We start from the raw sequence: 127,314 nt of genomic DNA, 5'->3' as shown, positions 1-127,314 counted from the left end.
AAGAGATAGTTGCTGATAGATTGCATCGACATGTGATTATTCAAGTGCTTGACTCGCTTTACATTATAAAATCGAATAAAAATATCAACATTTTGAAAAGTGGAAATCAGACATGACAAAAACACTATTGACGTAAAATTTATCAAAAAATTAAACATTCTGGCCAATGAGAGCAGGAAATTAAATAATGAGGAAAAATAAAATGAAGTTTACCTTAAAGTTTAAATATTTTTAAAAAAATATTGGGCTTGTAATTTTTAAAACGCGTTTGTTAAATATTCGTAGCTGAAATAATAATAAAATGTATGAAATAATAAAATCCGGAAAATTTGATAAAATTAGTCCGGAAATGTCGGGGAACGCGTGGACACCGTTAATGAAATTCGGTTCAGCTCATTGTTTACTATGCAGCTAAGACTTGCCTTTGGACCATGATAATTTGATTTTCTTTTTATACGAATATTTTTTCAGCTTTTTTTTTTTTTTTTTTTGTGTTCTCTTTGCTGAATATGTAATTTCAAACATAACTTTATTGTAAATTCAGAGGCGCTGAATTCGTGTGTGTTATTTATTTTTGAACCAATTAAATGGTTTCAAAATTATTCACCCCCTTCCCCCAAAAAAATGTTTTATCTTGTATAAGAAAAATAAAATGAAGCCAGATGTGGTGCAAGTGAAACATGAAGTTTATGTTTTTAGGTTAGCACTTCAAAACGGTATTTTTTTTTTTTTTTAATTTTTGCTTTTGAAAGCATATATATCTTATTTTTGCTGTTTTCGAAGTTCTTTTTAAGTGGCTTTCATTTTTTTAGCAATCACTATTTTTAATAATGAAAAAAAAAATTGCTTGACATTAGAGGAGAGTAATTCGTGACATTGATAAATTATGATCATGAGTTAAAGTTCTAATAACTTGTTTTGCTTAATCTAATAACCTTTGCAAAGAGTGGAATTGTACTGTTAAATTCAACTTTCCTTACATAACAAAGAATCTCGTTAATGAAAGGTACGTGTAATAAATTAAGTATAATGCTTATGATCTTATTTTTATTTAAAAGCATCGAAAAATTTGGAATTCTGTATAACATATGTAAATTTTTATCTCACTTCATGCATTCCTGTGGTTTTCTATCGTGACATTATAGTGCGAAGGATGTGTGGTTTAACCCTTCGTTAGATGATGGTTTCGTAGTGAAAATCTTCTAAACTGCTTTTCTTTTTTACTAACCTCATTAATTTTGAAAATTATAGATAGCAAATCTCCACAATTATTATGAATCTTGGCAAAAATGCTTGATCCAAATTTTGCTGCGCTGCATTTTAAAGATGGTTCTGAAATGAGAGTGATGTATAAAAATTATTAAAAGAACCTTTACAATAGTTCTTTTTATAATTTGCAGAGTTCGCAGTTATCTCGATTTTCCTAATAAAAAAATTTTCCTTCTGATTTTTGTGTGAGTTCAAAGCATCTCATTTTCTACGAATACAAACGCGGATTTTAAAATAATCTATATGAGGAATCAAGAGAATTGTGTTTTCGATGCAATGACTTTTATTTCAATTGCTGTTAAAAATCCCGAAATTCGATTGATTGAACTTAGGGACAACTGTTTGGAAATTCAAGTCATTTTAATAAAAACTCAGTTAACAATTTTACAGTATGAAATTTTTATGGTGATGAATTCAGTGTCATTATGCTATTTTATTACGGTGATTTCGCACCTTTTTTTTAAAAGTAAGTACGCATGCGTCAACTCTTTTGAAATACATATGCGCCCATTAAAAAATATCTAACTTGAATAAAAATATGAGATATGCAAAAACCAGTAAATTAAAAACGCTATGATAGTGCAGGGTTCCCACGGTCCTTGAAAGTCCTTGAATTTTTTTTTGCTAAATTTAGGTCCTTGAAAGTACTTGAAAAACGTCTTAGGTCCTTGAAAAACTTGATAGGTCCTTGAATTTGTCCAATACTGCCGGCGGCCCTTTTTATAAAGCACCCGCGGATCTTTCTCCTTCTTTCTGTTTTGTTCCCGAGCTCACTCACGTGGTTTTTAACGCCACCGTTTCTAACCGGGCATAGCGTCTTGGTGTCTGCCAAGCGCGCGGAGCACAGCAGACAATCAATGCGTTCGGGGCGAGACTCCACTTCATCTTCTGTCGCATATGCTTAGATCTTCTTTTTTCTTATCGAAACTGGAATAATCCCGAATTTCGTAACAATATGTACCTTGTAGTTTTCAATAAATTTGCCGTTTTACCATCCGCACTTGTCCTTACGTTTGCGTCATTTCAAAACTTTATTGTAAAGCGTATTCGCAAAGGCACGGCTTCGTATTTGTGTTATGTAGTTTAGACTAGTTATGCCTGGGAAGTGCTATTTTAATCCCCAATGGATGGATAATCAAGCTTATAAAGAATGGATTTTATCGATGCCCGGAAAGAAGTTCAGAGCCAAGTGCCGATTATGCATGAAGGAGATCGATATCGCGAAAATGGAAGAATCTGCTCTGAAATCACACATGAAAGAAAGGTAAAACAAAAAAGCAGTCTCATGCCTTGAGTTCTCTTTTTCCAAAGACATCAACGTCTAATTCATCTGGTGTAAATACTCCTTCAACATCGTGTGCCCCATGTGAAACAGAAACTTTAGTGGCCGAGGTAACATTGTCTTCTTATCTGGTCAAAAGGAATGTGCTTGATGCTGAAATTCTCTGGAGTCTGAAGTGCATCACTAGTAATTATTCATGTAACTCCTGTGAAGGGATTAGTAAATTGTTCTCTAAAATGTTTACTGATAGCTGTATAGCGAGACAATTTTTTTGTAGTGCCACAAAGTGAGCCTATTTGGGCTCCTTTGGATTGGCACTATACTTCAAAGGGATTCTTATAAATGAGCTGAAGAATGTTGATTGCTACACTGTACTATTTGATGAGACGTTAAATCAGTCTCGACAATCTAAGCAGATGGACATTATGGTAAGGAATTGATAATAAAGTTTGCACTAAGTATCTTACCTCCCAATTTATGGGTCATGGAACTTCAGAAAATATTTTGTCCTCTTTTTACAAATGCATGGATGATGGTTAAAAGCTCTCTAAAATACTTCAATTATCCATGGATGGACCCTATGTCAATTGGAAATTCTATTAGAAGCTTCAGTGTGAATTAAAAGAGAAATATTCCCACCAGGTCATATTCATTGGCAGTTGTGGATTACACATAACGAATAATACTTTTAAACATGGTGAAAATGGGATATGTTCCTTCTAATTTTTATTTTCAGAAAGAATTGTTGCTGCATAACATTTAGAGAAGGTTGTGTAAATTATGGATGAATAATTTCAGAAACGATGTTTAATAGAGGAGAGGAGGGGTTATGGAATAGTCATGGAATATGGAATACCTAAGATTTAGCTCTGTCTTTCATGCAGCCTTCACATGGAAATACACAGGATTAAAGGATTTCACCATTAACACCTCATTACCATTAGTTATAGATTGTGCTGAAAATGATTTTGTGAATTAATATGTAAAACCAGTAGGGTTGTTTTTAAAAAAATATAAATTTTAGTCCATAATACATATACTCTCTTCTCTCTATATAGACAAAGCATTTAGGTATTATATTTGAAATTAATTATTGCCACAACAAGCATTGTTGCTTCCAGTAAAATAGAAGAGAATAATTTTTAAAATTGGTCTTAGATTAAGGTCCTTGAAAATTTTGTTGAGGTCCTTGAAAAGTCCTGGAAAGTCCTTGAATTTCAATCTCATCATAGAGTGGGAACCCTGTAGTGGAATATCAACCTTAAAAAATTTTAAACTAAAACCAATTTTTTTTTTTTTTTTTTGTTAAATCAAACAATGGTAAATATCTCATGATTCATTTTAACATTTCGTAATTACGAATTCTCTCATCCCCATTTTGTGTTCTTGATCTATCTGTAACATGTCCATTCGAAAGATGGCTTACATAGAAAACGCTATTTAACAGCTATGAACAGATTGTTTGTAGCTTTGTAAAATCACGCCAACAAGTTATATTCATTTTTACTCCGAATTGGAGCATAGGGCTTCTATCATAGTTTTCTATCTCTCTCTATTGGTGGACAGATACTTTGCCTCTCTCCATGTCTTTCCAGTTTGCAATCATCCTGCGCCAAGTATTTTTTAGGTCTTCTCACTTAATTGCCCTGAAGGTTCCAATCAAAAACTTAATTTACTTTAAATTTTTCAGGTTTACGTAGAACATTAACCAATCCATTTCCAATTACGGTTTTTAATTTCCAGATCAATTTGTTTCTATTTTGCTTTTCTAAGGATTTCTGCATTACAAATTTTATGGAACCACTTGATACATAAGATTCTTCTTAAACAGTTGTTAATGAATATTTGAAATTTTTTAATGTTATTTTTATTGCAATGCTATATCCCAGATCCGTATAGTATGTCAGATTTAACATTAGTATTGAAAATTCTAATTTTTGATGAATGTGTGATGTTTTTGTTTTTTCCAGGATTTATTGAGAATACCGTAACTGCTTAGGGTATTGTTTAGACTATTTAGTATATCTTCAAAGTAAAGTTACGCAGGATCTAAAAAAAAGAAAAAACGTAAGCGCACACATGCACAGTTGCTTTAAATCTTACTTACGGAATTGAACGTAAATTTGAGAAATCTCCCTATTGCAACGTATCGTAAGCTATATAAATAACCAGAGCCGGATTATACCTTTCGTAGGCCCTAGGCATAGCCGTTTTTGGGCCCTCCCCTCCTTTCCCCACTTCTCCCCTCTTTTCAAAATATATGCTAAAATTTTCTTGCATATTTTTTTTTACATTTTTATTAATATTCGACATATTATTAATATTTGATATTTTATTAATATTCGACATTTTTATAAAATTCGAAAGCATAATACAAGATTTCGTTGAATCCAAAAATCGCAAAAAAGTAATATATTAGATCATAAGATTCTGCAAAATAATTTATTATTGAAAAATATTATATTTTTATTTGTATCTTCATAATTTTGTGCAAAATACACTTGTTGTTTTTAAAGCTAAATTATTTTTGTCAACAAATTTTTTTCTCCCAAGTTTTTCGTAGGCCCTAGGCACGTGCCTATAGGTTAATCCGGCCCTGTAAATAACAGTTCAGTTTTTTTATAAAGAAGACTTTTATTCGCACACACAAATAGTAACAAATATGAAGTACCCGTAACGGGATAGTTATAATCTTATAAAACAAACTAGAAAAACCCGTAACGGGTTATAAGAAAACACAAATTCCAAAACAAAACTTATCTCTACAAAAACCAACTTTCTGTTGTTCTAAAAAGGTCTTCTAATTTTATCGTCTGCTTTTATATTATTGTTTATCTCTTTATGCGTTTATTTTATTTTATTCATGCTTTTGCTAACCCGTTTTTTATTTAATATTTTTACTTTTATTCTTGCTTTTGCTAGCCAATTATTTTGTAATATTTTTAGACTTTATACTATTACTTTCAGCAAATCTTGTAGGGTTGGGTGCTTAGTAGTATCAAAATTATTGATTCCTCTCTTTCATCTGATTTAAAAAAAAAATTCAAAATAAAAAGTAATATTTTTAAAAACCACGTTTTAGTAGTGGAGAATAATAATTAAGAAAAAAATTGAAAAACGAAAAACGTGGGGCACATGAAATACATAACAGTAATGTTATATTAGTGTGTGTATGTGTGCTCTTGAGAATATGTGTATGTATATCAGTAATTGTAATTGTATCTGAATGTGGATGTGGAATATGCTTTTGTATATGCATATGTATGTGGATGTATATGTGGCTGTGCATGTGTATGAGTAAGAAAATGTGTATATGTATGTGTATATGTACTGTTATGTATTTCATGCGCCCCACGTTTTTCGTTTTTCAATTTTTTTCTTAATTATTATTCTCCACTACTAAAGCGTGGTTTTTAAAAATATTACTTTTTATTTTGAATTTTTTTATTTTAAACTATGATTTTTTTAATTTTTAATTTTTATTTTATATTTTTAAAAAATTATTATTTTTTAATTATTATTCTTCACTACAAAAAAAGTGGTTTTTAAAAATATATATTTTTATTTAGATTATTTTTCTCAGTCAAGAGTAGTGTTTTATGCTGATGACAACCAAAACGGAAATGAATGAGGAAAAACTGGATCCTACCACGTGATTTTTCAGCCAATAAAAATACTCCGACAACAAAAATCTTTTCACCTGACACGTAATAATTTGAAATAATGGAATCGACAACAAAAGACAATCTCGAAAAAATTTTTTTTTTAAATTTTAATTTTATTTTACTTTGCATGTCTTTTTTCTCTTCATTTTCATGCATTGTCATCCAATTCTGAACTGTGTGCTAAATTTGAAGTTTGTAGCTAGTCGGGAAGTTAGTTTAAAATCGATTACAAAATTCCACCCGGACAGACAAGTTTATATAAACGTGGTAATAAAATGATAGATTCCAATCATACCTAGGAATTTTTAAATGTTAAAGAGAGCATCATCCGCTAAATTATTTTTGCATGAAATTGTTTATCTGCATACTTACTGCGTTTTTTATTTTGATATTAAAAACTTACTTTATCAAATCAATTCATAAAAATTAAATTGTCGGAAACTATTTCAAACAAATTATTTTCCTATTTCGGTATTTTCAACCAACATATCCATACTTTCAATAGTTAAGCTTAACTAGTAATTCAGCAGTTTTCGATAGTATAAATTTTTAACAAAAGGATTACTTAACTAGAGACAAGATAATAGAGATTTCAAACAAATTATTTTCCTATTTCGGTATTTTCAACCAACATATCCATACTTTCAATAGTTAAGCTTAACTAGTAATTCAGCAGTTTTCGATAGTATAAATTTTTAACAAAAGGATTACTTAACTAGAGACAAGATAATAGAGATACATGTTTTATTATTTTTGTCGTAACAATAGTTTCTGTTTTTAGTTAAGCGATAATGCGATAGGATTTTGATTTGTTTCCTTTAACTCATTTTCCGATTATATAATGTAATACATTTTTATTTGCGAAACAAAAATAAATTCTTAGAAGCTTAAGATATAAAACTCGTAAAATACATTTTTGATTTTTTTCTCTTTTTAAAAACAAATATTTTTAGAAAATACGTATTGAATTATACCGGAAACTTTCCTCATTAGAGGAGGATGTCTTCCTTAGAAAGAATTTGGCCATTTTTAATTTTTCTTATTTTAAATCTATCAAAGAATTGATTTACCTATTGGTGGAAAGTGTTTCTTTTTGTAACGGAATTATAAAAGTTGTCTTTATTTACAGGGAGCGGAAAAAGAAGAAACGAAAAACTCGGACTAAGTTAATGCATTATGGAAATTAGTTAATGAATCTGCATTCACTACTTTCTTTTTAATTTATATGTTCAATTCTTTTTGTCTACCACTTAAATTATTAAATGATTTATAATACATCTCTTATTTTACGTTTAGTTTTTTAGTATGTTTTACTATGTCAAGCAAGCCACTCAAAATGCTTATCGTGGCAAACTTCGGCGACTTCGAAACCAATTAAATTTAAAGTCTACAATTATTATTATGTATTAGAATCCTCTTACCATCAAGTTAACCGTGGGTGGTTATCGGTTTTCCTCACCGTGTAACGCAAATGCGGGTTACTTTTCCAAGAAGCTCTTCACGAAGGTTAGTTTAACCCATTATTTGATCCAGGTGCGCGCAAGGTTTGAGGGCGCACAATCCAGAAATGATACACTGTGATTGGGGTGCACCATTTGCGGTCCACGGCAGCACCTGAATATCATAATAATAATTTTTAAAAAAATTGATTATGTTATTTTGAATCGTGCATTTTTTATCGGGGTAAATTTTAAATCAATGTAGTTTCACTTTTTTTCTTTTTACTCTAACCCGTGATACATCTACCGCTGATGATATTTTACTTCAGCACTGTGGTCGGTGTGAGCCAACCAGCCATTGCCGGGATTCGAACTCGATTCATCTCATTGGGGGGCGGGCGCTCTATCCCCTGAGCAACCACGGCTCTTTCAAAATAATTTTTATTTTATAACCATCATTGAACAGCAGACCCAATTTTGTGCTAACGACTACTAATGTTCAACTCCGTAGTCCTGTAATTTTGAACCAATCCAGAACACCAGGAAACTTCTGGATCAGTACCCCCAGAGGTATGATTTGTTATGGGAACATCGAGGACTTTGTGACTCGACAGATTTAGTGTGCATCAGTCACCATTTACTTTTCGGGGAGTCTTTGCCAGGCGGAGATCAAAGTCTTGTCCGGCCTTTTCAAAATAATTTTATATTCTACTACCGTCGTTGAACAGCCGACCCAATTTAATGGGTTTACGACTACTAATGTTCTACTCCGAAACCTTGCAATTTTGAACCCAATCCAGAAGACAAGGGAACTCCTGGATCGAGTATTGGGAGAAATTTGCCTTTGTGGACAGTGGCGTAGCGAGCTTAACTCGCGCCCGGGGCACAAAACTTTTTTAGCGCCCCCCCCCCCATTCGAAAACCATATAGTATTATATGTAAAATGTACTCCCAAATTATTAAATAAATAATGTAAAATAAATAAAGTCATAGGCTCAAGCTAGACTTAAAATTTGAGACAAAAAATGCAGTTGAGAAAACAAGACTACATTCTGAATTGTATATGATCATCTAGAATTAGTTCAAAAAATACCTATTATTTATTTTACATATTTATAAAGAAATATTTTAAAAACACGCAGTAATAAAACAATAAAAAGTAAACATTTATTATCTCTAAAGGGATACATATATTTGATAATAATATGATTATAATACATTAATAAAACTAATTACTATGTATAAATTTTCCTTGCTTTTGATGAAGCAAATTTATCAATAATATCAAAGTTGATCATTACAAATTTGTTTCTTTCCACACTTAATGTTAGGTCACTTAGACGATCTTGTCCCATCGTTGATCGTAGATATGTCAAAATTAATTCTAATTTGTTGAATGAACGTTAGCAGCTAGCAGTTGATACTGAGATAGTTAGGAGTATTTGAAGCAGAGTTGGCCGTTGATTACAGTAATCGATTACAACTGTAATTGATTACAGATAATTACAGCTATGTAATCAATTACTTGTAATCACGATTACAAGTAATCAATTACTTGTAATCATGATTACAACTTTCAAAAAATTTTGTTTACAGCTGTAATCATGATTACAATTTTGATTACAGTAATCAATTACTTGTAATCGTGATTACAACTTTCAAAAAATTTTGATTACAGCTGTAATCATGATTACAATTTTGATTACAGTAATCAATTACTTGTAATCATGATTACAAGTAATTGCGATTACAAGTAATCACAACAAAAACGATTACAAGTAATTATGATTACAAGTAATCAAAATATATGATTACATGTAATCATGATTACATGTAATTTGATTACATGTAATTGTGATTACTTGTAATCAAACTATACGATTACAAGTTATTACGATTGTATACTAAAGTCAAATTTTTTATGTAAGTATTCATGTGTTTACATATTTTTATGTACATAGAATGTACGCACGCATGAACGTACAATTTGCGATTCCTATACATACAATGTATGCACAAACGTTGTTTGTACGTACAATATTCATAATTATATTGTAATATACTTAATGCAATGCGCATATGCTTAGTACATATAATTATTCATTTATGATACATGTACGCATGTATGTTAGTTTGTACAAAAAGGCAATGTTTTGTATCTTTGTATACATAGACAATGTATGTATGAACGTATATGAAAATAATGTTTATGCGTTTGCATGCTTTTATGCACTTAAGTGCATATATTGTATAAATTTACGATAATAGCACGTATATACAATGTACGTTTGTATATAAAATTGTACGTATTTGCGTACAATATGTAAAAATGTTATTTAAAGGTACAATATATGCACATCGTTGCGTAAATAAAATGCGTACATGTATACATGCATATTTATATGTACATAGATATATGTGCACGCAAAGTATGTACTTATGTACAACTTACGTATGTACTTGTATAACTACATACTTTGTTAATACTTATGCGCATGTAATGCATGGATGTACAAAAAAATAGTTATATGCACAATGTATGCATGTGCATACAACGTATACATGTACATAATTACAAGTAATGTACAAATACGTACGTACATTTAAATATATGTAATTACAATATACACATACATTGTGCATACATTAAAAAAATTTATATGAGTAAAGTTATTAAAATTTGTTTTAAAATTATTCTAAGGTATATGAAACTCGACCTCATATTTTTTAGAAAGCAAACGATAATTTTATTTGGAATTTCTAAATATTAATTCCACACATAAAATTTACCGTTTTTCTTACCATTTAAAAAATTTCTATGAATCATGCATTATGTTATAAAAAAAATAAATCTGTATTGTCAAACATTTCATGAAAATACCTGAAAATAATTTTTTATTCAGAGAATTTCAAAATGATATAGAACAATTAAAGCTGAAAACTAAATTTAAATATCGTTTGATTTTGTCATTTAACTTGCTTGAGTCATTAAAAGTTAACTTACATGCATTTTATTTATTGCATTGTACACATATTTAGACATAAATGTAATGTACATATGTATACGTGTAATGTATGTACGCATGTACAATGTATGTACATACATTCATGTATTGTACGTGCATATATAGTACATATGGATATGCATACATGGAACATACGTGTATTGTACATGTGTGGATACATTCATTGTACATATATACATTGCACCATATGCATAGATAGGGATAGCATGCATGTACACATGTAAAATTTGTACGAAAGAATTATGCCCAATATATTTATGCACATACGTACTGTATATGTACACACATATGTACATTATATGAACATTATATGTTCATTTCATCATATGTACATTATATGAATATACATCTGTACTCTATATGTATATGCATCTGTACGCTGTATGTATATACATCTGTACAATATATGCATCTCAAATGTGTGTACGTACGTTATGCATGTCGAATGCATGTATGAATATATGTGAAATATAAATACGCCCAATGTACGTACAATAGTTCACAAATGTATTATGCATATTTTGATACTTACATTGAGCATGAACATATTATGTACATGTACATAAATACACTGGACATGCATATCATGTACATGTATACATACATATATTGTACATCCTACAGATATACCTATATTGTACATGCATACATATATTGTACTGTTCATAAATAAATTGCACATACATGCATGGGACATGCATTGTACAGACAATGTATGTATGTTCGTACAAACACAAGTACTTGTATATACATGAGTACATGAACATAGATATACATTTTACATACACAAATGTTTGCATAAAATGCATATATTCATTGTGTATAAATGTACATGTATACATGTACAGTGTATGTACATGTGTGTGATACTAAAATGTCTGAACATATGCACTAGATAAAATCATATGTACATACATTTCAGTTACATTCATTTGTACGTATACAAATACGTACAAAATGCAGTACATGTTAATACGTGCAAAATGTATCATTATAAAATACATTCTACTATCTACTGTAAAATATAATAATTTATAAGAATACAATAGTCTTGTAATCGTGTAATTAGATTACATGTAATCATAATTACATGTAATCAAATTACATGTAATCAAATTACATGTAATCATATATTTCGATTACTTGTAATCATAATTACTTGTAATCGTTTTTGTTGTGATTACTTGTAATCGCAATTACTTGTAATCATGATTACAAGTAATTGATTACTGTAATCAAAATTGTAATCATGATTACAGCTGTAATCAAAATTTTTTGAAAATTGTAATCATGATTACAAGTAATTGATTACTGTAATCGACTATGTAATCATGATTACAGCTGTAATCAAACTTTGTAATCGCGATTACAAGTAATTGATTACTGTAATCAATATTGTAATCATGATTACAGCTGTAATCAAAATTTTTGAAAATTGTAATCATGATTACAAGTAATTGATTACTGTAATCAAAAAATGTAATCGATTACATTTTTGGCCAACTCTGATTTGAAGTGCCACTCTCAGGTTTGGAAAAAGGTCTTCTCCATACGAGATTATAAAAGTACGAAATTCTAATGGAGTTTTAGGTTCAATTTCTTTTCTACTGCGGAGTAACATTTTGCAGTCACATATTTCGATAAAGAGTTCTATTCCATTGAAATCTGTATAGTAAAATTCACCCAAATTTGCACAATTTTTTTCAAGGTCGTTATCAACACTATCCTCGTTTAATAAATTTTCAATGTCTAGTAGAATTCCAAATTTGAACTTAAGGTCACTTAATCGTGTACATATTTCTTGTTGCAGGCGATCAAGAACGCTTTTCATAACGCGAGAAATTTCACTTTCTGTGGAAAAAACAACATCTCTAGCCAATTCTCCGAGCATTTTGCGGCGTCTTCTTACACGTATTGTTGCATCAATATCCCATTTTTCACAAAGAGACTTCGCTTTTTCTATTACCTCTTCACAGAGCTTGCCTCGAGTTTCGGGTGGTTCAGTCGCTAATGATTCAAGATCATTGAACCCTTCTCTAAAATTCATTTAGGATCTTGTAATCTGAGCTGCACACGATCAATCCTCCTTAAGATTTCATATTAGAAATGAACTAAAGTTATGAAACTCAAAGTTAGAATATTTTGAAACAGAATTGTAGCTTCACTTCTGGTGTCACTTGTAGTGGTAGTGTCCTCTGCTAATTTTTCTAATAGTTCTACTATATTCTCTAGCTCATTGATGATAACGCTAATCGCTTGTATTCTGCATCCTCCATTGTGTTTCAGATTCACGTTTGACAGTTTTTGTTAAAGCATTTTTTAATAATTCCCATCGTAACGTTGGCCGTGAGAAAAACAGATATATGTTTTCTGTGGTCTGTAGTTTGTTAAAGAAATTTCATCGGAATTTAATTATTCTATAATTGTATTTTTGATCGAGCCCCCCCCCCCCACACACACAAAAAGATTTTCTGATAGAAACCTTTTTATTCATAAAATCAACATCTACATACTTAACGACTTGGGACATTTGTTCTCGATGAGAGATATCAGGAGTTGAATCAAACTAAAGTCCATAATATTTATTTCTTTTGATATCGTTTATTAGTTAATTTCGAACTGTAGATGCCAGAAGCTGAATGAATTCATTTTGGATCTGTGTTGACAAATATGAGACAGTTTTTGGAGTTTCTGTGGCATGTTAAAGATGATTTTCTAGTAGCGGATCAAACTGAGCTACAAGTTTAAGTAAAGATAATAGGTTTCAAACTTTTGTACCAACTTGAAGTGCTAATTTTTAACATGGCTTCATTATTTGTTTCATTACTTACCAAGAATGCTTTGAATGCACGAAATAACTTAAACGTTAATATTTCGAGTATTTCCCTAATTTGTTTCAGACTTCCACAACCTGTCGTAAGTATCAAAGATACGTACAGTCACGGAAAAAAGTATCCGGAAGGAAACAAATAAGGAATCATTTATTTTTTTAATACAGATATTTCTCAGGCACACAACAAATACGGCGTTTGCGTCCTTTCCTGGAAACGGCAAAACGTTATAGTTGTTGTGTGTCTCCTTTCGATCCTTTAGTTGTTATTTTCCGGATACTTTTTTTCCGTGTACATATAAGTACATTAGACTGTACATATATTACATTAGAGTGTTATTGCTATCGTTTTAACAAGCGTAAGCTACATTGCGTTTATGGAAATAAAAATAAATATTGTTCTGAAAGAAAGAATGTTTGTACTTCGTAAACTTCAAATATTTTTTATAACATGTTGTTTCATCAGACAAATCAAGAAAGGAGATAATTTCTGTAACCACACAGCGTTGATGCCATAAGGAAGTACTGTCGGACACAGGTCGAGTCAGCCCAGCCAGTAGACAAGACGTGCCATTTCTATTATGAATATATTATTACACTTTGAATTAGACTATTAGTATTCCCTTTTATTTATGAATTAACATTTATTATATTACACTGGCACTAAAATTAAAATATGTCTTCCAGAAATCAATTATAATAAAAATAAAACTTATAAAGCAATTTTTTGTTTTGCAGATCATTTGGCGCCCCTTTGTGAGTAGCGCCCGGGGCATGATGACCCCCCTTGCCCACCCCTCACTACGCCACTGTTTGTGGAGGACTTTTTGATGGAGCTAGTCCGCATTTGCGTTACATGGAGAGGAAGATCACGGAAGCCTCCCACGGTTAGTCTGACGGCAAGGGGACTCTAACTCATGATCCGTCTATCACTGAAGATAATTCACGTCAGCATTGTGGTCGGTGCAAGCCGGATGCGGAATTCGTATCGACTGGGATTCGAACCCGGCTCGTCTCAGTGGAAGGCGAACGCTCTATCCCCAGAGAAACCACAGCTCTTTCGAAATAATTTTATTTTATATCCGTCGTTGAACAGCCGATCCAATTTTTGGTTTACGACTACTAACGTTCCACTCCTTAGCCTTTATTATTTTGAACCAATACAGAAGGCAAGAAAACTTCTGGATCAGTACCCCCAGCGGTATGATTTGTTATGAGAACATGGAGGACTTTGTGACTCGACAGATTTAACGTGCATCAGTCACCATTGCGGAGAGTCTTCGGCCGGCGGGGATCGAACTGCATATTTTCAAAATGATTTAGGAAATTCAGATCGTTACATATTTTCAAAATAATCAGTACTCGTTCGCCAATCAATAGGTTCACAGTTGCTTATGAAATTTATTCATTTAGTCTCAGGATCCAGCGGATAGAAGGTTTATCATTTAGGTTCGCACAGCCCCCCCCCAAATGGGAATAATTGATCTTCATAACATGGTAATTTTTTTCTAGATGTGAGGGGGACACACTTTTTTTTCGTCTTTTTTTTCCTGAAGTGTGGCATTTGTGGACAACCTATTCATTTCGAAATGAAATGGGTATATAAAGATAACGTATTTGCTTACATGATTTGCAAAGCGGATATGACAAATCTCATTCGGAAGAAGAAAAAGTAAATTTTTTGTATCACACTTTATTTACCCCCATCACCTTCTGAATTCATTTACTTTAGTTCTAAAAACAAGTTTTTCAAAAATGTAATTTTCAACAGGATGTTCGCTAATATTGAAAAAAAAGAAGATATAACCCTTTCTTTATAACAACACGTACTTATATTTACCGAATAAATTAAGGTCTTTTTTTTTTCAACGCTTCTAATTTTTTTTAAAGGATGCATTATGTTTAGAAGATGGGTGGATCAGATTTTATGGAAATTCGGGAATTTCCTTACAGCGATGCAGGACGAAAACATTCTTCTATGTTTTTTTTCCACCTGTTAGATCACGTTACCAAAGCGGAAAACCCGGAGAACTGCTTAGTTTATACTTGGATTTAATTGGTTGTTATTACGCAACGGGAGGACTGTGCCGGCAGATTTATCGTTCCATTCAAAAATATTCATTTGTTTGAGTCACTTAGACAGGGAAAATTTCGAAGTAAGTTGGTATTTTTTAACTTATATGATTTCTAGATATTATAACTTCATTAATCTTGCCCACTCACTATTACTAAAAAAATTTCAATTTTTTAGAAATGATTAATTCAATTTATAAGAGAAAAAATTATTTACCTAAAATCTATGAATTCCTTTCATAATTTTATTAACTATGGCAAATTTTTAATTTTGACAACCAAAGCATGATATGAAAGCAATTTATGAAAGGTATTATGGCAATTCAGTTTCAAAATAGAAAATTTAGTGTTTAATTTGTTTTTAAAATAGCTTCAACACATTAAAACAGTTTTGCTCGTAAGCGAACGCAAGACTTTTTTGCATTGAATGGAGGCGGGCCCTATACTGTATCTACAAAGTAAGTAAAAAAAAAAGTGAAAATTTTTTAAATTTAATAAACTTGAAAATATTTTTTATTTACCCTTTAAATTAAAATTTATAGCTTTTTTTTCGTGAACTTTAGCAATAAAAATTTTTAATTCAAATTCATGTCAAAAAAAATTACTGCTGTCACCGCCGATTCAGAATATTATCGTTCGGTGTGGTTTTCAATCTCATAATAGAAAAACTATAATAACAAAATGTATGAAATTTTGCACTTATTCAGAAAAATGTTAAAGGAATATTCTGATATGGAAATGTTACTGTTGCTGATAATAGTTTTTTTTTTCTACGTGAACTTTTGTAACATAAATTTTTAATTCAAATAAATTCTATGTCAAAAAAGTTGCTGCTGTCACAGCCGATTCAGAATATTTTTCGCCCGGTGATTTTGAATAATAATACAAAAACTGTAGTAACAAAATGTATGAAATTTTGCACTTGTCCAGGAAAATGTTAAAGGAACATTCTGATATGGAAATGTTATTGATGTGGACATTAGGTTTTCTTTTTTTTGTGCGATTTAATATTGAATAAGAAGTTATAAATGAGAAGTAATTTCACTCGTTGACGAGACTTATAACAATCCAAATATGGGACGGTTTTTTATTGCTCTTTATTAAGTTTTTTTTTCCTTCTTTAAATTCAATGTAAATATTAAGATAGGTTTTCTGCAATATGCAATCTCTCTCTCTCTGTTTCTTTACTACTCATTGACTCTATTCGAGGACGAGTTAAGAAAAAAAAATAAAGATCACGTGAGGGGGAGGGAATTTTTTTTTCCCCAATGAATAAGTAACAAAAAGATGAACAAATCACGAAAAAGTATTTAAATTTGCAAAAACTTTCGAACAAATTGGAATTTTGAAAATAGACGGATTGGAATTCAGAAACAGAGATGGCTCTTTTAGCATCAACTCTGTAGTTGCATTTCTGCGATTTGTATGGTATTAGAAGTTTAGAAGCAAATAATTCTGGCTTTGGAACCCGATTCGAGGTAAAGGATTACACTGGGATGGTCCCATACATAGGTCTCAAAAAAAAGTAAATGACGTCGTTATACAAATAAGATATTCACCATCTTCAAAACCAAAGGTGATAAATATGTACATTATGATCGGCTTGCCCTTTATCATTGTGTAAATTAAATTTCTAGAACATGGTCTTTTACATTGCAAATAATGTAAAACTATTTCATATTTCTAATGCGTGTTTAGTAATTTTTTCTAAGTAGTTTTCTTGGTTAAGTAACGTTACTTATCATGTAAGCCTAGTTTAATTTATGTAATGCCAAATTTTGTGGGGTAGTTTAGTGTTGGCACACCGTGAACATCTCGAATTCGCCAAGTTGGCAGAGGTCGGTAGTCTATTAAACGAATATTTAATTATCTAGTGTTAAAAATATTTGAATAAACAATAGATAATTCGTAATTTTGTTAAAACAGAATGACTGTTTACGTGTATTTTGAGAAAAACTGGTTATCTAGTCGCAGAACCTTCTAATAACATTTTTTTAAATAAAAATTGTAAGCTATGTAATTTTATCAAGTTTTTCTCATTAGAATAATCTCTTGTTCAAATTTTCATTACCATAATGATTTTTTTTATTTATTTAATCAGTATGTTACATTGTAACATACACCATAAAAAAATTAGGATCAAATTACGGTAAAAAGCACCGACACTAAAGGATCCAGTAATTTTTACCGTAAAATCAATTTTTTACTGGGACATATGATATAATATGATACACCGTAACACGAAAATAAATACACCGTAATTTTTACTGTAATAATTACCGTAAAATCACTCTAAATAAATAAATAATACTGTAAAATGTACGGCATAATATTTTACTATAAAAATGGATTCTACGGTAAAATGGATTTTTACAGTTAGATTCACATTTTCACCATTTCCCATGATTCATCTAAATAGCAATCAGCAGTTATTGAATCTGTTTTACGCAATTGATTTTAATATTTAAATTGCAAAAAAAAAATAATAAATCCTATAGTTCAGAACAAAATTTAAAAAGCTCCGAAAGAGTTGATATCTTCTAAAACGCACGTGGAATTCCACGTTTCAGGTTTGGCTCATAACCTTCGAACCCTTTCATTTATATTCGTCCAGTCACAAGATGAGAAGGTTAACAAGATAAAAATGTAAATGAATGTCTGCATAAAGGTTTTTTCTTTTTTTTGAAAAATGAAAGAAAAAACAAGATTAATATTATAAATTAGCTAATAATATATTGCATACAAGCCTTTCTTATGTATTGTAAGAAGAAAATACGTTTGTGAGCAAGGGAAATTATTTTGGTCATTTTAATCATAATTGTGAGCCTTGTAAAAAGACTTGTTTCCGGTATTAAAATGTCGGGGCAAATAATCAACGAGTATTATTTAAAAAATATGTGTGTGCAATATTTTTTACTCACAATTCTAGAACCTTTTTTCATTACCACAGTATTTTCCTCGTTTAATGCTAACAGATAATGATCATGTAATTTAGACAGGTCAATAATATTATTCTCAAAACCAAACAATATTTTATAAGTTCCAAACATGATTAACTCTTGAATGAATGAATCTCAAATGAATTTCTATTGTTAAAATAAAATTATGAAAATAGTTTTTTTTTATTACCATCACATTTAGAATGCTTTTCTTTTTCTTTTCTTCCTTTTCACTTTTCCCATTAAGCCATTTTCAATGAAGTATTGTTCTATGAAGAATGTATTCCTCTCATTTTAATGTTTAAATATGTAGAAAAATTCTATTACCACATTTTTTATGAGAAACATAAATTTTTTACACCAAAATATGCACCAATGGTGTTTTAAACACCAACACAAACTAAAAAAAAAAAAAATAACATTACGATCGTTGAAAGAATCATTGTGCTTTCATGCATCCAATTTATTCTAAAACAAAAGTTAAAAGTTTGCATATGGATAACAATTTCGCTGTTTATAATATCGTTTGCTGAAATTTTTCTTCTTCTCACTTTATAATTCTATATTTTAAAGAAATATGCTTGAGCAAAATATTTTTAAAAAGCTTCGAACTATTTTAGAATAAAAGCTTGTAAAATATGCAAAAAGATAAAACGAATTTCATTTTATATTAAACGCTTTTAAATCTGTATAAATTATATGGCAACATGCTTTTCAAATTATGTTAAATATCAACTACTATCAGAATAATTTTTTATTTGTACAGTGGTAAAATCGAAACATTAGGTTCATTTATGGGTATGTACTATTTCCAAAACCCATAAAAATGGGGATATAGCAAGAAGCACTATCTTTAGACATACTAAAAGATAAGTAATGAGTGTAAATGCTAAATGCATACAAAAATGCTGTTGATTTTTTTATCCATTTATTATTTATTTTATTTTGATATTTTTGGATTATATATTATACAGCTGTTTATTTTTATTCATACTATTTCAATTGGTTTAAAAGTTTGCTAATTATAAAGATTTTAATAAATAAAATTCGTTAAACAAATAAAATGTTACAAAAAATTTCTCCAATATCGATTTAAGTGACATTCATTCTAGGCGGCATTTAGCACATATTTTTTGTTGTTGCTGTTTCTTGCCAGATTCCAAAGCAGTTTTAAATTTTATGATACCCCGATATGTATAACTGGGTTAAAGTTACCCTATCTTCGCTATGAATTAGGTCAAAATTATTGAATCACATTTCGCAAACAATTATCTTAAGCGAAACTGTGACAAATAAAAGATGCGTGTTTGCATATCTTATTTGTTTTATTGGTTAATAAAAACAAAAATATTTGTTTCATTTATTCATTCTTCACTATTAATGAATCTATCTTTTTTTTCCGCTGTGGAAAATCCCGCATTTATATTTTCTCTGCCTCACTAACCCCATTGTGCACTTTTCAGAGGTTACTATTCTGTAAATCCTGTAACGATGTGAAATGCTAACAAGAATCTCTATTCTTCTGAAAGTTCTACGTAATTTGGATTTTCGATGCTAGAAAAAAATAAAGTATTTGCCAGAAATCACTTTGTATTCAACTTGAAAACTTCATATCAAGCCGGAGGTATTTAACTTTTCTAACATTGCATAAATATCTTATTTTGTTTTTTAATAAATATTAAGAATAAGAATAATTATACTAATTAAGTAGTAATCTATAAGAAATTAACTTAATAATGTATTGCAAGAATTTATATTTTGCTTTATGTGATTTATCAATTAGTGTTTGAAATGCAATAGTCATTAATCGAGCCGTACATGTTTTATTTTATAATCGTCGTTGAAGAGCCTACCCAATGTTAGGTTTATGATTATCAATGTTCAACTCCGTAGCATTGTAACTTTGAACCCAATCCAAAAGACAAAGAAACTCATGAATCAAGCATTTTCACAAATTAGTCTTCGAAAAAGGTCCTTTTGATGCAACTAACCCGCATTTGCGTTACATGGAGAGGAAAACCACGAAAAAATCCCACAATTAGCCTGCCGGCAAGGGGACTCGAACCCATGATCCCTCTACCACTGAGGATATTTTACGTCAGCAGTGTGGTCGGTGCGAGCCAGGTGCGAAATTTATATTAACCAGTCATCTCTATGGGACTCGAACCCGGTTCACCTCATTGGGCAGCGAACGTTCTATCACCTGAGTCACCATGGCTCCGCCGTATATATTATTATATTTTATTTTATAACCGTCGTTGAACAGCCGACTCAATTTTGGGTTTAAAACTACCAATGTTCAACTCCATAGTCTTGTAATTTTGAATCCAATTCAGAAAACACGGAAACTCTTAGATCAAGTAGTGGGAGAAATTTGCCTTAGCGGAGGACTTTTTGATAGAACTAACCCGCCTTTGCGTTACATGCAGAAGAAAAGCACGAAAACGTCCCATAGTTTGCCCGAAGGCGAAGAGACTTTAACCCATGAGCCATAACCAACTTTTGTCATGATTTCGACAAGACTAAATGTCACAATTTGAATTTTTCCTATTTCAACTCTAATCAATGTTTTTTTTTTTTCCCTCCAGCATTGAATTTTATTTCTAAAGAAGTATTTAAGATTAACATAGATATAAATTAGTTATAAATTTTTTAAGAGATTTCCTGCTAATAATGTTATTGCAGAATGAAGTAAAGCAACGAAAGATTCCGTGGTTTCACCGTAGCTGTACAAGAGCGGTACTAACAAGCACTTGAATAGGCAAATCATTACTACAATCGGAAAGGGAAAAAAAAACTCTATTTTGTATTATTTTCCCCCCTAAGCAAGTACCTGCATTTTCATATCTCTTCCTCCTATTTATCTATATTCTATAGAATGTCAGTTGTTTAAAATATTTTTATCTTAAGCGACAACTACAGACCTTGGCTAACAGTGCGTGCACGGCTGGTACTTTATGGAAGTAGTCATGTTTAAACAAAAGGCCGCGTATTCTATAATGCGGTGTTCAGATCAATGTTACATTTTTTAATTCTTCTAGGTCTTGAATGATTAACTTCTAATATTATGAAACTTGTTCACCAAAATCTTATAACAGTTTCATTTATGTGCAATTAGTGTTAATGATTTGATTGTATGCAGTTATTATGTAATAACAATCATAATAATTATTTAATAATAATCATAAGAATTATTTAATAACAATCATAATAATTATTTAATAACAATCATAATAATTAATTTATTATAACAAAATAATAATGAGAATGCATTAAAGAAACAAATATAGTCAATGCTATCGATGGTTAGTTAAAAAAACAAACTAATATTAACTTTTTTTTTTAGTTATTTTGTTGAATTATGCGCAAACTATTCTAGATTTACCTAATACGTGAAATTAATTTCAGAAATAATTTTAAAAATATTTAATTTGTTTCCAGACTAGACAAATGTTGTTAGCGTAGTGGCTTACGGAAAATTCTTTATTTACACTTCATCACAGTTCGTTTTATTTAAAAACTTTACTTTGTAATAATTACTAACTAGCTAACTTAAAAAAACCAATTTTTGAAAATTTTTAAAATATTAAACATGTTTAATAATTTATATAGCGGTAATTAATCACGCTATTATTTTCTTAAGCTGACATTATCTTCTTAGTCAGTGGGTTCTAATGATTTTTAGCCCCAGAAAGAGATATAGAGCCGTAAATAAGCAAATCGCCAACTCCCCATTTGATGTCTAGGCAAGATTTATTTATTTTTTCCAAATTGTAATTTTTCCCACACGTGTAATCTCTTTGTTCTCGTCATCGGCAATTTACAATGAAATATTCTGTTAATGCAGAATTTAGCATCGTCTAATGTAAAAAAATTACTGCAAATTCCAAAAAGAAAAAAAGGAAAAGAAAAAAAAGACATATTTTTTACAGTTTTCCTATTTTTAATCGTCATCCTAAATTTTATTTATTTATTTTTTTATTTTTAAACTGACTTTTTTCAGTACATCTATTTTTCTCAAAATAGTCTTTCTCTGTTGTTCACCTTTATTATAAACGGATATTAAAACTATCAGTTTATTCTGATAGTTCTACTTTTAGCCATGCAGTTTTGCCTACGTAAGATAGCTTAATCTTTTTTCAAATCATTTTACAATTATTTTCTATACTTGCTTTTACTTTTCAGAAATTATTTTATGGTTTTAAACATCATATTAATAAAATTGCGATTTGACTTCATAGTCGAATTGATACTCTACCTGATTATTATTTGTCTTTAGATATAATTTTTCGGCAAGTTAAATTGCCAGACATTTTTATAAGGGTGGGCCACTGAAGTTATAAAAGTTTTTACACTTAAATATGTTTTCGATAAGTATGACTTATAAGATAAAGGCAGTTAATGATTTTTCTTCATAACCAAACACTAGAGTTGTCGTGGTTTATGAGACCGAGTCATCTCCTAATAAGGTGTCTCGGGTTCGAATCCTGCTGTGGATTGGTCATGGGAATTCTGCTCTCAGCTTGCATCGACCAAAATGCTGACGTTGTTATTGTACAGTTTTTTTGTTGTTAAAATAACATAGTTTGATTGTGAAAGTAACAGTATTTATCTGCTTAAAAAAATAGGAGTCCGTTTTTAAATAACAGTATTTTACTGTGTAATGAACGGTTTTATTCTGGCACGCCAGCTGACAGTTTTTTTTTTATTACTGTAAATTTGCTTTTTTTTTACAGCCTATGTAACCATACCTCTTTTTTCTTGCTAAACATTTCATTTTACGACCATTTCGTGAAAAAGATTACAATTTATAAAAGGATACGAATTAGAAATGATAATAAACAAACATGAAGGAATAATATTTACATTTTATCAGTGTTGATAAAAAAGTGATAGCTTGACTTGAATTTCACGATCTCGTAAAATTAAATTGAATTTTTTTCCAATGGAAGATGTAGTTATGCTTTTGAGATAAAAAACTTAAAGGTACAACAAATCCTAATTTACACTGTAAAAAATCCCTGATCAAATTAAGAGGAAAAGTATTGGAACTTTTTACCATAAAATCCATTTATTTTGAATCATGTTACGGAACAAAAAAATTGATATATCGTGTAGTAATTTTCGGTGAAAATGGATTTTACGGATGATGCATCCTAAATGCCTGTATTTTATAATACAGTTTGATCCGGAATTTTTTATAGTGTGCTAATATCACAAACATTATGAATATTTAAAAATGTATTATTCACTGCTATTTTTTTGAAAAGGGACAGTTCACATATATTATTGTTATTTTTGAGGAAAAGTTGGTAATACGTCCACAGATGTAAAATCTGTCGAAATCAATATCAAGTGACAGAGTTTTGTAAGTGATTTCCATAACAAATTAAAACCTTAAATAAATTTTTAATTAACAAATGCTAATTAATTTTAAACAAAAAAGAATAATTTATAACATATTCCATAATGATGTCATTAAGGGAAAAGATTTTGTGTATTAAACTATAACTAAAAGGGCATTCGGAATATAATTATTTTTTCTCTCCGTTTAATAACTTTTTAACTAATTTATTTAAATTTTGAGCATTTCTTTTCGTGATTTTGAATTTGGTCTCATAGATCTCATTGAATACAGGATCTTTTTTTATAACGGCACTTTTATTATTATGAATATAAAGAAAAATCCTATCTTGTCGAGTTGCATAATAAATATAACAGAGAGATAAATCAAAATCATTTTTACGAAGAACTTTTTTTTCTCTTTTACCATTTTTGAACGTGATTATGGTTTGACAAAATCAAAGAAGTACAAATGTCAGTTGTCCAAAGAAATATAATGCTTACTGTCTGATTAGCACCTGCGATTTTCACTGTCTATAGTTACTATAATTTGTTATTTTTCTTTACATTTTGGTTTTGCGCATAATATTTCTTGCTAGCGAGCGAAATGTTACCGGTAAGACAGCGATTTAAACTTATTTCTTGGTTTAGAATAATTATATCTAGTTGAATAAATTTAACCTGATAAGTAGCTTGATTTTTGAACTTCTTCATAAAATAAATCGTGAGAAATTAGAATCATATTAATTATTATTAGAATTCTTTTGTTAATTGTGCTGTTACAATTATAAGTTAAAAATTTCTGCAGTTTCTTAAAAAATTATTAGTAATAATGGAAACTTCAGTTTTTTGTAAAATCTTAACATTTTATGCCTCTTAAACATTGCAATAACCATTATTGAGCAAAAGAAATTGGTACATTTCTTCAGTTTACCAGATAATCATAATGAAAAGTTTAAGTTTATATTCAATTCTTTAAGATTTTATACGTTTTTTTTAAAAAAATAAATTGGATGTCAAGCAAATTAGATATAAATTAGATTAGATATAATTCCATTCAAAATTCGTTTAAACTAAATTATCGCAGTCACATTCATAGCAATTTTTTCGTTAATAACGTTTCTTCATTAACGAAGAAATTATTAACTATGTAGTTATTTGGCATTTCGTATGCTTTTCATTTGAAATATTAATTTATAAATGGTTGTATGTGTCGATTATAATCAATAAATACTCTGATTGAATGTGTTTTTAAAAACGATGAGTAAATAAATGGAAATAATCATTTAACAAAATTCTTTCAAATCAAATTATCACACATACAGAAAAATTCTACATTGCCATTAATAACAAAATTTTGAACATTTGCATAATTATATAAGATTTTAAGTACCGAAAATTAATATAGAAATCTTTTGAAATCAAATTGCCATAGCCACGTTTAAAACAGAGTCATACGAAAAAGTAAGCTTCAGAGAAATCACTTCATTTCCTCTGTTAAATTTGCAAAAAGTAAGGAAGAGTGGGGTCAATTGTAGCATTTTTTACTTAACTATTTTTAACTAACAAAAAATCCAATATATTATTAGTATTAATTGACAGACGAGTAAAGTAGACTATCTTCTACTAGAAAAAAAAATACCTTATTTATTAAAAATTTTTGACAGTCGTGCACTTGTTACAATTGTCCCCACTTACGGGGTCAATTGTAACAGTTCATAAATTCAACTAAAACATAGTTAATTATACATATTATCATAGTTGAGATATATTTTTTTATTGATCAAAATAGTCGTGATATTTTAGGAGTAAAAATAATAATGAGCAGAGACCTAAAGTGTTAAACTTTTAACTTTAAGGGGTTAAAAATTTTAATTTATGCTGTGAAAGGTGACAAATAAAATAATGCGCATGCAACATAATATAAATGATATAGGAAACTATTGGTGGTTCTTAAAGAGTTAAGTAATGGTTTGTAAACATAAGATTATTTATTTTCAGCTGTTACAATTGTCCCTTTACTTATCGTTACAATCGTCCCCAAGACGCCATTTCAGCTTCATTTGTTAAAAACAATTCCTAGTTAATTAACAAAACTAATCATTTTTTTAATGTCAATTAAGGTGTCCACTTGCATATTCGGTTAATAATTTTTATTTGTTTAAACAAAATTACTTTGTTACAATATAATATTCTAATACCAAAAAAAGTACTTACTTACGAAGTGTGAAAATCTCTTTTGTGGTGCAACTCTTTCAAAAGTACATAAAAATGGTTGCCAGCAGGGGTGTACATGTAGATTTATTGAATACACCTTGTGCGCCACCTAGGAACCAAATCTAGAACCCGACACTCGAAATTTTTGCTCTGTTACAATCGTACCCTGTTGCAATTGACCCCACTCTCCCCTAAAGTAAGAAATTGCTTTCAAATTAAATTATTATTTTAAATAGTTTAATAATTAATGTTTTTGCTATTGATTTTCAGACTTTGGATAATGGTAAAATCAAGTGTGGTTATTGAATAAAAAGAAGCATGGCCAGTAATGAGTCGATTCTCTTTTACAGTGCATCCAATTTGACTTACAATGAATCTAATTTGGCGTACAATGAATCTATTTTGACGTACAATGAATCTAATTCGTCGTACAACGAATTCAACAATGACATTAGTGAAAGTGTTCGGAAACCAGCATTAAATAAATACTATCCCATCCTCGTCGCAGAATTGGGTCTTTCCATCATTTGTTCAATTACTTTAATAATAGTGTATTTCATAATCAATGAACATCGTACTTTGCCAGGAAAAAATGTTATTTCAATTTCATGTTGTCTTATTGTTACCTACATTCTACTGATAATTGACTTGTTGTGGCGCAACATAATTCCTTTCAGAATATGTTTTGTAATGGGTGTTGCTGTACATACGACATTTCTTGCAACATTCTTTTGGACAAATGTAATGTCGTACGATATTATGAAAACTATGGCTTCTATTAAGCAAGATTCTGAAAGTAAAGCAAGATTTTGGAAGTATTCTGTTTATGCATGGGCAATGACATTTATGTGCGTTGCTCCGGCCATAGCCATTGATCAAATAGAATCTGTTCCGTTCTATTACAGGCCAAATTTCGGACAGAAGAAATGCTGGCTAACTGGACAAGAGGCATTCTTGATTTACTTCAATGCACCAGTTGGATTAACATTGGCTGCAAACTGTATATTTTTTGCAGTGACTGCAAGAACAATTGTTAAAGTGCGAAGCGCCACAACAATATTGGCGGCGAATCGTCACCAGAAAAGGTAATATATGTATTGTATGTTTATTTTTTATCTCACTTATATTTAGAAAAAAATTATTGAGCATTTTTTTCATAAATATGCGAAAAATATTGAAATTCACTCTATGAACTCAGAAATTTCTCTGGAGTGTAACCTGCTGAATGAGTGCAAGGGTTGAGAAAACATGTGTCTTCCTTTTAGAACGTTCTCTTAACTTTTTTTAATAAAATATAACACAATTTTGTTTTTTAAAGCATTTTAAAAATGTATTTGTAAAGTTTCATAGTAAGGAATGGCCTAGCAGTCTTTACTTGGCAAAACTGGAATGAGACTAAGTAGCTAGTTGCTATTAGTGAGTGTTTTCGAATTGATGCAACTCCTATGATAAAATAAAGTAAGTTATTTAAAGCTAACAATAGATTTTGGAGATATGACATCTCAAACTATCCATAACGACACCTTTAAAAAATAACAATAATGTTATTTTTTAAAATGCTATGTTATTAATAATGTTATTTTTTGTTATAAAAAATAACATTGTTTTGTCAATAATGTTATTTTTTATGTTGTTTATAAAATGTTCTGAAAGAATGGAAGCGTTCAAAAATCTAAAACTACGAACAGGAAATATTTTCAAACGATGCATTGAATGATACCAAACATGATCTTTAACCTTCTTAGGGATGAGCAATGTCAAAATTTTAAATTGTAATCTCCATTTTTCAGGCGGACATGAATAAAAAGAAATTCCCTTGTTTAAAATTTTATTTCTTTATTCATTTTTAAAAGCCTAGCCTCAACTAGGAGGTCTAGCCTCAACTTTGTAGATTTCTGGAAGACGCAGGATAAAAATCTCACATGTTTACGATAATAATTGCTTTTCTTACATTTGTCAAATAATCCTTGATTTTCTCCTTTTCAAAACTTACGTTGGAGGATAAAACTTTTAACGAAGCTACACTTTACAGATTTTGTTTTCTTTGCTAATAAGGGCAGAAGTTCCGTAAGCATGGACTCATGTAGTTAAAACAAAGATGACCAAAAACTATGGTATAAAGTTGTATTATATTGGAGAGCTTTCATAGCGTTTCTCGTACGTTAACCGTAAGTTTATTTTTAACCCCTTTGGGATACGGTAATTTGCAGGGAAAGTTTCGCTCATGAGCTGTGAAGCTCAAATGGCGTTAACGATAAAATTTCGGGGAGATAGAACCATATGTAAAATTTCTTAAGTAAAATCCGTTCATCCTAAAGAAATTTATGATTTAAGAATGAATAAAAAATAATTTACTAATATTCATTAAATGAATAAAAAATAATAACTACTTACATAATATAATTAATAATAATTCTTTCACATTGTGAGCTTTATGGATGAACATTGCTCAGAGAGATGCTTAAACTGACGTTACTTCACTCATCTGCTCGCTGGAAATCTATTAAGGATCAATTAGTTACAAATGCAACCAATTGGAATGCGTTTCTAATGGGATAGGAATGCGAATCGTTCTATAGGAATTAATGATAGTGGAATACTGATCTAGATCAGTATCTGACCTGGACATCTCTATTAATTTCTTACTGTCCCACTATTATATTGTGGTTAGTAGAAGCATAAAACTACCTATTTTAAGTAGTAAATTGACTTAATTACAAATAGATAAATACGTAATGTGTTGATAAGATACGGTTCCACTAAAATTTTAAAATCAATGTTTTTCGTTTAGATGCATGAGCTTTTTCCTAGAATTGTGAAAACACTTTATTAATGCTTAATGGTATGGAGGAAGCAATGAAAAACTCCGAACTGTTACCTAAATGTTTGTGCAACATAGATTTGCCGCACACGTCAGAGCACACCAGACATTTACCACCTTTAGCAATGCCAACTATAACTACGCCGGATACATCATTAGCGGATCCTAACGAAGCTCGAATTAAAGAACTTATGACCGACTTAAAGTCAGCTAGAGCCGAGGATTTAAAGCTTGAAGAGAAATTCGAAAAAAAGACTCGAAATCTGATGGATGAACTTAAAAACATCCCCGGTCATTGCGATTGCGAAGACAAATGGTTGGCGAGTGAAATTATTGTGGAGAGTGGCGATAGACTTAAATATCAATTGGAGCACAGTAGATTCTTATTAGCCGAAGCAAGGAACCAACTACATTCCCTGAGTAAGGAGTTGAACATGTATCGGCGACTTGTAAGGCAAGAAATTGGATCGGACATGACGTTACACCAGTTGTTGAATTCAAAGCAGTGGAAAGGCAGATCTGAAGAAATTGAGCGACTCAAAGCAGAAATCGCCAATATGGAATCAAAAGCATACAGTCACAAGTACTTACGAAACCCACTCTGCATTCCAGAATATAATCCTCGTTTTCCACGCGTCGATGATTTGATTCCTCGGCGCCAAGTTGAGTTTCTTAAAAAGGAAGCTGCCAAAAGGAAGGAAGAGAAAAGCAAACAAACTAAGGAAGTGACTTCGTTGATGAACGAGTATGGTGATTTAGCTCTGATGTATAAAGCTTCTGTCACTCACAATAAAACATTAGCTGAAGAACTTAGAAACCTTAAAGAACAACTTCAAACATACGATGCCAAGACAAAAGGCGATTTGGAACTTATTAAAAAACTAACAGTTCATCAGATGCAAATGAAAAAGATGCTAGATCGAGAGGCACAATTGTCACAACTCGTTTGTGCGAAACAAGGTGAAAAAGTAGCGACAGAAGACGAGAGAGAACTAGACGCAACCAAGTATAAAGTTCTTTGGGAAACAAGCGAGTATCAAAAACAGTCTTTCTTGGAGATATTGCAGCAGCTCACTCGACAGTTAGAGAAAGTGATGGACAGAACTGAGGAAGCTGAAAGACACTGTCGCCAAAATCAAGACCGACAGGAAGATATAGAACATCTTATCGAAGAACGAAAAGAAACAGAGAAAGCTAAACCTAAAGCAAAACAACACAAGAGCAAAGAGAAAAAAGGTGGCAAGAAAGATTTGTCTATAGCTGCTCAGTTAGAAGCTGCGAGCGAAGAAAACGAATTTCTAAAGAGTTTCCTCCATTGTGAAATTGAAGCGAGGGGAAAAGATCTTGAATTGTATTTAAAAACCATGAATAATATTCGACAGCAGTATTTAGAGGCTCTTAACAAGTTAACAAAAAAGGAGGAAGGCGTTTTACAGACAGTTGCAGAAGAGCAGCCTCAAAAATGAAAATTATAAATATTACGATGAATAAATTTTTTAACTAGATAATATTTTACATTCAGTTTTGTAGCTTTTTTAATGAAATTCAACAAAAAGATAAAATTAAATAGAAATTGAGGAAAAGAGAAAAATTCGTGGTATAAAATTATTATTTGTTTGTCCATTATTAAAGAATTATTTTAGCTATTTAAATGATTTGTATCGAATTTTCCTATTTCCAATTTTTTTCTGATTATAAGTTTATTGCAGATTCCGCAACCGCAACCAGGCTACTTATAGGTGAATACGTATATTTTAAATTTAGCTTGTGTCGTATCTCAAAACTATAATTATTTAAAAATTAAATATATATATATATCTTAAATTATTATCGCCATCTGCTCTCGGAACTAAATTGTTGTAGAGAATGACTCGCATGACAGTGCACAGTGGTGTAAAAGCATTAAAAAAAATTTACCTAGTTTTAAGGACTTAAATAGGTTTTTATACAGGGTATCCAAAATCTAAGGAAACGATCAAATATCTCGAGAAGCATCAGATCTAAAAAACACTAACCCTATGGGTGGGGAAAACTTTAAACAAGAACCACCATGTTTTTAAATGCCTATTTGGATTCTCAAAAAAAGAGAGAAAAAATACTGAGTTTGACATGCAAATTATTGCATATTGATTTATGGATTAATTGCAAAATGAAAAAAATCGCTTAAAATGATCGTGTTTGCTACTAGACAGGGATATATGAGCCATTTTTACTTATTCCCCACACTGAAGTTTTTACTATGGTAAGTGCCATTGCTCGGTAATTCCCACATTGATGTTTTCTAAATATACCCTATCCAAGTATTGTTATAAAAACTAAATAAAACGTGTATTTCATAAAATTCCTTTGAACACTAGAAACTTATTTTCCTTCGAACGCAAATTTTTAGAGACAATTCAATTATCGTCTTAAAACGCATGGCCTAAAACGATGCAAACCAACCGCTTTTTCTCACCCATACTACCTCAAATGGCAATAAAGCACATATTTAAAGGTTTATTTTGTACCCGATGGCAACATAAGAAGTCCACAGAGCTTCAAATCAATGGGTGTAAACTAGTATGGATTTAAAGGCGGCTGGTACTCACTGTCTGCCACATTCCTCGAAATTCAAAGTCTTCTTGGCCATTCATGGACATGTGTGAGCATATTTTTAAAAACATTTATTGTTTACGAAACTAATGTTTTTAACATTCAAATTCCTGTCTTGAGCTTATCGTAGTTGATCAAAATGATGATGCACGGAAGATAGAATTTTTCGTACTTTTTAAACCAAGTCATGTGTGGATGTATGCCTGCTTCATGCAATAGTTTTTATAGAATATATATAAATAAAAAAAATATAATCTAACCGTGAAAGATGTATCATATGCTTGATTCACTTACAGTATTATACGTCATATCGCTTCATTATTATTTTTAATAATACAGTTGATTGAGGAAATTTTATTAAGAAAGCAACAAAAACAAAAATTTTTTTTTGATCGATTCATTACGATTACTGGTTATCCATTGGTCAAATACTCTTTTTTCAGGTTTGACTCCGATAAACGCCACAACATTTCAAATCATGGGTTGCAAAAACTGTCTCAGTTGAGGTTTGTCGTCGGATTGGTTTTCAAATCCTGGCTATAAACAGGGATAAAGAGACTAGAAGGGCTGGTTCACTCCTTTGAAGTAACTCTCGCCGCGCCAATCCTCCGACGTTACTCTAGTGACGTCACTTTGGCGCAAAGCTCGCACTTTTACTTGAAGAACGGAGCGTTCAGCCTTACTAGCTCTAACTAATATTGGATCATTTCTTTTCGCGAGATATTCTGAGACATTTGTTATTTTCTATAATGACTTTCCTCAGTTTTTGCTGTGAATTTACAAGAATTTAAAAATATTATCGAAATGCCAGTTTGCGCGATTGCAACTAGCAAAAATTCTGATACAAAAACAAAAGGAAAAAATATAATATTCCGCGTGTTTCCTAAAGTAAAGGAACAACTATGTAAAGAATGGATTCCGAAATGACACAGTTAATATAAAACAACAATACGTTTATTCTGTCGTTAAGAGTCCCGCAGTGGACTGATCGTTAAGACACGGTTCCCAGCAGATCACCGAAGTCAAGCATCACTGGCTGCCGTCAGTGTGCGGGTGGGTGACCCACTTGGATCAGTCTGCGTAGGGACCGAGGGTGTGCGGTATTGGTCCTCGTTAAACTGTTCTACTGTGAAGTGCTCGACTTCGCGTGCAGGTCGTCGGGCTACCGAAGCAGGGGTGCCATCCCCCCTGCAGAGGATCAAAATTGTGATGGCATGTCTTCGGATCATCCTCAGGGATGTTTCCCAGACCGTCGCCAATAGCCCATTGTGCAGCTCTAGTGCGACGTAAGTGAACTACAAAAAACGAACTACTGTCGTTAAGAACTTTTATAAAAATTCATTATCGAAATAGAAACCGCCTCGTTACTTCAAAAAGAAAGGCATGTGAAAAGAATTAAAAAATGGATAAATTCAAAGAAAATTAAAATGTAAATAAAAAGTATAAATAAAATATATAGTATACAGTTGAAATTCTCCTAATTTCATAACATATTTTTTAATGTAGTTATTCTAAATATATATGATTTTTTTAAAAATTATTCTCTTCAATTTAAATATCTATTAATTATATCATCGTAAATTTAAATATCTATAAACAATTGTAAAATTTCTAATGTCATTATGAACCTAAATTATTATTTTGTTTCAGTAATTAGCGTTTAAGGTTGATGTTTCCTAATGATTAAGTATGAGCAAATTGCTATTAACGACATATTTTAAAATCAGGGATTCTAAATTTAACTCAACTTATCGTTATAAAAGAATATGTAGATAAAAAAAAGTGTCGATATATGCTTTCATTTTTCTTAATAATTAAAGTTAAAACTGAACTCTTTAAAATAAAGTATTTATAGTGTCATTTTCGCCAACTAGTAAAACATTTTTATAAGTTTAAAATGGTATTTTTTTTGAATATAATAACCAAGAAAGTTTTTTTGAACTATGCTTATGAACAGAAATAATGTGTTAATTACATAAAATTTGAAAGCTAATAACCAGAAAAATTCTAACTTATTTCTACAAAGAGAAAGATGCAAAGTTATCATATCTTTGCTTGCGATCTCCGAGATCTGTGGACACAATGAAGTCATGAGGAGGTAAATCGTAGCTTCAGCTCTAAGAGCGGAGTGAACTAGCCCTTCTATTCTCTTTAGCCCTGGGCTATATACGTGTTACAAGATGTCACAAAATACTTTTCCTTCTTCAGTATTCATATTTATGTTAAAATCACCGTCAAAACAGTAATTATAAGTTAATAATAAAAAGAATGTAAAAATACTTTAAATTATTATTACGTAAATACATTAAGAATGACTGTCGGTGAAAAATAAAAAACAGAATTCTAAAAAAATTATCGAACAGCAGCGGTCGCCATCGAAACGCATGCGCACTGTTAACCATTATTCTTGAACACAGTTGCAAAGTCTGATGATGTCCAAATCAAGTTCAACATTCAAACTCAAAACAAGATCCATTTTGCCAATGGGTAAAAATAAATGCAATTAAAATACGTATTCCTTTTCCCTACAATAGCATCTGAATATCAAAAGGTTACATTGTTTAAAAAAAAAATGTTTGTTAGCGCATAACCAATTAACCGAGACCTCGAAAATAAGCATTTTAAGATGCTAGCAAATGATACACGATTCAAGATAAATTACCTTTTTTTAAGTGATGTAATTGAAAAGCAAAATCAGCGTCATTACGATAACAGAATGTTACATTTTCTTTTACATTTCGTTTCAGATATAGACTTTGTATGAAATTAGTACTGATTATGGGATTAGTTTGGATAACAGAATTCATTCCGTGGATCACAGGTATTTATTATTTGTATGCAGTTGCAGGCATGCTCAATTGCTTACACGGTGTTTACTTGCTCATTATTTTCGTCTGTAAAAAGAGAACTTTGAAGATATTGTTCGATGGTTGCGTTTGTCCTTGTTCCAAAATGTCTCCTCCAACAGACAGAAAGAAAACACCATCGTTAGATACTGTTACCACGCTTGTACCGAATTAATGTATGTGAAACTATTAATAATTTACAAAATAAACATTTCAACAGACTAAAGGTTTGATTAAAGAAAGCTGTAATGTCTATTTTCTTCTTTTACAACTAATGATACAGCAAAAATACTAATTTCGTTGCATATCTCAGAAAAATCTGCTTTATTGAATGTGTTTTTCACACTAGGGTGCATTGCAAGCTCTCTACTTTCGGGTTACTGTTTCCGGTGTGTTTTAAAGCCCTTCTGCTCACATGATCATTGTTTTGAGAATTTCTTGTATATATGTATTTGTTGCAAATTTATCATTTGTGTTTGAAAAAAGAATCGCCATTTCAAGACGTAAAAATCGTCATTTGAAAAAGAGAATATTTATAAAACACTTCTTATCTTGTCAACAAACTACCAACTTCGAAATTTTAACATAAAGGATAATTTGTAAAATGCACTTAAACTTGCTTTTCGAACAATATGCTAACACTAACGTATGATGGCGCACGGCTTGCAACATGAACAAATAATATACAAAAAGAGGCCAAATCCGGATTGCCAGAAAAACGAGTTCATTATAAAAACATCATCCATAGAAAGAGCCACCCTCGACGCAAAGTCTGGGGTTGTCTGCTGTTACGGAGACGAACAATAGGGTTCCCACTTTTAACAAAGCTAAAATTAAGGACTCTTATTTGAAAAAAATTAAGCTTTTTTTTTATTGATATTAGATTGATAAGAGTTAACATATATGAAACCAATCCGTATTCATTTTTTAATAATTTCATTTAAATTGAATTGTAACATTAAGTGCAGAAATTAAGATTTGCACTTTTTTTTTCATATATATTTTTAAAAAAAGTAAATAAAGAAATGAGAGAAAACATTGAAAAAATTATTACAAGTTTTTATATTTCATTATTAGACATGCATCACATATTCAGTTGTGAGCATATCTTGCTAAATATTCAGTTAAGCCAAAAAAATTCTTTCTATTAATAAAATGTTTCATTTATAAGGGTATATATTAAAAGAATTAATGCTAAAAAGTTGAATCTGAGTTATGCATGAGAATAGTTTTCTTAACTGTCATGTTAAATTAAGTTCTATTTCAAGCAAAAACAGGCCATACTAATATCTAAGCACCTTAAATCATTCCACTTTTTTTCTCATTAGGCCTAACTTAATTCATTCTTAATGTTATTCTCTACTATTATTATGATTTGATGTTCAATTTTTTTTTCGCAAATTAACATTTTAAAACTGAAAGTTGTATTCTTTTATTATAAAGTAATCCTGTAATATCACCTTAACAGGAAACGTTTTGTAAAAATATTGAAAAACATATAAAAAACTGTATGTAACTTTATCATTTTGAAATTACTTATTGCTAAACAGCAAATGTGTTAGATATATTTACTTTTATGATGAGTTTTACATAAAATTATTTCCAGCCAAAACTAGGAATTAACTTTACATAATCAGGGGTGATTGTGAGCCCAAGTCAAAATTCCGGAAAATTTTTTGAGTTAAAAAAACAAACACACACACAAAAAAAAAAGTTTAAATTGAAAAAAAAATTAAACAAGGTTTTTTTTCTCCTTTTTCTCAATATTTCTTAGTTTACTTAAAATATATTTAAAATTTTACACATACCTATGATGACCTGGAGAAGTAATTAAAATTTACCAATATGTCTTTCTTTCTTGAGTTTATGATTAGAACAACTATTCACTGATAAAAAAATTAATATTAATCATGAATATAAGCTTATAAAGTATATCTCTAGCTCTCCCTTACAAATAAAATAAACTGTGTTTTTAAGTTCCACCTTTGAAAGTTTGATTTCCGGAAACTTCTGTGATCAATGATTTTTTGAAACTTCCGGATCACTGATAGCGAAAATTCCGATTTTTTTTCTGGAGCACAATCAGCCCTGCATAATATTACTAAACAATTTGTCGAAAAACATGAATTTTAAAGCAATCAAAAGTTAAAAAAAAACAAAACAGTATACTATTTAGTATAAAGTGACCACACGTCCCGATTTTGGCGGGACTGTCCCGCGTCCCGCCGATTTTTAAAAATGTCCCGCTTTTTAGAAAATATCTGCATTTCTTATTTTAAATGTACTGTAAAAATATATTCCTATTATTTATTAAGTATTATGGTGAATATAAAGAAATAAAAAATACATAAAAAACACATAAAATGCGTGCAGAGTAAACTAAATTAGGCAATGTACCAGGTTAGATTTACTCGGTGGTGTGCTATCATTGTCTTTACGTTTCGGCTTAATTCAGATAAGTGCGGACTGCCGTTAGACAGTGCGGTTTGTTGTTCTCAATTTGACGTTCGGTTTGACTCATTATTTGATTGACAAAGATTGAGCAATAGTCGCCACAAAGTAACGGTCAATAAGGTAAAATTTAATACTCTTTTTTAGCCTTTGTAATAATTTTTTTATTTATTTCTAGTATTTACCCACAAAATAAAAGATGAGTAAAAAAAGAGGATGCAAATTTAATGAAGAGCTAAGCAGAGAATTTCCATTTATTAAAAGTACCAAAATAGACTATATGGTACTGTGTGATAAACGCAATGCTGAATTTTCGGTCTCACATTGTGGAAAAAACGATATTACTAAGCATTTAGCGACAAAGAGGCACAAAAGATTTTTTAATAATGTCGCTTCCTCATATAAAATGGAAAAGTTTTTTCGCAGTGCTAGCTTTAGCAACACGGAAAAACAGCTAGCATTAGCGGAAGGGCTATTTGCTTTCCGCACCATAAACAACAATCAAAGTTTCAGATCAATGGATTGTACGTCGCAAGTGATCAAAACATTATACGACAAAAAATATGCATGTGCAAGGACAAAAACCGAAGCAATTATTTGTAATGTTTTTTCACCATATTCGTTTTCACAATTGTAGAAAGAATTAGAAAAATGCGCATTTATATCCATATATTCTGATGCTTCCAACCACAAAGATTTAAAATTATTTCCCACAGGTGTTAGATTTTTTGATCTAGAAACAGGAATTAAAATTAGAATATTAGATTTTGTTTCATTGCCTGATGAAACTTCACAAATAATTTTTGATTTATTAAGTAGATACTATTTTAAAAAAGAATAATTTAAACAATAAAATTATTGCCCATTGTGCTGATAACACTAACGTAAATTTTGGTGGAAAAGCTAGAAGAGGCATCAATAACGTTTTTACGAAACTTAACGAACATTTGAAGCAAAAAAATATTGGAGTAGGTTGTGCAACGCACATTCTATACCTATACTATTCAAACAGCATCTGACTTACTTCCAGTTGATGTTGAAAATATTTTTGCAAACATTTATTCGTATTTTTATATATATATTGTGCGTGTTGAAAGTTTGACTAAATTGTAATACTCATTTCATCCCATTTGTCCCGCTTTGTCTCAATAAAAATGTGGTCACTTTAATTTAGTAGCAATGTTGACTGAAAAAAAAAAATGATTGTTAAATTCTCAGTTTGAATTTGATTCTAATAGACATAATAACAAAGAGTTCGGGATCTTCTAATTGAGTAGATATAAATTTTTTACGTAACAATCTGCTTATCTTTAAGAAATAAAAATAATAAGAGTAACAATCTTAAAACTTCAAAGATATAAATAGTTACCAAATATTAAACTTTCTTGTTTGAAGCAAATCATGCATTCTTATTTTGCACTGAGAAATAAAAATTTAAAGTATTTTTGAAATTAAGGACTTTTAAAAACCTTGTAACAAAATTAAGTATTTTTAAGGGCCCATATTTTCCAAAATAAAAATTAAGCAGTTTTTTAAGGACAGTAAGAACCCTGAAAGAGGAGAGCTTTCTCTTGCTAAAGCTGGTCTTAAATATTGATCCAACAACTCAACTTGAAATAGTTAAACCACGTAGACATAGTAACCGCCACTACTCCAGATAAATATCAAGGGGAGTTCTTCCCATAGACCAGTGTTTCCCAAACTTATTACTCTTGTGTACCCTTTCTAAATTTTTCGTAACGCTGTGTATCCTAATAAAAAAATTTATGTATTTTTTACTATGAAAAAAGTTGCACAAAAGTTGAAAATTACAACTGACTTTAGACAATACTAATTATTAACTGTTAACTCAGCAAAAAATAGCCAATAGAAAAATATTTAATTGTTAATTTTTACGGAGAGCTTTGTTTTTAAATAAAATTTTTTTGAAATGTTCCTTTGTTGTAAGATATTCACATAAGAGCGGGTACCCCCTCTAGACTGTTCTCGTACCCCTGGGGGTACGCGTACCACACTTTGGGAAACACTGCCATAGACTGACAATACACAGGAGTAACTAGAGGTGAAAGATGCAAATTTTTTAATATTACAAGGGGCACTACTAATCATCTATCTCTCTTACCAAATTGTATTCATACATTAAGAAACTTGTTCAACTAGCTTTGGCAACAAAATAAATCCTATTTATGAATGCTGTGAAGAGAGATTCGTTTACTTCATATTTAGGATACTTTTTTGTTTGAAAAGAAAAATATCTGCCATTTGTCTCATAGGCAGATATTAAGCAGCCTTGAAATGATTTATTACAGTAACTATTTTTAAAACAAAATTTGTTTCAAACATAATTTTAATGTTTTCTTTGATTATGGTGTTCATAAATCAGAAGTAAAGATGCATTAGTGATTATTAGGTACATTTCTATCTTTTGAAAATATTTTAGTTGTAAATTTTTCACGATTTATTAATGAAAGACACTCGGCTTTTAACCATGGACAGCTTAATCCACTGTTTACATAGAAGACGTTTCAAACCAAACAGAATTTCTTAGTTTATTTCAGACTAGTCTCACCCATAGTGGACATAAAGTTTACCTCCAAAGTTGTGAATCACTGGCTGTGGATGAGTGACCACTTCGATCACCCAGCAGGCAAGAGAGAGGGTGTGCGGTATGTCTCCGTAAAACTGTTCTACTGTAGAGGGACTGATTTTGCGCGCTGGTAGTCTGGCTACCAAAGAGGGGGAGCCATCCACTTTCCAGAGGATCAAAATTGTATTGTCTTCGAGTCATCCTCAGGGACGCTTCCCAGACCATCGGGGTAATAGCCCATTATGCAGCTCGGTGAGACAAACTGCAACCGTTTCAGTATAATGATTATGTACCTATTTCTTCAAGAATTAGCTTTTTACATTTTTCCTATCTAAAATTTTTTCACCCATACATACAATTGAAAAAAAAAAAACAAAAAACAACCTTATATTTTTAAATAATAAAAATGTTAAGAAGTTTATAGGCTAACAAAATTTTTTAAAGTTATACACACAGTTAAATGCAATAGCAATGCATATTGTGAAAAATAAGATGCAGCAACTGATGAAGATTAATTTTTTCTTTTTGTAAACTTTAACTGAAATTGCTTTTTTTGCTCAATTCACTCCATTGTTATTTTTTATTTCTTTAAATTCAGACAGTCAAAAGACTGAAAACTTATAGGGCTGCCAATAGGATAAGATTACAAAAAATAGTAGCTTTAGTTGCTTCAGATATCAAAATTTGTCTCCACAGAAGTTGCTAGAGGCATAAAAGTTTCCCTCTAACATAGTCTTATTATGTATTCCAAATAACGTGAGGAAATATATATAAAGAAAAAATTTGCATATGTTACGTGCTGAGCTACATTAACATTTTCAAAGTAATAATTGTAAATACATAAAAAAAAAAAAAAAAAAAACAAATTCAATGTTTTAAAAACACTCATACATTATACTGATATTTAATAAGCTCTAATTTTCAAATGCCAAAGTAATATTGAATTAGAATTTTGCCAGGAATTATAAATTACAATATGTTTTAATGAAAAATTAATGGAGTAGACTTGAACTTTTTTTCATTTCTGCATATTTTTTAAACAGTTGCAGAAGTTATTTGGCCAGTTTACTATTTTTTTTCTTTATTAATTTTCACAAATATCATTTAAATACAGTTTCATTAATATTTGCCGCTCAACCAAGTCAGTTCTTTTAAAGATTAAACATTTTTCAATAGCACCCCAACATATATTTTTTTCTTTGAATGAAACTTCCCATGCATCTAAAATTTGAGTACATTAACATTTTTATTATTCAATATTTAAATACGCAAGAACTAGTTTATTTAAGTTTCTTTTGAACTGAAAGATAAATTAAGCATAAATGTTGATCATTATATTGAGGATGAAAAGCTTAGACTTATGCAAAATCTCTTAGTTAGAAGGTAATTATTTAAAGCTATTCACACGTAATCTTAAGAGTAGAAAATATATCAAAGATTTGAGGATTTAATAGAAATTTTAACTACAGAATCTACAAAATTATGTATGATAGGAAAGGTTAGGGCTCATTTTCAACGAGAGAGTAAAGTATATAAGGGCCCAACATAATTAGTAATAGTCATTTATAAGAACTTATGACAGTTAAAACTTACACAATTCTTTTACTTGTTAAGAAATCTAAAACAGAAGTTAATTAGTTTATCAAATCAGGAGAAAGACCAAGGGCATTTCAAATAGACCACACTTAATTCATATCAATTTATTTATATAACTTCAAAATGTGCTTGAATGCTGCAGAAATTTTACATGTAATTCAAAATATACAATTGTTTTAAATCGAAATACACAAAATTAAAAAGAAACAATTATTGAAAGGATGTTGCGATAAATAAAGGTGAAACACAAACAATATATGTGTAAAAAAAAACAGAATAAATAATTGCTTTCCTAAGATTTATTTGGATCAAAAAATAAGGCTAATGTATCCCAACCATTTATCTCTATATTAGCTTTTTTATTAAAATTGTTTTTGGCAACCTATATAATAAAGTAAAATTACAATAAAATTCCACCACCAGAAATTTAAACAGAAGCTCATATCTAATCACTAAGATCACTTTAAAATGGTACTCAGTTAAAACAGTAATAATTTTGTTGGTACTTAACTTCAATATTGCACATTATCAGAATGATTTTGAGTAAATAATGCACATGTTATTAATGTAATAAGTGTTATGCAATTGTTCTAGTTTAGATGAGAGAAAAAATTTGTTGGGTAAAACAGGGCCGCGATGAAATGAGTGCCAGCTCTTTCATTACTCGAAAAAGTTACCAAAAACAGAAGAGGTATGAGCAAACTTTTTATTCTTTATAAGTCATAAATTATCTTAAAAGCTAAACAAACACAGTATAATAAAGACATCTCAGTTACAATGTTAAATGGATGATCATTTTGGGCCCTAACACAAAAGCAAAATAAGTTTTTAATACTCATTTATTTACAAACAATTGCAAATTCTTTTATTTTTTATACCCAATTTTTTTTTTTGTATTTTTGCAATAAACTGTTGAACTGCAACTCTAATACATGAGCCTGTAACTGAATGAAAAGTAAAAAAAGAAAAAATAATATCATGGTACTGAATGCATCAGTTGTAGGCTCATGAATGAGAAGCAAAGAGCATTCAGGGAAAAAGATCCAGTTTTTCCTACAAAATACTTTCTTCATGGTTGAAACCAAGTTTCATCCATGCAATCAAGGTTTTACAATTGTCCACTTAATGAAATTGTTCTTGAAGATCAGTGGTTACTTTTGGTTTTTTAACTGGTTTGAAAGCCAGTCCAAGCCTTCATATAAGCCATCACCACTGGTTGCACATGTAGCTTGAATGTACCAGTTGCGGTTTCGTAGGGAATGAAGACCAAGTTTATCAGTTATTTCAGCAGCATTCATGGCGTTAGGTAAATCCTGTAAAAGTGTAACATTAGAAAAAATTCAAAAATGCAAAAAGAAAAAATTCTAAGACATTTCCCTTTTACACAGAAAAATAAAATTATATTTAACAGTATTTGTTATTTATCAGACTAAGAATCTTGGTATTACATATCATTAGTTAAACTTTTGGAATTACTTAACAGAAATGAAGTTAATATCGAATTTATTTTTTTTCTTTTCTTCATAAAGCATTTTAAATATGGTCTAAATCGAGTTAAGCCAACTTTTTACTACATTTCTTCTCTTCTACACAAATTGTCTATTGAGATAACTGGTTATAAGGCATAATAAATAGATGTGATAAAATAGATTTTAGTAAGCAAAGTATAGAGCTTGCATTTTAAGTCTGGAAGAAGAGATAGTTGATATGACAGAAGATAAATTAATCTATAATAAAAGAGTTTGTATATCTGTCTCTTTTATAGATCCAGAACTGTTTGTTATCCTCAAATGTAGACAAAAGGAAAATTTCCTTTTAAAATTCATTTAAAAATTTAAGTTTCTTTGGGAGGAACTTTTGAAAAGAAATTTCTATTGTAAATTAGTCATTGCTTTTCTCAAATATTTACATTCAGAGCTCTAATAAATCGAAAAATGAGTTTATTACGCATTCTTTAATATTTAACTATATTTTATTCAAAGGCTGGGAGAGATCTATTAAGAGTGGGAAAAGAACAAAGTGAAAATACCCATCAACTCAAATCATGAACAAATTAACAAAGTGCATAAAACTATTTTGCACAAAAATTTTACATGCTTATCTCACCACTGTATTGATCACATAAAAGTAAGCTCAAGGAAAAACATAAAAAATTCTATGAGGATATTCACCAAATTAGTATTTCTTAAATAATCTGAAATCTCAGGTTTATTTATACCTTTATGTTCGTACATCAATAAACAATTTGACACTGATGATTGAAAATCATTTAAGTGTTAACCAAGAAGCGCTTTTTCAAATATATTTCAGTTAGTGCTTTAAACTGAAAATACAAAAATTTCAAATACTATAGATGAATAACTATAGAATAAAATGATTAAAAATTTATGTTTTTTCTTCTTTTTAAATCTATTTCTAGCTAAATTTTGCAGCAAGGTTTTTAATTTTCAAGATTGCCATTTTGATAATTTTCAAGACTATTAGTTGAATAGTATTAGTTTTTCTTTTCTTTTAATATTACATTTGAAAACTTACTTTTTATCAACAGAGGGAAAAGTTTTACACAGTATACCATGATGTAACTATCAATTTACCCACATCACTGAGTTTGAGACACTTATGAATTTTATTAAAATTTGATTATGTAAATAATTGAATTTCTTTTTTAATACCATACATACTTTCTATCAGTATTCTAAAAAAATAATCACGAAATTTTGGTTTAAAAATAGTTATACCTGTTTATTAGCAAATATAAGAAGTACGGCATCTCTTAGTTCATCTTCAGCTAGCATTCTCATTAATTCCTCCCTAGCTTCTCCAATACGTTCTCTATCATTACTGTCCACCACAAAAATCAACCCTGCACAAATAGAAATTCTTTTTAAAATATATATATTAAAAAAAATTGCAATTTCTTTGACAGATCCTTAAAGAAGAGGTTCACTCAATGAGCAACAAGGTACCTGATGTCTTTATTTGACTAAATTTTTAATACTTTTTAAAAAACAAGTATTCATCACAAATGCAAAAGTCATGAATGCTATCATTATCTCAGCAATTTTAAAATGGTCTAATTTGTTTCCTTTATTTAATTATCTTGATGCTTTTATTTTTTAAAGAAAAAGCAGCTCCAACCTTTGCATTTGCGTTGAATGGATAACTTTAAAACAATCCAAATTTAAATCAAATTTTATTTAGATATTTTTTGACAAATTATTATATAATGATGTTGCAGTTGAAAGTTGGTTATCGTATGAGTGCCAAGATTTAGATAAGTTTTAGAAGAGCAGTTCGTTGAACCACAGGTAGCAGGTAGCCCAAAATAGCTTTACAATTTTCTTACACTTAATTTCATACTTAAAAATTTACTATATTGTTGAATAACCAAACATTTAAAGACAATCAATAAGGCAATAAGAATTTTTGATTAAATGAGGCATAACAAAAGAGTATGCTTTTCTTATTTTAAGGAGAGGTTAAAATAAAAAAATAAAAAACTTGTTGATATTTCAAAACATTATAAAAAAAGGTCTCCATGCTTGTCCAGAAGAATGCACTTTTTATTACAGCTTATGCAGTGTTCGCACAAAAAAAAAAAAAATTATTATTTTTTATACTTAAATTACTAAATAAGCATTAAGCACTGAAGTTTTTAAAAAAGTTTCTAAGCTTTATAAGACTTTTCTAAGAAGCATAATTATTAGTCTAAATTGCACTAACATGCTCATTGTATATACGTGTGATTTCATAAGTAATGGTCATGCTGAAGTATGTATAACATTTCATAACATTTAAAAACAAAACTATCTTTTTAATCCTTTTCACTAAATAAAAATCATTCATATAATCTGCAATCTTTTTATACCACAACCTTAAATTAGGTGCAGGATAAAATTTATTTTTTTAGAGATTTTCATACATATCATGGAATTCTGGAACCATTAAACGGTTGTTTATGTTTTGAATTCAGGTGTGGCTTAGCCCCAGGCCATTTTCCAAATGTATACTTTGATAATGTATATTTAACGAAAAATAATTTGGAGCTCCATAATTTCAGAAATTTTTTTATTTTTATTTTATTATTTATGTTTGATTCTTCCTTTGAGCTGTTTATGATGTTTATTATATAATTGCTTGCCCATATCACTCTGGAATAAAAAAGTGAACAATGGGACAATCAATATCCTCTCATTCAATAAACTAAATTATTTCTGGAGAGTAATTATTTTATTTGCCATGTGTACTTTTTCTTAGCTTTTCTCATAAATACGTGAATTTTTCTTTACTGCAGGCTAACATGTTAAATTTGCCTTTATGTTTCATTATACGTTAAATATTACCGATTTGCAGTTCTTATTTAACTGGATTATTAATGCTAGATAAAGTATTGTTTAATAAAAATATTTATATTTCAAGCACACAAATATCTTGAGTATAAGAATGTGTTAGCTTATGACCATAACTAAATAAAAGGAAATGTGAATATTATATCATTGCTCTCTGAGTATACTTTAAGTTACTATTTAATGATTTATTGATTTTAGATGATTTATTTAAATAGTTAAATTTTTTTTTAAACAGGCTACAAATCAGATATAAATGCAAATTAGACTCTAGCAATTAACTGAAAAATTATAAAAAGCTATCTTGCATTGCACATTTTTCTGTGAACAAATTCTATGGGTTAAAAGTTAATATGCTTAACATTGGATGCTTATAGAGAAGGGATTATCCTATAACAGGGATGGCGAACTAATGGCGCGCAACACAATATTTTGGGGACTCCACCGATCACAATTGTTACACTATGAAGCATACGCAACAATTAAATTAAAATTCACAAAAAACAAAATAATAAACAATTATTAATAAAAAAATTTAAAATTAATACTAAAAAAACAAATAATAACCGTAAAAAGCAAGCTAACAGTAAATAACTAGCAAAAAAAATCAACAATCCTGCTTAAACTAACATTTTACAACCTAATATAAGTTATTGGTCATCTAATCTGCAACAACAGAAGTCACACTGATGTTATTTTAAGTTGAATTACGTGTATAAGTGAGACATTGCAAAATGTATTTTTTTTCCCAATGTAAATAAAGAGTTTTGAGTTGATAGTAATTAGTATTATTATTTTCCCAATAATCACGAAGTCAAAATTATTTGACGGCACGTCTATGACCTAACTAAGCAATTTTTTTTATAGAGAAAATGGCATGTCTGTGTATAAAGGTTCGCCACCCCTGTCCTATAACAATTAATTTACAGTACGAATAGAACATAAACACAGGGTGGTTAGGTTATTACTATTTAACTTTAAAGTACTTTTAACATTTTAACTTGGATAAGGAGTGATACTTATCAGATGCTAAATATAAGAGCTAAAATATCTGTCATAAAAAATGAAATACGATTCAGTTTGTCAAAAAAAAAAAATAGTCAAAATTAAATAAATAAAAGGATAGATATATACACATATAACAATCACACCTAACCAGTTAATTGCAAAACAATTAAAGAGATCTGAAGTTTTACTTACCTTGAGTGTTTTGGAAGTAATGTCGCCATAGAGGTCTAATTTTGTCTTGACCACCAACATCCCATACGGTGAAGCTTATGTTTTTATATTCCACTGTTTCTACATTAAAACCTAAAAGAATAAAAAAATATTTTGCAATTAACATCAAAAACAAATTAACAAGTAGAAAATAAAATATTTCATTAAATTAGAAAATAAAGACAGGCTTGAGTTTAAAAAAATTCATGAAGTCAACTGCTATTTGATGATATATTTTACAATTATTCACTAGAAATATAAAATTTTTTACTAGAATAGAAATTTCTCACAATCTGTGCATAAGTCTTGCTGGCCAGCAATAGAGGAACTATTGGTGAGGTTGGGAGAGTCGTTGATTTCGAGAGATAGTGAATCTCATAACCATCAAGAGAAAAATAGTTTTCAGTTCAACCAACATAGCTGCTAAATCAAAGCACTATTTTAGCCTAAAATAGTGCTTTGATCTAGCTACATATCAATCCTATTACAACCATCATCTATATTAAGCCTAGAGCCTGGAACTCACCCCAAGCTAACCTAATTAACTAAATTCTAAAAAAAAAGTGTCTCAATTACAAATAAGAATACGAAGTGTGACAACGCAAATCTTATAAATTGTGACAAGATTGTCAACATAAAAATTAAGTAATTTAACATTGATAGCAAAATCTCAGTTTGACCTTGAAATATTTCCCCCCCTTTAATATAAAAACTATAGATATTATGATATAAGTTTAGTTATAATAAACTACATCAATAAGAAATACCAATTTAAAGAATAACCTGCAATTTAGAAACAGACCTTTTCACCCAGACATAAGGATGCTTTTATAATGTCAAACCTCTGTTTTCGTTAATTTCTGCACATTTATAACACATTATATAAAAAATTAAAAATGTCACTTTTTTTAATCCAGTTCTTATATTATCATTGGAAAAAACCAAACAATTATAACATAAGATTTTCTAAATAACTATTTATTTGAAACTTTTCATGAAACAATTATTCTAATTTTCTGCTTTAAAAACAATTTGGAATTTCATTTATTTATAAGATAAAAATCACAGAAAATAAAGAGGCACTAGATCGCAATTTTTTTTAAATAATGAACGAAATAGCTTTATTTGCCATAGGGTTAATATTCAACAAACAGCTCCAAAGACTCACCAACTTGGAAAGAATTCTTAGAAGAAATACATTAAAAAAATATGAGTAAGTTACTAATTATGGTAAATAACAAATTCTAGTAACATATTTTAATAAAATACACTATAAAAACTGCCTACCTCCAGTACTTTTGCAAAAAAATTTTCATGTCTTGATATGATACAATTTTAAAAATATCTTTGTGATATCCTATGAACAATTGACAATCTACCAGGGACCCGGAATCAAAAAACTTAATGCTCTTCCATCTTCACAAAGGCTGTGGCAATTTTATGAATGAGGGATTTTATGTTTCAGATTTTAATTTGAAATTATCATAAAAAGGAGCATTTACAATTATTAGCTAACACTGAAAATAAAACTTTAATTCACGATCAAGTTATTTGCTCAATCCTAAGAAGAAGAAAAAAAAAAAACCTAATCAAATAAACTTGATTACATATTTGATCTTCAATGTATTTTAATTTTGAGAATAGTCTTTCTACAGGATACAATGAAATTGATGAAGCCCTTTGACATGGGAGGCCTTATAAGGACATCAAAATTCTAAGTAAAGATAAGTTCATGGAATAAAACTAAAATAGGTTGGCAACAGATTTATTATGAATCTAAACCAGATGTTTAATTTTTTCTTCTTGCTAACTAATTTCGACATTTTTACTGGTGCCAGTTACCTCACATCTGAAAATGGAATCAAACGTAGCAACCCACTTAAATATTAAGTTAACCTGAATTACAATAATTTTTTCACAGACAAAGCAGGCATTTTATAAATAACTGCGGATCTATAACAAATGTTAGCCCACAGGCAACTACTATGATATGTGCTTCTACTTTATGTCAAAAATGAACTCAAATATTCAAACCCAGTCCTGTAAAATTGGAAGCTAATTTGTATTATGGTTAATTTTAATCAAGAACATAAGGTATCCTGGGCAATGGCACTAAAAGAGCAAAATTATTAAAAAAACAAAGGCATTACAGAGGTATATTGAGATACTACCTAACTTTTATTTTACAATGCCAACATGTTATTTCTGCTGAAAGTTTATAAAAATATAGCAATACATAAACAAATTTATTATTTAACATTAAACAGTAACAAAAAAAAAAAATACAATAATAAACACACTGAAGTTATTCACTGATAAAATGTGAAGCCTATCTCTTTTCAAAAGTACCTTGAAATTACACCAATATTTAATCTTTGTTTCAGTAAATGCACAACAATAAAAATTTTTTACATTTGCTTAATTAGTAGATAGATAGAAAAAAAATATTTTTTTTGATGTAGAAAATTCTGAGCATTGCTTCATACTGCAATTCCATTTTCCAGATCACTCCATTTAAGAAAAAATATCTTAAACAAATTATTAACCGAAAGTAAGTAAATTTCCTGAATAAAGACAGGTTAGGCTAACTCAACGAGTATAGATTCGGCTGATTTGATCATATTTCCAACAATTACAAATGGGTGAATAAAAATAGCAATTTAGATTTTAGAAACAAGTAAATACAAACAGCGACTTGTAACTTAAAACCAGGAAAATCTGAAAATCAATGTTTGATAGTAAAGTAGTGTGAATGTGAATTGTAATAATAGCAAATTTGACAGTTCCAAATATTCAAAGTCGCAAAAGATCCTCCGATCTAAAGGACTCAAATTGACGCCAAAATCCAATGGATTTTAACTTCTCTCTAACAAGATTTAGCAAAAGTTTCATCAGCTTTTAAGCTCTCATTCTTTGGCTTATGACCACCTTATTGTCTTCTATATAGGTATTAACATGTTACGTTACAGTAAGCATCATTGACCAACAATGTAAAATATGACAAAATATTAATTTTTAGTAATGACTGAAAATTCATAAGCTACTACATAATAAGAGTGCTTCTAACAAAATTGTAAAATTGTGATTTCCCTTTTTCCTTAAAATCAGTGTTGCGATTACATTTTAAGCATCATATTTTTAAAAACTTCTGATATCCGAAAATGATACAATTCAATAATTAGACCCCCAAAATTTCATTGCAATTCAAAAGTTTAAAAATCTAATTATACGTCCGATTTTTTTTTTTTTTTAAACTGAATGTAATAACTTTTGCATTTTTACAAAAAAATATTGCCCACAATTATGTATTTCTCAATAAATAAATATAAAAATTTTGACAAGAAAATAATAACAAATGGCAAAAAACAAATTTCTGAAAACTAATACATTGGATCAAAAAATTTAAAGATTTTTAAATATACACTATTTCATGTAAATGTCAAATTATCACTCAAAATGTAAGGGTTATGAAATAAATAAAACAATTAAGATTAAATTTAAAAAATTTTACCTATTGTAGGAATTGTAGTCACTATTTCTCCCAATTTTAATTTATACAGTATGGTTGTTTTACCAGCAGCATCAAGACCAACCATCAATATTCTCATTTCCTTCTTGCCAAAAAGGCCTTTGAATAGGTTAGCAAAGATATTACCCATATTTAAATAGAATACTGGAAAACCTATAAGAAGTCAAACCATTACAAAATTGAAATAAATAAAATTCCAATAATTATGAAATTCTAAGTTAATTTCATGTCAAAATAAAGCTACTCAAATCAATAATAAAAAAATTTAGTCAAATTTTAAAACTATAAAACAAATATTAATAAGGAATGTTTTTTAATCGAATACTAATTCTGTTAATCAAATTACAAACTACTTCTCTAATGAATTCCAATTGAATTATGAAATCAAAAATAAGAAGCAGAACAATACATGATATACTACAATAAATATAATATAAATACATCAAAAGAATACAACAATATTTTCAAAGATATGATAATTGGAAATCAGAATGTGATACTAATTTACCTCAAATGTGAAATATTTGAGAAAATAAAATTCTCATGCAGGTAATCACAAATTTGATGTTGACTCCTTCACTTCGAAATGTTAAACTAAATACTAGACACAATAGCTGACAATGTACATAAATGTTTCGCTTAAATAAAGGTTTGAAACTGAAGCGTAAAAATGTACCACCAAAATCAAGAGAATCTATTTTACAACACGTAGATATTGACACATACGCAATGATGACGCTTTTTACATTAACACAAAGTTATGACTCAATGATAAACGAGTTTCATTTTGGAAAATATCGCATAAATAGAATGAGAGCAAAAAAAAATATTTTATACATCAATTGTTGGAAACTAGTAAAAATGTAGAACTTACAATTTGAAATTGTCCAGTGGGCGATAAGGATATTAAATGGGCTTCACTAGTAAACAGGAAAAATTTCGATTCTGTTTTTGAACAAAATAAAACACTAAACTATCAAATGTTAGCTTCAATTAATGAATAACGATGAAGTTAAGTTTAAAAACAAAAATTTGGCTTATATAAACGTGATAAATAACATAAATTTAAATACTTACCGGTAAAGGTAATACACGGAAAATGGCGGTCATAGAAAGGAGTTGACAAGGCTTATGCCACGTCTAGTCATTGGTGGGGTACGCGTTGCGACATCCTTCTTTCTTTTTCTACTTTTTTAGTAAAGTGTTTCAATTATTAAAATTATGAAAATTAATAGCTTTTAGTGTTTTTTTAAAATAATTAGATCTTTTAAAAATGCAAGTTTGTTACAAAGTTCCTAAATTATGAGAAATCGAATTTTCATAAACTTATCAATCAGAATATTTCTTTCTGTTTAGCCAAATATGCTTATTTATGTTTTTGATTCATTAGTTAATATATTGTAATGTATTAAAAGTTGAAAATGAAAGGTTTAGTCAAAATTTTTAAAAATTAAATTTTATAATATTGCAAAATTTCTTAACTGGAACTGTTCGGAGAGTTCTGTTTTGAAACAAGTTTGTTTTGGTTTGGAAGTAAATAAATAAAATGGAGTGAAAATAAAAATTTAGTAAATTCATTATTGTGAACTGATCTTAAAATTTCAAAAGTTTTATAATTTTCCTATCAGATTTAAAACTATATTAATATTTTGTTCTATTGTTCCACCCTATATTACGTCATTTGTATGTACGTCTACCACATTAATTATGACTCATTTCTGTATGCTCAGTTTTGATTTCAAATAATAATAAATAAGTAAATAAATGCAAAACCAATAATGTTGTTGGAATTTTTAAAAAAACAAATTTAACACATATTTACTATAAATTTATACTTTGAAAGTTTGGGAATTACTATCGTCAAATATTCCGTGTTAATAATTTAAAAAAATTAATTAATTTTATTATTTTAATTTTTTTATGAGATGTGATATTTTTCTAAATTTTTCGTTTTAATTTGTTTGCCTGATAAACGGGGAAGTACTATCTTTCATTATTTTCTCTTGTATATAGTAAGTTTAATAGCTATTTATTTTTGTTCATTAAATAAACATTAATGGAAACCGGAAAGTTATGCATCTAAGCAATCTAGTTAAGTAGCCAAAAAAAAATTTAAGTTAGAGGGTTAATGTCTCACAAGAGGAAAATACTCTAATTATTTTATGAAAAAAAATATTTAAATATATTTTGCATCTAAAAAAGCAATTGTAAGCTATAGTGCTATTCTATTGTGAGAAACCTATTCCTATGAAATTTTTTAAGCAAAACTGAAACTTTGAGAAACTGGGAAGATTTCCGTATCATGATCTGTGGTAGAATAACCGCCAAGTCTTGGAAACTTCCGGGCAGTGACACGCGAGAAATTTATAAAAAACATCACAGAAAGGGACCAACTTGAAAGGTATAACTCGTAGCCACCCCTGGGCAAACATCTAAGTGTTTTTTTTTTTTTAAATTTGCAAGTTTAAAATCTATTTGGCATCTTGGCGATTGTAGTTGGGGAGATAGATCACGATACGGAAATATCCGAGAGAAATTTATATTTACTTTAATCTATCACAGGTGATTTTTCCGTATCGTGATCTGTGGCAAAATCATCGCCATGTCTTGGAAACTGTCTGCAAGAAACTAAAAGAAATATCAATAAAACTCGAAAGGTATAACTCGTAGCCACCCCAGGCCAAACATCGATATGTTTTATTTTTAAAAAATGCACAAGTTTAAAATCTATTTAGTATCTTGGCGATTGTTGTTAATGTGACAGATCACAATATGGAAATATCCCCCTATCATATGTGTGTTATGAAATAAATGCTCACATTAGTGTATTTATATTTCAAAATATAGTACTCTTATTTATTTTTTCTGCTTTGGATACAAGATGGCCTTCTTAGTTCTTCTTATGAAATAAATGCTTACAGTAATGTATTTATTTTTCAAAAAGTAGTACCTTTATTTATGTATATATTTTTTCATTTAGATACAAGATGGCCTTCTTAGTAACTTCTGTGCTAGTGTTTTTGGCTATTTTTAATAGCTATCCAGTGAATGGAAATGATAGTAAGTGTTATATTTACACATTACAAAATTATTTATGTTACATTCATTGCTGCTTAAATTTACTTCAGTTGTAATTTAAAGTGTGTAATTAAGACAAGAGAAATATGTATTTGAAATATATTATTATTTTGAAATTTAAGTGTTACAATAAATGGATCGCAAAAATTTAAGTAAATTTTAAATCTAAGTGTTTGTAACACTTGATGTACATAATTTATAAAATCTTTTCTTTATTCATGCTTAAAATTTAAAACTTTTCATAAATCTAATTTTTTCTTTACTTATGTATGAAACTGTTAGTTCTCTTTCATCAATATATTTACAGATGAATTTTTAAAAAAAAAAAAAAATTAGATTCGGGTAATATATACTTTTGTAACGAATCAAGGTTCATAGTTATTTTAATTCTGACATAAAATTTCATTTTTATGTAAATTAAAAAGAAAATATTGAGCTATTGATTGATATCTGATATTTTATTTAAAAAGATAATATGGTACCTGAACTAATTTGTAATTAATCAAATTTTTTCTTTTTAATTGTACAAAATTTGAAATGAGGGAGAATTATTATTTATGTATGTATGCATATATATAAATGTGAGTATTTGTATTTGGTAAAAGCTAAATAAATGAATAGCTATGTAGTAATAATAATAGAAATTGGAAAAAAGTTACAAACTTATTGAAAAAGAGAAGTTGAGAGAACATGGACAAATAACCTTTGAAAAACAGATATCTTTCAGTATTGAAATTAAGGTAGATTTTATAAATTTCTATGTTAAGTTTGGTTTTTAAAATTTCTTAAATTAATAAAAAAAAACCTTATTTTAAATCATAGTTAAGATATTTTATTTAATAAAAACATTTAAAAGCAGAATTTTTTTTTGGAGTAAGCATTTTTTATAAATAGTGCTTTTTTTGTAAATAGTGTCAGATCTATCAATTGTTTGTAATTAAATTTATCCCATATCAAATTTTTTTAAGAGAGAAATTATTTCATTTTGTGATTTCCTGTTCCGTCTTTAAAAAAAATATTATTTGACACTTTTATTTAATAATTTGTTTTGGATGTTCATAAATTTTTTTTATTGATTCTCTGTTTGATTTAAGTTGTGTTAATTGGTTCGAAAATGTTACACATATTAATTTAAAGGGCTTAACGAAAGAAGGGACTGACTGACTTTTAATTAAATTTGAATAAAGAGTTTTAGAGCTCATTCCTTTTTTTTCTCCTTTCACTTTAAATCTGTTTTATGAAAGTATAACAATATTTTGATGGCATAATTATTAAAATTTTTTAAATGAATAACATTTTACATTTACTACCCCTAATGCTCACATACATTTTGAATGCCAATTGCATGTCTGACATTTACAATATAGAATAGATAAAAATCACTCTTAATGATTATTGATGTAATAATCATGTTATGATTTTCATGTTGTTACTAAGTTGCACTCTTTATAGTTTATTGTTACAATTAATAATTATTTTTGTATTGCAAGTATTTTATTTTATCATATAGTTTGTTGCTTTATAAGGTGCATACTAAATAAATTGTTTAAACGACAGAATGATTTTTTGAAAAAAATAAAGTAAAGCTTTTTTAATAGTTGTTTTTCAGAAGTATTGTCTCAATGGCTCTGATCCAGAAACTCTGCCCATCCATGGTGAGCATTCATCAGGCTCCCTTGTTATGAGTTCTAACCCTGAAGGTAGTCCATGGTATTCACCAAATATGAATTGTTCTGTAACTTTTTCAACAGAAAGCAATTACCATATTTTATTAACTTTCTCCAAAGTCAGTTTGAGAAATTCCAGTATGGATAATCTCACAGTAGTTTTTAATAGTGGGGTCTCAGATCAAGTTCTTTTTGGGCAGCAAGTTTGCTCAAATGAAAACTGTGAAGGTCTGAAATTTGAGTCTGGAAATTTCAACAATATGACTCTCAAGTTCATCAGTGCAAATGTGACTGTACCTCTGAATGTGACAGGATTCATAGCTCATTATACTGTTTTTGACCTTGGTAAGTATGCTAGTTTTAACTCAAGTTTTTTTAAGCAATGAATACATGATTATTTTTCGTTTTCAGATCAATTATTACCTTTTTTTTGCTTCTTAATGTTATCATAGCTGCCAACTCTTCAGGATTTTACAAGTTTCTTTTGGACTACTTATTTTATAAAAATACTGTATTTTGCGGCTAATGTATTTTGATGCTTATTAAAATCTTTTAAATTCTCTGTGTGTATAATAAATATCTATATTATATGAAACGCTAATACGTATGTATGTATCAATGAAACTGATGATATTTCTTTTCTTGCGTTGGCAACAGTTTTCATTTTTAATTGATAGGCTTCGGCACGCAGGAGCACGTAGTGAGCATCATATGGCTAATCTATATTATATAAAACTCTAATACGTTTTAATTGATAGGCTTCGGCGCGCAAGAGCACGTAGTGAGCATCATATGTCTAATCGGGTGAATTCTCACCGAATTATCAAAAAAATTCTCACAAAATTATCTTCATCGAAGCCGATGCTTTACATCCGGCGTTCAGTACTGTTTCATATTGTTTTACAACACATGGTTTTAGCCCTCTGGTGGGAAAGACTTTAAAACAAAACTTACAACAGTTACTTTTCTCAACAACTGAAATTTAGTGTAGTGTGATTAAGAAAAACATGTGAACTGTTTGTAATTTCAAATTAATATTGAAATGTACAGGTTTAGAATTTTCTACTATGAAAAGTTTTCGGAACATCAGTGTTCAAAAAAGTATACGAAAGCTAGACGTTAAGAGCGTATCCAATGAGCGAGCAAAGCGAGCATCGGATTGCGAAGCAATCCGAAATGAACTGCGAAAGCAGTTCCGGGGGTTGGTGAGCGCAAGCGAGCAGGGGGCGAAGCCTCCTAGTTTATTATATTGTTCAACAGTTATGAAATTTGTATTATTTTGTAAAATCTACTGATTTTTTTTTCTATCCATGTTTGCAGCTACATGTTAATAATAAATTATTTAAATTCTCACTTTAAAAATATAAAATGAAAATTATTCCTGGTCTACTTGATTAATTAAAATACTCCTGGTTTTTGAGCATTTAGAAAAATTCCATAAATTGTGTGAGCTTCGTCAAAAATCTATATAGAAATCGAATGTTTATACTGTTTATTGCTTACTTGAATATTTAAATAAGTATTACTAATATTAAATGAAGTGAGACTCATTTTAATTAGTTTAAAGCTTTTCTCTTTTTTTTGTTATAAAATTTTTAGTTTATTTTTATTCAGAACTCTCTTTTTAAATTAATTACATTTTTTTGAACTATCTTTAATGAATTAAATGTCTATGACTATTCAAAATTAAAAGTAAGCATAATAATAATAAAGAAAGAAAAACAATTCCAATTTAAGTTTATTTAATGTCAATCATAAATAAAATAAAAAAATATAGCAGACCATTTATAGTTATTAGTGTAATAAAGTTTTTGTATTCAGATGAGTACAAAAATCCCTAAAATTCCCTTTGCGTAAAATATTTTTTTTATACTATTCAACAGTTATCATGAAATTTATATTATTTTAGAAAATATTGGATTTTTTTCTTATCCATGTTGACAGCTACATGTTATTAATAAAGTATTTAACTTCACATTTAAAAATATATTAGATGAAAATGTTGTTATTCTTTCTTTTTAAGCTAATAAAAGAACTGGAGCCTGTAAGGGTAGAGAAAGATTTTTATGTGAAAATCAGCACTGTATTTGGTATTCATTGACTTGTGATGGTCACAATGATTGTGGAGACTTATCAGATGAAACAAAATGTAAATATATATATATGTTCTTCTTCTTTTTTTTTTGTAAATAACTATGACAGTACGATTTTATATTGCTATATCTCAGTGTAAATTTTAATGTTTTTATTCACTCTTCTTCTACGGTCGGAATTAGCATGCTATTAATAACAAAAATACTTATATAACAAATACTTATAAATTTATGAAATAACAAAAATAACATAGTGACTGCTTTTTTTTATTGTTTGTAGTGTAGTGTGCTACTTAAGTTAGTCTTGTGAGCAATATGATAAAAAAAACAGTAGTTGGCAGTGATTCAAAGCTACTACTTTTAATGTTAATCTAGTTTAGAAATAAGCTTCAAATGCAGCAAATTTTTTGAATGCGATTGGTACAAATATTTGCAGGTCCATTAATGAATGCAATAATAATGCTCCTCTGGGTAAGCATTAATAAGAATTACTCATTTAGAATTAAGTGGGAACCGATTATCTGGAACGATAGGGACCATTGCTATTCCGGATAACTGATTTTTCCGGTTTTCTGGATCGCTACAAAAAGCCGTTTTTTTTATTGTTAAACCCAACTAAAAATATTTTTTTTTTTGGAAATAATCTTAAAAAGAAGAAAAAACGATGGAGTAATACACTAATGATTATTACCAAAATGATGTTAAGGTAAACATCTTTCAAAAAAAGAAAGAAACATCCTAAAATCTTATGAGGAAAAAAAAATTTTTTTTTTAAAAAATGGCGGAAATATTTATCGAATTTCGTTCCGGTTTTTTGGTTTTCCGGTTTTCTGATTTCCGGATAACAGGTTCTGTACTGTATTACCAATATTTAGACTAGCTATGACAAATAATTAGCTAATTTTATCTATTTAGCTGCACTTTCCAATGCAAACATACACATATGAAATATTAATGTTTCTTCAATAGAAGGGAACTTGTTTTCTCTGTAATTTACAATGTACTTTACTTTTCATAGAAAATAGAGGAACTTTAAACTCTTCATAAAATGGCAAATATTTGATAATTTTCTTAAATTATATATTTGCTGTGGACGAAGACATAAAAAAGTTGAAGATTAAGAGAGCAAATCCTTAAGAAAAGGTTTAGAATAACAAACTGGCTAATGTAATCATGAATAAATATTTATTAATAATTCCTCAGCTACTTTTTATTCAAAAGCATTTTGAACTTAGCTGTAAATTAAGTTTTTTTTAGCAAAGTTCGTAGTTCTTTAGTAAAGTTCAAAAGTAGTGATGTAGGGATTAAATTTCAAACGTAGCTTGTAGTAAATACATTTATGAAAAAATTGTTGCAGTTATAATTAACTGATTGGTATTAAAGTAGTTGTAGTTAACTATAAAAATAATGTTTTTCCAACCACTGTTCGAGTTCATTGCACTGTGTGGTGATTAGAGTTTTTAAGAGAGTTTCTATAAACATTGATCTACAATTTTCAGTATAAATAAGTACAGATTTAAGCATAAGCATTGAATAAATTAAACTTAATAAAATAGTTAAGATGTCCAATTATTTTTTACGAAGCATAACAATAATAACAAAAAAAGAAGTTGTCTTTCTTATTCATCAGAACACATTTCTCTGTTTAACTGCCAAATTCGAATGTAATTGAAAGTATTTTGAACATGCTAGCCATTTTCACATTTGATGTTACTCTATCTAATTACGCAATAAATTTGGAGAAAAAAATTTCATGTGTCTTTATATTTGAAATTCAACAATATTTAAAATTCAAGGTTTTAAATATTGGTCAGAATGCTTTGAAATAAAATCTAGTATAATGTTTAAACCTTATGCAATATATATATAGTACCAGTTAGCAGAATTTGTAGAGTCAATCTGCAGCCCTATCTTCAAAAATTCAAATTTGTCTGCAACCTCAACACAACCAGGGAAAGATTATTATTGTAAAAATTAAGCTTAATCTAACATATATTTCACACACAATTTGCTAATATTAAATATTATTACATCTAAACTTTATGTTGTTTAAATTTTATCTAATCATTCTTTAGTTTTGCTAAATGAAGAAAAAAAAGGATACTTATACTAAGAACAATGAAGAAAACAGACAGAAAAGATTAGCATGTAAATGACAATATTAAAATAAAATATTTTTATTTTAAAGAGAGAAATTTAAAGAAATGTAATTCATGGTGTCCTGATTAGCGATTTTTTCTTCAAATTAAATTGGTTATCATGCTATCACAGGTACTTTTTACGCAAATGAAATAGTAACCAGAAAATTGAACATTAAGTGACTTACCCTGGTGTAAAATTTTCAGAAAAACTTTTCCTTATTTTTCATAAATGAAGTGAGAAAAAATCTTTTCTTTTACATTTATCTTTAATTTTGACTTTTTTCCAGTTTTTTCTTATAGCAATTTTTTCTCTGCTTATTATTATTTTTTATTTAATATCTCTGATGAAAATAATCTGTAGAATATATGTACATGCATCAAGAGAGAGCGAGATATTAAAAAAAAAAAAAAAAACATTTTACTATTAAAACCAATTATAAAGACTTCTGTAATTCACTTTTCTTAATAATGTCAAAAGTAATTTCTATCATATTAATTTTGACTTATTTTTTTTCAGGTATAATTCCTACAAAAAATGTAGTTTGGGGTATTGTTGTTATTTTTATTGCAATTGTTGCTGTTTTGGTATTTGTACCAGTGTTTTGCTATTTAGCAACTGCTGGAACTCGCAATATTGTAAAAATTGTAACAGTGCCAAATCAGGCGACTCCTCTTTTGAGTGCTGCAGATGCTGGGGAAGCAACTGGTCTTTTAACATCGTCAGAAGCATTTAGTCAGTGTTGGCCGGGATCTTCTTATGACTCAAATTATGGTGCAGCTCCAGCAGCTGGACCTTCTAAAAGTTTAGATAGTGTTACAAAGACTGCTAGATCTACATCTTCTGATGGTGACCAGCAAAATAGGTTTCTATGATTTAAATGTTTTTAAAGGTTTGGTGATATATTTTTATACATTTTCGAAGACCTTAACACTAAAATTTACATGATATGACTGTGTTTTGTGTAATTTTAAACTTTCAAATCATTCCTCTTCTTTACAAAAGACTAAATTTTTGTATACTTGTTATAAAATATAAATATATATCACTTGTTTTCAAATTTATTTTGACTGATGTGATATTTTTTTTTCTCTTTTTAATATCTACTTTTATTTTTTTTGTCACAGTATTGTTTATTTAAATAATATTTTTAATATCAACTTTCAGGGTTAGCTAAAATCATGATTTTTTTTAAAAAAAAGAAGTTAATCTTGTTTTTTTTAGTATTTTTCTTTGCATGTATCACATAAAGCTTGGATAAAAAATATTAAAGCCTAATACTATTTAAACAAATAGTATAACTAATTATATAATTATATTATAACTAATTATAACAATATTTATACCAATAATTTATATAATTATTACATATTAATCTCCGAAAATTAAAATTTTGGTTTTTATTCAAGCTCATTACTTTCATGAATTGCTAAAGAAAAAGACCTGATTTGTGAATTAGATATCAAATAAACTTCCTTAAACTTGTAAGTTAATTTAGATCAGGAAGCATAAAAATTAGTTATTCTAAATTACTCTTGGCAGATAAAGACTTTCTTCATTATTTATTTATGCAAACTACATGTGTAATAAGTTTTAAAAATATTTGTATTTAAAGAAACATAAAACTAAATTGGTTTAATTCTAATATGGTTATTAAAATATAAAGTTATTTATTTGACATACAGCTTATGGAAAGTTATGATTTAAAAGTTTCAGATACTTTAATCTATATATAGTCTTATTTATTTATTTATTTTTATTTTATAGTCTGTTTTGAAATTAAATAATAACATTGGTATATTTATTACCTTCTCATTACTTCTCTGAATGAAATTTTCAATATCATTAAAATTAGATTTAAGAAAAATTAAAATCTTAAAAATATGTTTACAAATTATCTAAAATAGAAAAAAATATTTTTTACTCAAATGAATAATTTTTTTAATAAAAATTAATGTATTAAAAAACAAAAAATTAAGTGATATAAATCGCAATTTAAATCATACCAACCGTGCCTACTTTACATTTAGGATTGTATAACAGTTTAACTACAAAACAGAAATTTCAAAATAGTTCTGATTCTTAAATTGTGTTTACTTGTAGTATAGTTATTTGAGACACATTTTCCCCCACATTTCCTTTATGAAATGTTTGAAAAAATTCAAAAGTATTATTTGTTTACACTTTTATGTTTGGTAATTCCTTAGTTGTTGATCTCATACCAAAGCTTAACTAAATATATTTGCTATAAACCAAATAAAAATTTATCATTGTATATTTTTTCTTTTTCTTGTAATGATTCATTTTAATACCTAGATTTTTCTATTCACATTGTTATAAATGAGCAAGCGAGTGGCAATGTAAAAATTGCTTGCAACATTTAATGCTTCATGTTTGTACATTGCTATGTTTCGTTTCTAAAATTTCTCTTGTTATTTGTGACACTGGGGTGAAACTCTAATAGGATGTTCTATAATGCTTGTGGAAGTTGTTTCCCAAAGACCCTTAACTCTGGGGAAAGTATGGAAGTTTTTTTTTTCACAAACAACATTTTACAAGACAAAATTTACACACCAGCCTTAAATAACTTATCACAAATAGCGAGTGGAAATTTTGCTCCCTGCTTCAAATGCTAGAATATATATTGTATTATTAATATGACTGAAATTTTACTGGTTAAAGGTTTCTAATAGTTACTCCAAGTTATTCTAATATGTTTTAATAGTTATGTCTATGGTTATTTTATTGCTATAGTAATACAGTAATTAAAGGAAACATATTAAATGTGAAAATTGATAATATTTAAAAAAATTTTTTTGCCTATAATATAAAGAGAATTGATATTTAAAAAAATGTATGTTGTTATACATTTTTTACTAACTATTTTTTAAAAAAATATATTGCATATTTATTTTATGCTACACATTATATATTTAAATTATGCTAACCTATTTCTCCCTAAGCATTTTTTTTAAAAAAAGAGTTGATGTGCTCAAATTTCTGAGTAATTATTAGTTATGAAATATTGATCTTGTACAATAATAAAATAGCAATATAATAATAAAATACTATAATTGTGTAAAAGTTATGAAGTGATTAAGCATTTGAATTAGAAAGAAAGAACTAACTAGAAAGTAAGCTGTTTTAATTTAATCCTAATTAATTTAAAACAATTTGAACTAATCTGTACAATTTTTTGAGATCTTGGTTTTGTCAAAAGCAATTAAAATGATATAAATTTTTTAAATTTTTTTCGTGATGCACAGTTTTTTTGAAAAATTATTTTCTATGAAGATTATTATTTAATGAATTGCTTGTTTTTGTATACTTAAGTTACAATTTGTAATTAGTTGACTCTTTAGCTACAGTTTATGATTTCCATTTACAATTCTTTGCTAGGATGCCAAATGACTGTATTTTTTAAGAAATATGTTTTATACAGAATTCTAGAATAGATGAAAGATTTTATTTTATTCCAGAGGCATAATCATTCATCTATAATTGTGCTTGACCAAATACATGTTATATACAAACATTTATTTCCCAATTTCTTTAATTACTTGTCTTACTTCTCAAATTTATGTTTAATGCATATATATCTTTCTTGAACGTGTTTTATATGCTATAAATATTGTTTAACTTAAGCTGCTATTTATTTCCATTTACATTGCTGTGTTTTGATATCAATTAATTATATTTTTAGAACATATATATATGTGGAATTGTAGAATGTATAAAAAGGTTTTATTTTTAAAACCTAATTATCTGTACATATTAATGTTTTTGAAAAGCTCTAACTATATATTATTATTAATGTTTTATTTTTCAATTTAATTTTTCTTACTCCTGAAAAATTATTGATTTCAAAGTAACCAAAGAATCGCTTACCAATTACATTGATGTATAAATCATGGGCTAATTGGAAACTTGGGCTTTTGTAAACTGCCGCCATCATTTGTTAAATTTTTTGCTGTGAGCCTTTTAGGTTCAGCAATGCCAGATTTTTCAATTAGCCTGCAGCTCATACATTTATATTTTCTGGTAAGGATTATATATGAAAAAACTTTTCTTTATCTTTTTTTTTTAAGTTTGTATTTTTGTTAGTTTTGTGTCAATTGAAGATGACACGATTGTTGGCTTAAATTTAGTTTATTAACCCTCCAGCACACGCGCTCAGCTACACGAGCATGCGCAATATTTTCGGCAACAGCTTTTTTTTTACGTTTTGCGTCATAAAACGACAAAAATGAATGGATATTGACAGTAAATTTGTCACAAAATAAAAAAATAACCTTTTTGTTGCAAAATACAAGTGATCTCGCACTCAAATGTTAAAAAGTTATTTTTAAATGCTTAGATTAGTCAGGAAGAAAAGCAATACTCTATTTTATGAAAAAATATTTAAAATTTATTAGTTAATAATAATTTTTTAAAATTTAAGATAGTTTTCATATTTATCAAGTGTAAACAAGTAAAAAAATGAAACCTTGGAAGGAAAAATTCTGAGCTTAACATTACTTACTTACTTCTACAAAGAATTTTATTTCTATGAAACAAGTCAAGAAAATGAGTGATTAGTTACAAAAACTAATTTTAAACTCACTCCAATTTTAATTCTTTTATTTATTTCTAAAAATTAGAAATAAGAGAATATAGTTGCCTAGTAATACAGAATAAAATAGAGTAATATTAGGAAAATAGAATTCTGAAGAGATGTCTAAATGTTCCAAGTTCACATTGTCTGCCAAGTAAATAATTTAGGTAATCGAATGCCATTTGCAAGTGTTTCTAAGGCGCGTCTTGTATTTCATTGATGCTGAAAATCTCTTCTTTTTTTCTGGTTCACAAACAGCATATTCCTCGTTTTGATGAGGATTGTTTAGCACTTTATCATTAGGAGTAGCGTAGTTACAATTTAGTAATGTTTAAATTTCATAAGGTATTGTTTGGATTTTTGCATGGTAATGAAGATGATCTTTTATAAGATTAAGTGAAAATATTTAGGCACCATGCTTTGCTATTTGACTTTGCATGTGTAAAACCTGGGCATTTAGTCCAGCAATATTCAAAAGACTGAAAAAGATAGCACAAGGCCATCTTCTAATGGTTTTTGTTAATGCACACAGTTTATTGACGGTGTCTATTCCTCGTTTCGCAGCATTATAATCCATAATTATTCATGATTCATTTTTGCTTGTATCAATGCTGGCATTATTAGGCATAGAAGAAAGGAGAATTACTGTTTTGCTTTTACAAGGAACATACGAAACTAAGTCTTTGTTCGACTGGAAACCAAATATTGCGATTTGCACTATTTGTCTCTTATGTGGAAAAAATTCAGTGGCATTTCCTTCTTATTTTTTTTCAATGTGCCGACGAGTAAATTTTTCTTTGTAGCAAATAATTAGCAAATGAGATGCTTGTGTAGTAATTATCTTTTGTTATATTTCTGTATGAGTTTTTAAGCGGAGAGAGTGCCTTTTTTATAACATCTAAAGTGCCTTTTTTATAATCTTCCTGTTGGCACATTCCATGATGAAGGGAAGAGTTGAAAGGAACTATAAAAATGACCATCAGACATTCCAGATGCGATATATGATCAATAAAAGCAAAAAAAGTTCAATAAAACCAAGTTTATCATAAAATTTGCACAAACGTGCATGCTGGAAGGTTAATGTTATGTTGCAGCGTACTAAATCTGAATGCCTCTCAAAGCATTTATTGTTAAGATAATGTATATTAAATGCATCTCAAAGCTTATTGTATGCATCTCATAGCATTTATTGCTAAGATAATGTATATTAAATGCCATGTTTAAAGTATATTTTTTTATGTATGAATTTAAAAAAGAGCGTCACATAACCAGGCAAAATGAACAGAATTTCATTCTCATACTATAATTGTTTATTAAAAATAATTTTCATCCAAATAATCATTATGACTGGGAAAAAACTTTTTGTGTACTTTTATTGTAAATACTCTATAAAACTGTACTGTGCTAATTATTCAACTTCTAACACATTAATTACTTGTCACATATGTTATATGTTGATCAAGATAGTAGTCTACATAATGTATGATTGGAAGAATGCTATGCGCTTAGACATCTGTTACATATCAAAATGCTTCTTGTTTATCGTTATGGTTCTATTGAAGCATGCTTAAATTTTTTGTTGATACCCATTTGCAACTTTTAAGCAAAACATTGAATATATATGTGTACATATATACACAGAGTTTTTAAGAGTAAGATAAATTTGATGATTGTTTTCCTTGATAGAACAATCATTTTTTTCCTTTTTCATTATGCGATAAGCTGTCATATTTATGAAAACTGCTTACAAACTGAAAGTTATACAATAAATTTTGTAATTAAGTTTTTAAAGAGAAAATGTTTTACACAATAACTAAAGTTTTGTGTTGTTCACAGTAAAAGTTGTACACGCATAATGAAGTACAAAATAAAAGTTTTATTTATATTATTTATTGTCATTGATCATTAATTGTAGATTTCATTTAGACTATTAAGGTTTAAATTTTTTTTATCCTGTTAGTAGATTTCCCCCCCTTTTTTGTTGAAAATTGTAGTTAAAATTTGAATGAATTTCTATTGTAATAGTTTTAACATCTATCTAATGAAAGATAAAATATTTGTAAGTCTAAATACTTAAATTTTCTAAAATTTTGAGTGGAACATTAATTTTTTTTGTTTTATTTCCTTTGAATTTTTGGAATGAAAGAAAGATTTTCAATTCAGAGCAATCAAAAACTGTCATTGTTGTAAAATATTTTAAAGTACAGCAATATCAATATTTAAATTTTTGCAGCAAAATTACAGGATGATTTTGGAAAAATATCAAGGAATCAAATTTCTTGAGTTTTTCACTCTATATTGTATTTGATTACCAATTTGATTTTTTAAAAAAGTTTTCTGAAAATGATGCTAAACATAAGGTATTGTTTTTCATAAATCTTTTAAAACTCTTAATCTTAAAATATTTACCTTTAGAGATGCTTGATTTATTGTATATAAAAAATGTAGTTTGTAGAATATCCAGTAAACATTTTCATTCGCACATCAATATTACTACAGATAATTTTGCTGAAATACGCTTGAACTATGGAAAAATAGCACAGTGGCTATTAAGAACAATGTTATTGATTTGCAGCTTTGGAACTTAATTTTGAAATTTCTTCGGCAACTAGGTTTAGCTTTTTCAGGTAATCTTCTTGTTGCATATTTTTTTTAAATGGTTTCAAAAAATCAAAATAGGCATATTTTTTTAGTCATACATAAATATTTTGGAATTAAAATTCAAATTTGTTTTTTTTGTAGAAGTGTTTTTTTTTTATTTAAAGAAAAATTTAATCCTAAAAAGTTGTCAGAAAATCGAAATTGAATAGTAATCATATAATAGCAAAATTTTGAAAGTGAATTTTGGTTAAATCAGGAATTAACTTCATGAGATACAAAGGTAAAACGTATGTATTAATGAAAATATGCTAAATCATCAATTCAAAGGAATGCTCAAGGCAAAAAGTCATATTTCGTAATCTTTCGAGTTACGGTGCGATTTTGTTTTGTTTTGCCAGTTCGTTTTTACTTTTGAGGAACAAACAACGAGCTTTGAAAAGAGTGCACAAAATGCTGCAAAACTTGCTTGTATTATCTATAGAAATCTATACAACTCATAACATCTAGACCAGGGAAGGGCAAACTTTATTGGTCGAGAGCCAAAAAATCGGGGGGGGGGGAAGTTTGGTGGGCTAAGTAAAAACTTCTAAAATTAAAAAACTATATACAAGTTTTAATTTAAATATTTAATGAGATGAATGAAATTGCGATTTCATTTTTAAAAGTTCCTTATATTGAGGTTCGAAGTGAGATGTACTTATTTTAAGGAACGAGGCTAAATGCTTGTCTGTTAGTCTACTTCTAAAATGATTTTTTCTAAGAGTCATAGTTGAAAACATTTGTTCACATATATAAGATTAAGCGTATAAAGTGCGAATTTTCTGAGCATGAGATATTCAATTTGGGAAATTAGCTTTTGGTAATGATTTGTTAAACTCAACTTTGGCATATTTAGAAATAACTGCTTCAGATGATTGTTAGATTGCAATTCAATTAATTCAAGCTGCAAATCCGACCTCACTATTTCACAATTTACGTTGAAAAGCACGGTAAAAATATCTAATTATGTTTGAATGGCACTGAAATCTTGAAATTACGTAAAAACTCAAAATGGGTTTTTTTTTCAAGTCATCTTCGTAATTCTATCTTTGCCAGCTATTTCCAACAATTTGTTTTGCAGAACAAAAATAGATAAAAAGGTCATCAGTACTTTGTTAAAAAATAAAGAGCAAAAATAGCTTTAAACAAAGTAGACAAGAGAATGGATGTATAATGTATATAGTTTATATTCGCCACGGATCGGTAAGTTAAAATTCTATCCGCGGACCGGATAAAACCTTCCGGCTGGCCACAGTTGCCCCGCGGGCCGTAGTTTGCTCATCCCTGATCTAGACTCATAACATCTTTTAAACCAGATCTGAATAAACATCACAGAAAAGTCGAAATGAAACCATGAACGGGAAAAAAGCGGGTTGCGTAGTTAAATGGGCGGAATATCCTTGTGGAAATCGCAAAATTTGTTACTTTTACGTTGTTACGTTGGATACACAATGATAGGGTTATTTATTTTTTTAAAATTTATAATGACACATAGCAAGGCAACTGAATATCATATAAAACACTTGCAACAATGAAGCAAACCGACATCAGTATATCTTTGAACTCTGGGACTTTTTAGCCACCTAGTAACTTTCCCAAAACGATAGAGCAGTGCATATGCAAAGATGTGGCTAGTTTCAGTCTTTTTTTTTTACGATTACATAGGGGGCAAAGAGAATCAGAATCGACATTAATACATTGGAGATGTTTACGAATTCAGTCCTGGCTTTATACAAGACGAAATATTTAACAGATTTCTTTCGACGCCATTCGGGTACTTCAAAATAAAGAACTTTTTCTTAATTTTCTGCTGCCTTATGATGATGGATTTTAGTTTTTAAGTAGCTTTAAAACTGAGTGAGATAGAACTAAATTAAAATTAAAATGTTACTAATAGCTCATAGCAGTTAAGCATTTGTAAGTTATCTTTGTTGTTCTTTTGATTGAGTTCGCCGCTAAATAATTTTTTTCATATGCAATAGTCCATAATTTTTTTGTGCATATTTTTTATCAATTCGGTGAAGTTTTTTATTTTTAAAGTATAAAGATCCATATTTAATTTTTGTTTTTAATCAAAATTTTGTAGTGTACTCAGTTTTTTATAAAGTATAAATTTAATCCATTATTATAAAAATGTTAAATTAATTTCCATTTTTAAATCTTGATATTTGCGCAGTATTAAATCTCTCCCAGTTGATGCTTATATAAATCAGAATTATCAGTTTTACTTTGAAGTTTATTTTTCAAAATAGTCCGAAAAATGTGAAATTACAAAGAGTGCTTAGTTATATTAAATACATGAAAAATGGAATCATCTTTGTTGCATATCTTGTGATAATATTGTAAATAAATATTGTGCCTTATTGTGTACAAATTTCCCAATAAATGTATATTTTTAAAGAATGAATTCTTTGTTTACATTTTAATTTAAAAGTACCCATTTTTCTATTGATACTTATATAATTTTGTATATTATTCGTGTATATTTGTAAGTTAGTACAAAGAAATTTAAATAAAGTAAAGCTTAACTTTAAAATTCAATTATAAGTTATCAATTATTTTCAGTCTGATTAGGTGTTGTGTCGAGAGAAAAGTTCTATTGAAATGTTGAAAATTTTCAGAAGAAATATTGAAAACCCTCTTTTTTTAATATCAAAATTTGTTTTATTTTAACTAAAAAAAGTTCTGAGAAATTGATTTTTTATTTTAATTGAAAGTAATTAGAAACCTCTTAAAAGCTTATTCTATTATTATGCTGTTAGGAAAAAAAAATATTTGTGCGACTTAATGCAATAATTTTGATTGTAAACGATACTATTTCAAGCTAAGTGAAATAACAGACCAAATGACAATCTATAAACTTAATTTTGGGTTTATAGGTGGATGTAACTATAGAACATTACATTTTAATCAGCCAAGTATTTAAATATGGCGGTTAATGAGAAAATATGCTTTATTCTCATCTTCTGACTGTTGCTATATTTTTAAAGATTTGAAATTCACCAGAATATCACCACCGTCTTTCATGAAGTTTTGAAATTGTGCTAAATTTTTTATATATTATGATCTTGACAGAAGTTTGATTCAAAACAAACAAGCAGCTATCACAATTTGCTAGGATTCAAAATATAAGCAAGAGCGTTCCACAATCTGTCAACATGCATCAGTCCAGCATTAATTGCTCAGTCCTTGATTAAATGCTGGTATTGTTTTTATAATAATCTGTTTACAGCAATATACAAATGACATATTTTCGTTATTTGTGTTAATATTTGTATTATTGGCTGCCAATATTTTATGTTTTGCCTCGATATCTATTTATTGGTTAATGGAAACAAGAAAGTTTCTACTTGTGCAATTTTTGAATGAAATTTTGGCTCTTTTTATTAGTATCAGAATGCTTTCACCAAAAAAAAAGTTGCATTGAATTAGGCCCCGAAATTCTTTAAAATTTCATTAAATTAATAAAATTTTAATTTAACAGGCCCTTTGAATTTTGTTTTTCCAAGTCAAAACCTTCTGTTATTTAAACAGAATTAAAAACGCTGAAAGATACTGTGATAATAGGTGACTTAAGGAAAAAAAAAAGCATTTAACCAACTGCAAACTAAAATAGAACACTTGATTAGGTGAAAGATATATATTTAAACATAGAATTATGTGCTAGCTAGGCAATTTTCAAACCTGCAGACATTTCATAGAGATTTCTAAGCTGTGAGGCAGAACTAAATTAAGTTGCCTTTCAGGAGTCTAACATATGTGTAAGTCTTTAGTTGCTAATGACAAATACGTATTTTTGCCATTCACTCTTTTTGCTTTTGGCCATTAATTGATTTATAATTGAAAAAGGTAAGCATGATAAAATATGTTCAAGTGATATCATTTTGGACAAATAAATAGTGAATTAAATAAGTTACTCTGTTGGATCCATTAGCTCTCAATCATACAAATAAACTACAAGTAAGTTTATTTATTCAAATAAGCACTAGTTTTTTGAATTTCAATGATAAATAAAAAATAAACATTAAAAATTTATTTACAAAAAAATATGTACATAAAATACTGCAAATAACATACTATCAATCAGAATCGGTATTAAAAAATTCACATTTTATAGCTACACTATAAAACGTCACTCTTTCAAAGGCTAATCGGCGCTTAGACCTACGCTTGCAATTAAGTCTGTAATATCAGAAGGGCTATACTGTCCTGAATAGAGCATAATTTTCTAACACATATTCTCGTCGTCACAATGGACTGTATCGTTTTCCAGTCGAGCGAACATTGTCCTGTCGAAAGACGACACGAGAGACTGTCTCTCTTCCTGAGACATGTGGGAAGTGACATTGTGATTTCGTGATAATCCAAGCTTGCGTAAAATGTCTTGTTGGACTTCCATTAAGCGATTCTGTCGATTCCTGAAAAAAATAAAATATAATCAACTACAACTTTGATTGCAATTATTCAACGAATGAAAGCTTAACATAAATATCCCGCGTATGTGGGTCTGTAAATTGAAGCGTTAAACTGGTAATGAATTTGTGGATTGAAGGTCGAATTTAATGGCACTAAAGTCTGATTAGACCATATTGCGCCAAATTCAATGTTAAAACAATATAATACCTTTTCCGGTAGTACAATAACATTGAGTTTCAAACCATATCTGACGAAAAATTAAAAAGAGGGGGGGGGGGAATGGAGGAAATTGTCATTAGAGCAATTTAGGGTCGTGGAATCCGTGCATGTCTGAAGGAAATAAACCTAACGGGAAGTGGGTCTATGGGTACTTTTCGGTGAGCCGGGTGAATTAAACTTTTTTTAAAATTCTTTTATTTTAATCTGTTTAAAAAATTTTAAAAAAAAGTTGGTGGAGGTCTACATTTTTGGCGACTTTTCTCTTGCGCCCAGCTAACTGAAAAGTACATCGGGCTATATAATGAGAATATTCCTGAGATAGCAGCAGTTCTTTATTAAATAGTGGCATTGATTTTGTACTAACTCTTACTAGTTAATGACAAAGTAATTTTGTTACTATGTCACTAATATCTCTTCTTAAAGTAAAGACAACAATGCTCTTAAAAGTCAGAAAATATCGTAATCAATTGGAGTTTGGTTTTAGTGCCAATTTTATCAATTTAAAATGGCATAATAACAGACTTGTGGATTATATTTTTAAAATTAATAGATTTAGATTTTGTAGAGATAGCTATTAATTAGTAATAGCAATCCAAAGCATGTAACTCTTTTTAAATATTTTACTAGACTAGAAACTTTGTTTACCAAATTAGTGATTGCTTCGTAGTAATCATTGTTTTCTTAAGTCGAAATATTTTTTTAATCATTTTGTCAATATAGTATTGTAATTATTTGCACGAATATTTTATTACTATGTAAATCATGACGAAGTGGAATGATTATCTGGATTTGAAAAATAATCAATTTTTACTTGAAAATAAAATTTAAGCTTAAATTTATACAGAACGTTAGACTCAAAAAGGGAGACTTGATTTTACTTGTTTACAATAACCGTGTGTCATAACAGTTCAAATTGAAAGCTTTCTACTTCTTGATTCGATTATTCTTATTTTAATAGTTTTTAAGATTTAGACGGGTTGAATGGCGTTTCACATAGTATTTTTTTTTACTAATTTAACAGTTAATAATTATCACATATTAAATTACTTTACTCCATCGTGCTGCCTGTACACATGTTAATAGTGGGTCGAAGAAAAGAAAAAAAAAATCAAGAAATTTTTTGAAAAAGTTTACCTTACATAATACTTTAAAAAAATAAATTAAAAACACATTATTTGCTCTACTTAATTACAACAAAAGCGAATTTTACCGCAAATGATTCATAAAATGTACTATTTTAAATTTCAGAATACTTTGTAATACTGTGTGCGTCGTAAAATTTTTAAAAGTTTCCAGTATATTTTTATCAATACTGAATCATTTATATTAGTTTCAAATAAAGACCTGGAAAAATTTTATTACTTTTGCATTGAAAAAATAAACAGAGTCAATTGGCTAATATTCTCTCATAGCAATTTATAATAAAAATTTGTAATTGAGTTCAAGATTACTTTAATCAAATAACTCGAAATGAAAACATAATGAATATCCCATTTAAAATTTTGTTCTAAAGTATTTAGTGAATGATCCCTGAATTCATGATTTACAAATTCTATGATAGATTTCAATCAACAATACAGTAATCATATCAGTTTGTAAAATCACATGAAGGAGACAAATCGATAATAGTGAAACTCTAAAACTCCATCCGACAAAATTTTTTACTGCATTTGTTGAAAATAATCCCATGAGCCCTGAATTTATCATTAAAATGTGATATTTTGAAATTGTTAATTTAGTTCATTTTCACTGGCTTATTGTATTTTTTTTAAAAAAAGGACCATCTATACAACCAGAATAAAGTCAATAAATTGGAACTGTTGAGTTTCGTAATTTCTACTGATATCATTTAAAATAAAAAATGTTGGATCAAAAATCCAAATCCAATTTTTTTTTTAAATCCGAATTTGTATGCTTAAGAACTGCAATGTTCTGCACACTAAAAAATCAGGAACATTAGCGACAAAAAGCTGAAAACCAGGTCAAATAAGAACAAGACATTTTTATCAGGAAAATCGTGAATATGAGGACAATTATAAACCCTGCACTATAGTGCGAAAAGAAATGGACCACCCTAAATAACTTTTGATTTAATGATCGAATCTTCACGTTCTATGACTCAATTGTAATGGAAATATGCAAAAAGTAAAATTAACATTAAGGAGTTCAAACTTAGAACCGCTTGTGACCAAAATATTGGGACCATATCATCTCGATTGTGGCTGCCTCCTATATATTGGGGGTCAGAATCCGTTGAAAAAAAGCTGTTTATTGAGAAAGAACGTGTTTGTGTCTGATTTCGCAACTTAAACTATAGTATGTACTAATTAATTAGCATATTTAAAGTTAGCCCCTTGAACCATTAATAATGATTCCTAGAACGTGAAGATCCGATCATTAAAAAGTTATTCAGAGTTGTCAGTTTTATTTTGCGCACTAAATTTTTCTGCACACGTCCGCTATTCAAGCTCTTACACCTTAAGATTTTTAGCACAACAAAACAAAATGCAACGTTGTAAGTTGAACGCCCAAAACAGCGGCGTCAGCTTCACTTGCGTCTTTTTGATGTTGAGAGATTTTTAAAGAACGAACTCCGCATACGAAAAATGAAAATTGACAAATTTCTATTAAAGTTCCAGTTGAATAACTTGCTTATGAAGTACAAATTTTTATGGATCATTTTACATGCGAACTAATTTTTTTAAATACTTTGAAATGCATGTACGCGACCAATTTTATTTGGTTAAGTAAATAAAATACATAATATTTTAAAGGTTCAGTTTATTTTTACAGATTAACTGAACAAATTATAATTACAACTCTTTCCAGATTTATTTTCTTTTTTTTAGCCTTGGACCAAGTTTACGTTGCTCCAGTAATCAAAAATATCCCATTCAAGTCCTTAAGGTTTATTTATTTATTTTTTTTGAACAGAATATTCTCAACAGATTTCGCAATATAGTAAATTTTCAGTGTGATATTTGAATTATTATTTCACTTATTTTAAGTTTCATTCTAACAAGAATGGCAATATTGCAACAAGAAACTGTTTTAAAATAAAAAAAAGTTTTATTAATTTCAAGCGTTTAATTAAAGTAATATGTTGTTAATTTTAATAGATTTATTCCAGAGATAACGGTATGAGAACTAATGAGAAGCTATACTGTACCAAAGCCCGTGTTAAAGCATTCACTGAACTGAAACTGTCTGCTGCAAAAAATTAATCAAGGTGTAGAAGAGATAAATAGGGTTGTGAGACCCGATTTACCAGATAGGTTATCTGTGTGAAAATAGTGAATAACATTAAAAAAAGAAAAAAAAAACTACAGTCTGTTTTGAATCTAAAAGCGATGCGTAACGTAAGATCAATTTTGAGACTTTTTTGCATTCATTTGTTGCTAATTTTCTATGATAAGGAAATTAAACAAAATGTAGCATGATGTAGCTTGGTAGATAATAGACTAACCTGCATCGAGAAAGGGTTGTGAAGATGTTAGAAGTCAAAAATACATCCAGTTATGTTATCAAAAATTCCAACAGTATAAAATTCATATTTTTTCTTTTTTTGTGTGTGAAAAAGCAAAATATTGTTGAAAATAAATAGTAGAAATATTTATTAATAATTTATACTAATTACAGAATAATTAAGTCTTTCTTTATCAGGTAGTTACACCTGACTATGATGAACTTTGATGTGTTTCACAGTTTAGTATTGTTCAATAAATAAGTTTTTTTTTTTTTTTTTTTTTTTTTTTTTTTTTTTAAAGGGTATTTTAAAAATATTTTGCAGAATAGAAATTCCTGCAATAGTTATAAATAAATTCCTATATACTTTAATTTTTATTTCAACTTTAATAAACAATTATAAATTACAGTTCATTTTTTTTCTTCTTCATATGTTGTGTTACTAGTTTTGTACTGTAAATTTTGCGAATTCAAAAAAAAATTTCATCTGATTATTGTTTTTGAAAACTGGAAGAAATGATTTTATTTTTCATACTGAGTTCGATTTTAGACTTCTAAAACTGTTTCAAACTTATGTTTTAATAATAATAACAACTAGAAACTTAAATTAGTTTTTCCAGAAAATTGTTAGTTTCTTCCCTTTCCTAAACTCTTGGATGAAAATCATTTAAGTAAACTGAGAAATTTTTTTTTCCAATGCCCACCAGATTAAAACTCTTTATTCAGGTATCAGTAAGGCAGATTTGTCTGTCACTCTTTCAGGGGCACCATATTAGGCGGGTCAACGTTGCTCCCACAGTGAGGACAGATGGTACAGAGAATGAAGGAACATCCAAGAGCGGTTTTGTATTGTACGGGATTCGAACCCAGGACCTTACTGATGTGAGGTCAGCTCCCTGACCACTACACATTCGGTCGGCTCAACTGAGAAATTTTGGCTAGGCAAAACTTATCTTATTCAAGTGGAATTTATTTGTGGGTGGTAAATTTTTCGAATTATTGAAGAAATAAACTTCTCATAATCGAAAATTATAGTTATAGCGGGAATGGCTATTCTCGTATTCGCGGCTATTAGCGGGAATGGCTAGTAAGATTTCCACTGGAAAATGCAAAACTAAAGGTGTGTGCTTTCGGTAAATGGAAATTTACTTTTTATTGGAATTCATTTAATGAATGGTTTTAGAACATAATTTAAAATTGGTTCCAATTTAATCAATAACGGTATTAAAAAAACATTCCTATTTCACAGCCCATACAAAGTAGTTTCTGTTAAGTAAATCTGAGATTTTAATTATTAGAGTATTTATTATAATTGAGGAATTTTTTCTAACAAAATTTCAGAATTATATTTAAAAATGACAGCTGAATGGATTTAGTTTTTTTTTTAAGTCAACAAAAGTTTGGAATCGCGTCTTCTACCTCAGTCAATTACCAATTTTGAGTTATCATTTTTTAAAAAATCTGAATGGGAAAAGAAAAACTATTTTTGATAAATAACTAGTTTTATGCTGTCTATATATATATATTTTTAAATTAACAGTAGCATTTATATTAAAATAAATAAAAAAAAGTTGTCGTATTTTAAGATTTTATATTGTACTTAGCGTCATACGCACTTAAAGTCAAATTTTGATTTTTGTATCCGGTTTTCATGGTCTAGAAATATTGCTTTAGAAGAATTTGAGTATCAATTTAAAAACCAGTTTTTGATACCTACACCCCAATGGTTGCGTTATTTTTTTAATAAAATTAAGTTAATGCGTACTATCATTGCTGTGTTAAAAAGGAAGTTGGTGACCCTGAACCCAAAATAAGGAGTTCAATTTGGTCAAAAGTGATTCACGGACAAGGACAAAAGTTAGCTGACCTAGTTCACTCTAATGAATGCGGGGTTTAATGACTCAAAATAAGATAAAAAATAAAAAAAGAGAGAAAAAGATACATCTTAATGAGAAGATAATTTCCCTTCTGATTATATCAGTATTTCTAAAAATACACATTTTGTTTATTAAGTAGACATTTGGTTTATTTTATATATATTATAAAACAGTTATATATACATTATACAACATTTTGTTTATTGAGTAGAAAAACGAAAAAATTTTTTATTTGATAAAAAGTTTTTTAATTAATATATTTTTATGTCACTTCAGCAAAAAGTTGCTTAGTTTATAAATTTTCCTTGGGCTCATCATAGTAATCCATTTTCGTTGAATAAAAACCTATACAGAATTTTTTTAATTGTTGCAGCTCTTGTAGTTAATTTACATCGCACTAGAGCTGCACAATGGGCTATAGGCGACGGTCTGGGAAGCATCCCTGAGGATGATCCGAAGAAATGCCATCACAATTTTGATCCTCCGCAGAGGGGATGGCACCCTGCTTCGGTAGCCCGACGACCTGCACGCGAAGTCGAGCACTTTACGGTAGAACAGTTTAACGAAGACCAATACCGCACACCCTCGATCCCTACGCAGACTAATCCAAGTGGTCACCCACCCGCACACTGACCACAGCCAGTGATGCTTGACTTCGGTGAACTGCTGGGAACCGTGTCTTAACGATCAGTCCACTGCGGAACGAATTTTTTTAATAAACAGTAAAAAAACGCATAGTCTACTTCAAAAGTGTACATTAGACCGGGATAGCCTGATTGGTAGGACACTGGGACCATGTCCAAGAGTTCGCGGGTTCGATCCCTGCCGGCCGAAGGCTCCCCGTGTAGTAAATGGTGGCTGATGCAAGTTAAATTTGTCGAGTCGCAAAGTCCTTCATGTTCCCATAACAAATCAATACCTCTGAGGGGTACTGATCCAGAAGTTTCCTCGTCTTCTGGGTTGGTTCAAAAATTACAAGGCTACGGAGTTGAACATCAGCAGTCGTAAACCCAAAATTGGGTCGACTGTTCAACGACTCTTATTAAAAAAACGTACATTATTATGGTTGATATTTTTACTATGTTGTATCGGAAGTAAATGTGTACAATATGTGACATTTCTTCAAAATTACGTTATAAGGACGCATTACTGTTTTACTAGTATTTGTAAAATTTCAACAAAAGTAAAAATATTTAGCAGTTTATTTTACTGCAATTCTATTTTTGCATTTAGTTAATACGTAATTTAAAAAGAATGCTTGTTTGAGAAACTAATATTAAAGCACTTGCGTTTTCTAACGCATACAATACAAACTCGCTTTTGCAAATAGGTCAGAATCTTGTATCTGAAGCAATTACTCGTTTTGCTCAAAGCTTAGCCAACTGAGCTTTGCATCTTTTTCTTAGCAAACAAAATAGACATATTCTACACAGTCTTTAGACTTAGTCATTTTTGTTGATATCTTTCAATATAAAAGTTGTTAATAGGGTTGACACTAATAAAAATTTAGTCATCCAATTGGACCATTTAGGTAGACATTTAGTGGTCGAAAACTTAACGGGGTAGACCAAGTTCAGAAAAAACAAAGCGAATTTTACAATTATACAATTCATTCTACGCATTAAAAATTATTAATTGTGATCTACAACACTTTACCAATTAGATTATTTACCCCATAATGATAGTATTTAATGAAATTAAGTGAAAAAAAGCTAAATTAATATTCGTAAACAGATTCAACATAGAGATTAAAAAGCAGAGACCAAATAAATAAATAAATGAGGAAAACAGAAAGTAAGAACTAACAAAATATTGCATTAAAAATAAATTAGCTGAAATTATAAAATTTTAAACTAAGCCAATTCTAAAAGAGCACAAAATATTATTTTATTGAAGAAAAATGATGAAAAAATTACATGAATGCAAAGCATAGCATAGCATGTAAATTTGAAATTTTCAAGATATAACTTAAATTTTTTTGTAAATGACACCTTCAGTTAAAATCATTTGAATGAAACGCATTAGAATTCTCCATAATTATTAAATTAAGCGAGAAAATTAGTGCAGCGATTTTTTTAAATGCATGGGGTTTAAAGCAAAAGAACTATTTTTTCGATACTAGTTTTGTAAATTCCAAATATATTTCAAAGCGACAAATTTATGCTCATGCGTATGATTTTAGCGATATTTGTAGAACATTTGGCGTCAATTGTCGTCATGTCGTTTTACTAACGTGAACTCTCGTTATTAATGATATCAAATCAATAATTCACTGTAAGCTTCTAGCATGCGTAAGAAAAATTAGTTCTCATAAAATAAAAAGATTTTTTAAATTAAAATTCATAATTAACTTAAAGTGACATGAACTTCTGGAAAAATCTAGGAAAATTTTAAAAATTACTTAAATTTTATTACAACATCTTATCTACTTAGCATCTTATCTACTTAATAAAATCTTATCTACTTAAAGTAGATCAAAGTTTGGTATCAGCAAAGAATCAACGAAATTAAAACTACCATTACCTTTCTCTGTAACGTAATAAAAGATGATGAGTTACATTATTCTGTATCAAATCAACAAGGCTAGTGTTCGATACGAATGCATTGTTTGCCTCTTGTATCAACACTTCAGCTGCTGAACGTGTTAAATTCGTTATAAGAGGTGTCGGCTGGAAAAGTTCTCTGGAATTAGTAATATTACCATATCCAGATTCCGTCAACTCATCGGAATATGAAAGTTGACAGCCGAACAAGCACACCACAACAAAAAGCACGAATTTTAATCTGTTAATATCACGTGACATTTGAAAATTCATTAAAAAGTTTTTTAATTTCACACACAGAACAATAAATCAGCCACTATAACGGAGCGAATAGGGAATACTAAAATAGGAAAGCAAATATAAAAATTAGCGTCCAATGCTCCTACGTATGAAATATGATAGTTTGAGAAGAAACTTATGCACAGCCGACATTTAAAACAACAGCTTTTAGTTTGATAAAAAATTCTAATCGTGAATATGACGTCAGGATGTAAAGTAAAATGAGCAGAGGTCACTTGAAGTATTTACATATCATGTTGCAAATTTGTGGGAAGTGTAAAAAGGGTAATTGATTGATTATTTTAGATATCACAAACACGAGAAATACAACTCAAGATTATGAGAATTTTGATGTATAGTCTTTTGGCGGCTTGACTTACCGGATGTTTTGATGGAGACAAGACATTTACTTCAATAAAGCCATCACCGCGATAGGTCTGAAAGTTTTCCGGATTATAAGTTTTTATGTTTTGCGTATGATTTTCTTTAATGTCTGGAAAAGGTTTGTAATTCTTAACTTTTAAGTCTTGTTAGACAATATTAAGTGCTTTTCTTCTTTCCTTTATAGCTTAAACCACGAACGTTTCGTCCTCCTGGATCCGAAATAGTATGTTTTTAGCATTGTTAGATAGCTTAAATATTTTATTATTTTTCAAATAAATTCAGCAATCTCTCTAAGGTTAATAGTTTCTCTCACATTATAAGAAATTCTCTATAAAAATATAAACTGGGACAAGGGGAACTAAATCTCCTTTAGTAACTCAACTTCAAACCATGAAAAATTGTGGCATACCATCATCATCATAGTTGGCTAGACAGCCCAATGTGAGCCAATGCCTTCCTCTGAAGATTTCTCCATGATGACTTCTGATTTATCTTTGATCTCCAATTCTTTTCATTAATTGCGAGAAAATCAGACTCCACTGAGTCCACTTATTATTTCTATTGTGGTATACCACTTAAATAAAATAGTGTCACAGTTGTTAAGAGACCTGACCAAACCGTAACCACCTAAAGTAGGTGTTGACCAAATGCAACTGTGGAAGAATTGAAGACGAGGAGGGATTCTAAGTATGCTTTTAATCCTTTTAATTTAATTTTCTCCAATAAACTTATGATGGGCGTTTACTATATTTGGTATTATATTTTGATGCATCTAAAATATAAGGCCGTCGCCCAATCAGAGTTTTAGAGAAAAAGCGTGTGGTATTTTAGATTCTCTTCATTTTTCCGCCCAAAAGTATGCCTTTACAATTCTGCAATCAACCTTTTTTTGAAAGATTTTTAAATAGCAAACAGTTATTAGTTTAGATTTTTGATGAGCGTCTTTATATTTATATGTAATTAGCGATAAAGTAGCTTTTTATCGTTATCCAAATCGCTTTTCATCAATGTAAACTGCAATAAGATTAGAGTGTAAAAAAATATTAAAACTAAGAAACGTGTAGTTTTAAATTACTTACTCCAAACCATAAATCGCGTTACTTTATCGCCTTCTTTTGAGAAAAAACTAATCGAAATTCTAAAAATTATCAAGTGCTATTTCTCCTTATCTAATTAAGTGATCCCTTTATTTTCTACCTTTTTGAAAATGTATTGTGCTGTCTAATAATACTACATCATCAAAAGTTTGTCAAGTTAAAAAGAAAAAAAATCTAGAAAGCAAATTAAAATTTAACCTGGAATCGAAAATGGCGATGGTAGATACCTCTTAAGAGGACGCCATACAAAGGGAGAAACTTTTAGTCTAAATTTCTCTTTTACCTCCATAATTGATTTCAAATTTAAATTATGGAAAAATTGAGTTCAGACAAACCTAGAGTGAAACTTGAATTTTCAAATGCTGAAAAGAAAATTTTAAAAAATGAAAATAAATTATGAGAATATAACTTAGGATTACGCAATGGAGAAGTTCTCTTCTATTAATTTGCTTGCATTTTGAGATTTTTAAATTTTTTTTTCAGCAATTGAAACTTAATTGCTTACTTTAGATTTTCCTGAAAACAATTTTTCTTTCTTTCAAATTAGTAATAGAGGTGAAGGAGAATTCGCAACGAAGAGTTCTTCCCCTGTCGTATGGCGTCCTCTTATGGCACTGAGATCACTATCATTGTGAAGGATCGAGGTTCACCCCCAGTGGCGTCTTGAAACTTAACAGTTCTGTAGAGAAATAAAAGCGGCCCGTGCGCAGTGCTAATTACATTGCCCCCATCATGCTGTATTGATCTCGAAATTATGAAGCCTTGACTTTCATGACCTCCTTGGTCAACAACTGGTCATTGGGGAAGTGTTTTTTTTTTAAGTGTCAAACTTCTTTTAAATATTGTAAACAATGGTTACCCGTGAAAAACTTTAGTTTATTTACTTTTGTACATTTTGTAGCATGTTTTTTTGAATCGATAACTATTTACTTAAAGTCACAGTCATACCAGTTTCCAAACGAATACTTGCCTCCAACTTAGGTACTTTATTTATGTCGCACTAGAGGCTATTGGCTATTATGTTGCACAATGGGCTGTTGGCGACGGTCTGGGAAACATCCCTGAGAATGATCAGAGAACATGAGCACCGCAATTTTGATCCTCTGCAGAGAGGATGGCTCCCTTGCTTTGGTTGTCGCGCGAAGTCTTTACCGTTGAACAGTTTAACGAGGACCGATACCGAGCACCCTCGGTCCCTAGGCAGGCTGATCTAAGTGATCACCCACCCGCTCATTGACTGCAGCTGGGGATGCTTGACTTCGGTGTCCTACTGAGAACCGTGTCTTTACGATCAGTATACTGCGGTACTCATTCAATTAAGAAGGAAGCTTAATGGTTTCATAAGATGGAATGGTCAATGGTGAAAGCACCAGAATCGGTTAAACTGAGTCTAGGTTGAATCATGTTTCCTTACTATCCTACTCAAAGCAAGGAAATCAGTGTTATGATATACGCCAAATCTGGTTATGGAAGGGAAATGACTGGTATTTCGGGTCATGGGGACCTGCGTTTACTTAAAGTAAAGATTTGATTTGATTTGTTAATTTACGTCGCACTAGAGCTGCACAATGGGCTATTGGCGACAGTCTGGGAAACATCCCTGAGGATGATCCGAAGACATGCCATCACAATTTTGATCCTCCGCAGGGGGATGGCACCCCCGCTTCGGTAGCCCGACGACCTGCACGCGAAGTAGAGCACTTTACGGTAGAACAGTTTACGGAGGACCAATACCGCACACCCTCGATCCATACACAGACTGATCCAAGTGGTCACCCAAGAGCACACTGACCGCAGCCAGTAATGCTCGACTTCGGTGATCTGCTGGGAAACGTGTCTTAACGATCAGTCCACTGCGGGACTCCTAAAGTAAAGATTTCGGTTTTATTTTATAAGTGCGTACCGACTTAATAGGTCCTGAGTCATTTCAATAACTTTTAAAAAGAGATCATTTAATAAATAACCACCATAACTGGTATGTAAAAACATCAATTTTACATACTCATAATAATACGGGTTAAATAGAATTTTAAGGTTAAGTTTTTTTTTTTAAATGTACTAGTATTAATATATAAGATTTCGACCGCACCGAGTACATCTAGTTAGCTATAGGATGATTTCGCCGAATAGAGAACACTTGAACTCTTCAGATTTTTAAGCATTTACAAATGAAAATTTCTAAGTTTTACATTGTAAATTTTGAAGAAAATTTACGAACAACACAACTGAACACAAATTGACAGGTATTAGAACAAATTGTACTGTAAAGGTGACTTCATACTGTAAATGTAATTCTTAAAGAAATTCCTTATTGTAAATGGAAAGCTATTTTGACCAATTAAATTAGATTTAATGTATATGATCTATTTGAAGTTTAATTCTCTCAATATCTTAAATCAAAATTAACTCTGCAATTGGCAGAATACCTCCATAATATACAGGATGTTTCGTAATCATCCCTTTATGCATGTTACGGTTAAAGTTATAAAATTTTGTCATTAATAATAACGGGCGATCATAAATAATAATGTCGTTTATTGGTAAATGTGATAAATTATGCACATTAATCATACTAACTGGCTATTAATAATTGTCAACGAAGTTTGGTCAGTGTAATTAATTATACATAATTTATCGAAACTAAGACAATTTTTATATGTCTTTGCTGTGATGATATGTCATTGCGGAGTTTAAAAAAATGATTAACTGAAAGACGGATTTATATTTAAGTATTAAATTAAAATGTATTTTTATTTATGTTTTAATTTAAAATAATAGCTTTTAAAAGTTCAATTTGTTGTTTATGTGTCATATCTATCTTTAGTTCATAAATTTTAATATCATTCCAGAAATACAGATTTAATAAATATAAAAAAATTCGGAAAACGGTTATGAATTGATTTCAAGGCTTTATTAAAATAGATTTTGGCAAAGCTCCACGTGATGGAAAATTTAACTTTCATATTAAGATGAATACAAAACAATGGCATATCTTTCGTATTAAGAAATTTTTTATATTTAATCAAAATTTTAAAGCAGGTTTGAAAAATTATTACTTTGACCTAATTCGGTAATTATTAATAATAACCGGTAAATGTGATAAATTCTGATAGATTATTCACTTTAATCGACCTACATGGTTATTATTAATATCTGGCGATTGAACGATTAATTACGTTGATCATAACATATATATTTTAAAAACGGATCCGAAAATGAAATAAAAATCTATAAATTTAAATTTGTTCGAGTAGATTTCTTTTTAATTTTAAATTATATCTAAGCCTTCTTACGAAAAAAAGAATTGTCGGGACTTTAAAATAAACAAACAACTTTACCAAAAAAAATCTTTTTAAAAAAAAATCGCCAATTTGGTAAATTTTTTTCCAGATAGATGAAAGATCATATTTTTATGAGCCGATACAATGTGGCGTTGGTGTAAATTTAAAAATATTACTAAATTAGATCACAAACATTTTTCTATATTTTTTCTACATTTTTCTATGTTCCTCATTTTTTATGTATAGTGGAGCGATTGATAAAGACAGACAAAGTATAACTTTTCACAAAATCACAACAATTATTAAAATGACATTATTTGCTAAAAATTCGTCATTTAAGGCCTTAAAGAAGTCCTAAAATCAGATGTTTTCCATTTTTTTGACTAATAAGTTTAACGATTTTAAATCCAACTGTGCTTAAGCTGATTAATTTGGTCACTTAAATACCATTAATTTGAGACTACTTTGGTTTCTATGCCTTAGTTTTTTCAAAGGATTTTAATTATAGTGTATAATATAAGGCATATAATATTATATAATAATAATTAAATTTAAATGCATTCAAATGTTTATAAATTTAATTCATAAAATTAACAGCAACGTGATGAATCCAGAGTGACTTATCCTGAGAGTTATATTAGATTTTGCACTCGTGTATTTAATAGATATTCATTGTAAAAGATAAAATGGTTCTATTCTAGTTTATAATTCAAAATATAAAAATTAAAAATGTCTTATGATAAGAATAATAATGATACAAAAATAAATTATAATAAGCATAATAATGAAACGGAAATTGTAATCTTAATAATGAGAGTAAAATTATGATAATCGCAATAATGAGAGTAAAATTATGATAATCGCAATAATGAGAGTAAAATTATGATAATCGCAATAATGAGAGTAACACTATGATAATCACAATAATGAGAGTAAAATTATGATAATAACAATAATGAGAGTAAAATTATGATCATAATAATGAGAGTAAAACTATGATCCTAATAATGAGAGTAAAATTATGATCCTAATAATGAGAGTAAAATTATGATCCTAATAATGAGAGTAAAATTATGATCCTAATAATGAGAGTAAAATTATGATCCTAATAATGAGAGTAAAATTATAATCATAATAATGAGAGTAAAATTATAATCATAATAATGAGAGTAAAATTATGATCATAATAATGTGAGTAAAATTATGATCATAATAATGTGAGTAAAATTATGATTATAATCATGATAAGCATTACATTTTGCATGCATTAAGCAGCATATCTGGATTCATCTTTGATTTTTAAATAAAATTCTGCGAAATAAATAAATTTTAAATTACCTTTCCCTGTAACGAAAGAAAAGCTGGCGAGTAATGTTGTTCTTTATCAAATCAGTAAGACTGGTGTTTGATACAAATGCACTGTTTACATCATGCATCATTACTTCAGCAGCTGAATGACTTAAATTCGTTATAAGAGGGGTCGGCTTAAAGAGTTCTCGAGCGTTGGTGATTCTACTGTATCCTGCATTTTCCATTCCATTGGAGGGCAAAGTCTGAAGGATGAGCAGACACACCACCACAAAAAGTGCAATATTTAGACGATAAGTATTAAGTGACATTATTTGAAGCTTCATTTAAAGTTTTATTCACAAGAAATTATCCACTCAAGAATTTATAAGAGAAAGATAAAATAGAAAATCAAAAATAAAAGCTCGCAGGTCTGGATCACGACAGTTAGCGAAGAAACTATTCGCCTCTCTGACATTTATAACAATTACTAGATATCGCAGAATTTGATACTGACCACGTAAGCGGACGATTAAAGTTCAATAGTAAGCATGACGTCACAATGTATTGTTAATTGAGCTGAGGTCATTTTGGTTACTGTGTGTCTTCTGAAATTTTTTGGAATGTGTAAAAAGGGGACTTGACTGGTTATTCTGAAAACCACAACTTTATGATAGATCTTTAAGAAACAATATTGATTTAGATAGATTGATTTGGCTTATTTTTGACTTATATATGAGATTTACTAGGTGATATAAAGAACAGGTCTTATAGTATTTAGGATTAAAAGTTTATATTGTATAATATTTATTTATTGTTTTACACACATATGATGATTTGTGAAATCATTGCAACAACAAAAAAAGTTTTATAATATTTATTTTAAAGTAAATAACTACGCTGTCAGTTTGTATTATTAGAAATGGTAGTAATACAACTCTACGTCCAGCAGGCTCCCAGTAGAGCACCGGTCAAGCATCGCTGGCTGCAATCAGTTTGCGGGTGGGTGACCGCAGCTAGTGATGCTTGACTTCGGTGATCTGCTGGGAACCGTGTCTTAACGATCAGTCCACTGCGGGATCTCGGAGTTCTTAATCGTGTCCAATATTAAATATTGAAATAAAGTAAATTAAATCAGCCGATGAGTCAGCCGAGAGAGATGGCATGGAGGTTTAGGTTCTTCCATTTTGAGGTGATTGCATGATGTGCTGCACTATCATCAGCACGGCACACCGGCCGCATTTACTTCCCAGATAAGTTGATATCCATTGATCTAAAGCTGGAAAGACTTCAAGCCACCATCCGGGATAGAACCCGGTACTTCACAATAAAACGTAGTGCCTTAACCGATGTTCCCGCTCAAGTATATTAAGCATTTGTCGTGTTTATTTTTCTAATTTTGAAATTGAACACTCGTATGACATTCGCTTGTAAAGGCGGAGTTTCTCCAAAAGGTTTTGGGAAAGATTTGAATCTTATTATCTGAAATCTAAAACACCTCATTGTTCGTTTGCATCTATTTGTTTAAATTATTAAATATTTTGACAGTTAAACTGGCTATCTTAGTTTTCTGATAGCTTATTTCCAGTAAGTGGGTTACAAGGCTTAAAGACGAATCAAGGGGTTTGTCCTTATATCTAACGCTGTGGAGTACGGAGGTAGCAGGTTCGATTTTTTCAGTAACAATGAATTCATTTTATTTTGTCATTTGTTGTGTATATCTGTTATTGGAGCTTACCCTCACTGAAGTCCAGCAGTGGATTGATTGTTAAGACACGGTTCCCAGCAGATCACTGGTTACGGTTAGTGTGGGGTGGGTGACCACTTGGATCAGTCTGCGCAGGGACCGATGGTGTGCGTTATCGGTCCTCGTTAAACTGTTCTACAGTAAAGTGCTCGATTTCACGCTCAGGTTACCGAATCGGGGGTGCCATCCCCTCTGCAGAGGATCAAAATTGTGATGGCATGTCTTCGGATCATCCCCAGGGATGCTTCCCAGACTGTCGCCAATAGTCCATTGTGCAGCTCTAGTGCGACGTAAATGAACTGCAACAACAACTAACCGCACTGAAATTTGACGAGAATTTATAAGCGGGTTGAAGATTTTTGTGCGAAATAAAGCTCTGTGAAGATGCCTTTTCTTCAATTAGGCCCTTGTATGCTATTTGCTTGTTAGAACTGAGATTCTTAGTGATTTTGACGCCTGGAATTCTTTCTTCTCTGTCCCAGTTTGGGACTTTAGCCTCTAGGTCACTTTCATTTGTATGCGCTGAGTGACGAATAAAGTGGTAAGGCAAGGTGACTTTTTCCTCTTTATTATTCGTCAATTTGTCACGGAGTCCCAAACTAAGAATTAGAAAGTCCTAGGTTGAAATCACTGGAAAATTTCAGTGTTTAAATATAAGAACTAAAAAAAAAGTAGAAGCAGGAGGCGATTTTACTCTACCACATACGCTCTAAAGTATAGATGTTAAAATTAATGTGGATATTATGAATACCTAATTGAAGTTCTGAAAGTAGTTTTCGAATGCGTTTATTTTCAGAATCCGAAAATTCAGTGATGAGACGTTCTTTTAAAGTATCATATTTATTAGTAGCAGGGGGTGAAAATAACAAGTCTGATACATGAGATAGCGTTTCTGCATCGATATGTGCAATAAGACTTGCGTATTTAGTTTCATCTTTGGTTATGTTAGATAAAGTAAATGCACTTTCAACTTGTAAAAACCAAAGTTTAATATTTGTACGCCAAAAGGGGGGTAATTTAAGTGCAATCTTATCTACGTGAGTACTTTCAGCGTTATTTGGCTGCATATTAAAATGTAATAATATATATATGTAATGAAATTAAATTAATATACAGTATGCATTCCGACAGAAATTAAGAAACAAAAATTGAAAAGCCACAGTACCGTTTTTGTGAAACATCCGATATCCAAAGCGAAATTAGTTATTCCATTTGAAACATAATCTCCTTAATATATGAACGTCCGGCTGTCACCACTGTGGGGGCGGAGTTATCGACCATGCCAACCGTCATCTATCAAAAGGTACCTCGTGATAGAATCAAGTTAGCATGCTTTATATACCAGTGAATGATGTTAAACTTTCGTAGTGGTAGTTACGCCACACGACTTATATATTGAGGTATGAATGAAGATGTACTGTTTTCTGAATCTATTAAAGTTATTGACTTTGATGAAATAAAACGATATATCAAGAAACTCAAACTGTACAACCCCAGGAAGTAAAATAAAATATTCGAACTTCTTTTGGAAAAATATATTGTCTCAATCACTCATATCTTTAACGCATGCATACACCTAATCTACTTCCACGAATTCTGGAAAGCTGGTAGCATAATTTTAATTTCAAAACCATATAAAGATCCCACAATGTCAAATCGAGAACTTTAAGTTAGAATAGTTAAACGAGGACCGATACGGCTCTCCCTCGGTCCTTTAGCAGTCTGACAAAAGTGGTCACTGACCGTTTCCAGTGAGGCTTGACTTTGATAATCTAATGGGAATTGTGTTATCAGTGTACCGTGGAACCCACATTATCAAAGGATCTATCCCCCAGCAGAGGATTAAAATTGCGATGACATGTCTTCGGATCATCCTCAACGATGTTTACCAAACCGTCGCCAATAGCCCATTGTGCAGCTCATGTGCTACGTAAATAAAATACCCACCTACCTATCACTTGATTAAGGAATTTCTTGAACTCGAAACTCTGTTTACTAGCTGTTGGTACCATCTAAAACCAACTGTTTATTTATTTGACATATCGCACACCGGCAAGAACAGTGTCATAACTCTAAAATGCAACATTTGTGAAAAATCAACTTAAAGATTACTATAAAACTTATTCTGAATTAGGTACAAAACTGACGCAACTGCCCTCAGCTGGATAAATTGCGAGCTAAAGATGACAAACTTTTTGAGCTTGATGGGGCACATTTTTTATTGACATAACCTGAAAAATTGCTGTTTTTTGACTTGTGTCAATTTTCTTGCCAGGGTGCTGTATAGTATGTGATTTAATTTATTTTTAATTGCAATTTTGTGGTTGTAATTTGAATTAAGGAAGTTTTTGTTTTGTAAAACTCTCAATAATTTGCAAGTCACACAAGGTTATAAATTTCGAAAAATCGTGCTCAAGTTATAATTAGTAGCTAATTTAATCCCAATCAAATTTAAAAAAAAATCTATATTAAGACACCAAAGCTAATGTTATATTGGTAAATAGAAAAATGAAATAAAGTATTTATTAAAGATTACAGTAACTACAAATGTGAGAGCGGTTTTGACAGTAGTTTATGAAACCACTAAGTTTCAAAAATCAGTTGAAATGGCTTTTAGAGTTTGAACATATTGTATAATATGAAAAATAAAAGAGAAAATGAACAGGAAGAAAGTGTTATTTTTATCTGTTATTTTTTCAAGGTTGTCGCCTAATTTTATTCGTCTATCAGGAAGGGTTTTATAATAATTTTGTGTTCTCCTGTTTGAAGTACTACACTGATAAATAAAAGAATAAACATTCTGTATTGGTTTAGAAATGTTTAATTTTGAGGATAATCAGCGGCGTCTTATCTTTAACTTCTTATCGCAACATTTTTAAACTATGGCGACAGTTAATTCTTATCCAAATTGAATTTCACATCTAAAGTAAGAAGTATTTTTATTTGGATAAAATGTTGCAAACTATTCGGTATCAGTTTCATCTAAATCATTTTATTCGATGTTTTTTTATTTTAATACTGTTAAATTTTTTATATTTTTTAATGGATTTTAATTTTTTTAAAGTTTAGACTAAAGGAATTATTAGCTTGATTTTGACCGAGACAGCACGACCGAGGACTTTTTGCTTGATGCATATTGCGCATGTGTTTTCTTAAAGCAAAAATTGCTTGTACGTATAACTTATATGGTTTATTGTAAAAACTATGCTATAGATAAACGAACTTTTCATTTTTTAAATGTTTTTTTTTTTTCTCAAACCGATGAAATGGGCTGTTGGATCTGTAGGGTTCAGAGGCGTTTGGGAGCCCGGATGCGATTTTCCAATCCAGTGATCTTTAACGACCCGTTTTCCTGTTTGGATTTTCTTAAGTAAAATTTAAAATAAAAAATAACGTTATTCTTGCCGTCTTATAGTTTGGGTAACAAATTTTAAAAGAAATAAAAGCTTGCATTATAATTGGGACCAACTTCACACAAGAAAAATATCCAAAGGAAAGAGCGAATTGTTAACTCTTTGAGGAACAGGAATTTTTAAAAAAAATAAAACACCGCAATTGTCAAAATTATTTTAGTTTGGCTCTGTAGTTTATTTTATTACCGTCGTTGAACAGCCGACCGAATTTACAGTTTACGTCTACCAATGTTTAACTCCGTATCCTTGTAATTTTACACCCAAATCGAGAAGACAAGGGATTTCCTGAATCAAGTATTCGGAGAAATTTGCCTTCATGAGGGACTTTTTTTTATATTTTATTTTCCAATTTTGTGGGTTTACGACTACTAATGTTCAACTCAGTAGCCTTGTAGTTTTGAGCCTAATCCAGAAGACAAGGGAACTCCAAGTATTGGGAGAAATTTGCCTTCGTGGAGGACTTTTTGATGGAACTACGTGGAGAGGAAGACCACGAAAACCTCCCACGGTTAGCCTGACGGCAAAGGGACTCTAGCCCATGATCCATCTACCACTGAGTATATTTCCCGTCATCACTGTGGTCGGTGCAAGCCGGATGCGGATTCGTATCGACTGGGATTCGAACCCGGTTCGCCTCATTGGAAGGCGAACGCTCTATCCCATGAGCCATCGCGGCTCTCAACTTGAGGGATGGATACTACGAAAACCTCCCACGGTTAACCTGACGGCAAGAGGACTCTAACTCATGATCCATTGAAGATATTTCATATCAGCACTGTGATCAGTGCGAACCGGGTGCGAAATTCGTATCAACGAGCCATTGCCGGGATTAGAACCCGGGTCACCTTCTTGGGAGGCGAACGCTCAGTTTGGTTCTACAGAACAATTTATTTAAATGAAATTTTACATTATTTTGTTTACTTTGTGGTTAGCGATGAAAACCTCAGCCCTTCGAAGAATTAAAGGCCACTGGATTGTAAATTAGCTGTCTGGATTGGAATATCGCACCCCTACAAACTTCTCAATTAGAGGTTATGTCAAAGGAGTGCAGGGAAATAGCCAATTTAATTTAAAAACAAAAAAGAAATGAAAAAGCGGAAAGAAAAAGTTAAATTCATATTTTAAAGTTCTATTTGTTGTATGGAAAAAATAATTATTATTTCCTGGAAAATAATCTTTATTCTCTTTTGTAAGTAATATTTAAATTATAATAATCTAAATTTTTATTATTAAACTTATCATATTTGAAAATCGTACACTGATCAATCAGATATAGCTTTGGCTAGATGCCAGGGACAGTGGCCCTCTTCGCCCCCTATCTATGTCAGCTATTTCATTGATCTATGCCACTGGATTAGATGCACGTATGTCGGTTCGTTCTTTAACTCTCTCTAGCAGTCAAGTAAATTGGGGGAAAAAAGGATGCAAATTTCCCAGAAAATACAAAAAAAAAAAAAAAAAAATGGAATAAAACAATTAATAATTTAAGCTTGTTTTCAATAAAGTTAAAATATTTTTAGAAAAAAAAATTGTTCGATGTATATGTTAAAACTGGAAGTCATAGATATTTTATTCTTCTTGTAAATAAGCTAGAAGTGAAAAAAATAAAGAAACAGTTTTATTACCAATTTTTCTTTTTCAACATTTATAATCCTGAACCCCTTTTTACTTATCTAATTAGGTAGGTAAATTTTAGGCTAATTAGGAAGGTTGGCTAATTGGTTTTGCTATATTATCCTTTTGACGCAGACGGGACACCGGTGATCTTGAAAAATATTTTTTTTTCTGACCCTCTAATTACAAGAAAAATATATTTTACTATGTTTTTAACTATAAAATCACAACCTAACAATAGTTACTAAAACAATATGTTAGATTATCGGAACTATATTTGTATTAAAATATAAAATACAAAAAAAAAAGAATAGTTTTTAAAAAAGTAATACAAAAGTAATTTTTTTCCACTCATATTCAAAATTTTATCAATAACTGATTTTGCAAATTAAAGAAATTTCAATGATGAATAGCTTTTTCTTATAGAGCTAAATAACTGCAAATAATTGCAAATTCTAAAAATTATTGTTTGAAAGTAAACCGTGTTTGGAAGATTTTACCTTCAACGCAGAAAAAGACAACGATGTTTGATGCTGTATTTCATAACCATAAATTATTAAAATGCGAAATATAGTATTTCTCATTTATTTTCAACTAAATTAATACAAAATAATAAAAAAAGTATAAAGAATATGTGAAATAAAAAAATAGTGCGTGGAGTCCCTCCGCACGGAAGAAGTTAAACTTCGTAACCTGCGACGTTAATTGTAGAAGAAGCAGCAGTCGTAGAAGGATCACTAGTTCTATTCAACGACTCTTTTTCCTGCTCCGCTCGCTTCCGTGCTCTGTAATAACGGTAATATTGTGCATTTATCCCTCTTGAACCAGTGGAAGTGCTTGTGGTTGCCTCATCGTCTCGCCATGGAAAATGTATTAGTATTAATAATGTATGTGAATGCGTCATAATGTAATTTCAAATGAGAAAACCTAACAATCAATTGATATTCACAAGAGACGTACCTTGACATTACCTTAAATCCGTCGCATTGTCCGTGGGATTGTTTTCACTCATTTTTTACAATTGTTATCCACTAAATTTGAAATTAAAAAATACTACCCTATTAAATTATATGTGTATCAAATCAAACTTTATTATTTTTATGCTAGTGAGAACCAGAACAATATGGAAATTAATGAGGGAAAACTGGATCCCACCACGTGATTTCCCGGCCAATAAAAATGTAGCGTTAAACGTTTAACGCAACCTTGTTGGAAGTCGCATAAGAAGTATAACTTCAAAAATTCTGTGTCAAATGGTTGAGAAGAATAGAGCTCGAAATGCGACTTCCTACGTGTATGACCGTAAGAATACGAAGTTATGCAAATTACTTGATATTTTAGTAAAAAACACATTTTGTAAAGATGCTTATGTGGTTAAAACTCTTTGTTTTGAGACAAATGGGAATTTTTGAGACAAATGGGAATTTTGAGACAAATGGGAATAGATGAAAATATTTTCATTCATATTGATTAAAAACCTTAAGCAGTCAAACAAAACATACAATTTCTGGTTTTTCGGAAACCCGGGTAGCTGATATTATATCATTCTTTGCTGATTTTTCGTGGATTTATGCTCGTTTTAGATGAAAATGAAAATGCTTGCAAGCCTAAGAATAACAGCAAAGTAAATTCTAAAATCCTTTTGTTTTTCAGTGTTCCAGAGCAGCTGTTCCGAATTTATCCTGACTTCGGAATTTTAAATGATCGAACCCCTTATGGCGGATTCCCGAGTTTCTAAATTAAGTTAATATGAGTTGTTAACACATTAACCAAGGAAATACACACTACTAAACATTTTTAAAATAATTATTTTCCGGAATAAAATCTTTTTTTTTTCATTCTTTTTTTAAAATTAGATATTACAGAACTGTTGAATTTACAGTTCTGGAATCCATCTAGTTTAGTTCAGAACACATTTTGACGGATGCATAAGCTGATAATGAAGGAAATATTAGTTTATTGATGGTTTTTCGTTGAAATGAAAATGAAAAAGAACTGTTAGAAACGTTGAGAAACACAATTCTTTATTCTGGAATTTGATTATTTTCCTTGAACTGATGGAACACGTTACAGTAGCGGTTCTTAATTTTTTCCGTTGAGGAATATTAAATGATTGATCTTCTGTTGGCAGAACCAAGCAACCGAGGAATAATTTTATTAGCAATGGGATACCTGCAAGTGACGTAGAGTGGGTATCTCGATCCCGATTGGTTGCTGAAACGTGGCATTTTTCGTTAGCAACTGTTCTATTTCGTCTAAGCCAAGCCTGTCAAATATCAATTCTCTTAAGTAACACAGCCTATATTCTTTCGCAAAGATTCTTTCACAAAGATTTCAATTCCACCACCATACATTTAGACAAAGACAGAAGCACGAAGCTATGTAGAACATAAACAAACTTATTATGCATCGAAGTTGCCAGGTACACAAAACAAAAATATAACACGTTCACTCTAAAATACATAAACAAATAATAAATCTAAAGGCCTGGTTTCTTAGGACAGGACGCCGTCAGCTGGAAATCAGCGCTAGCCTCTGATTGGTCCATTTGTGAGTTTGATAGTATACGTCATCGAACGCTCATCTTGAACTACAATTGCCGTCCAACTCAACTGCAGTTGGATTACAACGTGACGTTAACCACAGAAGCAATGGCGGACAACATCCAACAGCACATTAAAATCAGCCAAGATTTTGATTTTGACATTAAACATAGCTTCTTCATTTAACATAGCACTCTTCATTTAGCTCAGCTATAATGTGTTTTTTCTTGGACAAAGTCATTATTTGTTCTCTAAAACACTGGTCGACAATAACAAAATCAATACAAATTCAAAATAAATATTTGTTTACGTTATTAACGTATGCGCAATGAGAGATAACGTCTGCGTTGGACCGACTGCTCACGCTGAGCTAACAAAAAAGTCTTTTTTTGGCGTCAGATCTACGTCAACTTTCCGCTGACGCCCAGATAAGGCGCTAGTTCTAAGAAACCAGGCCTTGAGCTAACAAACCAGTATTTTGTTGGCGTCAGCGTGACGTTGACGTCCCGCTGACGCCCAGATAAGGCGCTTGTCCTAAGAAACCAGACCTTAAGTTAAGTAAAAGAAATAGACTAGAAAGAATTATATTTTAAGAAATGCGATGTGCTATACGGCTCTATATTTGATTAACTTAACGTTAATTAGAATTTTAAGTTGGGTAGAGAAACTTAGCTCAACTTTAATACTCCATATTGCTGATGAAGATTTAGCTGGTGCTGACGTAGGTCAAATGCTTGAGTATTAGTTGTCTTCTTGGTGAGCTAGTACCCAATTGTGAACATATTAAAAAACGAAAAAGAAGGAATCGTTTCAAAAGTATGTAATTATCTAAATTTTATTAATTATTTTGAAAGTATTAAATGAATGAATAACGAAGTGATTAAGTGAATTTGATTTTAGTGCATGCATAAATTTGAAGAGAATAATGCAAATGTCATGCATAAGCTGATATATGGTTTCCATTAAAATAAAAACGAGATAAGAAAATAAACATTGAGAATGGTTATCATAGAAACTTAATTTTTCATTGCTGAATTAGGTTATTTTTATTCGATTCGAAATACTACTGGAATTTTTCATAAACTTATTTTATAATTCTTTCATTATATTATTTTTCGAAAAATATTGTTTTAATTTTTTTCTTTACAAGCATTTCAAATAAATAATTTCAAAAAAATAATGTATGTAAATAATGTATTAAAATTTATATTTAATTATAAGTTTTAAAAATAACAGTGATTAAAAGAATTTCTAACACCATTTGGGAAGTTTTGTACTAGATTTATTTTATAAACGCTTATTTTTTTAAAAAAATTTTTCAAAATGAATATTAGAATTTTTTTTCCTCTTAAATATGTCTGACATTTTGCTTGATCATTAAAAAATGCAAAATATTAAATAAAAAATGGATTGTTGATTTCATATAAATATAATCATAGGTTTTAAAAATCATCACTGGCTAAAAAAGAAGTCTTAACTTTTGGAATCCATATGCAATTCCACGAAACCCGCGGAGGAATACGATTCCGCGGAGGAATACGATTTAGAACCACTATTCTAGATGCATATTAAGATTGAATTGTTTCAATAAAATATATTCTTACAGTGTCATCTCTATGCTGTATCAGTTGAGTCGATTAAATGAGACAGCTGATCCAAAACAGAAAACGAAGTGGGTCTGGTAGAAGGATCTACTGCAGTGCATTTCCTTGTCGCTTGGCGTAACTGAAAAATAAAGAATTTGAAGTTCAAAATATAACAAATATACGATCTAACATAAATATAGTCTTGCTTAATAAATACAACATAAATTTATTCTCTAGAATCCCACTTGACAAAAAATTTTCATAAATCATTGGTGGACCCCAGTTACTTCCAGGACGACAATGCCAGCTGTCATGTTGCGAGGGTCACCAAGGCTTGGTATGGTGCCAATGGGGTTAATCGAATGGATTAGCCTGCCCAGAGCCCAGACCTGAATCCTATCGAGAACCTTTGGGACTAGTTGGATCGCAGAATTAAGGGGGGTACTACCGTGACCCCCGAGACTACCCGTCCAAAATCGGTGAAGGAACTTATATGTCTTCTCCAAGCCGAGTGGAAGAAAATACTACTAGCCGTCACACAAGAACTTGTGGAAAGTATACCTCGGAGGATTCACGCTGTAATTGCTCTAGTGGAGGCTCTACCAACTATTGATTATGAATAGAGTTTGTTTTCCTTTTCATTCGCACGTGACCAAATACTTATTGGTAGATAGTGTGTAAACAAAAATTAAATATTCATAAAATCTTTTAAATCATTATTAGATGAAGCTAAAAAGTGTTCCTAATTATATATTTCCACCTTTTTTTCTGCCCCTTAGTTTTATCTGATAAACAAATTCCCATAGTTTTTAATTCTGGTTTACTATAAATGATCTTCTCCAAAATGATTCACTAGATTGTGATAATATTATTTCCACTCACCTGTAGGCTCTGATAACTTAATGTATGGGATTGAAGAAAGAGGGATTAAGAAGTGCTGAGTAATGCATTTCTGGAGGAACTAAGAACACGCAAAATGATTATTTGGTTTACCAGCGGTTTCGAAAACTAACTAATATTGTATTTTCATTTTTTTATATATTCTGAAGTCTTTTTTTTCCCCTCCACTCTCCGTTGAGTCATAGAAGAAGAATCAAGATTGAAAGAACAAAATTAGTTTATTATGAAATGATTCGCACAAAATATGGTTACCTTTCGACATAACGGCCGTAAAGATTCAGGAATTAATCATATGCTTAAAAGTGCTTTGCAATTTTTTCATCGAAATCTATACTAAATAGTCGTGATTATTGTAAAAGTTTCTTATTGGTCTTAAAGCTTGGCTCACACAGGTCATTCCCTATCATTATAAACATATGTTCGCCCGTCTTCCACTGATGCCAGCTATGCATAATCGTTGCTTGCATGTTGTTGTTGTTCACGTATGCCTGTTTAGGCAGAGAGGGGGTGCGATTGTTCTTGTTTTCTTGTGACGTCATCTATGGCCAAGAATTTGACTTCTGTCACACCATGCGTCGCACCCGTTTATAGAGCGGACCCATTCATTCATCGTAATTTTGACCTGAATCACACAACGATCGATCTCCAATCCAGTACCCCCAGAGGTTTTGATTTGTTATGGGAACATGGAGGACTTTTGCGACTCGACAGATTTAACGTGCATCAGTCACTTTACTGCACGGGGAGTCTTCTGCCGGAGGGGTTCGAACCCACGAACTCTCGGAGATGGACCAAGCACCTTACCGACCAGGCTATCCCGGCCGTTGCTTGCATACTTTCAGAAATAATAAAGAGCACTCAACAGTTGAACACCCATCTCACATCATTGGTTGACGAGCGAGCATGAGTGGTCTCTAGTTGGTCTAAAGATTTCAGATAAATGCAAGCATTCTAATTTAACATTATTGTCTGAAATATTTTGTTGAAGAATATTTGAAGCTCCTTTTCAATATAAGCGAGAATCATAATGAAACCAGGTCGAATAATATCCAGAATTGCATGCATCGTTTGGTAATTAACTAATTTTCTGTTACACTTTCGATTTTTTTTTGTATAGTTTAATGAAGACTGGAAAAAATTACCTTCATTCATAGCCTTCGAAGAATAGACTATCCACGTAGTGAAAGTGAGGTAATTACGTTCATTAATTCAGAAAAATATTTTACAACAAGGACATGAACAAGAGTCCAGTCGCAGTAGCTGTTTTTGAATCGAAATAGCGATTAATTTGCACTTCTGATGTTATAGTCTGTCTATGGAAAAAACTCCTCTCGCCATTTATATGGAGCAGTGGTGGTGACTATAGTTACGAGGTTTAACTATTTCATGTTGGATCAACATTTAAAACAGTTTTTGGAGCGGGTGGGAGAGAGAAAGGGAATCAGGGAAGCTTCCCTTTTTAAAAGGTGCTATTTCTTGTTTCCGTATCAGCACGTGACTTTAAACTTTGTGGCGAAGGGAGTTCTTTCTATAGACAAACAGTCCCGAAGTGTACTGATCGTTAAGACACGGTTCCCAGTAGATCACCGAAGTCAAGCATCACTGACTGCTGTCAGTGTGCGGGTGGGTGACCACTTGGATCAGTCTGCGTAGGGACCGAGGGTGTGCGGTATTGGTCCTCATTAAACTGTTCTACCGTAAAGTGCTCGACTTCGCGTGCAGGTCGTCGGGCTACCGAAGCGGGGGTGCCATCCCCTTTGCAGAGGATCAAAATTGTGATGGGTTGTCTTCGGATCATCCTTAGGGATGTTTCCCAGACCGTCGCCAATGCCCATTGTGCAGCTCTAGTGCGACGTAAATTAATTACTACTACTACTGTAGACTAACTATTGGATAATATGTATTGCAATGGAGGTGGTCAGTGTCCTTTTAGTTTTGTATTATCATGCTCTTATAAAATTGTTTAATGAATTAAAAGAAGTAGGAGACAAAGTTTTATGTTGTAATATGCAAATTGTGCCTAATGTGATGTAAATTAGCGTATTTAGTACGATGAACATTGCTACATTTGATGTGATTTAGAGAAAAATAAAATTAAGTAATAAGACACAGTAATAATAGCGGAAATATTGAAGCAGACATAGAAGCAGACTAGATTACAAAACATGTTTATCGAAATTGTTTAAATGTCTTATCAGACAAGGTCAACTTATGAAACTAATTAAGGACATTATGACCTCGCTTAGATGCATCCAAGTCCACAAAACTATATAGTACTCCCTTAAATTATAGCTATGCCAAAACTTTATTTAATTTTAAACGTCTAAAACACTTTTATTGATATTTTCTCTCTTCGAACTTTAAATTCATTGCTTATTTAAACTCAACTTTAAATTTAATTAACTGTTATATTTGTTCGACTGTTTTTCAGTTATTTATGTTTTATGACAAAAAATGTAGAAATGTCAAGAATTTCTAACAGAACACTATTGCCTCATAGTACGTAGTTTTATTTACTTTAATATTAAAAAAGTAAAACGTTTAAGTTTTGACTCAAATCGTATTACGCTAGTTCAGACTAAGTATAAAAATTTAAACTAACATGCTATTGTCAAAATAATATTTTTTTCTTTTTGTAAGGTGTCCCAATGGATTCGTAATGATAGACCTGAAATCAACCACTCGCCACTTGGCGAGTCAACAAAAAAAGTGGCAACTTAAATTAAATAAACAACCAGTCACTTTTCCTTGTCGCAAAGTAAGATATATATATTAAAGTAAAGTAAGATATAATATTTCAAAGTTGTAATGTATGCATTAAATGTGTTTTGCTTCCCCAAAGTTCTTTAAACTCAGAATGTTTAACTAAATTTTTTCACATATTTATATTATTTTTATTGTTGAACTAACTTATATTACTAACTTAACATTAGATTATTACAAATATGAGTTTTTTTTCAAAATTTGAATCCAAGCAACAACAACAAAAAAAAAAGTTAGCAACAAATGGCTATTTAATGAAAATGACCTATTGATATCGGTCAACGATTCATTGAGTTTGAGAAAAGTGGCTGCTACTAAGTCATTTTATTTTATATTTTATAACCGACTTTGAACAACCGACCCAATTGTTTTGGGTTTACGACTGTTTATATTCAACTCCGTAGCCTTGTAATTTCGAACCCAGTCCAGAAGACAAAGGAACTCCTGGATCAGGTATTGGGAGAAATTTGCCTTCGTGGAGGACTTGTTGATGGAACTAATCTGCATTTGCGTTACATGGAGATGAAGACTACGAGAACCTCCCACGGTTAGCCTGGCGGCAAAGGGACTCCGGCTCATGATCCGTCTACCACTGAGGATATTTCCCGTCAGCACTGTGGTTGGTGCAAGCCGGATGCGGATTCGTATCGACCAGCCATCACCGGGATTTGAACTCGGTTCACCTTATTGGAAGGCGAACGCTCTATGCCCTGAGCGATAGCGGCTTGCTACTAAGTAATTTAAGTCTACCGGCCACTTGATACTAACTGAAAATTAAAATTTCCAAGTCTAAGTAAAGAGAATTTCGGTTAAAACAGTTTGATTGGCTGAAATGCATAAAATATTTTCTATGGTCTTAAAGATTAGGTTATGGTGTAGTGTGATCCATCTTTTTAGTTTAATGGACATACAACTAGTTTCAGTTCTGGTTATTTTGTGCTTCGATACACAATTAACTGTCAATTTTCTTAAATCTTTTGAAAACACACAACTTACTAAGATTTTTTAAAACCATTCAGCCTTTGAAAAAAATGCTCTTTGACATGAGTGATATAGAAACTTCTTTTTGACTACTAAAAGCACCCCAAATAATGTTTAATATTTAAATACGTATACTTAAATAATTATACTTAAATAATAATGCTTAAATTGAAGAAATTTTTACTTAAAATGTACCTGAAGTTTTTCCAGTAATTCATGCATCCATGGGTTATAATTGCTGGAATCATTAACATCGAACTATTTTTCGTTACTCCGAAAAAAAAAATTGACATTTTGATTGTATTAGCAATTACACAAAGTAAATTTTACTTCGTGTAATTGCTAACATAATCAAATTACACAAATTTCATTTTGCTGAAATTTTATTATTATTTCAAAAACTGGCGAAATTCTTTTTTTTAAGTATATTCAATCTTTTTAATTCATAAAAATCACCGTTCTTTCTCGATATATTTTCATAGGAACTAAAGGATCAATTTAAAGATTCCGATTGTTTTGGCAAAAAAGTTTGAGATTGTTTCAGTTTGAGTTTGTTTGAGATTGAATATTTTATACTTTGAATCGAAATATATTTTAGTTTTTTAGTCATACATTTAAATAAATCTTTATTACTTTACATTTTCTGTTTCTATATATGAATTTAAAAAAACATTTTGGATTGTTCTCTTGTTATCGTTCAAGATTAATTTTTAACTTTACTACTTAAGCTTTATTTAGTTATACTTTTGTCTCTTACTTTTAAAAAGTTACGTTCTATTGTATGCCACTATTTTAGGGTATGCAATAATTCCTTAATCTCAGTTAATGTCAATAAGTAACATTGTTATGTGCAATCGAATTTTAAGAAGAATGAAAATAATAATAGGAATAATATCAATAATAATTATCATAAAGGTAATTATACTATTAATAATTATAATTTACTCATAAATAGAGGTTTTAAAATTAGTGTTTGTGTTTAAATAGGTATACAGCACAGTAATTTTTAAAAAAAAAACTTAACGAAAATTAATTACCGATTTATAACATGCATGTTATAAATTTACCAATTTATAACATTCAATTATTCATAAATTTAATACGTTTTATTTATTTTTCAATTTTCATGTAAATGCAACAAATCTAATGTTTAAAAAGGTAAAATAAATAAAATCTGAAGTATTGTGCTGAGGCTAATCTTAAAATATATTTCAAAGGATCAAAGTCACGACAGTGCAAAATCTATCACAAAATCAAGAGAATAAAAAATATACTGATAAAAACCCTAAATAAACACTTTTAAAGCTAAAATAGGACAAACGTCGGTTTTTTTTACTAGGTTTAATAAAAAATGGATTTGTTCATGATCTTTTTCCCTTATTATCTAAAGTTTTATGATATATTTTTGGCATATCACATAAATGAGTTATTTACAAACACACTTGACGGCTATCTAAGACTTGTGATCTCTTGAATTTCCTAACCATTTCAGAGGAAAAGTCACATATTTGCGAGGTAATGACAATTCACTTTTTGGAAATCATTTCTAATTTTAAAAAATAAATAATTAATATTTTTGTAATCATGATGTTAGAAGATAAAATATACATAATACTCCCTTTTTCAAAGAAACTTCAGTTATATGTTATAAGTTAAATGTTATAAGTTTGTGTTATAATGATATGTTATAATTATTTTAATGTATAATTATTATAAGTGATATGTTATAATTATTTTAAAAGGGTCAATTCCACGAAAAGCAGACAGATATTATGCCGGTTACCATTTTAAAAATTTTAGCACAATTAATTTTTTTTGTACTTAAACAAAATAAATAAGTTTTAATTTCATGCAAAATAATAAGGAGCATTATATTTAAATAATCATATTTTTTATGAACAGTTAAGTCAAGTTAACTGTCTTAAACTGTCACAATTTCTTGTCATGTCGGTCCCTTTAGTAAATATCCTTTTCAAAAAAGTATTTCCTTTAAATTTTTTAATTTTATTATTTTATGTCTTATAATTAAGTCTTGTTAAGTGAAACAAAAGTTTCTGAACCCAAATTATGTATCATTTCATAGCAGTTGGTCACATAAGACACTGAATCCTTGTCTGTTTTATCATGTTCGTCATGGCATGTATTTATTTTATCAATTTAAATATTTTTCACCTAAAGCAAATTTTTTGAATTATTTTTAATTCAAAGTTACATAAGTTGCTACATAGCAAAATTTGTGAAGATATTTAAACATTCGGTAGCTAAAATTGAGCAAGAAAAAGTTGTTTGATGTCATATCTGATGCCATGGAATAGACCTAAGAAAATTTTTTTTTGCATAACATGTTAAAAAAAATGTAATAATAATTTTTATTAATAGATTAGTGGTATTAAATAAATTTTACTTTATCCTTATTACATTATAAATTATACTTTTAATTCTTCAAATTTAGTTTATGTTTAAATAAAGTGGTTTTATATTTGTTGTAAAACTATTTTACTTTTCTCAATTAATGCAAGTGATAGGGCAGTAACTGAACATTAACTTTGATTGCTACAAAATTAAATAACATATTTAAAGCGCCTCTTTCTTTACTAAACATTGAACTCAGCATCATTATGAAAAAATATGATCATTAGATACTAAGCTATTTAGGTAATTCGCTTACCAACTGTTCTGAAAAAATTAAACCATTGCCTTTTCAATTTTGCTTGTGCATTCAATATGTAAAGTTTACATGGGCTTCAAATAGAATGCATGTCTCAAACCGGTAAGTTAACTTGGAAAAATTTGAAGTACACTAATATTCGGAGAAAAATGTGTAAGCATGTGTAAGCATTAGAATAAAAGTTTATGGTTTCATATCAATTGAAAAACACAAAAACGAACTTATTAGTTCGATAGATAAATCGCTATTAAGTGGAATTTTTTAAAAAAAATATTATTACTATTATACATAGAGAAACTCAGCAACAGATTTTAAAGCCTCTTAAAAACTACTTAAAAAAATGTAAAAATCACTAATGCGTATATTGTAATAAAAATGAAATTTCTTTTTCGTGTTGATAACAAAGAGTAGAAAACTGAAAGATCAAGTGAGTGATCAGTTATAAGCATAATAAAAATTCATGATAACAACCGTACATGATAACAAATTTCTGAAAGCTTCTTTTCTCGCGTGAGAAATGAAATGATAAAACAAAATGAGCAATAAATTGGGCTGTAATAAGAGGTTAAAGGCGAATTATACATATAAACAAACTGTTCTATGTTTTTGTTTTAATTTTGTTTAACAATCAAGATATTTTAGAACTATATTATAGTTTTAATGATGATTCGATTCATTCTTAACTCAGAAGAGAGATGCATTTTATCAATGAAGATCGGCTTGTTTTGCTTTCTTTTCTTACACTTTTCTTTGGTTTTTATATGTTTTACGAGGTTATGGTACTATAAAAGACTTAAAACTATTGTGACCCCAAACATTGAAATTTATAATTGTGTATATGTTTATATGATAGTTTATGTTTGAAATAAAAGATTACATGAATGTTTACGAGAGTTGAAGAATGCTGAAAATGAAATGTTGAGACATCAAATGTTTCGCAGAATCTACTTGTTGCATATTTTCATAGCACTTTGTTTTGAAAAAAAGTACCAAAATACTAAACAAAGATAGAACAAAATATACAAGTAGCTAATGAACAAGCGAAGCAATCTGAAAAGAACTATGAAAACAGTTCGGAGGGTTGGAGAGTACAGTGAGTATAGTGTGTGGGTCCTAGTTAATATATATATTTTATTGGCAGTGTTCTTATATAGGAAAATTTGTGTTCGAAAATTCTAAAGTCTATAATAGGGAAGCTTCAGTTGGCATCTGTAGTTTTTTTAATAACTTGCACGCGCTTCAGTCAAATTGTTGGTCTTATTCCCACCATTATTATATCTTAGTGAGCCAGTAATAGAAGATTAAAATCTTCAAATACTGGCTTTCGGAAAGATAAGAAATGGCGGGAAAAAAGGTGCTCGCCTTTTTTTGGCGGCAAAGGAAACTTTGAACTAAAAATTTTAGTAGATGTACACATTAGAATGAAGAGAAATGCTTCAAAGTTGCTTAAAACTTAAGGAAATTAGAAGCGGGGATTATTAGAGTAGAGAAATGAGAATCATTTCAAAATTTGAGGTGTTGTATTGGATAATTATTGCGCATAATCGATGAACATTACATGTCATTCAAGCTTTTACTATTAAATTCTATAACTTTTGGCTATATAAGTATATATATTTTACAGAAAAAACTCGTAATGTAAGTTTTTAAGTAAGAAAGGAATCTTGGAAGTAATAAATTAATAAAATATTTCAATATTCCAAAAATATTTCATTCTCAACGGTATTAAAGTATACTTACAGAATCTAAAATTTTCTCATCTTCATCAATGTTCCTCGGAAAACTGAACAATGGACATACATCTGGTCTTGTTTGATCACTATCTTTAGCTTCATTTCTTTTTATATTCCTCTCTTTCCACAATCCCTTCAGATGTCCCAGTCCTAGTAGACGTCTTTTCCCGAAAATATTTTCGCTGAAACGTCTCCCATTGGCAGAGGAATGACTTGTAAATTTTGAAGATTCGTCTTCAGATATCTCCATTTCAATTTCTTCATCGCTTCCAGCAGCAATATCGCTTGGTCTTCGAAGATCTAAAAGACCTCTGCATTTTTGTTCCACAGTTTGGAAAGCGTTGTGTATCCACTGAACAGAAGCAGAACGCTGCCTCGATGGTCCTGAAAATGGTGTTGCACTATATTCTGTTTTAGAACATCTTTTGTCTAAACTGTCCGTTGAAAGAATTGAGTTAGAATGTAACAGTTGCTTCGTTAGAACATCACGCGAAAGATCGTTTAAATTTGAGTTGCTGTTCGACTGTTTCTGATTGAAATCGTTCTGTTTAGGTATGCAGATTTCAGAATTGCAGAATGATCGGGAAATCTTTTCTACGTTCGCCTCGGAAGATGCATTTGCGTAAGGTAATTTCTTATCGATCTTTAAGAAGTTTTTATCAGTTCTGCCGTGTTTGTGTTTCGATAAATCAATAAGCGACACTGAAAGTCTTTCCATATATTTCATTTCCCCGCTTCCTTTTGATAATGAATCATTTTCTAGAATGATGGATTTTATTTCACTGTTTGAATTAGAAATGAATTCAGGCGTTGGCTCCGTTACTATTCTCGGTAAAATTGCAGGAGTGTAATCCCGTGCATTGTCTTTACTTGAGCTGAGACAATCATTTATCGATTTATTTGATTCTGACAGTTCGGAACTTTCATTTTCTAACGCCTCTTCATCAGTCAAACATTCAGGAATGCTTTCCATGGTAGCTGTTGCCTGAAATCAAATTAAACTGGTTGATATGAACAATAATCAATTGTTTCATTTAAGTGTTCATTTCATTTTATAATTTATTTCATTTTTTTCAAAGTGACTAGTGCAAAAACATGATTTTGAAATTGAGTTTATTATCAATTTAGAATCTCTGTAACCTTAGCTTTCTAATAATAATTTAGAAAGTTAGAAACACAAACCAACCAGAAAACGAAGAATATTTAAAGATATGTGTGTTAGCAAAACAGCACTTCATCAAGGGACACACTTTCTGCCAACATACAGAAGCCTTAGGAGCCAAACAGGAAGGCTCCTGTATGTTGGCAGACAGTGTGTCCCCTGATGAAGTGTTGTTTTGCAAGCATACATATCTTTAAATATTCTTCTTTTTCTGATTGGTTTGTGTTTCTAACTTTCTAAATTATTAAAATAAGACAAATTTGGTTTAAAATGCTTTCAGCGCTTTTCCATTTTGACTTATTATTTTAAATGTTATTTTCTTATTTTGTCTTTTTCTGAATTTGTTTAAATCAGCTTTTTTCTCTGATTAACTTTCTATTTATACTTTACTTTCGTTTGTACTCCAATTATATGTACTCCAAAGTTATAGCAGTTCTTGTCAAAGAGGATAACAGTGGATAGACTAGTTATTTTTAGTCTTTAAATGCGTTTATCTCAAAATCAGATTTTTTTTCGAATTTTCCACTACCTTAAATGTGATTTATCATGTTGTATTTAAAATTATTGTCTACAATTTTTCATGAGTGTTTTTGATTATAGGGCACATGTTTTGAACTGCAGACTAAGAGAAAAAATTTGCTTTTTTAACTACATTGATCCCTAACTTTCACGATAATAGTTCAAAACATAGTTGATAGCCTTCTAAATAAAATCCTCAAAGGATCTTTTGTTTTTGGAGATAGAAATTTTTTTTTACAGTGTATATGCAAAAAATGCCCCTTATTTTAATCTAAAAATGGCCATTTATATAACTAATGACATAAAATTTTTTTTTGCTAGTTTTATAAATTTTTACACATAATAAAACAAATAAACAAGTTGTTTTAAAATTTTATATTAATATTTTAAAAAAGAGTTGTCGAAACTAGTCGGATACCTTAAGGATTTTAAATTAGCTATCAATATATTTACTCCCGAGATAAATAAAATAAAAGGGAGCATGTTTTGTTTTGTAAGAAACTGGCCTACTCTGGTAGGACGTAATTTGTGTTCGGACGTATCATATGGTAATATAAAGTTTATGTTTGATGGAAATATAAAGTTTATGTTACTTTTAACATAAAAATGGAATATATTAAAGAAATGCGTAAGGAGTATTTATTATTTAGAAAATAATTAATAATTGTTGTTGTTTTTAAAAGGAAACTTAATTATTTATCAGTTGTATATTTCGAATATACGAACCATATCTCATAATTTACTTGGTTTCCCATAGCAGGCTTGTTAGTATTGGCAAGTGGCATAAGAAACAACAACAACATATATATCCTCAGTAAGAATAGACTGTGCATAAGCTACTGTTTAAAATTATCGCATAATAACGAAATTGTAGTGATAATACATGAAGAAATATGTAGTCAACAATGCTCAGGGTTAGCGTGACCAGATTTATAAACCATGAATTGAGAACATATCAACGAGTGTCCTCCAAAAATTTTACGATTTGAGGTCCCATATGTTTTTGGAAAATATTAATTTATTTGTGCTTCAAAGTTTTATATATTTTTTTTATATACTGATAACTAATATCAGGTGTAGAACTATTTTTATCAAACTTGATTTCATTACTAAGCAGTTTTGAAATATCATGTAATATTTTGCATTTGAACACACGTAAAATGAATCAGTACATGATTATTAAAATTTGTTTATTTTTTGCTTAAAGTATTTTAAGACGAATATAGCGTTTTCATATGTTAATTTTATCATCATGTATCTTTGCTTTTTGTTTGTATTCTCTGAAAGATAAAATTATCTTTTACTTTATTTTTTAAAGTGCGTTTTTTTATATTTTACTACATATGAAAAAAAAAAGATTATGTATGCTTTCGAGGAAATTTGAGGACATTTGAGAACACATCTTAAAATTTGGGGACATTTTGTGCCCTCAAAGAGTTTGAAAGTTTTTGAGGACAATTGAAAAAATTCGAGGACTTGTCTCAATATTTGAGACCGATTTGTCACTTTATTCATGAGTAATTTAGCAAGAAATTAATATTTCGATTCCTTTTATTAATCTATTGAATTGTAAACAGACTTTCTCGGCTTTGACTTAAATTTTTGCTAATATATATATTTTTTAAAGGAGAAAAGTCCTGATTATAGTCTAATAGAGTAAGAAATAATTGAAAAGTTTTTTTTAATATTTTTTATTATAGTCTGTTTTTGACAAGGCTGTACTAAGCTCGCCTAGATCACCCAAAATACAATATTATTTGTTATGACATCAGCAGAAATTCTGAAAATTATGTGAAATTTTATACTTAAGTTTGTAATTTACTATGATTGTTTCTTTAGATATCCAGGGAAGATGCTCAATGTCATTTTAACTTAAAATGCATACTTATTTATCATTAAATCGTAAAGTTAAAATAATTAATATATTTCTGGGATAAAAATGCATATTACTTACAGCTTTTAAAATAGAAATGAAATTCTCTGAGACGGTTTTATGGTATCCGTTTTCTTTCCAAAAGGAACATAAATGATTGATTTTAAAGGAAAGGAAAAGAAAAAAAATCCACTTCCTCTGAGATGACCTGACTTCCGGATCTTACAAGAATTCTTAAGACAAAAGAAAAAAGTATTGCCTTACACTGCACTCTGTACTTATAAGAAAACAAAATTCAGAAATTATGATCAAAATTAATTCAAAATAATTAATTTTCCACTAAAATTTCTTAAAAATCTCTTAGCTTTAAAAAATTGAAAGTGGCATACAGCACTTTACTCAGATCTGTATATAATTGTAAATTCGTTACTCAAATTTATAAAAAAACGTGAGTGCTTTACTTTAATTTGCGTGAGTAATTGCCATAATCATATTTATATATTATGAATTGTACTGAGTTGTGTTTTCGTACATATATTTATAAAAAAATTCTTTTGGTCATTGGGAATGGTTGGTGTAGTCAACTATTCACAGGGAGTTATGTTTTTCACTACTCTTTTTGGATTACTTGTCAAAATTGAATTTCAAGAATTAAGTGCATGTTATAGATTTCTAATTAATTTTAAGCTAGGAAAAAATAAACAATAAAACAAATATGAGGAAGGTGGAATAAAGAATATAAAAACCAGATGGATTGTTGAATGGGCCTTAGGGTGTTTCAATAAATCCTTATCATCATCATTTACCAATTTATTCTAGCAATAAAACAGGTTATGATGTTTCTATTTGCAATGATCTCATTAATGAGTCGTCATATTTTGATAGCATTTTCTTCCTAGATGAAAAATTAATTTGCTAATTTTGCCTGTGACTTGCTATGCTCTAAATGTTTTGCGTCATGTTAAAAGAAAGAAATACATAAAGCTTTATGCTCATTAAAGAACTCAAAAATAAAAATTGTCAAAATGCCGACTGTTTTGATGGAACAAGATTGAAAAATATGGTTTTCTGGAAAATGCGATTCAAGTTTACACTTTATTACTATACTCAATGATCATCGAATTATTATTATTATTTTTTTTTTTTTGAAAGTTCGAATTTTTGAAACAATAATTATTTATCTTTATGAAAACAAGAAAAGGAAAAAAAGTAGACTTTCTGAAAATATCTGGATGGTGCTACCCTTAGTAAAGCATTCCACTAACAGTTGTTAAAAATTTTTTTTGCAATATTTTGAATTACTTCTGTGTGATTTCAACAAGCATCCACTACACTAAAAATATTAAAAAGTATGACACAAATCATTCAAAATAGAAAAATAAAAATAAAGGTAGGTTATAAAATGTGAAAAGAAAATGCATTTAAGTTTATTTAATCTTATAGTACTATACTACACGTTAAAGCATATTTTTACAAAGCTTTAAGTCAATAAGTAAAACCTTGGAAGAGAAAGGTTTTAGAATTTTTTCTATTAGGCTATTAAAGATAGAAAATAGTTTTTTTTACAATTATTTTTCTAATCTGTGGATCTGTTTTCTTAAGCAACAACGCAATTATCTCATTAAGATTTTGCACATTTTTCTTGATAATCTAGATATTAAACTTAAAATACTTTTTAGTGCTCAATTTTTAAATTTTCTTTATAATTTATTTATATTTTTTTTAATGTACGGTCTATTTCTTACTAAAATTTGCTTTTTTTTGACTTACATCTGTGCCAAAAATAAATTTTTTTTATTTGTTTCGTTAAATATGAGTCAGTTTTATCTGAATTATTGGCGCATAATTTTCATAAAATTGTTGCAATATTTTTTGAGAGTTCATGTCCATCAAGGGAATACTTTTTAAGGGGTCTTCAAAAATTGATTAAAAATTTTTTAAATGAAGTTTTAAAATATTGCTCTTTCATATGTTTAAAATATCAGAAAAATAATTATTAGAATATGCTTTTTTTATTAAAAAATATGCTTCATTTACTAAAAAATATGCTTTTTTTTGTCCTCTAAAATACGTATAACCCATTAATGAACCTTCTTTAATAAAATTTCTGTTTTTGATATAAATGCAGGTACTATTCCTGAAAACTAATTGTCGAAAGACAAAGATATCGAAATCTCCAAAATGCCGAATGTTTCAGGTTTAAGCATTGAAGTTGCTATTTATCATAATTGCTCAAATCATAATTTATTTCAAATTTTATTACTTTTTTAATATTTGAAATACAAAAATTCAAAGAAAATTGCTGCCTAAGAATTATTTTAATTTTAATTTAAAAAATTAATCATAAAAAGTTATAAAAAAAATCTCATTTTAACAAGCGATTTGATAAATTGATAATTGAATGAATAGATTAAAATGCCCACCGCTTAACTTTCAGAACGGGAAAGAATTCAGCTGATTGTCTCTGCTTTTTCCGAGCATTTATATGCTGGCTTTCTTAAATTTAAAAAAAAAAAAAAAAATGAACCTGGTGTTTTTCTATGTTATTCAATGGGAAAGTAATCCACAGCTGGGAAATTTCTGTACGATTTTGCTCACATGCTCAAAATTTGGAAGGTATTAATTTACTAAATTGTTTAAAATTTTGGCATTATTTAACTATTTATTCTAATTTTAAAGAGATCTATAATAAAGAATTTGGAAATAATTTTTTTTATTCCCAATTGAAAACTTTAAAGAGTTTAACGAAGTTGCTCTGTTCAAAATGTTTCCATAAACCCTAAACTCAGCATATGATGTAACAAGTGCCACATTTTAACTTTCGAAAACGAGATTCCGGATAGGAAGAAAGAAGGCCGTAGGTGCGCACACCATCTATTGTGAAAATTACAAAAGGACACACATCATCCAACCATGACCAAGCACACAGCCCGATTATTATTAGGGCACTATTTCTTAGCGGCCATGGTAGAAATGCTGCGTAATTTTATCTCTGGTCAGACGACGTGGACAGCATCTGAGCTGGCACCCCACTCTCCAAACTTCCACATTATAACCAAAGAGATATGTTTTAGATTTTGAGCGCACCTTGTTTCGTATATACGTCTGTAATTACAACGGGATATTTAAGAATAGTAGTACCTTATTTATAGGATTGTCAGTCAACGATGAAAAAACTAAATTCATGGCGTAGTACAGTGCACCGAAAAAAAAAGAAAGGAAAAAAACGAACCACCTTGAATAACTTTTGATCTAATGATCATTTTTGAACGAGTAATGAAAAGTTTTTGCATACAGTTATAAAATTCGTTTATCCTTATCCAAAGATAATTCCATGCAAAAAAATAAATTTTAGTTAATATTTATTATTATTTGACGAAAAAAGCTTGAAATGTAAAATATAAATTTTTTTACAGCATTTCAAAGTAAGTAATTTTACATGGTAAAACGCAAAATGTGTGCGAAATTAGTTGAATAGCTCCAGAGAAATCGAATTTTAAAAATTCGATTTCTCAGGAACTATTCAACCGATTTCGCTCAAATTTTGTATTTCGCCTTGTAAAATTACATATTTCAAAATGATGTAAAAATATTTATACCTTACAGTTCAAAATTTTTTCGACTATTATTTAATAAAATAACAAATATGAACTAAAATTAATTTTTTTTGCATGCAATTATCTTTTAATAAACAAAGCTCGCGAGTTATGACGAAGTAAGAAAAAAAAAAACCTATAACAAAATGAGGTTCAAACTGTGGATTGTTCTCCTGATCAAACTATGTAGACCATATTTCCCTGATTGCGGTTACACTCTAGAATTTAGGGGTCAAGAATCTAGATCCGTCCAAAAAAAAGTATGTTTATTCAGAGATAGTGTGTTTTTGTGACTTGAAATATCGTCCGCCGTAATTAATTTGTATATTTGAGGCCACCCCCTCGAATCATTAAGATTAAGTCCTAGAACGAGAAGATCCGATTATTAGATCAAAAGTTATTTCAGGACGGTCCCCCCCTTTTTTTTTTTGGTTCACTTGACATTCCCATACAACTGTGAAAAGGAGGAGAGGGAATTGGGGAGGTCTTGACATGGAACCGGTCTTCTTCTCAGATAACGTATTCGAGCATTGTGATGACGGTGAAATGTTTCAATCCATGAAAAGCTGGCCAATCAAGTTGAACTTTTTTCTTTACGACAAACGTGCAGTAAGAACGAAACTTCAGACTTTTGGTTTTTCATAAGTAAGCTTAAAGCTAGTAAAAGAACATGCGATAAAGAAAAATCGTGTACATTTTTGTAAACAAATGGAAGTGACATTGGTATTGACCTGTTGTTTTGGTATAAAGTTTATAATGTTTATAAAAATATTTAGGAATAGATATTTAAGTTTATGAAACTTCATTTGAAATTGAAGTTAACAATTAAATAATAATTGTACTTGAATAAGTTTTGTATTCAAGAAGTTGTGTTTTGTAGCTTTTGTCGCATCGTCGATTTGTTCATGATTTAAATCAACTTGGTTTTAAACTAGATTTGTTCATAATTTAAATCAATTGAGTTTTTTGAAAATATCATTGATTTAAATCGAATGATTTCCTTAAAAATGTCATCAATTTAGAAATTAATAAATCATTTTAATGTGAGGTTGTTAAATGATTTTATTGATATTTATATTTTTAAAATTTATTGTAGATATATTGCTGTTTTAAATTATTTCCAATTACCAAAATTACTATAGTACTTAGCAGTGTGTAAAAAAATCACAGAATTTTTGAAATATTTTAAAATAGCCGTAAAGCTAAATTCAGACTGTTTCATCTTCCATTTTTTTTAATATTTATTTTATTATATGGATATGCTAATTTGTGCTGTGTATGTAAGACTTAAGTTTTCTCAATTTTTTCGAAATTAAAATAAAAAATTCTTCAAAAAATATTTATAAAATGAATTTAATGATTTTTTTCATTTTAATCTGTTTTTCTGTAGCTAAAAGCAATAAATTTCTATTTTATTTTTAATCTGCTATTATGGATTGAAATGTTAGTTATGATTTATTCCTAATAACTTTTCAATTATGTCACCATTTATAAAATTATATTACTAATTATTAATAAAATTTTTTATATTATTTAAAAAAAAATTAAAAACTCCCATTTTAGTAAAAAAAAAAAGATAGACTTAAATGAAATAAATTGGATTTAAAAAGAAGAAAAAAGATAAACGTAAAGCTTGATTGTTATTAGAATTTTTGTTTTATTATACTGCTTATAGACAATAACTTTATTGATCATATCTTTTTTTTAAAAGTAATTTTTCTTTGTTCAGATAAATGTTTATTCTACCTTTTAACATTTATCTAGTCATAGAATTCTCATTTTGGTAATTAAAGATTTGTTGGATGAAGCCATAAGTTTAGAATATTTATTATGTTTGAATGATCTTACATTGTTTCTATTACCAAATTAACATTTTTTCAATTTTATAGGTTATGGAAAATACTGATTTGCTGGATCAAGTTCGTAAATTTAAACTGAAAGGTTTAAAACGAGTATCAACCACTGTAACTAGTGAAAATGGTGTTCGATACACTGAAACTTTGAAAGATGATGGGTGCTATGAAACATTGCCTGAATTTTCCTTGAATCCTGGTTTTGTAATTGATAACAGCTTGGATATTACAGTTTCCTTAGTTTTAGAAGGATTAATACTTGGTAATTATTTTATGCCTGCTAGTTAAATGTATTAATTAATTATGTCCATTATGAACTTTCTAATTATTTGAGTTTTTATTTTACATTTTAAGTTATTTATACTAGTTTATTAATGCTGTAATTGTTCACTCTTTAAATTTTTTTCATTCATTAAAATATTGGATTAATTTTCTAAACTATGCCATTTAGATTTAATTCTCATTGCTAAATGTTAGAAATATGCTCAAGTGTCATGGGAAATATTTCCATATTAGTATCTGTACGCCAACTATAAACGCCAAGGTGTTGAAACGTTTTTGAATATAAAAAAAAATTCAAAATAAAATGTTATGGATAATGTAAATGACTGTAAATGTATAATGTAAATGAATACATTTCTGGTGTTTCTTTTTGAAAATGTTATATCAGTTCTGCATATTTTTGAAAATGACCTATTACATGTAGCTTAAATTTTTATTATAGTTTATCATTACTTAAATGAATATCTTGTTCTTGCATATATATATATATATATATATATATATATATATATATATATATATATATATATATATATATATATATATATATATATATATATATATATATATATATATATATATATATATATAATTTACAATTTTAAATAAGTTCATGTTATAAAGATTTAATATTTATTTTAAATATTTAATCAATATTCCATAATGAGCAAATTAATAAACTAATTATAAACACACTTAAAATGGTCAAAATTCAGAATCAGTATTCCACAATCTTCAAACTTATTAACTAATTATAAAAACACTTAAAATGGTCGAGATTCGGAATCAGCTCATTATAATTTAATTGATCGTAAAAAAGTTTTTATTAACCCTTTGTTTTTTATACAGCCGCAGACTTGTTTTTTCATCTTTGTTTCATATTGCATTTTGTTATACAGCTACCTCTATGCAACTTCCATCTTACCTAATAGTTTGCTAAAAATGTACATTATATTTTTATACACATTACTCTTTGGAGGCTAATCTTAAAATGAACTAAAAGCCCATCATAAAAGCTTACCTGTGTAGGCAATAAAATAGTGTTTTCAAAGCAAATTAAGTACTCACTAACACTGGAAAACCACTTGTCCACCACAGGATGAAAGTAGATGTGTTGGTGGCAGTTACTTTGAAAACTGGTTATTTCAAGGTATTATAAGTGTGTTATCTATTTAGTTTTTCCATTTACCAAATGGACAAACAGTTGCCTTCCATTGTCCATACAAAAAAGTGGCTTACACATACTTTTATTAACTTTTTCCATAGTCAACTACTTGTCTACTGTTAGGAAATAATCTCATAGTAAGTTCTAGTTAAGAAGCAATTGCTAGCTTATAGTTGCTTATCTTACAAGATATTTTTATGCAGCTAATTTTGTTGTTATTAAAACATTTAAAATTTATGGAAATATGGATTCAAATAATTTTTGATGCATGAGATATTTATATTTTTGTTTGATTCTGATATGAATGTTAAATATTTATTTAAATAATTTATCTTATTTTAGGAGAATGGTTCACTTATTTGGCTAGGAATTATTTTTACATTTTTTATTTACTTCTGTTGCCTAATAGGTGCACTTTTGGGGGTGTTAAATTTGATATTTTATTTCTACATGTCTTGATAAGTGTGTTTGTGTATTCATTATTTATAAAGATACCAAGAGAATTCTAAAATAAATAACAACATATATATTTTTAGAAGACTATCGAACAAATACAACAAACTGGAAGCACTAAAGGCCAGGTATGACTAAACCCTATGCATCATCCAGTTTTTGAAATATTTCATGTCCAATTTATTATAATATAGAGTATATGAATACCATTAGATGCTGTTTTCTATATCATTTGCATCATCCAGTTCCTGAAATATTTCATGTTCAATTTATTATAATATTGAGTATATAAATGTCATTAAATGCTATTTTCTATATCATTTGTTAGTAGCATTTTGAAAAAAATTATTATTTATCATAATTATTATTATTTTCTTCTAATTTTTACAATTTTGTGGAATTATTTTTGTAAAATTAAGAAGATAACAAACTAATCACTAATATACTACTCAACAAAATACACTTTAAAATTTCTAGGTTTCAGTAAAAAGTTACTGGGACAAATACAATCCAAATTACTAGGCGTGTTAAATTATAAGGTAGGTATTGTTAAAAACAATGTATGACAATAAAATTACTAGTAATGCAATAAAAAATAAAAGTGGAACATTTTAAAGAACTGTCAAATTAAAAATATTAGTCAACACTTTCGATTAAGAAAAAGTTTCTGAAAAAAAAATTGTGATTTTAATTTCTCAGATAAATTTTAATGCTTGTATAAGTCTTGTTTCAAAGACTTTCATTATTTTTTTATTCAAGTCTTATTTTGTTTGGTATTTAATGAGATTTGGGAATCAAAATTGGAATTTCTTTTGGTATATTTAAAATGTCTATAGCAGTTTTCTATTACAAGAATGTCTTTGTCTCTTGTATTAGAAAAAACTCTCTACCTAACTTAATCTCTTCTTGTAGTTATTGTTCTCTTTTGCTTAGAAAATTTATACTATCAGTACTCTCATATTAGGTAAATACTAAAATCAGTAGGTTCTGTCCTGTTGCATTTTCACTATATCTTATTACCAATAACAATGTTATGAAAGTCTGAAATTCGGTAAACGTTAATATTCTCCAGTGAATGTTAACATTCAAATAACTTTTGTGAATGTAAAAAATTCAGTCATTAATATCATTATTTTGCTTTTATAATAGAAAATTTAAAAATTCAGCAGTGAATGTTGAATGAAAATGTTTGTTTTTAATCCTTTTATCAGTGCATCCTGAATATTCATAACAGCTAGTGTAAATGAAAATTAATGGTATTTAAGGAAGTTATTTTGCTCAACCTTTATCATAAGTACATGCCTAATGGTAACATTTGCTTTTGCAAGAAAGTTATAATGAAATGTAATAAATTTTTTCAAATATTCACTGGAACAACTTCGTGAATATACATACACTGGAGATTTTACTAATTTTATTGCTTCATACTAACATTGAAATTGAACAATTTATTTCAGAAATTGAAGTTGACAATGCTTTGAAGATAATTCCACAATAAATGGGTCAACTAATGTAAATTGTTTTTGTAAAAATAATTAATATTTAATTACCAATTAATACCATTTTAAAATTATCTTTGTAGGTTCCCAAGATGTCGCTATGGAGCTCAAAATTTTGGAAGACTTCAATGTGACTCATGTTTTGAACATAGGTTATAAAATTCCAAACTATTATGAATCTAAGTTTATTTATAAAAACGTTGATATTTTGGATGAGCCAAAATCAAAGATTAGAACATTCTTTGATGGTTGCTTTGAATTCATTGATGATGGTAGACATGAAGGATGTGTTCTTGTTCACTGCAATGCTGGCGTCTCTAGAGCACCGACTATAGTCATTGCCTATTTAATGAAGACAAATCATATGGCATTAAAAGAAGCGTTCAATTTTGTTAAAAGTATACGGCCATATATAAGACCTAATGATGGATTTATGAGAGTACTTGAAGATTATGAAAAAGAAATTTTTGCATAGTCTGTAGCTTAGTGCCAGAACAACCAATGTTTAAGTTTTGAAAAAGGATTTTAACTTTTATCTGTTAGGATAATCGAAGTTAAACTTTACTAAATTGTACTGTTAGTTCCTTTCATGTGACTATATATTATATACATATAAGAACATTTGGTGTGTCAAAAACATATAACTATGCACAAATAACAATATTTTCCTCAAGAAATTTAAAACTTTAGTTTTGGACATTTTAAAAATATGGCATTGGTTATTCTTGCATTAAGCAACATTTTTATACAGTTTTATACTTTAATTTGTTGTGCTTAATTTGTATATTTTTCAAAGTAGACGGTTTTTTTTATCGTGTAAATACATTATTTATTGATTTCAGCTAAGGTTTTGTATAGCTATTGATACTTTTTATGTAGTTTTTATATATATTTTTTACTTCAAATAATTTTATTTGTATCATATGTTTGTTATATTTGCTATGCATATTTTAACCTATTTATATATTGTTCTTGAGAGGAATTTAAGATCAATGCATTTTGTTAAGTTTTATTTTCATCTATACAAATAAAAAAGATTTTAATAATAAAATATGTCCGTATTTCTACATAAAAAAGTTTTTAGTAAAATTGCAATTATTAACTTGTTAAGAAATAATTTTATTACTTTGCATGCTTGAACTACCATTATGATTGTGAACTTTTCTAGAAAAACTGTGATTGACTGATAGTTAAAGATGTGTTATAGATTTAAAAAGCAAGAGTGAATACTAAAAACTGGAATTCATAAATGTTATTTAACATGAGTTATAAGGCATAATTTTAGGTAGAGTAGAAAAACGTAAATAGCTATGCTTTGGCCTTTAAATTGTGGAAGCTTTAACTTCCACGACTCCCTTGGCCAACAGCTGACTGCTGTGAGAGAAGATTACATGGTTAAGAAAAACAAATGCTTGTTGTAATAGAATATTACAATGTTTGTATGACGCTTAAGTTAAAAATAATCCTTTAAATTAAAAGGCAATACAAGCAAAGTATAGGTTACTTATAAAAAATATTTGAAACTGAAATGTTATGTGTATATATTTAACATTAAAAATACTTAAACTATGAAGAGAACAAAAATAGTTTGAAAATAATGGAGAAATAATGGTTATGCATTGTATTACTGTTTCATATTTCATTGATTAACTTCCACGTTTGATTTAACTTTGAAAATGCTGTTTCATACTCACTCACATTGCCTATTTTTAGCGAGAATATCTTTTACAAAATTTTTATTGAAACATTTTATTTATTGTCAGCATTTTATGGTTGAAAGTATTTATATTTTATTACGAAACCATATTTATTATTAAACTGTTATCAGTTCAAAATGTTATTTATATAACAATGAAAAGTTTCATTTATACGTATTGAAATATAGCCAAAATGGTGCCCTCTTTTTACTATTTAAGTTCACAAATTTTTTATATTATCATCTTTACTTTTTTTAGCTAGGTTACTTGTTAAAATTTATTTATTTTACAGGAGGAATAATATTTTCCTGGAAAACTTTGTTGTAAAATACTACTCAATAGGTATAAGTTAACTTAATTATATTGCCTTTGTTTCTAATAGCAATTTATAAAATTTTATTTTTACCCAGATTTTATTAACTTGCTCTTATTTCCACATTCGTTAAATGTTTTTTTATGTGTTGCCTTTTTGATTTTCAGGAGTGTACTTCATTTACTTTTACAACTTTGTATACATTGTTTTATTTTTCTGTTAAAATTTGTTTTTAAGTGTTTTTCCTTTGTATAGCTTAAAATTTTATGTGATTGTTTTCGTGCTGTTGTTGATTTTTTAACTTCAATGCAATGGAACTTCATTAGTTGCATTGGCATGCGCAAACTGCATAGCTTTGCCATAATACTGTTCTGATTTACTCTGTGTTTTCAGTGTAAAAATGTTCAGTATCACCCATAACTTTTAAATGAATTTTTTTAAAAAACTTTAGCATTGTTATGTAATGTTAGTCAGAATATAAAAACATTTTTAACTGCCATTTTGTTTTTTACATATTGAAAATGAATTTTATGCTTAGCATTGAATTATCTAACCAATGTGTCTCAAGATTTCTTCTTCGCATGCTTTCTTAAATAAAGTGAATATTCTAATTTGTATGAGATATCTCATTATGCAATTAAAATTCTAAAATGCCCTTTGTGTGTTGAATTGTTTTGATCAAGCATTGCCAAAACATTTTTAATATTTTTTTAATCATACGTAATTATTATTAGTATTAACATTCGTATCTTATTAATTACCTTCCTTCAAAGGATTGCCTCTTTTTTTTAGGTAAACACAGGTTTTTACTCTTCTTTCTGTTTTTCTCGTGTGTCAGACTTAGCATATAGGCCTGCTTTATAAGCTAACTAAAATTAATGCTATTTAAGTTTGGTGTAGTAAAATCAATTACTACACGAAGCTTCTCAACTACTAAACCAGACTGTAGTAAATCTCAGTTTTTGTACCATAAACTCTATATTTGAATTAATTCTTTAATTTTACACTGTTTAATATGAAAAGGATCTATTAAAATTTATGTTACTTTTACCAAATTTATTCATGCTTATGCTACTTCTACTAAAATTATGCATAGATTTTTTACAGTGGGTGAGCTTTCTTATCTTGCTTTTTAACAAAATGTCATATATTCTTATATACCTGTCCTTTATATTATCTCTTTTAAAAGTTAAACTTAATTTTAAGATGATAAGCTCAGAGTACATTATTCTATTAAAATAAAGAAAATTTGGTTTTGAAAAGCAGCTACAGTAAATGGTTTTTTCATAAAAAAAAATTTGGTATTGAAAATTAGTTACAATGCTGGTTTTTTCTCAAATGTAATTGCTGGGACATAAATAGAGAAAATTTGGTGAAAATTGGCTACAATTCGTGGTTATTTCACAAATGTAATTGCTGGGGTCATAAATAGAGAAAATTTGGTACTGAAAATTAGCTACAATGCGTGGTTATTTCACAAATGCAATGAATGGGGTCATAAATAGAGTAAATTTGGAAATTCGATATAATTTTTCGAAATGCGAAATATTTCAAAACTAAATAAATGGGTACTGTATTTGTAAAGACTTTGAAAAATCTAATAACTACTATTTATATAAGTGAACGAGTGTTAATGCCTTGTGTAAAAATTTAGAATAAAAAAAGTATCAAATGAGACACTCTTAAACACTATAGGTTTAATAGAAAGCATGATCAGGGTTATTTTAATTTTAGAGTTTTTATCTTTTATTTGTAATTTTCAAAAAATACAGAGTTAATGCATCTTAGAATAACACATTAAAATGCATCATGAATAAATGCATTAAAATTTTAATACATTAACATGCATCCTTAATTATTCCAAAGGTATCGAACTTTTGGCCTGAAAAACCGAACAGCCTTTATTCTGTACTATAAACGAAGATTAATTGTAAAAAAAAATTAAAAAAATTCAGGTATATTATATTACATTATTAAGGAAATTGTATGCATATTTTTCATATGGGTTATATTTTAATTATTTGTCTTTGAGTTTCATTTTCCTTTGTTAAATTTACTTTTTTAAAAATGTTAATGAATCTTATGAGCATTAATGTTACTGTTTTTCTAAGTTATATTAGTAAAAATAAAATAAAAGATTGTCTTCCTGTTTCTTCAGACAAATGAAGTTAAGCATTTCTTTATTCCATCTATTGATGATCTCTGATCATAGCAAAATGTAATATTTTATTGCAATTTTATTTTTAAATACAACATTGTGAACATATGGTGTTTTTTCCTAACAACATTTTCTTTTTTTCCTCCCGAATACTTGCTGTATGGAAATTTTATTTAATTTTAATCTGATATGGGCTAAAATTAATAACATGTATGTTATAAATATAGTTTGCGTTATTTGCAGAATTTTTTTTTTGATCGTATTTGTGCTGTTATTAATTTCCGAGACTAATATAATAACTACTGGAATTATTCTGTCAATTACATATCAATTCAATACGTTTTAAAGTAACCTCCACCTGATCGTATCGCTTCCGTACTTGGCTGTAAAAGCTTCAGAAAAATGTTTTAAAGTTTTTTTTTTCGGAATGCTCTTTGAATATGACACTTTTAATGACTTTGTCATTTTTAAACTCAACAAAATTTTCACTTTTGGTAACAAATGTCTCCAAGAGTTTAGTTCGAAAGGTATGGTGAATGATTCATCTCCTAAACCAAAATATATGCGAAGGGAACAAAGCAGCAATGTTAAGTACGTTGAAGTCAACAAGAAAATCCCTGACGTTAGAGTTCCAGTCAAGGATTTTTAAAAAATATTTCTGAAACTTACAGATCACGTATATAACGGCAGGTGAAGTTTTTTTTAAAAAAACAAACATATTAACTTGGTATGTAATTCACATTGTATTTTTAGGCGATATTAGATCAATCCTGTGAATTAATTGCTGTATTAGTTTTTGATTAATTGATGCTGATTTTAAGACATTTTTTGTTCATTTTCTGATATTTTGTTAATAATAAAAGCTTTTCTTGAAAGCATTATTTACGACAAAAATTACATTAACGGTATACACGATGTTAAATTTATAAATAAATCTGTTGAAAGTCTTAAGAAATTGTCGAGAGCTCAATGTTGAAGAGGAAATTTTATTTGATTGCCAGTAAAATCTACAGATGGCGTTGGCAGCGCCTCTGAAATTAAATTTAAGGGAAGTCCATAGGGCATTTATCAATAATGCTAAAACTGACATTTTTTCGATTTATCTTTTTTAAGAAACTACTTACGATATCGCTTTGAAATATTTTGGGGATATTTGAGATTATATCAATTGTACGCTGTTATAATGTTTTCAAAAGTGAGTGTTCCTCAAAAGTGATGAAACTTTTTAAAAAATTAAAAGTTCTCAGCTCATAATTTTTAAAAAAAAATTTCTGCCAATTATATACATTAACAGCTATCATAGAGTTAACATGTCTGTGTAAATATTCTGTTACAAAAAAAAAAGAAAAAAAAAAACAAAACAAAACCGAAGCAATATTCTATTTAGATGCTGAGAGTTAGTTAAAAGTTAGTTTTAGCATTTTTCGTCTATGCCTTACAGACTCCCCTAAATTCTGAACATTCTTTTTTATTTGAACCATAGACTTATGAGAATTGTTTTGCGCGACATTTCAATCATTAAATTTAAAAGAATTAAGCAATTTTTAACTGTTATAGTGTTAGTGTTTTCCATTAAAATTTTGTTATTAAACTTGAGTTTTTTTCCTTTTAAACGAACCAAAACCACGGAACCATCTATTTAAGATTATGTTCTTCGATAAGGGTTCCATAGGAGAGTCTTAAGTCATTGTTCATATAAATCATTCACACGTTTAATAGCTTAATTTCACAGATTTTTTTTAAAATAATTATATTTAATAAAGATCAAAAATAATATGAAGAAAGATGCGTTACAATTGACTGCGTATATGAGTAGAAATTTATAATAAAAATAAGCTCAATCACAATAATTTAGTTACACATTTTGGATTATTTTTAATTCGGTCAATTTGGATTATTTTTAATGTCGTATTTCATAATTACGAAGTGAAATATTTTGTAAACTCAGTTCAAATTCCATGTCCTGTCTTTTTTTTTTTTCAATATGAAAATTAGCATGGTTATGAATATTTACAGGTATGGTTCGCAAAAAAAAAGAAAAAACACCACCCTGAATAACTTTTGATCTAATAATCAGATCTTCACATTCTAGGACTCTAATGCTGTTAATTAGTGCTGACGATATTATAAGCTATGAATATTATTATATTACAGACGATAATATAAACTATATATATTATATTCTATGACATCAGACACAAGAACCTAATTTCTCTAAATAAATATACTTTTTTTCGACGGATTTTCATCCCTCAAAATATGGGGATAGAGCTAATTTGGGAGACATGGTCCAAAGTTTGGAACCTTTAGCGTTAATTTTACTCTTTGCGTATTTCGCTATATCTTGAGAGTTTTTTAAGCGAATTGTAAAAATTTTTGTGCACAATTGTAAAATTCTTTATGCTAAGATAATTTTAGGAAAAAAAAAACTTTTTGTAAATATTTATTATTTTTTATTATTTAATAACAGTGAAAAATTTTGAATTATAAAGTATAAAATTTTTTATAATATATAAGAGAACGTAATTTTACATGGCAAAATACGAAATTTGAGCGATTTCGGAAGGAGAAATCGATTCTGAGAAATGGAATTTCAAAAATACGAATTAGTCCTAGAAAGTTAACATCTGATTATTAGATCATTATTTAGATTATTATTTAGAGCAGTTTTTTTTCGTGCATATTACGGAACAGATGCCTTGTGTAGAAATACGTTTACAATTGAGTTAAACTTTTTTTGTCAAGTGAAATTAAACCATGGATAATGAACCACATACAGTTCGACCCTTTACAAATCTGACAACCAATAATATCATAAAGATGTGACCGGCAAAATATAGGGTAAATATCAAAGAAATTGGGAATTATCAATGACAGATTATTCATAAGGATTTGAGTAGGTGTGAAGTAAGATTTGAGTAGATAATAAGGAGACTTACAAAAATTACTTGCAACTATTTATGTAGTCACTAAATGCAACTATTTATGTAGTCTCTAATCTCTGATTTAGATGCAAAACAGAATGAAGCAACACTTATCGTTTTTAATTACATAATCGTAGGCGTAAGTGATAACTACAACCACGCTTAATTGAATATAGAAACTAGGAGAAAGATAGTAATGTTTTTTGTTTGAAACCCACTGATAACGTCAGAGATCATTTAGCAGATAGCTGATTATAAAAGAGCATTTATTTTATCAATGAAAACCTCCTCTCGTATTGTTTACTTAGTTTTTCTGTGTTCATATTCGATTGTTTTATAAGCACTAGTTTCCAGCTGAAGTTATTTAGCATTAACTGTATATTTAAAGTGTGTGATGGCTCTGCGTAGAAAAAATGAATACATGTTTACATGGAGAATAGAGAATTATTCTTTCTGCTATCAAAATAACGGTGAGTGCTTGTTCAGTCCCAATTTTATTGATGAAAACCTAAGTGGAAAGGAATGGTTCCTACAGTTGTTTCCAAGAGGCGAGAGTGAGATGACATCGGAATATGTTTCGTGCTACTTGTTTCAAGATTCGTTGGACGAAAGTTCTTTTTCGTTCGACTTAAAAATCGAAATGGTTGGTGCCAGTGGTAAGAAATTAAAAACTTTTGAAGTGACTAATAAATCAACTGGAAATGAATGTAAATGGGGAAGCTCTGAGTTTATTGAAACCCGGGAAATAATGGAAGACGCAGAGAAGAGTGCTGATGATGTGTTAACTGTTTATTGCTACCTGTATGGTGAAAGCTTTAGAAAGTTGAAGTCGGAAGAAAGCATTGCTCGTACAAGGATCGGCGTAGATCGTCTAAGCCTTAGATGGAATGTGTTCTGCAAAAATGGGATGGTTTTAGAAGATATCATATTCCCTCGAGGTATTAAGTTCTTGTTTACCATATCTAAAACTGACAACTCTCTTAAGATAAATGTTAAAATTTTAAAGTCGAAAATTAAACTGTGTTATTATGTTGATTGTAAGTTGACACTACTTGACGCAAGAGACAAAGAGGCATGCACAGAAAGGTCTTCGCATTTGTTTCAGTTAAAGCACCCATTCGAAATTTGGGAGTTTCCTTCGGTTGCTTTCGCGCATGAATTGGTGCGTAATAAAAAGGACTATGCCGAAAACAAAGCCATTGCTTTTTTGTGTGAGTTTTCATGCTCGAATGCTACAGAATCGAACATTCTTTCTGTTTTTGACGATGTTACTCGAATTTCTTCCTTACAAGAAGATTTTAAGTGCATGTTCTTGAGCAAGAAATTTTGTGATGTCAAACTAAGTGTAGAAAATCATGTTATAGAAGCCCATAAAAGTGTCCTGGCGGCTAGATCTCCAATATTCTGTGCTATGTTCGATATGAATATGATTGAAACTCTAACTGGTACCGTTAAAATTGTTGATATCGATTACAATACTGTTAATCTATTTTTGGAGTTTCTGTATACTGATAATGTTGGAGTAATAGATTTTGAGCGTGCAAAAAAACTTTTGATTGTGGCTGATAAGTACCAAGTACTAACATTGAAAGAGAAGTGTTCGATCTTTTTAAATTGTAAAATGTCGTTGACAAATGTATACGAAATATTAGTTTTGGCTGATACAATTAGTCATGCTCGTCTTAAAGCAGCTGCGATCGACTTTATTGTTAAAAATTCAGAAGAAATTCTATTATCATCAGAATGGATAACGTGGCTACAAAACAATACGGAATTGGCATCGGAAGTTTTGTCAAAGCTAACGACAAATTTATCTTGCTAACATAGTGTTGTTTAGTAAAAAAAAACTTTTATCAATTTTTTTATTACTTACCAATTTGTTAATTAACCATGAAAATTATGGATCAATTCACTTTTATGAGTTTATAAGATTATTATTTAAAATGAATTAAATTCATACAATACTTATAAAATCTGTTGTAATTGTTATTTCAAAAAGCTTATTTTTTATAATTAAAGTTTTGTGATCTATTTAAGCTTTTCTTCACTTTTTAAAATTATCGTGTGCAACGTATAAACTTTAATTGCAAACCAAGCCAAATGCACAGCACAACTAAATTTTTTCGATTATTCTAAATTTAATTATTCTTACACAGGGTGCGTAGCGTTTCTAAAAAGTGCTTAAAGGTGCTTATTTTCTATTTTCGTTTTTTAAAAGCCTTTAAAGGTGCTTTTTTCATTGGGTGCTTTTAAAAAGTGCTTAATTTTTCCTTTTTTAAAATGAGATTCTTCCTTTACCATGTTGATTTTTGCTACGAATTATGCAAAATGACACAGTTCACATTGCTCTATTCAACGTTTTCTCAATAAATTCAACCCCAATCTATTTCGGCGCATTGTCAGTCCTTAGCGTATGAAAACGCCATTCGTTTTGCATGATTCAAAATTTCATGATTTTTGACAATTTTCAAAAACAATGTCAAAAGGTTTTTTCTTTTCTTTGACATGATGGTTAAAAGAAGATAAAACCGTCAATTGTCAAAAACTTTCCAACTCTGCCTAATTATGATATTTTTTTTAAAGTGCTTAAAAATATTTTTTGAGTGCTTAAAAGGTGCTTATTTATTGTTAAATAATTTGGCTACGCACCCTGTTATATATATATATATATATATATATATATATATATATATATATATATATATATATATATATATATATATATATATATATATATATATATA

General features: G+C 29.3%; 7 protein-coding genes across 16 annotated transcripts; 4 read left to right on the top strand and 3 right to left on the bottom strand.

Annotated features, from left to right (window-relative positions):
- Positions 1–15,527: 15,527 nt before the first annotated feature.
- Positions 15,528–34,595, top strand: LOC107436305 (putative G protein-coupled receptor Mth-like 1). The gene is made up of 4 exons (XM_016047959.5): positions 15,528–15,667; positions 19,987–20,147; positions 26,354–27,168; positions 34,244–34,595. The coding sequence occupies exons 3-4, from the start codon at positions 26,402–26,404 to the stop codon at positions 34,515–34,517; spliced, it is 1,041 nt and encodes a 346-aa protein (XP_015903445.3). The 5' UTR covers positions 15,528–15,667; positions 19,987–20,147; positions 26,354–26,401; the 3' UTR covers positions 34,518–34,595.
- Positions 34,596–41,065: 6,470 nt separating this feature from the next.
- Positions 41,066–51,196, bottom strand: Arf1 (ADP-ribosylation factor 1). Of its 3 annotated transcripts, XM_087157343.1 has the most exons (6): positions 51,147–51,196; positions 50,944–51,014; positions 50,052–50,222; positions 46,523–46,633; positions 43,715–43,839; positions 41,066–42,289 (listed from the first exon to the last, which is right to left on the bottom strand). In XM_087157343.1, the coding sequence occupies exons 3-6, from the start codon at positions 50,197–50,199 to the stop codon at positions 42,128–42,130; spliced, it is 546 nt and encodes a 181-aa protein (XP_087013469.1). In that variant the 5' UTR covers positions 50,200–50,222; positions 50,944–51,014; positions 51,147–51,196; the 3' UTR covers positions 41,066–42,127. The 3 variants fall into 3 exon arrangements, with proteins under 3 accessions (XP_087013469.1, XP_015903443.2, XP_087013471.1); XM_016047957.4 differs by lacking the exon at positions 50,944–51,014; XM_087157345.1 differs by lacking the exon at positions 51,147–51,196 and having other exon boundaries at positions 50,578–50,968.
- Positions 51,197–51,555: 359 nt separating this feature from the next.
- On the top strand, positions 51,556–60,247 carry LOC107436302 (uncharacterized). 4 transcript variants are annotated; one of them, XM_016047953.4, is made up of 5 exons: positions 51,556–51,756; positions 53,050–53,129; positions 54,746–55,159; positions 56,838–56,963; positions 59,566–60,247. In XM_016047953.4, exons 2-5 carry the CDS (start codon positions 53,057–53,059, stop codon positions 59,919–59,921), a joined length of 969 nt encoding a protein of 322 aa, XP_015903439.2. In that variant the 5' UTR covers positions 51,556–51,756; positions 53,050–53,056; the 3' UTR covers positions 59,922–60,247. The 4 variants fall into 4 exon arrangements, with proteins under 4 accessions (XP_015903439.2, XP_042894928.2, XP_015903438.2 ...); XM_043038994.3 differs by having other exon boundaries at positions 51,621–51,752; positions 59,566–60,057; XM_016047952.4 differs by lacking the exon at positions 51,556–51,756 and adding an exon at positions 51,766–51,789 and having other exon boundaries at positions 59,566–60,057.
- A 10,051-nt stretch (positions 60,248–70,298) lies between these two features.
- On the bottom strand, positions 70,299–85,656 carry LOC110283279 (uncharacterized). 2 transcript variants are annotated; one of them, XM_071177550.2, is made up of 2 exons: positions 85,180–85,656; positions 70,299–70,698 (listed from the first exon to the last, which is right to left on the bottom strand). In XM_071177550.2, the coding sequence occupies exons 1-2, from the start codon at positions 85,473–85,475 to the stop codon at positions 70,509–70,511; spliced, it is 486 nt and encodes a 161-aa protein (XP_071033651.1). In that variant the 5' UTR covers positions 85,476–85,656; the 3' UTR covers positions 70,299–70,508. The 2 variants fall into 2 exon arrangements, with proteins under 2 accessions (XP_071033651.1, XP_071033649.2); XM_071177548.2 differs by lacking the exon at positions 85,180–85,656 and adding an exon at positions 78,781–79,267.
- LOC107453504 (dual specificity protein phosphatase 19) lies at positions 79,473–120,143 on the top strand. Of its 4 annotated transcripts, none has more exons than XM_071177547.2 (3): positions 79,473–79,581; positions 114,116–114,341; positions 117,562–120,143. In XM_071177547.2, exons 2-3 carry the CDS (start codon positions 114,119–114,121, stop codon positions 117,951–117,953), a joined length of 615 nt encoding a protein of 204 aa, XP_071033648.2. In that variant the 5' UTR covers positions 79,473–79,581; positions 114,116–114,118; the 3' UTR covers positions 117,954–120,143. The 4 variants fall into 4 exon arrangements, with proteins under 4 accessions (XP_071033648.2, XP_042894923.2, XP_087013466.1 ...); XM_043038989.3 differs by lacking the exon at positions 79,473–79,581 and adding an exon at positions 102,040–102,190; XM_087157340.1 differs by lacking the exon at positions 79,473–79,581 and adding an exon at positions 112,823–112,968.
- LOC147815767 (uncharacterized) lies at positions 93,906–108,796 on the bottom strand. The gene is made up of 4 exons (XM_087157339.1): positions 108,712–108,796; positions 105,084–106,061; positions 96,050–96,170; positions 93,906–94,280 (listed from the first exon to the last, which is right to left on the bottom strand). Exons 2-3 carry the CDS (start codon positions 106,047–106,049, stop codon positions 96,060–96,062), a joined length of 1,077 nt encoding a protein of 358 aa, XP_087013465.1. The 5' UTR covers positions 106,050–106,061; positions 108,712–108,796; the 3' UTR covers positions 93,906–94,280; positions 96,050–96,059.
- Positions 120,144–124,801: 4,658 nt separating the features above from the next.
- On the top strand, positions 124,802–126,601 carry LOC107453512 (speckle-type POZ protein). Its single transcript, XM_016070380.5, has one exon. It carries the CDS (start codon positions 124,965–124,967, stop codon positions 126,390–126,392), a length of 1,428 nt encoding a protein of 475 aa, XP_015925866.1. The 5' UTR covers positions 124,802–124,964; the 3' UTR covers positions 126,393–126,601.
- The last annotated feature ends 713 nt before the right edge of the window (positions 126,602–127,314 follow it).

This window comes from Parasteatoda tepidariorum, chromosome 2, assembly GCF_982258835.1.
Source record: "Parasteatoda tepidariorum strain Cologne lab strain chromosome 2, Ptep-v5.0, whole genome shotgun sequence".
Taxonomy (NCBI): domain Eukaryota; kingdom Metazoa; phylum Arthropoda; class Arachnida; order Araneae; family Theridiidae; genus Parasteatoda; species Parasteatoda tepidariorum.
The sequence above is the reverse complement of the archived record's forward strand: the minus strand, read 5'-3'. Positions and strand labels throughout refer to the sequence as shown.

Excerpts from the sequence above, each read along its gene's own strand:
- LOC107436305 (XM_016047959.5), top strand. The coding sequence starts at position 26,402 with ATGGCCAGTAATGAGTCGATTCTCTTTTACAGTGCATCCAATTTGACT. Across the intron at positions 27,169-34,243 it reads GCGAATCGTCACCAGAAAAG|ATATAGACTTTGTATGAAAT; the intron begins GTAATATATGTA and ends ATTTCGTTTCAG.
- Arf1 (XM_087157343.1), bottom strand. The coding sequence starts at position 50,199 with ATGGGTAATATCTTTGCTAACCTATTCAAAGGCCTTTTTGGCAAGAAG. Across the intron at positions 43,840-46,522 it reads TTACTTCCAAAACACTCAAG|GGTTGATTTTTGTGGTGGAC; the intron begins GTAAGTAAAACT and ends CTATTTGTGCAG. Across the intron at positions 42,290-43,714 it reads TTATATTTGCTAATAAACAG|GATTTACCTAACGCCATGAA; the intron begins GTATAACTATTT and ends ACACTTTTACAG.
- LOC107436302 (XM_016047953.4), top strand. The coding sequence starts at position 53,057 with ATGGCCTTCTTAGTAACTTCTGTGCTAGTGTTTTTGGCTATTTTTAAT. Across the intron at positions 53,130-54,745 it reads TCCAGTGAATGGAAATGATA|TTGTTTTTCAGAAGTATTGT; the intron begins GTAAGTGTTATA and ends CTTTTTTAATAG. Across the intron at positions 56,964-59,565 it reads CTTATCAGATGAAACAAAAT|GTATAATTCCTACAAAAAAT; the intron begins GTAAATATATAT and ends ATTTTTTTTCAG.
- LOC110283279 (XM_071177550.2), bottom strand. The coding sequence starts at position 85,475 with ATGAAGCTTCAAATAATGTCACTTAATACTTATCGTCTAAATATTGCA. Across the intron at positions 70,699-85,179 it reads TTCTTTCGTTACAGGGAAAG|GAATCGACAGAATCGCTTAA; the intron begins GTAATTTAAAAT and ends TATTTTTTTCAG.
- LOC147815767 (XM_087157339.1), bottom strand. The coding sequence starts at position 106,049 with ATGGAAAGCATTCCTGAATGTTTGACTGATGAAGAGGCGTTAGAAAAT. Across the intron at positions 96,171-105,083 it reads ATGAGAAAATTTTAGATTCT|TTACGCCAAGCGACAAGGAA; the intron begins GTAAGTATACTT and ends TTTATTTTTCAG.
- LOC107453504 (XM_071177547.2), top strand. The coding sequence starts at position 114,119 with ATGGAAAATACTGATTTGCTGGATCAAGTTCGTAAATTTAAACTGAAA. Across the intron at positions 114,342-117,561 it reads TTTAGAAGGATTAATACTTG|GTTCCCAAGATGTCGCTATG; the intron begins GTAATTATTTTA and ends TTATCTTTGTAG.
- LOC107453512 (XM_016070380.5), top strand. The coding sequence starts at position 124,965 with ATGGCTCTGCGTAGAAAAAATGAATACATGTTTACATGGAGAATAGAG.